The sequence below is a fragment of the Chelon labrosus genome, assembly GCF_963514085.1.
Source record: "Chelon labrosus genome assembly, chromosome: 4".
NCBI lineage: Eukaryota > Metazoa > Chordata > Actinopteri > Mugiliformes > Mugilidae > Chelon > Chelon labrosus.
The window spans coordinates 8279016-8421802 of record NC_140340.1 but is presented as its reverse complement, the minus strand read 5'-3'; the positions used below and the strand labels follow the sequence as shown (position 1 = coordinate 8421802).

The 142787-nt window shown below is 42.3% G+C and overlaps 9 protein-coding genes across 12 annotated transcripts; 2 read left to right on the top strand and 7 right to left on the bottom strand.

Moving 5' to 3' along the window:
* Window positions 1–50336: 50336 nt before the first annotated feature.
* eefsec (eukaryotic elongation factor, selenocysteine-tRNA-specific) lies at window positions 50337–61803 on the bottom strand. The gene is made up of 7 exons (XM_084542728.1): window positions 61158–61803; window positions 59162–59369; window positions 58828–58924; window positions 57911–58075; window positions 56192–56821; window positions 54480–54636; window positions 50337–51621 (listed from the first exon to the last, which is right to left on the bottom strand). The coding sequence occupies exons 1-7, from the start codon at window positions 61459–61461 to the stop codon at window positions 51440–51442; spliced, it is 1743 nt and encodes a 580-aa protein (XP_084398854.1). The 5' UTR covers window positions 61462–61803; the 3' UTR covers window positions 50337–51439.
* A 336-nt stretch (window positions 61804–62139) lies between these two features.
* ruvbl1 (RuvB-like AAA ATPase 1) lies at window positions 62140–67890 on the top strand. Its single transcript, XM_084542357.1, has 11 exons — window positions 62140–62388; window positions 63075–63161; window positions 63277–63409; window positions 64483–64634; window positions 64967–65056; window positions 65611–65760; window positions 65851–65914; window positions 66000–66198; window positions 66299–66401; window positions 66487–66578; window positions 67472–67890. Exons 1-11 carry the CDS (start codon window positions 62248–62250, stop codon window positions 67629–67631), a joined length of 1371 nt encoding a protein of 456 aa, XP_084398483.1. The 5' UTR covers window positions 62140–62247; the 3' UTR covers window positions 67632–67890.
* Window positions 67891–67995: 105 nt separating this feature from the next.
* mustn1a (musculoskeletal, embryonic nuclear protein 1a) lies at window positions 67996–71301 on the bottom strand. Its single transcript, XM_084543755.1, has 3 exons — window positions 69621–71301; window positions 69408–69534; window positions 67996–69097 (listed from the first exon to the last, which is right to left on the bottom strand). Exons 1-3 carry the CDS (start codon window positions 69627–69629, stop codon window positions 69000–69002), a joined length of 234 nt encoding a protein of 77 aa, XP_084399881.1. The 5' UTR covers window positions 69630–71301; the 3' UTR covers window positions 67996–68999.
* A 455-nt stretch (window positions 71302–71756) lies between these two features.
* Window positions 71757–74788, bottom strand: rft1 (RFT1 homolog). The gene is made up of 10 exons (XM_084543754.1): window positions 74468–74788; window positions 74302–74387; window positions 74068–74190; window positions 73700–73991; window positions 73484–73618; window positions 73135–73395; window positions 72895–73039; window positions 72702–72807; window positions 72365–72614; window positions 71757–72273 (listed from the first exon to the last, which is right to left on the bottom strand). Exons 1-10 carry the CDS (start codon window positions 74528–74530, stop codon window positions 72109–72111), a joined length of 1626 nt encoding a protein of 541 aa, XP_084399880.1. The 5' UTR covers window positions 74531–74788; the 3' UTR covers window positions 71757–72108.
* Window positions 74789–75476: 688 nt separating this feature from the next.
* Window positions 75477–88482, bottom strand: prkcda (protein kinase C, delta a). Of its 2 annotated transcripts, none has more exons than XM_084543388.1 (18): window positions 88315–88482; window positions 85283–85412; window positions 84992–85191; window positions 84838–84904; window positions 84392–84548; window positions 83802–83833; window positions 83385–83470; window positions 82665–82794; window positions 82487–82587; window positions 81607–81703; window positions 81321–81451; window positions 81044–81217; window positions 80873–80964; window positions 78667–78729; window positions 77955–78093; window positions 77678–77866; window positions 76681–76809; window positions 75477–76587 (listed from the first exon to the last, which is right to left on the bottom strand). In XM_084543388.1, the coding sequence occupies exons 2-18, from the start codon at window positions 85389–85391 to the stop codon at window positions 76429–76431; spliced, it is 2055 nt and encodes a 684-aa protein (XP_084399514.1). In that variant the 5' UTR covers window positions 85392–85412; window positions 88315–88482; the 3' UTR covers window positions 75477–76428. The 2 variants fall into 2 exon arrangements, with proteins under 2 accessions (XP_084399514.1, XP_084399515.1); XM_084543389.1 differs by having other exon boundaries at window positions 88320–88482.
* Window positions 88483–91824: 3342 nt separating this feature from the next.
* On the bottom strand, window positions 91825–113472 carry fgd5b (FYVE, RhoGEF and PH domain containing 5b). 2 transcript variants are annotated; one of them, XM_084542094.1, is made up of 21 exons: window positions 112594–113472; window positions 109056–111645; window positions 104895–105045; window positions 103442–103500; window positions 103306–103336; window positions 102719–102870; window positions 102379–102535; window positions 100577–100667; window positions 100396–100446; window positions 99945–100003; window positions 98713–98784; window positions 98420–98488; window positions 96569–96652; window positions 95894–95973; window positions 95588–95684; window positions 95262–95399; window positions 94730–94832; window positions 94046–94182; window positions 93829–93954; window positions 93562–93704; window positions 91825–92767 (listed from the first exon to the last, which is right to left on the bottom strand). In XM_084542094.1, exons 1-21 carry the CDS (start codon window positions 112601–112603, stop codon window positions 92731–92733), a joined length of 4437 nt encoding a protein of 1478 aa, XP_084398220.1. In that variant the 5' UTR covers window positions 112604–113472; the 3' UTR covers window positions 91825–92730. The 2 variants fall into 2 exon arrangements, with proteins under 2 accessions (XP_084398220.1, XP_084398221.1); XM_084542095.1 differs by having other exon boundaries at window positions 93856–93954.
* A 12256-nt stretch (window positions 113473–125728) lies between these two features.
* Window positions 125729–131016, bottom strand: ccdc174 (coiled-coil domain containing 174). Its single transcript, XM_084543077.1, has 11 exons — window positions 130806–131016; window positions 130500–130607; window positions 130304–130404; window positions 130164–130222; window positions 129929–130076; window positions 129613–129708; window positions 129361–129497; window positions 129156–129250; window positions 128738–128885; window positions 128448–128600; window positions 125729–126686 (listed from the first exon to the last, which is right to left on the bottom strand). The coding sequence occupies exons 1-11, from the start codon at window positions 130845–130847 to the stop codon at window positions 126109–126111; spliced, it is 1665 nt and encodes a 554-aa protein (XP_084399203.1). The 5' UTR covers window positions 130848–131016; the 3' UTR covers window positions 125729–126108.
* Window positions 131017–132675: 1659 nt separating this feature from the next.
* ghrl (ghrelin/obestatin prepropeptide) lies at window positions 132676–133682 on the top strand (the record flags this gene model as incomplete). Its single annotated transcript, XM_084542904.1, has 4 exons — window positions 132676–132789; window positions 133265–133342; window positions 133441–133600; window positions 133663–133682. The coding sequence occupies 4 exons, from the start codon at window positions 132676–132678 to the stop codon at window positions 133680–133682; spliced, it is 372 nt and encodes a 123-aa protein (XP_084399030.1).
* A 753-nt stretch (window positions 133683–134435) lies between these two features.
* On the bottom strand, window positions 134436–140108 carry tatdn2 (TatD DNase domain containing 2). 2 transcript variants are annotated; one of them, XM_084542112.1, is made up of 8 exons: window positions 139997–140108; window positions 139240–139316; window positions 138645–138933; window positions 138122–138535; window positions 137020–137958; window positions 136766–136893; window positions 136224–136407; window positions 134436–135845 (listed from the first exon to the last, which is right to left on the bottom strand). In XM_084542112.1, the coding sequence occupies exons 3-8, from the start codon at window positions 138921–138923 to the stop codon at window positions 135705–135707; spliced, it is 2085 nt and encodes a 694-aa protein (XP_084398238.1). In that variant the 5' UTR covers window positions 138924–138933; window positions 139240–139316; window positions 139997–140108; the 3' UTR covers window positions 134436–135704. The 2 variants fall into 2 exon arrangements, with proteins under 2 accessions (XP_084398238.1, XP_084398239.1); XM_084542113.1 differs by lacking the exon at window positions 139240–139316 and having other exon boundaries at window positions 139997–140075.
* Window positions 140109–142787: the final 2679 nt, after the last annotated feature.

Below are 142787 nucleotides of genomic sequence, written 5' to 3'. Positions count from 1 at the left end.
ATACAAGTGGCATCTCGGCATTTGGACCATAGTTGGTCAGATGCATGGGCAGCTTGTGATGACGTTTCACTCGTCCACAAGAACACATATTGAGAAACGCCCCAAAGATTAGAACCATCAGTCAAACCACAAAGTGACATAAGCAGTGCATAAAAAACTATGTAAATGGACTTCGTTTCATTTATTAATTTGATCATGCATACAAGTAAAGATACTGGTCCCTGTCTTGAAGAGGGCGTGTTTTGTAAATTGTCCGATGCAGCTCAGTCGAATCTGGAATTCGAAAAGTGTTTGGAGAGGAGTTTCACATTTGGCATTTATTTCAGAATATTCAGTTTTATGATTCAGAGGTAACTAACAAACGTGTATCACTGATAAAGATAAAGATGAAGATTGAAAAGAGAACTTGGACCAGTGCTGAAGTCTTTCTGGCATTAAGACTAATGAGCGCACCGTCTTTCAGATTCAGATTCGTATTTGTACCTGGGGGTGTAATGGAAGGCACATGCGTGGCACATGTGCAAGACATGTTTAAGGAACAAAATATAGAACAATACACAGTATATACAAAAAACTATGCCAACTTTCCAAGCTATCCATGGATGAGTAAAGTCTGGAAGACATTCAAGCAACAGAAAGGAACTTGTAGACACACACATTGACATCAAACACACTGTAGAAGTTGCTAGTCTCCTTCATTGTGTTTGTTTGAGCAAATTTAGGAGCGCACACACTACTACCTAAAGTTTTCTGCGCACCTCTCGTTAAAGGATTAAACGGTTTCATTTACTTGTTTTATCACATCATCTACCAGTCGAACACTCTCTCCTGTTCAAACCTTGTCACTATTACTCAATATTTACACACATTTAACTTTCGCTTTCACTCCAGTGTTACAAAAATGTCACGTGTCCAACTGGCAGCATCCACCTGATGCAGTTCTCCTTAACGTCAAACAACCGAGTTCCCTTTTGGTGTTTTGCACCTTGAACAAATAACTATGTCCTGTGAGGGCCTCGAGCAAAGGAGCGAGAGATGGTTAATCACTTCTAGGAGTTTATGCTGGAGGACAAGTGTTTCTGCTGCTAAATGTTGCCTCTTAGCTGACCTTCACGTGACCTGCACAGCATACAACAGTTTGGAGAAGAGGCCCCTTTGGCTGGGAACCACCGGAGAGAAACAAACGCATAATGGGAGACCAAGACGAAACTAGGAAAACGTACCACCGAGAGAGTTGTCGCGGCGCAAAACGACAATAAAGGAGACAGAAAGGGGAAGCCACGATGAAAGACAAGCAAGGGAAACTATGAGAAGGAGAACAGCAGAAAATGTTTGTTGATTTAAGTGATCAGGTTGTCCCGAGCGGAGCAGAGTGGAGCATTAGAGGCTCAGTATTAAATCCAGCCACAGCATACAGCTCATATGTTGCACCTCCAGCAAATTTCTACAGCACTCGCCTCCGTCAGGCAGATCTGATATCTCACAAATGACTGCGGTCAAAACTTACAACGAGCTAAATAGGCAAAACTGGAGATGCACGCAAAACACATGAAACTATGAGTTTTCAGAATTTGGCTGCCAAACGTGTCCTATAGCGAGACATGGACAATGATCTCTTTCTTGTTTCTCACATCCTCGTTTCTTCTCACTTCTCTCCCTCGCTTTATTTAATTTGAGTTGATTGCCTTTTTGACGAGTGCGCCTGTTATCATCCGCCACCATCAAGCTGCTTTTCATTTCCTCTCCTTTTTATTGCTTTTTTTTTCTTTTACAATTTGTGTTGTGTGCCTCTAACCCTTCTCCCACCATGCCGAGTGTCACATCTACTGAGCTTATTCTTTAGCCTGTATACAGTATTAAACATTTTTTTTAACATAGATTATTGTCAAAAATGCACACATGATCTCACATTGCTTCAAAAGAACACCAAGGTTGTCTGTGAAGAGGAGACGCACTCACTTTCACACACTTAGGTGGGGCGAAGGATGGAAATCGGGCCAAGAGAAACTGGAGACATGGACGTGAGCGCCGAGAAAAGAAAAAAAAGAAAAGAGGCAATGAAAAAGAGAGTGGGAGACATGGATCCGTCTCACCTGTAGCCTCTGCTGTTGCGGCTCTGGTGCTGTCTACTGCATAGACCCACGGCCCCCCACAACTCTGCATAACCATTTGCCACTCAGCTTCCACCGGCTTCTTCACATCTTTAATTTCACCACTATTGTTGCCGCGGCCACGACACCCTGTTGCATTGTCTTTTATACAACCCCGACATAATGAGGCTGTTTTGTCACCTGCATAGGAGCCATTTTGTATGGACAGAAATCACTGCAGGCATTTGCAGCTGCAACGACTCAATGAGCCGGTAGACAATGCGTGTTTCCTAAACAGTTTAACCCCATTAGCTAGTCACTTGCTCATATGCAGGCCTGCACACCCCCACCCACACAAACGCACTTACAAGCACTTACACGTTTGTGATCCAAGACTGAGACGCTGTGTGGATAAAGGAATGGATTAGGGTCTGGAAAAAGTCTCACACAACAAGCAAAAACTATGGAGTTATATTTTGTATGTGTGTTAACAGACCGTCAGCACAGTTAAATATTTTTTGCAGTTACTGTATATTTTGTATGGGTATCATTATCATATAAAAAAATATGGAATTTGATTGTCTTTTTAGTAAATAAATGAGGCTGGTATCAACAAATTACAAATCAGCAGTCACATACTGCCCGACCAGTAATGTGTTCCAACAAGACCATTTGGGCAATTGATGACATTTGCTTGGTTGCTGAGGTAAAAAATAAATGGTGGATGTAACTATGGTTAGGTTTTACGAACATATTTTGGCATGTTAAGTCTTAAGTTTACTTGGCTTTTAGTCTAATTCAAGAGGTTAGCCACCCTATAAAACAAGGCTGCCTCAAAGTTAATAGCAATGTTTCCTTGAAAACAACCAGCGACAATTCTGATCATGATCATGAGTCCAAATACAGTCCATTTGGATTCAATAATCGGCAGTGTTTTCAAAGATACAGAGACAAAAAGTACCTCAGCAAACAACTGGATAGTCCTACAACCAATCAGAGCCAATTTGTTGTAAACAAATTCAACTCACAGGACTCAGATGGTGAGGATGACAATGCCGCTGTTACTCTTCTGTTAATCACAGCATAACGACAACCCAAACGATTTGACTTGCCCAGCAGATCTTTGCTAGAAGTAAAGTAAAGTGCTTTATTTTGTCATTATACAACGTACAATGAAATTGCATGGTCGGATGGAGGGTTAATCACCACAGGGTTACGAGGGTTAGTGATAGAAAAATATTGGGTTTAGTTACTAGATTTAGTAAACAGGTTATATTCATGCATAATTATGTGCCTTGTTTTGGAGAAAACCTGTTAGTTCAAGGAGAGTGCAGGAGGCCTAAGGCCTTGGTGCCATCTCAAGGAAGATACTCCCTCTTTCCGAAGAATAGATAACATGTTTGTTGCTAGGCAGTATGATGGCCACGTGTACTGAAGATAATCTAGCATTGTGTATAAATACTGTTTCATTCTTCTGTTCTGGGAGCTCCTCTCCCAGAACCTTGTGTTGTGTGAGATTCAGTGCACTGCTTGAATAAAGAAACGCTGACTTCGAGATCCTCATTTCAAGATTGGTGATTCCTTTTTTCACCCCACAGTTAGTCATTCATTCATTCATTCATTCATTCATTCATTCATCTTCTATACCCGCTTATTCCTGTTAAGGGTCGCAGGGGTCTGCTGGAGCCTATCCCAGCTGTCATCAGGCGAGAGAGGAAGGGGTACACCCTGGACAGGTCGCCCCCACAGTTAGTCCTGAGCCGTTAGTCCTGAGCCGCTGCGACCGTGCGCGCCGCCACTGTGAGCCAACCTGACCCGGCGCCTAGCACCCATGTTTTGATGATGGGAGGAAACCGGAGTGCCCGGAGAAAACCCACGCAAACACGGGGAGAACATGCAAACTCCACACAGAAAGGCCCTGAGAATCGAACCTTCTTGCTGCGAGGCACCAGCGCTACCCACTGTGCCATCGTGCTGCTCGTAGAACATAATCAGTTCCCAACGGAGAGATTCCAGAACAACTTTCCAAATAAATATTTGGTGCAGGAAATTTTGAAATAACAAAGGTATCTCTTTGAAGACTTTTTGGGACGATGCATTCACTTTGGTGGGACGGGCAACCTAAGTAACCCTGGAGTTAAGTAAGTACGATTTTTTTGCAAAACAAATTTTGAGAGAAGATTAATAAAATTACATCCTAGATTGTGTTGTGACTGTATTTTTTTTTTAAATATGACCAGAAGTCAGTTGGTGAGTGGTGGGCCTAGAGACAGTGCAGGACTTTCAGTGGATCCGTGAAATTTTTCCCAAATACTGCGAGCACTTAGAATATCTGCAAAAACCAGTAGTTACACAAAAGGACAGGTATAAAGCAAAAGTGAAAGATTTTATACATATACTCAGTTTTAATATTTATTAAGTCTCTCCTTTGTGTGGCTTTACATAAAGTGTCTCAAAGTGTATTTCTATTTAGAACGTAGTGGGATAAACATCACTCAAAAGACAAAGAGGGGCCACATTTTGAGGATATCAGCAACTGAAACATATAAATATCAGGAAGTTTCCCATTTCTTCCTCAATCTATTGGGCTCTCGGTGCAACTAAAACCTCTTCACATTCCTCCCCATTCAAGTCCTTCTTCGGGTTTGTTCTTCTGACCTGCTGATGAGCGAGTCAGATAGCATCCCAGCGGCCTCCCTTCACGCTGTGCCACCACACCACAAGTAGAGAAGGGTGGGGGTTAGGAGACTGGTTTTAGTACAATGTGTTTACTGTGCCATTGTGAGGGTCCTGGAGTCAGTGTGGGCCCAAGGCTAGCCACTTACATCACTCTGAGCTTGGAGGATTTGACCTTTACAATTATAGCTCCTCACACACACACACAAAATCCAATGTCAAACACCAATGTGAAGAAGAAATATTTCCAGTGCTTTGTATTGTATAACGTAAAAAACTAACGAAAACAGAAGCTTATGTGAGTTCCAGCAACACATCTATCATGTGAACCCATATTCATTCAGAGATTTTCACACAGTCAACCTGCCCGTACTCAAGTGCACAGGGTGTAAGAGAATCCATCTGTCTCCTCTAAACCGAAGCCTTTGTGAAATAAACATGATCAAACCGCTCACTTACACCTTCTTATTGTGCTTTTTATTGTCATTTAAGAAAATACTTCCTTCATGAACCACTGCCCTAGGCCATGTATGGGAACAATGCTGCTCAGATTGCTGTGACAACGCGGTGCAAGGAGCTCCGGCACAATCGCCGTGGATTGAGTGACGCTGTGAGGTTATTAGTCCATGTTCTGAAACCTCACCCTACTCACCTTCTCCACTCCTCTCCACCTATAAATTACTTCTTGTACCTTGCTGTACTCCTGTTACACCTACATGAGAGATACTCAGGGCCTCAGATGCAGTGTAAACCAGTGTTACGGTACCTCTGGATGTCACAACAACACACTGCTTTACATTAATAGAAATGAAAGGATTAAAAGGGCTGCTTTGCATTTAGTGCAATACAACAGCTAGCAAATTTAAATTCAGTCATTCTAAAACCTACCAGCACAGTGCTTTCATCAGTTGTAGAACGTGAGCAATTATGATGTTATGCTAAAAAACAAAAACAAATGATCACTAGTCAGTATTTTAAAGTGAAAGTTCATGCTAAGTTCTTCACTATGTTCTCCAGCTTGTTGCTAAATTCGACTGCCGCTCTGTGCTGAAAGCTGAAGCTAACACGCTTCATAGAGCTGAAATAATTACAACCAATTAGGTCCACAAGTCTGAGACCACACTGAAAATCTGTTATATTTTCTCATAAACCTGGAACATTCGGGCGGATTTGATCGACTCCTCGGAGGTTTGTACAAGTAAATCAACTTACAGCCATTGTTCACCTCAAAAATATGGCTGTGCTTCAAGTTTTCAGTGGAGCCAGGATGTAGTGAAAGAGTCAGAAGTCAACTGAGGAAGAAAAAGAGGGGACTTTTCAGTATCAGATCATCAAATCAAGGTTTCTAAGGGTGCAGTGCCCTTTGATGCACTTTGCAGAAACTGGATTGGTTGTCTCCAAAGCATGATCAGCGACACCATCAGAAGACCAATACATCAAGTCTTGTTCACTGAAAGATAGAAAACTTCACCACAGGGAGATGAGGCAGACTCTAATCAGGAAAAGAAGTCTACTATTTATCTCTGAGGAGAGTAGTGTCTTTGAACCGCTCATCAGGGAGGCAAACATGGCCAAAGCCTTGGGGTGGGCAAAGACATAACAGCATTTCACAGCGGATAAATGGTGTGACATTTGAGGCTGTACTAGAAGGACGTACAGTATGTACGTTTGGGGCTGTTCTGCTACTCTAGAGTCGTAAACCTGCATGAAATCAGTTTCAGCTGTACCAAGAAGAAGTGGCACTTTCTTCACATTCTTCAGAGACATGCCATTTTCTCTGGGTTTGCATCACTGGGGAGAAGGTTTAGCCGGATAGTGAGTCCAAACACACCTCAAGAAGACCAAGGAATGCCGACTGTCATGGACAGACTCCAAAGTCAGATGACCTCAACCACACTGAATATTTACAGAGGCAATTGAATACTGAGAAGCCAAACATTCCCAACGTCACAAGGAGCTCCTTAGAACAATGTCAGTTCATGGTGGGACAACATGGGTCATCAGATCTGAACAAAATCACGGAGTCATGCAGCTCAGATGCTGCAGCAAATGGGAGACAGTACATGTATTAATGTATAAGATAATCTGAAATGTTTCACTCAAAGTTCATCATTCTATTTTGGACTCCACTTAATGTGAAGGTTCATCAATAGGACTGACCACTCTCATGTTTCACACTGTCATTTGATCCACTGTGGATATAATAATATTGATTAGTGTGGGTTAAAGTTAAGTGGAAGCACGATATACTTGCAGCCTTTCAATGACTTTTACATTCTCAGATACTGTTGAAGCCGTGTGGTGTGTGTGTATCAGGATATCTCTGAGAAACTTAAGCACCTTAAATGTGCGGATTGTGACATTACATCACTTGTTCACCTTTCATTCTCCATTTTGCCCGGGTCTTGTTCTTTCTTGCGTGCGGACTCTATTGTATAAGCAAGCAGCACACATAGAGAATATAACAGACACAAACACACACTCACCTATGGCTGCATGGCTTGCTGAGGGTGTGTGTGTGTGTGTAAGAAGGGGGGGACATGGTTCCGCAAATTTCTATAACAGGAAGCCGGGCTGGAGTCAACCCACACACCAAGGATGCTGGGACACTGGAGGCCCTGTGCCCCAACCGTGGGAAGTAAGAGGAGGTAAGAGGAAGTCAGCTTCAGCTTGGTAGCTAGCAGTATATTAACTGAAATCAACCAGTCGGAGACAGAAAACTCCTCAGAGGGCTTTGAATCAACTTGGGTGAAAATGGGGGAAATGATTGACAGGAGACAAGGTGTCACGTGAGACCATCTCTCATCCGACTAATCCCTTATTGACGAACAAATGATAGAGGGAGTCAGCAGGCGGCAGGAGAGACATACCTGAGCAGAGCTGTGAGGACTGTGGATGAAGTTTTTAACAAACTTGACATCCTTCCATCTTTGCAAAAGCAAGAGACGAATATAGACTCTGCATCAAGTACTGATTATTCTCCACATTGTTTTGTAAAGAGTTACCCCGTGGAGACAAAGAAAGTATTTATTTGTGTGTGTGTGTGTGTGTGTGTGACGCGAAGCATGTGTGACTGATTTTAACTGGTGTGTGTTGTTCAGATTAATACTCCATTGTGAACGGAGAGGGAGGGCATCAGAGGATCATGTGACAAGAGTCAGACTGAACCCGGCGCCTACACGCTTCTCAGGGGTCACGGTGGGGTCGTCATGTGGCTACTGTGCCCACTGCCGTATCTACACACACACACACTCGGTCATAAGGCACGAGCGTGCACAGAGACACAAAAGCACTTAGGCAATACAGCACAGTTAAAGAGCCGACATGGACACAAATCTGAAAAATCCTTTTATCATCCCAACTTCTATTACCGTTATTTGTCCCACAAGTCTTTATTCAGTAAAATCAGTTTGATTTAAATTTTCCACCTGTCCCACAATGAACATATCAATATACACTTCCTCTTTTCTCGTGTTCATTTCTTCTTCTACTGCTATTAAAATGCTGTTCTTTCCTTCTCTCCTCTTTTTCCCAGGTCAAGTAACCTGAGATTCCCACGGTCTGTCCTTTTTTGCGCGTTACACCAAGCCATTAGTGACATCAACTCAGTCCAGACGTAAGGAAAAGGAGATCGGGGGACTGAGACGTTGGGGAAATGAAAGAGAACAAGCAGGACAGAAGAAAAATATTTTATACAGGGAAAAGAGACACGTTATTAAGATCGAGAAGAGGCAGCAAGAGAGTGGTGGTGGATCAGGTTTCGGTGTGTGTATTCACGTTCTATCCCCATTACAGTAATGTGTTGGGACCACTTCACTAATGCATAAATGCACGGCGATACCCACAATAAACAGCATTACATGATGAATTAGAGCATGAGAAGCGGAGAGGGCCACTGAAAAATGTAGACTGTGCATACTTAACCCCCAGCCCTCTCCGTCTCTCCAAACACACACTGTAAGATGACTAACTTCATTACCCTCCCCATTCCTCTTAGTGAGCACAGCGAATTGAAACCTAATTACCACACCAGAGCCAAATTAAAAGCTTTTCCTCTCAATGGCTGCAATCCATCTCCTGACAAATGAACAGCGCCACTTCCACTGTGTTAATGCTCCCGCTCTCCCTCCCTGCATTCAGATATCTTCATTCATGCCAGCACGCTTCCTTTCAAATAACACTGAGGCAATAGCTTTGATACGGGCAGCACATTATCTCGCTTACACTAGTATCATTCACATTTGAAAGATGTAATATTGGGAATAGTAAAAACAAAATCTGCCAGATCGTATTTGTTATCCAACAGACTTTGTGTAATCATTTGTAAAACTCACGTCCAACACCACATCCATTTTTAGCTGTCACGGCTGCTAATTACAGTATCTCTTCCTCCTTTTCTATTTTGATAGTCGTCTCCTGTCTGTTTGTTCTCCGTCACTGCCCATTTCCAGCCTTAAATGCATCAACCACTCATGCAGCAAAGGTTTGTACGGATTGACAACCACAGTATAAAAGCTAATAAGCGTATGTAAACATGCTGTGTTTAATATTTAGGAGGCTCTTCATATTAGTTTTACTGTAAAAAATAAACACCAATCAGGCATAACATTATGACCACCTTCCTAGTATTGTGTAGGTCTACCTTGTGCCTCCAAAACAGTTGTGACTAATCAGAGAATGGACATGGGCCTTCTGAGGGTGTCCTGTGGTGTCTAGGAACAGGACGTTGTTAGTGGGGGTCTTTGGGTTCTATGGGTTGAGGGGAGGGGCCTCTGTGGATCATCCCACAGATACGTGATCAGTTTGGGATCTAGCGATTTGAAGGCCAGGTCAACACCTTGTCCTGTTCTTCATGTTTTTTTAGTTGTTCCTAAAGCGTTTTTGTGTGTGTGTCTGTGTCAGGCTGCCATCAATGAGTGTCATTGCTATGGGGTGGGGGTGCCTGGTCTGGTCTAGGTGGGTGCTACATGTCTAAGTAACATCCATATGAATGAATGCCAGGTCCAAAAGTTTCCCAGAAGAGCATTGTATTGTCATAAGATGGTCAATGTTACTTACTTCTCCGGTCAGTGGTCATAATGTTATGCCTGATTGGTGTATATGTCTCAATAATGTTGCAGCTAGTTGTGATGTCAGTTTAATATGTCTGGACACGGAACATTAGGCACAAGTGTACTCGGAAACAGTAAAAGGGAACCATGCCAATTGTCAGTATGCCTTTAATTTGGGTTTCTATTGTTGTTTGCGTCATCTAGTTATCCATTTAGTTTTATTTATTTGCTCTGCGGAATAAAAGATAATTTGTGCCATTTGTGTTCACATGTGAGTTTTGATTCCTCCTGGCTTCCACCTTTGCTGCATGAGTGGCTGATGCATCTTTGTATAATAGTTTTTCTACTTATGTTTAGTCAAGACATTGAAGAAAAAAAATACCCAATTGCACTTAGATCATCAGTAATCAAGCTTACAGATAAAACAGTATTAAAAGTGCTTGCACACAGCTCATCATTTAAAAATAATCATTAGAAAAGCTTAAGGGCATGTACAAAAGAAGCACAGACTACTGTAAAACTTTCTAGATGTGCCTGTGCTTAAGTTTAATTACTGTTTTACCACCGGCCCATCTGTAAATTCACTTAGACATTAACAATGACATGTATTTGTTAGCGATCAGATGTTTTAGGTTATAGAGGGGTATGCTTAATCCAATGATGCCTATTTGTAACAGATAGTGCAGGCTCCCAGACAGCAAGGTTATCAGACTGGCTCTCTGCTCACTGCCACTTAATGGAGATCCCGGGAGATTGCAGCTCACAAATTCACTATTACCGTTACATTCTGCTATCTCCCCTTGTCTGTGGTATTTCTACTTTTTGCAGGGAGATTTCTGGCTGACTTCTAGGAAACAGCTACCGCCACTGATTATTCTGGGAACAGAGATACGAGGCACACAGTCGCCGCTGAACACATTCCAGCCAGTCGTCCACTTCTTGTCGTGATGCCCATGACAAAGATGGTCAATGGAAAGCTGGTTTACTATGAGATTCCATCTGATGGATTTACAGTGACCCAAGCCATTAAAGACAACCAATGCTAATACATGTAAAATGTACTCTGTTAGATTGTGAATGCCCCATCTTAAAACGTATGGTTATCACATGGAGGGCAAAGTGCTCTTCGTTTAAAAGTCTTTATCACTAGTCAGTCATGGCTGAATGAGTTTGGATTGATGGCGGATCACTAGCGCTCGGCCTGCAGGTACTAATGCCATTATACTCCAGCTGGTTCCATCTCTATCTGTCCATCCTAATCAGGTTAGACACAATGAAACAGACCCAGAGGGGCACAGCATCCAAAACACATTATACCCTCTTGTGTGTCACCAAAGCCTTTTCTGTTTCTTTACATGTATGTACTAAGAGGGGATTGTGACATTCAAGAAGAAGACTGATGGCCTGTGGTTGACTAAAGAAATCATATCTTCCAGTAACCTTGTGCATCCCATTATTCCTCCTTCCTGCTGAATCCTGCAATTTCATCTGTACACTCCCTTGGGAGCTGCTTGTAACGGCACTTTGTAGCATCTGTCACACAGTAAATGAGTGGTGGCGGACGCATTAAATTACTCTGAGGCCTCTAACAAACACCAAAAATGGTGTATTCTTAATTAAGACAAATTACATTGTATGAGACATTAATAGACAGCAAAAATATTCAAATCAAACACTGCCAAGCATTTCTCTACATTTCTCCTATAACTTCAAACCTACAGTAACAGTAAAAATATAAAGTTTGACGTGCAGTACAGAGAAAAGATGTTGACACACATGCTATGAGGAGTCAAGGTGGTGAGGAAAGGGAAGCGTTGTAAACAAACAAAAATGAAAAAAAGAAACGCTGTATGCTGAGAACAATGAAACAGATAGCAGGTGCATTATATGGCTGTTTGCATATAGGGGTAGTGGTTGTTTTATGCTACTCCATAGCTAGTCGCTTGAGTGATCGCTCCGCCCCTTGCAAACCTGCCGAGGTATAGCAGTAATCTTAGACTGGGCTGCTTGATAGACTGAGTTGAGCAGTTGAGTAGAAACGAGGAAAATATACAAAGCATTTCAACACATTTTCAACCAAAGGGACATTATAAAAAAATACCTGATCCGACTTCTTCGTGTGCATGGTTCATTTGTATGTTGTGCACGCACAGAACCTAATAAAATAATGCAACAAACATCTTCTATTACTACTTGGATACGTGCCATTTTAAATTAGGGCAATTAGCAACATTTTCAACCAAAGAGACATAAAAACAAAAATGACAGTGATACTGTAGGACTGTGGGATGATGAAGTTGATAAGATGCACGCTGTCAAATGTTGTTGTTGTTCCCCAGTGGAGTTTCTTCTAAACAATCCTAACACGAGCTCCACATACCAGCTTTTTCTGGGGCTTTTAAAGCAAACAGTTTTCTTATCATCTGAATGAATGAAAGTAGCTGTTGGTTAACTTGTCGTGACTGACTTAAAATTTCCTGTGACGTAAACCTATAGTTACAAAGTTAGGGTGGATGGATGGGTTGTATGAATGGGTAAAACACAAATACACGTAAATACGGGTTAATTTACTGTTTCAAACCTTTTGTTCCAACTTTCTTATATAACATTAATAATGGGTGCACCAAACTATATCTAGGCTGGCTGCCGTAGGTTTCTGGAGTCACCACTGATTTCCTTACAAACATGTGGTATTGTCTTCTCGTCTAACTCTTAGCAAAAAGGTTCCTTTCATTCTGATGATGGATACATTTCCTGGCCCCCAACTGTTCAACTGATCAGAAGATTAGCGGAGAGCTCAGGAATTAATAATGGCCTACGTGCACACACTGCACAGTAGCTTCACCTCATTTGCAGCTTGTCTTTTTCAAAGCAGATATTTGACTTGTCAGAGATGGAATAGCCTGAACAACAGCTTCGGCATAAGCATTAACAATGGCTTTGTTATATTCAAGTGTCCTGATCTGTTCTTATTGTGACGTATCAAAATGTCTTCATTAAAAAAAAAAAATTTAAAAAAAGGCCTGCTGGCAAAAATGTGGAGCGTGTCACTCTCTTGTGCAAATAAAACATCAGAGGCAAACAATCTGACCCAGGTTTCTCTGATGTGATTTCTAAATGTAACCTTTTGCAAAAAGTTAAAGAGACAGCAGAGGAAAGAAGAAGGGATGGGAAAGTGGAAAGGCAGTTAAATTAATTTCATCGCCATGTAGCGTCAGCAGAACAGAAACCAGGAGAGGTCCAGGTCTTATATGGAGCTGCAGTCATCATCTCCACTGCATTGACCATCTAGCCCCAAACACCAAACCACTCTCCACTCCCACCTCTTCTCCCGTCACTGTAACCTTCCTTCGCTTTGAGATAAGCACTGTGAGTAATCTCCTGCTTTCCTTTCTCCTATTGCACCCTCTCATTTTCAGCTCTCCATCCCTCCATTTACTACTGTTATCTCATTCTTTTACTCCATCCATCCTGCTCCCCAACAGAGACCTGCGCAGCTCCAGCTCCGCCACCTTTTAACACTCCGGCTTTCTCTGCAGCAGATCCAAGCTGCCTGAGTCGGAGGCCAATCTTAACCCTGCCACCGACTGAAGTAAACAGCAAACACTCAAAAGGAGGAAAGAGTATATAGAGGGTGTGTGAATCCAGCCTTTGTCCCTGGCTAGGTGTAAAAGGAGGAGGGCTCTCCATGGCTTTGTCCCGGCAACACGATACGACCACAACCAGAAAAAAGCTTCACTTGTCAGAAATTTAAACTGTCTAGTATGTGTGTGCTGAGGCCGTGGCAGAGGATTTCATGACAGAATTCATTTAATTTGAAACGATCACTGATTGTTGTTTTGGGCTTCCACTCTGTTAAAGTGGAAGCTGAACCACAGCGCAAAGAGTGAAACTGTACACTCGGGTTTAGTGTTTATGAACAGAGCCCCTCTGATCAGCTGATGTTAAATGCCCAGACAGAGGTCTGAGGTTCACCTGACAGCCCAACAAAGCATGTTCCACTTGTAAATTAAAAAAAGAAAATAATAATTTAAACTATTAAAAACATCGGCTGAATGTTTTTAAGCCTGCTTATTTGTGAGAAACTCTTTTCAATTTTAGAATTTGTGCAGTTGTCATTTGTACAATATGTATTCAGATCCTGTTTAGCTTCTGTTTTCAGATATATATTTAGTCTGTGATTTGTATCACATGCTATTTTAAATAGAAACTGATCAAAATATTGAAAACTGATGATTTCTAATTATTTCAAAACTCGTTTTAAACGCAGCGCTGAAGAAAAGTTGGTTTTGTCAAGATATTTAATAAAATCATTAAATATTAAACTTCTACTGACAGCTGCTTCACCCCTGATTGTTAGGGCTGGGTGTACCTTGTGTGGGACATTCTTAACGATTCAAACTATTACTTCTGTTGGAGCCAATATATATTTTGTATTTCTCATTAATTTAAATCATTGTGTTCATGTGTTCATAGGTGGAGCACCAGTATGGATGGGGATATAGCTAAGTTACAGGTGGGGGAAATCAGGTGTGTGTTTGGCGTGGGAAGCAAAACAGTTTTTGACCGTGGCAACCGGGAGCTCGTCGGATGGCTGACGTTTTAAGTATGTGGATTTGGGACAGTGCTGTGGTGAGAGTTTAATTTTTGTGATTGAAAATAAATGGATTATAGGAATCCGAATATATGGAACTGGACGTTGTTCATTGTTTATCCCAGAGCACAGGTTCACCTCAGTGCCTTATTTAAGTTTGTTTGGTTTGCTTTAAGTCACTACAACTTCAGTTAAAGAAGATCTGTCATATTCAGTGTACGTTTTTACTATACTTGTGGCCAAACTGTTTTTGGTACAAGATCCTCAGCATATAACTAAACTTGTTAATTGTTTTGTCTAAAGAAACTGTGACACTTATATTTTATACGCACATATTTTGGAGAGCTTTAGTTCTTTTATGCCTCAGCGCAGGTGATTTATCAGGAAGGCGTCAAATTTTGAGGAAACTTTTACTTGAACTCAAAGATGAAGTGAGTGGATTTTGGTGGTCAAAGGTCGAGGCCTGTGTGACCCCGCAAACCACACAGCGGCCCCTAATGCAATTTGTGAACGTAAAATCTGAGGGATGAGATAAAATATTTGGACACACAAGTCGGACGATAGACCAGAAATCTATCAACTGTGCAACTGAAAAACTTTATTGTTTCTGCTTACTTTCTGAAAGTGTTCCCATCTAAACGTTTGTTGGCGATACAAACATTAATCATAGATTTATGGCCCGTTTGCCGGAGACTCGTTGGACTATATGTGCTTCTAAGTTCAGCTCCCTTTTAGCCGTGCACTTCAACTCGTCTCGGTTAACCGCACACGATCTGGAACAAATCCTCCCCACACACACAACACTTAACACTTGACCTCTAACCAGCGAGCAGTACCACACACTACGAGTCGAAGGCTGTTAGAGAGGAATATAAATAGTGAGAGAGGGAAAAGGAAGGGAAGAGAGCGGTGTATATGTCTCTCCACTTAATGCCTCTGACATTCAATCAGCTCTCTCCCCATTATCACAGTATGGTAATTATGACAGATTATCTGTGAAGATCGTACCTTGCTTTGTGTTCTCCATTTATATCTGCCAACTGTGTGCACATTACCTTTTACAGTCGTTCTGAATCTGATCATAACTTGGTATTAGTGAATTAGGGGGAGAGATGATAGCTTCTTCCACTCTTTCTCTCTCTCCCTCTCTTGTCCTCTCATACGTGCTCTGTCTTTGTCAAGCGTCATCCCAACTCTATTCAAAGAGCCGTGACCTTTTTGCTCTGTGCTGTGTGACAGAGGAGTAACAAGTTGTCAATACAAATGAACTGAGAGAGGGGGAGAAAAGCAATTACAATCTCCCTTTAATCCCTGGCAGTTCCAAAAGTCAAAGATTTAGCCTGTCTTTGCTCACCTCGCTTCCTCAGCGCGCGAGTGTGTGCGCAGGTCCTAATCAGGATATAGTGAACAGGGATCAAGTCTCTCTTTCACTGATCAGGATAACATGTCTAATTAATCCAATCTCTCGCACTTGAATCTCCATTCAAACTGAAGGTGAGGAAGATGAATCTTCGAAAAGCCTTGATTCTTTTTTTTTTTTTAAAAAAGGGGGACAAAACGCATAGAGAGCGGTTCTCCGTCAGTGGAGAAACGGAGGTGGTGTGACAGGATAGGAGAGGAGAAGCGGAGGTGGTGGAGGGCAGGTTTGGATTAGTTTCTACCTATTCGCCACCTTCAGCTAGAGGAATTAGACAGGGGCGGGCGGCGGGGAGGTGGGCTGATAGTTTTAACAGTCTGAAAGGAGCCCAGATAAGGAGCACAGAGAGGCTGGGCATGGAGGGGATCGAGATGGGAGGGAGAAGTTAATTACCTGAGCAGAGGGCATGGAGGGAGAGTTGATTGGAATGAGGGAGGAGAGATATCTCACATGGCTACCCTCCAAAGTCCCTGATGCATACTGAAACAGATTTAAGGGGAGGGGGCGGGGGGTGGTAGGAAGACAGGGTTGTTTAAGTGGCCTCGTGGTCCCTCCAAGACCACAGACAACACTGGAATATTAAAGAGGAATCAAAGGGAGGCACTCATGTTTAAGATATCTCCAACAGAGCCTCAGACCTGCAGCAATAAAAAGCATGAGAGAGTGTTTAAAATAAAGGTTGTTAGGGCTTGCTGTGAGGCGCTAATACCAAACAGATGCTTCATGTGATCCAATAGACTATTTATTTATTTATTTTATGTTTGCAAACAGAAAATATTTCTTGCAAATCTGTTATAGGTATATTAACTTTAAAAACAAGAGTGCGCCTTGAAGAGCAGGAGAGTTTTTACGAGACTCAAAGAGGAATGCAGGGAGGGGGAGAATTAAGGGATACAAGAGGAAAAAGGAAAAGGAAAGTCCCATTAATAGAGTGAACTTCAGAGCCAAATTACAGAGGCGCCGCAGAGATAGTGATCAGAGTGCGGCCGTGCACCCTGAGTCTGTTAACGCAGCACTCAGTGCATTTACATCACTATCATTACTGTCCTTATCATTATCATCAATCAAAACTACACATAAAGCCCGTATAAAAGCTGTAATGGACTACATTAGTTGACATTGTGAGAGGTAAGCTAATGGGTCAGGTCCAAAGTTGTACCGTCGAAAAAAAAAAATGTCAGCATTTCGGAATGACTATTCCTTTCAAAGGAGGAAGTGGTACAGCCGGGGCCCTCTGCGATTGGTCCCCGCAGACCAGCCCCGCGGCTCATTCGCTGGCTGAACGGTAATTTTGTTAAGGGCACGGGTTGCTTCCTGTGCTGGCTAAACATATCTGTGCAAATGAGGTTTGGGATGCCTAAGGGGAGCGGGCCGGGGAGGAGCGGTGGGGGGACCAAGTAATGGAGCCAGTTGAACAGAGCACCACAGGGAGACAGGGTTGGGGGCGGTTAAGGAGGGAGGACAGGGACACGGAATGAGGAAACAAGGCCGAAGTAATGGAGGTTAAATGAAGTGGAGATAGAGGGAGAAATACAGCCGCATCAAACGTGCATTAGCTTTGATTAACGGGCCTGGTTTGAGTCACTGCTCTAATATTTCCAGACGTCAAACAAAGTTGACCCCACGAGCTGAGAGCTGTGTTCCTCGCTGACCTCCTGGGTCACTACCAGCCTAATGTCTCTCACAAGGCAGAACAAAAACAAACACGCAGCAGTCCGCGCCGGCTGAAACTGCTCAGACTCAAAGGGGTGTTACATGTTTAGCTTTAAAAGTGCCCGATCAAATCAATCATCTTAAGCATTTTAGTTTAACAAAACACTTTCTGGTTCTAAAACGCAAATATGACAGTCATCGGCGTGGCTCAGGGAAACCTAAACTGTCCTCAAACAAGACAAAGGAGGACTAATTCTGTGTTCGACTGGGAATCAGAGCCACTGAGTTGTTTTATTTCCACTAATAAACCCTGATCACATCACATCCCCTTCTCAAGTCTGGATGGCAGGGGCAACTCTACCCCACGGTCCACTCCAAATCCAATTACAGCCAAACAGTGACAGTTAGCAGCCCAGGAGCCAGGTACCCTCCACTCCCCTGTCCCCTGAGGCTGACACACCCCTCTCTCCATCCCATCCGTCCCTTCCCTGGCTCCACTGAGCCCCTTGCAGGCCCATAATTGGATTGGTCAACAGTTAACTACATTACAGTGCAGCAGTTAGGCACTTGATATTTAAGTTGTTGGCAGTAATTTGCTCCTATTAGCAGCTTTTACTGAGAATAAGAGTCACTGTGCAAACAATCAAATGAGTTGGGTTTCAGTCTCGGGTTTATGTGTGTTTGTGGGCATGTTCATGTGCATAAAAGGGTTTCAGAGGGAGATCCAATTTGAGGAGTCAAATCTAATCAGAGGACAGAAAAGTCTTACAGGACAGCATGTGTTGAAGTGGGTGTCAAAGGGGTCCGGATGGCTCCGGTTCCAACTGAAGTGATCCGGTAATGGAGACCGGAGAGGCCGACTGTGGCTGCACTGCACGGCGGTGGGGCAGAGGAAGGAGACGACGAGGATGTAGACACGGGATATTTGAATACCGAGTGTATAACTGCGTAGGAAAATGAAAATCATAATGCAAATATCAGAGTCAGTGTTTCTGTCAGCACAATGTGAAATAATAGAAACGTGAAGTAGGAGGAGCTATTGCAGACATTCATATTTCCTGAAGCAAAAGTGCTATAAATATGTGTCCTCTCATTTGTGCAATAATACAGTAAGAAAATATATAAAGTCCAGAAAGAGACACAGACGTCTGCAGTCTTGAATCAAAGTTTAAGTTCATTTTGTTGTATCAGGTTGAGAATGGACATATAGGTGAGTTATTTACTGTAAAATAACTTAAAATTTTAACAGCAATTTAAAATTGCAAACAAAACGGGAAGAAATTGGTTTAAAATGACACAACTTAACAGAAAAACACAAAGTGAAAACAGAGAAATTCAAATTAGTTGATGCTAACTCAGTTATTCCATACATTTTCACTTTAACACGGCATACCTAAATCCTCATTCATGCAGGATAATACTGTTTTTGTAGCAGGCGTCTTGAAAAGCAAAGGTGGAATTATGGAGCGTTCAACTGGAGCTCACAAGCTCCATTTGAACACTCCATAAACAACAATAATTTCTGCTTCATCCCATTTAAATGAGTCAGTTCCAGTGTTTTGGTTTAGTGCTTCCTCACGGACATGCCTTAGCAAAACGCTAAATGAGATGGAGTCATCATCGATGTTATGTGCCTTCATCAAACAAAACCTAGACTGTGACCTAAAGTGTCGGAAAGTCCCAAAAACGTTTTATTTAGAAATGTAAAACTGAGAAGTGAGGCAGCTCCAGGTCCCTCCAGGAAGCAATAATCTAACTGACGATAACAATCTGAATGAAGGGAAGAAGGTGGTGGGAGGATGGGGGATGAGGAAGGCTGACAGCAAAGTTATTTTTCCTGGATAAATAACGGTCTAACTTCACATTAGACCGTTAGTTGGGTCAAACGCACTGGATCTGGGACAGACACTGTTTTTCCAGAAACATCCTGACAGTCCATCTGTAGGTGAATGGAAATATCTCTGTGTATGTGGTGACAATGGTGTTCAAACCCAATCAATCAGGTGGAGGAAGAAAATTGCCAAGAAAATGATAGGAGTCTGGCGCTGGTGTTGGATCTACCTTTTCTCTCTGGTTTGTCTACGGCTCATTCTGGTTACCACGCGCATGGAGCCAAGAGGAAAGCTGCTTCCTGACATTCATTCTTCAGACTCAGACTGAGGGGAAACTTGAAAGAGAGGGACCAGGCAGGGTGTAGAGAAAGCAGTCAGACTAGCAGAGGCAGAAAAAGGATGGAAACGGGAGGGGAAGGGGGGCGGGGGGAGGAGGTTTGGGGTTGTGTCTGGGTGTCTGTCTCTGAGGAGGACCTCGCCACCTGTCGGAGCCCACATTCCTGCACATTCCTGGGATCCCACAGACAAAGCGTGGTGAGAGGGCCAGGAACTGACCTCGGCTCTGCCTGTCAACAGCAGATCCCTGCGATAGAGACTGCAAGGGCCTATACTCACATATGCGTGCTACAAGAGGTCACGAGGAAAAAACACTCTTATGAACAGGTGCCTCTATGAACACACTGCACATAAAAATAAAAAAAAACAGCTTTTATTTCAGTTATTAGACTTTTGGTAACAAATAACAGATCTTTGTTCAAGTTTTTGTTCTTATTGAAAAAAAGTTAAACATTTTTATAATTTATTCCCTTTATTGCAAAAACAACTTTCACCACTAATATGTCCATAAGGCAGGAGTGTCAAACTCATTTTAGTTCAGGGGCCACCTGCAGCCCAATTTGATCTCACTGGGGCTGGACCAGTAACACTACAGCGTGTTACCCTATAAATAACGACAACTCCAAATGTTTCCCTTTGTTTTAGTGCAAAGAAGTACATTAGGAAAGTGTTTAAATTTAATGAACTGCACTATTACAAAACATGTAATGAACAACCGGACATTTCTTAAGAAAAAGAAGTGCAATTTCTGTGTAGTTCTACGTCTCAGTGTTGTGTTATGTCCACAACTTTTACTAAAACTGTGTGAAACTTAGGAATAGCAGTTACATCATGTCTTCAATGTAATTTTTGCACTTTGCAAATTCATCCCACGACCAGATTAGACCCTCTGGCGGGGAACTTTTGGCCTGCGGGCTGTATGTTTGACACCTGTGCTATAAGGTAAAAAGTTACCAGTTGCCTTATAAATATTGAATACAGTAGAAGCCTGACTGAAAGGATGCAACGTGTCATTTTTTTTGGTATTGCATGATTAAATAATCGGGATGCAGTGTGTTAACTGGTGAAATTTAGAGATGATGGCAGATATTTGTGAGGTTAGAGAAGCAAGGTTGAGATGGTTTGGACACGTTCAGAGGATGCTCAGGTTGGAGCTGCCAGGCAGGAAGTCAGGAAGAAGTGTGTGGATGTAGTGAAGGAGGACGTGAAGGTGGTTGGTGCGAGAGAAGAGGAAACAGAGGACAGATGGAAGATGGAGGCAGATGATTCGTTGTGGCGACCTCTGAAGGGAACAGCTGAAAGGAACACAGAGCCAGACTAAATGTTTCTGCCTGTTCCCATTCGTATTTTATTACATAGATGTATTATGATAATATTCTATTTTAAGAATTTTATCAAGTTCAAATATTTGGCTGCTACGCCTACTTTAAGTGAGGACCTGTCGCTCTTCCTATCGTAAATCTCAATAAGCTAAATATCTTTGGGCTGTAGGATGGGCTTGTGATCCACAATTTCACCAGAAAAACTAAATAAATAATTGACAACAAAACTAGTATGTCTGCGACAGTAACAGTAAAATCCCCTGGTGAATGTCAACAGAAACCAGTGTCAGAGATGATCATCTTTTTACACACAGTACAGTATATTCAAATCAGAAGAGCAGGAAGCTAAAGCCACAACAGACGCGGATGGAGAACATCCCGAGGCCATCTATCATATTGCTGTCTGTCCACCTCAGTTTCATGCCACTGTGAGCTCTGAGCAGTGTAACATTTCAGCTGTTAACAGAGCGGAGGGATAGCAGTGAGAGGCGGGGCAGGGAGCGTGGAGGGTGCAGCGGCTTATGAATGGAGCTCATTCTCCCCGAGGGGACTTCAAACGGGCCCGCATCAATCAGCCAGGTGGAGCACCGGTGGCCGAGCCGTGCCCGCCGGCCGTCAGCCCAGAGGTTTCAGATGCACCGAGCGTGCCCCCCACCCCCACCCCCACCCCCACCTCACACGACAGACTGACTGACACACTGACCGGGAGTGGGCCAACTGAACTGCAGTCGCACACAAACACGCTCTCTACCCAGAGCCTTTGAACCCTGGCTCTGGGCGCCGGCGGATTGGAAGTGCCAAGGATGGCTCAGTGTCATCTCTACTGCCAGACACACACACATTATGCTCACACTCATCTCTTGTCTCATCAAGCAGAGATGCTGATATATTAATAAACTTCCACATACCCCCACACCTTTGCTTTTTACCTTGGGCACACTAATGTGGATCTTGCATCTGTGCTGAACACTGGAAACTAATGTAAATTGTTGCTCTACGATATCCATCCATCTATCTGTCTGTCTATTGTGTATCCTACCTCACAAAAGGTGTCAGTGCTTTCTTGTATGGAAAACAATGCTACAACTTCCTCAGCCTCCAGGCCTTAACCAGACAACAACAGATAACAGATCAAACAAAGAGCCGCGCAGAAACCGTCAGAATGGACAGATACCGTATTGTTTACTGAGAGCCCAGGAAGAGCAGCGTGTTCACCAGCAGTTTGCTCAGCTCAGGCTGGCAGCTTCTTCTCTGAGCCTGAACTGGCACAGCGGCGGGGCCTCTCAGTGGGCTCGTCTTTGTGTTTGTGCTGCAATTATTCGCTCTCTCTCGTCCGCCGTGCTCGCCCCGTGACCTCCGGGTCAAGGTCAAAACGCAAGACGCCCCATCCAGCACACACAATGGACCGCCATTCACAGGCCAGGGGTGGATGGAGGGAAGGAGGAGAAGAAGAAAAGGAGCGTTCTCCCAGACATCAGCCTCCCTATCTCTTTATCTCTCTATCATTTCCCCTCATCTGTCTGAGCAGAGCAGGCACTGACTCTGCCCACATCCTCCTACGGCTACGAGACCCCGTGTCTGCCGCCCTTCTCTAAAACAAGCCCACTCAGCCCACATCCCCCTGTCCTACAAGACCAGGTTGTTCCCTGTGAGTGAACCCTCGTCACACCACACTAGGAACGGCCTGTTGTACAGCACACTGCAAACAAACTCTACCCTACACCCATGCGCCATAAAAAGACAATCCGTCTTTTCCTGAGTACCAACTGATTCCAAAGCATCCATGTGTCACCTGCTGCCTTGTGTGAATTCAGCCTGATGCCACCATCATCACAGTCAGGCTGGGAACTGGCAGAGGGGAGAGGGAGTAGAGCACAGACCCTCAGGGCCGGAGGAGTGAGAAAAGGGTAGTGGAGGAAGGCAGAAGAGGGTGGTGGTGGTGGGTGGTGGGTGCACAGGGCTGGTGTTGATGGGTGGGCGGGGAGGCAGCGAGGATTTAAATGGAGATTGACGCCCCAGGGGTAACCTGGCAACAGGCAGGAGCTGCTGTCAGATTAGGATCTGAAAGAGAGAGATAACCACTTTACTGCCCCCTGGACTGAGGAGAGCTGGAGGGCTGCAGTGTGTGTGTTTAACCCTCACTGTTAAACACACACACACAGGAGGCAGCTGCAGAGCTGTTTCTAAAGATCTGGTTAAAATGCCACACAGCAAAGAAAATCCATCCATAATTGACTGCATCACTTCAATCTCCAAGACATAAAGTAAGAAGAAGACGCAGAGACAGAGTATAAGTAGTGGAAATACCTAATGTACAACCAGCAACGAGACAAACTATAACCTGTATGCTCCTAATATTTAACAAGCTTGTATTAAACATGTTAAGAAGAACAACAAAATATATTAAACATATATAAAAGCTAGTCTAGAATTTTAACATCATGATCGACAATAGACCACCATCAGCTCACATTTACATGACAATAGTCTGCCAGCACGGTGTCTAACGCCCTAACAATAGCAAAGACAAACAGCAACCTCTGTACATAGTGTGACAGGGCAAAGGTCACGCATGAAAGAAATGGCCTTTGAAAGGAGACGAGTCTCTGAGCAAAATGATATTCAGTTGTAGTACTGATGAATAGAACTAGTTCTAGTCTTTAGTTTGCCAGACTGACATCCACCGGAGACAAGTGGTCTGAGCGTTTCAGTCCAAATTAAAATATGCCAGCAAATATTTGATGGGTTTTTCATTACATTCTACACTTTAGGATACGACCTAATGACTTTGGTGATCCCTAAGTTGATATATGGCACAAGAAACAGGTTTACATTTTTATATTTTTTACAGTTGTTTGATAAAATTGATGAGTTTTGAATTTTATACAGACATCTCCATGGACAGAAGATTAATTCTACTGATTCCATCACTGGATCATATCCATTTGTCCAATATTATTGGAGACAAACTAATAATATTCTAAGTTGAAAGCATCACTTGGCTAAAAGTACAACCTCACAGAGCCGTTAGCATGTCTGCAGCCTTGTTTTCTACTCGTGTTTGCGATAAATGCTACTAAGCAGACAGTAATCTTTGGTAAACTTTTTCAGCTAAAAAGATAAGATGGATTTATAGGCATGCCGATCCACTTGATAGACAAATACACTAATGTAAGGTGACAAACTGATCTGTCAGAGGATGGATGAACGCAACAAGCTGGCACAAAACAAACTTGTATTGATGTCCAATACACTGATAAGCTCCTCAAGTCGATCCATTGAGTGCGTGTCACTATTTTTCCTTTTAAAAGAAATAATCAATACACTCTCTTCTCGATCCGTAGGACAAACAGCAATGAAATAATTGTGAATAATCCGAAGACAGAGACAGAAACAATGTGCGGGCAGCGAGACAGACACGCACACACACAAATGCAGAGCCCATAAAATGCACAGATGCACACACTCCAAAAATGAGGACGGTTTCAAAGACGCACACAAGCCCACTTGGGGCCTGCTGGCTGACGGATTGAGAGGGATTTGTTGGACGGCACGCGACTGTGTCATGGCAGCGCCTCCACCTCCTGTCAGCTGTGTTTGTGCAGGGACCGGGTGGAGGGAGGGGAGGGAAGAGGAGGGGAGGAGGTGGGTCTACCGAGGACAGTCTCGACATAAAAGAGCTAGAAAAAAAAAAAAGGAGCATGTAAATCTTCTTGACAAGGAAGAGGGCCGGAGCGAGAGAAAAGAGGGGGCACGGATGAAAGTTGAAACAATCACTTTTTCTTTTGTGCAGGTGTTTCTCTGTGTGTGTGCACGTGTGACAAAAAGAAAGAGAGAAGAGACGGGCTGTGTGCAGGGCGAATGACACACACACACACACAGACTCAATGACATTAACCAAATAAGCTGGGTTCAGACCTGTGGTCTCCTTTGGTTTAACTTTTGGATGATTTGCATTTAGCCTATAGCAACTGAAAACACTGTATGTGTGTGATGGAGAGAAAAAGAATCAGATAAATCTTTTGTGGAACCTTATTTATTTCAGAGTAGAATTCAGATTTATGTTTTGTTAGCAAAAATGTTATCAGGTTTCATGTTATGCTTGATGATATCTACATGTGCAATGCCTGATCTACGTTTTTGTTCTGTAACAAATGTTTGATGAAGTAATTCCATCTTCATGAAAACACAGCACGGGCCCGGCCGGTGAAGGGAACAAAGACCTTTATCGCAACCAGAAAACCGAATAAAGTCAGCAGCGGATGGTTAGTCCAGAGATTGTTTTATTGTGGAGCAATAAAACCTTATTTACGTTTTGACTGTAAACCTAATCCAACCATCAGAGCCACGAGTGTGGTCCGAGACTCTTCAAAGCACATTCAGCAATAGTTACTGACAGCTTTATTTAAGTGTGTGTCTGTGTGCGCTGTTGCTATCAAGCACTCATTTGTAATGGTGTTTATGTGTTGACATCTAATTTATAAAACGGGTAATTCCATCCAGAAAGCAATAAAAACAAAAAAAGGTCAACAAGAATTCAAATCGTGCTGATATCCCTCAAAGAAAACATATTAAAAACATGGTATTATTGCTATTTTATTGGACTAAACTTGTAAATAATGAACTCTTTCTTTGAACCAATCACACACAATTCTACAACTTACTGTAAGCTCAGACAGATGTGCACATATTTACTGGCCTACAGTCGATTCCCTAAAACAGATGTACAGCTATGATGACCGGATTTGCATTGGTAAATGGACTGTAAACAGCGATTCTTCATATAGCCACCGTTTTTGTTTCAGTTTGACTCTTTGTGCAGAAGAACACCGGCACAAAACTCCCGATGCAAAACTCTCAAAAGGCGCAGTCGAAAACAGCTCGTCTTGAAATAGCACGCTGGCTAAAGTAACCTTGACGAAACTGCAAATTTGTTTTAAAGACCTTAAATTTAGAATGAACAGCTAAATACGAGCCATGGCGGTGCTTTTATGCAGTGAGTGTACAGTAGAGCATTGCAGTGATTGAACTTGAAAAATAAATCACATGAATTTACAATTCACAGACGAGCTGCTGCGCTAAAACTTCACTGAACATACACTGAAGGTCATGCTTTATGAAAGAAAGAAAGAAAGAAAGAAAGAAAGAAAGAAAGAAAGAAAGAAAGAAAGAAAGAAAGGTAGCACTCAGCGTTCAGTTATTTGATGATCAATAGTCAACACAAAGCCGAGATGGCTCGAGAGTGCAGGAAAGATGAGGGATAAAAGAAAAGGAGAGCCATCTCTGGTTCTCATTTCCAGTCTGTGGACATTACCGCTTCATTAGCAGGCAGCATGTGCTAAATATTATTCTGACTCTGATGGCTATCACACTCCTATGTAATGAGATACAGGCCCTCTGAACACTCATATCTTAGACGTTTTCTCTTCCCCTCCGACACCTCCTGACCCTCCTTTTACCTCTGAGCAAGTGTGTATGTTAATGCGTCTGCGCCAGTGCATGCATGTACACCGGTATATTTGCAGAGGCTTGTACGCCAGTGAAGCATAAGTGGAGTGAGGAAAAAAAAAAAGTGGTCGAAACAGAGGGGAGGGAGTGATACAGATCCTTAAACTCTAATCCATATCATAGTCTACTATGTCTCCCTCGCTGCGATACCCAGATCTCATTTCAGCTTCAGGAGTTTAGGGCCTCACTCTTCACTCTCGTATCTCCCTCTGGCCGATTTAGAGAATTATTCAAATGAAGGAGAAACTTTGTCCGATAAAGGCCCTCAGATGTTCTTTTAAGGACCTTTGAAGGTTGCAGATGGAAAAGGGATTCCTCCAGAGTCGTTCCCTCATTAAGAATGATAATTGAGATCTGGATGTGTTTGATACACTGTGCACCATTAAACTAAACGCCTGAGCTGGTTACTGAGGGACAGAATGGCTCAGTTCAGGGCGAAGGACATTTTCCACAGTTTAAAACCTCATGAGTATTTTAAATAGTTTTCACTTAAGTTCAGCTCTGCTCAACGTTTGCTGCTAGGCCCAGAGACCATATAGGTTTGCATAATACTGCTGTCAAGATGGAGAGCAATGCTACAGAACACATAAGCAAATATAAGCAAAAAGCCTGCGTACAGATTTATTACGCAGAACGGCCCTGGCCATTTATAGAGTTATAATATTAAAATGTGTGTTTATAAGCAAGCAGTAGTTGGCAAAGCTGGAGCTAATTCAGTTGTGGAGGGGTTAAATTGACAACAATGCATCCTATTTTATGAACGCTTTTTAAATCAGATCTCAAGCACCTTAAACTAGTGCTTAGTTACAGAGCATATAGTAAATGTACTGTCCATCATGGCCTATTTAAAAGATTTAAAGTGACTACATAAAGGTAAATGATCATTTGGTTTATTTGCTTTAACTCAATATTACAGAGTATATGTACTAGTATTTATTTGTCTTTAAATTAAATTCTGTATGAAAGGTAACTCAAGTAATAATGCAGTAAAAGCACAAGAAAGCAGAAGGTTTAAAAGACTTTTGAGAGATGGTGCACACAGCAAGAACTCTGGAGATAAAGTTTTGGATAGCAAATAAATATATTATTAATAGAATTACGTAACAAATAGACTTCTTTATTATTTAACCTAAGCTTTCTGAAAGGAAAATCACCAATACTTAAATAAGCTTCTGCACAATAGAGTGTCAGTGCTTTATCAGTGTCTATATTTTCTTTTCTCACATCCAGCTACTCGTTCTACTTTTCTTTCTTTTCACTGGATGAAAAGAAAAAAAAATAATAAAGACTTGTCACAAAAAAACGCACGTTCATCTGTGCCTCTGTGTCTTTTCCTGTAAAACACACACAAATCACTGGAGGAACCGATATTATTTATCACGGGGACATCCTGACGACAAACGTGAGGCGCTGCTGAAGTCGGCTTTTAGCACTGACAACTGTTTTGCAGGTCTGTCTCTCGGTGTTAGCCCTGCGATAGACTGGCGATAGACTGCTGGGATAGGCTCCAGGCCCCCCGCGACCCTCCAGAGGACAAGTGGTTACAGAAAATTAATGAATGAATGAACTATTTTGCAGAAACAGAAACATATCTAGTCTAAAAAAAAAATTAGTCTGACACAAACATGGTTAGAGCAGAAAATAAGGATTTCCGGTCTTAAATCTTTGGTCCGTTCGGCTATTATTTAATAAGTCAAAAACATAAAACTGACAAAATGGAAATTGAAGATGCTCTTATGAGAGAAAGCTAATTTAATTCATTACAACTGATATCAGATAAAAACACAACAGGACATATTGCAAAAAAAAATAAAAAATTACATAATTATTTAGCTTAATAAAATCCAAGTTTTTATTACGTAATGTCAAAAACTATTTTGCCTGTGGATGGAACAGGGTCGGGATATAATGTTCGGAATTATCAGAGTGTTGGGGTTGAACTCTGCTTATCAGTGTGTTATCAGGCCATTTATGCTCCGTTGCAGCGAGGCGTTATGACCTCCCAATCAGAGCCTGGCTGAGAGATAAAAGGCCAATCAGAGCTCAGAGGGCTGATAAAGGCCAATCAGAGCGGCAGAAAGTGATAAGAAAGCAGACCTGGCCCCGCAGGTGATGAGCTCAAGCCTCAGAGCAACGCAAACCACATGCAAAAAGACACGCACACACAATGAGCACTAAGCATAAGCACATTGCTGCTACCATGCATAGTACTGCAGGTGAAGTTTGAAAATAAAAAATGCAAGAAATACGTTTTTTTGTTTGTTTATTTGTTTTGCACTTGCCATGAAACACTGTACAATATTTTTTATATTAAAAAAAGCTAAGTTCTCTTAGCTTGGATCAATCTACACTAATTTCACTGTAGTTAATCCTGAACCAAACACACACTCACCACACAAATACAACCCCTTTGTTAAAAGAAATGACAACAGTTTACTCCTCATCCCAATCTGATTAAAGGCCACGTCCCACAAAGCAAAGTCTTGATGCCTGTATGTAACTTTAAACAGATGTGTATCGTGTCGGGGAGAATGACGACTATAAAACGGCAATAAATAAGAAATTTAAACACACATTTTCTTCTTTGTGTACACTGCTTTATCTTTAAAAGCTCGCAAACTATCTGCGTGCCTCGTGTCAGTACAAACTCAGAGCAAAGCATGTTGTCTTTGGAAAGCTGTGAGACTATAATATATTCAAAGTATCTCAAATATCCCGAATCCCGTAGATTTGAAAGGGAAGCGAATAAAGAAATGTCAGGCGGTTATTAAGCCACTCTGACGTCTGCTCGGTCACCTATTACGTGTGATGTTTACAGCAAATCACACACGCAGCTCAAACGTAGACCTGACAAGAGTTATTAGGCTTCACTGTCAAAATCGTGATTTTTTTTTTTTAAAAAGTCTGAAGTGAAAAGGTTGAAAGGCAACGAACGGGGCGGAGGAGAACATTTGAAAAGACCTTCAAAAGTCTCCTCTGAGGGAAATGAAAACTCGGCCAGGAAAAGATCACAGGCTGCAATTACAACAGCGTGCTCCAGTGATGGAGGCGATAACGCACACTCTGGGGCAAACAGAAAGCTGCCACTCTGAACCTCAGCTCACCCCGTATCCCTCCGCCTCCAGCCCAAAGCGGCTGAGCAGGAGTCCGTCACTTCTTACAAAGGGGCGTCCCTAAGGTCAGGCAAAGGTCATGTACAGGAAATAGTTGGGAAGCCGACAATGCAATCAGAACTTCTCATCAAGTGGTAAGACTGCTTCATTTTTATGTGTGTGTTTTTTTTTTTTGCCTGTTATTTTTTTTTTTTTGAGGCTGAGACTTTTTGGCAAAGGTTTTTCACACAGATGTGTACACCAGAGTAAGTCAACCTTTCTAAAGGAAAACTTAGACGGTATAAAGACTACTTCTGGGCTACTTTACAACACAGTCAAAACAAAAAAAAATTGAAAAATCACTTCTTTGGAAAATATGCTGTTATGCTTTAACTGATGAAACTATAAACTGGTGAGATGAATTTATAAGCAGAACATTCAAGTATCCTTGAGGCCTGATGAATCTGTTGAGCGTTCGATTCTGGTTCGCTTTAACACATTTTTCCTTTACCTCTCAGCAGCAGTACTGTCAGCTGATCCTTCGTCAGCCCTCTGATTGGTTTTCTGACCACCAGCCAACCCTTTGTCAAGTCCCGACTTCCTGTGTTACTGTTGCTAGGGTAGATAAACAATAACCATGTGGGGGCCTAGTCCCATAGAAAAACATAGAAAACCTATAGACTTAGTGAAATATGTGATTCTTTAAAAACTTTATTATCATTATATTATTTATTAACATTGCATTTTTATAATGTTAGCTTTCTCGTCTTCATGTTACCTCTAGACTCTATACCAGTCTGCCACAACATTAAAACCACTGACAGGTGAAATTGACCATCTTGAGACAGTGTTCTGCTGGGAAACTTTTGGACCTGGCATTCATTCATGTGGATGTTACTTAGACATGTAGCACCCACCTAGACCAGACCAGGCACCCCCACCCCATAGCAATGACACTCCTTGATGGCAGCAGCCATCCCCAGCAGGATGCAGCCTGACACAGGAACACACACAAAAACAGTTTAGGAACAACTCAAAAAAACAACATTCCCTGGATCCCAAACTGATCAAGTATCTGCGGGATGATCCACAGAGGCCCCTCCTCTCAACCCATAGGACCCAAAGGCCCCCACTAACAACATCCTGTTGCCAGACACCACAGGACACCCTCAGAAGACCCATGTCCATTCTCTGATGAGTTAAAACTGTTTTGGTGGTCTTAATCTTGTGCCGGATCAATGTATCATAACAGGTTTTCAACATTTTTCTGCAGGAATGAACCCCCACGTGGCTATTGTTTGTCTCAGCTAGCAACAGTAGCATAGGAAGTTGGGACTTCCCAAAGGGTAAGAGCCCCCTGCTTGGTGGCCAGCAGACCAAACACAAGAAAAAAGACGAAAAGAGACAAAAATGCTGACGTTCCCAATGGACTTATGCCTTTGAATCAAACAGTCTAACAGCTTGTTAGACTGTTAGCCCAGGTGGCTTTTAGTTGCCTAGCAGCTATGTGACCATGACTGAAGTGTGATCTTAACATTTTAACACAAAGTAATGTGTGTACACCACTTTCTATGTTGTTACCGTGATCAGTTGAATTTCAAAGCAGCATCCATGTGCCCATGTACATCACAACACATAGCATATGTCACTACACACACACTTCCATGTCCACGCAGTCACAATTCACCTCCCTCTCACCCCTCTTCCCTGGGTGGGAGTCCATTTCCGTCTCTTGATACATAAATAAATAAAGGGATATGTAGTGCCCCAGGACTGGGACGGAAGACACAGCGTTAAAGCAAGAGAGAGGACGAAAAGAACAGTGGTGGACAGACAGTGGAGAAATGAGGAGGAGGGGGGGAAAGGCTGTAATTGTTTCCCAGCTCGGGGAAGTTCAGTCCCGATGCGACCGGGGCCGTCTCTCCCCACGGAGCTCACCTCGCCTCTCTCCCAGACACGAGAGGGAGGCCTCAATCAAACACATGAGCCACAGAACATGACCTGGCAAGTTCAGCAGGAAAAGAGGGGAGGAGGAGAAAGTTAGTGTGAATTGATTGAATTACACTTGGCCAAAAACACCATGTGTGGGGCTGAAAGAGGAGAGACTGACAGGCTGTGGTTAATAATGACGGTATACACTGAATAAGAGGGCTGTTACGACTGATTAAACGCTGAAGCTGCACCATTACAGTACCGGTATCAAAGCCGTTCTACATATCTGTATGTGCATAACGGATGGAGTGTCTTAGAGAGAGAGATTTGCGGGGGACAAATAAGGTTAATTGAGTTTGTTTAGTTTGGTGCCAATCTAATGACGGGTGAGAAAAATAAAGTCATGCCTGTGGGCGACAGAAAGAGAGGGACGAAAGAAGTGAAGGAGATTTTGAGCGAACACATCTGCATTTGTTTTCTAGGGATCATATAACCCTTCCCTTTCGCTCATCTCATTCCTCACTTTCCCGTAGAGAAGAATAATAGCTCAAAGCACCAAAAATAATTAAGCTTCCAAATTTATTCATCTAATTTAAAATGGCCGCCTCCACAGGAGCCTTGTGCATGGCAGGAAGGGGGCTTTCCTTCGCTAATTCTAGCTGTAAGTGTTTACTGTCGTATCTCTCGCGGTCGTATCAGCGCGGGCAACAGAAACAAACTTCACTTGCCAATCATAAACAAGCCGTGAGCTACGTTAATTACACAATGATGATAGTGGGGGAAAAAAAGCATTTGTGTCAACACAAAGACTGCGCTACAGCAGATCTAAAACTAAAGTTTACGTCTTCCAAGAATTCTTTAAACACGAATATCCTTGGTTTTGAATTGTGGACACAGGTTTCTGCAGCAAAAGCACCAAACCACTTTTTTTTCCTCCAGCTGTCAATGCCGTTCAGTTGACAAAGTGTTGATAATGGCGTGGAGGTACAGAAACGACATCCAGAAAAACAAAAAGCATTAATTTGTGCTGAGGTCAGCAAGCAAGGCTAACAAGCTTTCCTAATTGGTTGGTTTCTGCTTTGCAAAATGTTGCGTCAGTTGTTGGTTCAAATGAGTTCGTTAACAGAGTTCCCGATAAGAGGCCATATACTGTAGAAGTTCATATTTTGGTGGATTTTTTGATACTTTTTTTTGTAATTTTATAATAAGGCTTAGATAATATATATATACATTCCAGTGACTTCATGGTTTCATTATGCTTTTGCTTGTTGCAGGTAGCTTGCTAAGCCGTGAGTCTAGGTGGATTAGATATGGGAAGTTGCCTAGCATGCATTGCATTTACGCAACTTCCCATGTGGTTACCCCAAGCTCACAAGTTCAATTTCAAAAGGGTAAGTGTTTAGAAGTTTCACATGGACTGTTACGTTTTCCATCAAAGCTCACAGGGTGTCTCCTAGACTCACACTGACACTGACAGAAGGTGCTGCCATGGAAAACTTCAGCATCTGATCTTGGTGTTGCCAAGATCGGATGCTGAAGTCAAAACATTTTCCCCTATTTTTTAAAAAAAAGAAAAAAAGTGCATGATATGCCAAATATTCCTTCAATTTAAATCTAAATCCATTTTCATTGTTTACTACGTGATACAGCAAAGCCATTGATGATACGTATGAACCAAGTTGAACCTCTGTCCCGTCATAGAGACACATTAGCCCCTGAGAACAAAGTCTATATTAAGAATGCGCCAACATTATAGTAAATGCTCTCTGAATTAAAAAACTGCAACAAACACCAAAAACTCGCGCGCCTACACTGAATAGTCCGAGCAACTAAGTTTGAGCTCATTACTCCCTCTAGTGTCATGGATGATTTCTGACTGAGCAATTCTTTTTGTAGATTTTTCTAAACCAACTTGTATGTGTTTTGGTATTAATTTTAGTTCTTTCACATCTTGATTCAGAGTTAGTTTTAATGTTTTCGCTGTCTCTCTCTTTTGCACTTTGTCCTTATGGGGCCCCCGTATAAAATGCTATGGTTCAAAAGAGTGTGTTGGACCAGTCCACCAGTCAGACCAGTTCTTACAGACAAGAGCCAACAGATAACACACTGACTTGCACACATGATGAATTTGCTTACATTTGCATGGGACCTGTTTTCATACTGGTAGATCCAGACCACATGAAGCCTCCATTGTTTGTAACCAATGCGTTGAGCACCTCAAGTCATCTGAAAACACATTTCCGTGCAAACGCGAAACTCCCCTAAAGCATTCTCCATGAGATAACATCAAAATGTAATGTTAGGGATTAATTATGAGTCAAATCCAAGATCCTGCAGGCTGGCTGACCGGTGAAAGGAATAACTTGGCCCACAGAGGCTGGATTCATCAGTACAGAGAAACACTAAGTGACAGAGTGCACAAGCTTTGTCTAAAACTGGGCCATACAAGCAATTTTTTGTCCTGTAAGATTCTGGAAAATCCACTGCAGCAGTCATCTACAAATCTCCAGCATCAGTGGGATATTGGGGTTTGAATGTAATTACTCTATGGTCACTTAGTTCAGGCTGTCACTGCTAAGGTCACATGAATAAGCCTCCATATTTGTCTCTAATCGAGCTGCTAATCTGAAAGATCTAAGAGCCCGAATCAATCCTCCATTCTGCCTCTATTGATCTCATCTCCTCCGTCTACCAGTTTCACTCCCGCTTTTTTCTTCTCCTCCACGGCATGCTCTTTGCAGTAATGGATACTGAAGATGTCAGGCAGATTTAACATTTATTGCTTATTTAAAACGGCCTCTGACCCACACACAATAGCCTCCTTCACATCTCTGTGGACATGCCTAAAAAAAAAGAGAGGAAGCAGTGTATCTCAGTGTGCGCAGTTAGCATTAAGGGGGCTGCCGTTCTTATTGTCGGGGTAGCCATGAAATGATCACTCTTGGCTAATGGCTGCCTTATCTCTCCAGCAGGCTTAATAATGGCTGGTCAGAGCTTGCTTCTCCAGGTGGGAGTTATGTCATTAATCCTCAATATTACACATTAGACTAACCAAAATAACCATATGGTCGGGGCTAAAAGCAAGATACTGAAAGGTTTTCAAAGCCTCGAGGCTTGGACGAAGGGATCAAAGTAGTAGAAAACCTGATTGTAAATGTCTGCATGTGTCCGTCCCTACTGTGGTAGCAATTACGTGCGCGCCTATTTATGTGTGTACAGTCAGCGTACACTCATGTCCCTTCATTACTTGCCCGCAGTGTTTTTGAGGGCAGCAGAAATGAGCAAAATTACTTTCGCTTTTTTTTCTCCAACGTGTTATAATTAATGAAATTGCACTTCATTCATATTTATGCAACAGAAACAGAAAAGTAAAAGCCCTAAGGGGGGAAACCATGCATGGTGCTCAGTAACAGGAGACAGCTGAAAGTCTGTGAACCGAGACTTCAGGAGTTTGTACACCAAGTGCATATTTAGTAACACTACACACAGTGTGTCAGTCATGTTTGCACGCCAATTCTGTAGCTTTTGTACACTACGAATATTTTCAGGAAAAGGTTTGTGTTCCTACCCTTTTTTTTTTTTTGCATTTATCAAAGCAGTTTTTTGACTTCTAAGCCTCCACACAGGACATGCAAACATTATTATTCAAAATGGCTTCAAAAAAACAGTGTAGACACTGTTCAGAATTGGTCTTTATGTGTGGTTGGCTGCAGCGTATGAAACTGGGGAAAAAAACAGACGCTCTCTTTATCAGCAGGTGAAACTCCACTTGCACTTGACATCTTGTCAGGACCGGATGGTATCAATATTTTCTTTTTCTACGTGTGAGACGCGAGCAATCACAAAATCGTCCACATTTGTCTTGTTTTGCAGTTTTCAGAACAAATTAACGTACATTTTTGTGGGATGACAGATTTAAAAAAAAAAAAAAAAAAGCAGATCCGACATGGTGTGCAAACATCTTTAGGCTACGGCTTCATGCAGTGTTTGATAATGACAATGTTTCTGAATGCAAGATGTAAATAGTGATTTTAGTTATCGTTAAAGTCGACTGAGGTTAGAGTATGTGGATGCTAAATTTGAAAGATAACTAAAATTTTTTGTACACTTTAGTAACATGAGATCCATTATCCCTGGAGGATGAAGGCTACTGACTTCTAAGATAACTCCCTGTCTTTTCTTTTAGCTCATTTATGTGGTTTCAAGGGGGAAGTCTGGACTACTGTTAGACTAAATCTGTACGTTGCACAAGGACAATAAAGTTGAATCTAATCTGATTAATATTGCACAGTAAGGTTTAAACCTTGTTAACAGATATAGCAACTTCCCCTATTGTTTATGTGTTATAACTTTGATACAGATCTTTCCAAAAATAAGACGAAAATTCAAATGTGGAACTTTTTCATATTCGTGTCAGTGCAAACAAACTGTTTTCCTGTTATACTGTTAAATATTGACTGTAAAGTTTAATAAATTATGGTTGAACACTAAAAATACGATGTTATCAGAACATCTGAGGAATGCAGGATAAGACGAGGAGGAAGGAAAATCTGCACTGAGAAAGAAAGAAAGAAAGAAAGAAAGAAAGGGACAGCGCAGTAATGTCCGTGTTTGAAAACAGTTTTCCTTCATTAAGATGATGAGGAAAGAAAAAAAAAAAAATTAGTAAAATGACACCAAGATGTGTCTTCCATAAGTCAAAACTACATCCAGATGAGTGAGCCAGTCAAGCTAACCCTTTCCATATGATATCGTTCTGCCTTTTGAGTTCACTGAAGTTTCAAATCAACCACGCATTTTGTTAAATAAACACTAAGGTTAGGAAGATTAATACAGAGAGAGAGAGAGAGAGAGAGAGAGAGAGAGAGAGAGAGAGAGAGAGAGGGAAGTTGATGCAGAGCGATCACACCAAACAGTCACAATCACTGTTACAGTGAGTCCGGTACTTATTTCTGCTGCAAAAACACACACACTGCAAAATAAAAGCACACAGCGAGTCAAGGCTAAGACTGAGTGTGTGAGTGTCTAATCTCTAAATAAGAGGATGAGGGACATGTTGCAATGTTTCACTGCAAGTGTTTACAGAAAATACAGTTAGTTTAAAAAAAACTGTCTACGTTGAGTCTTCGTTTGTATTCATCACATTAGCAACCTGAGACAGTAGCTTATCAGATCCTTTAAGTGACAGTTAAGTCTGCTTGAGGAAATCTACACGCTTACATGTTTTTACTGTGTGTTGTCCATGAAAAGCATGAATTCAAAAATATTAGTCATAGTGAGCTTATACCTCTGATTATTGTTGTTATAAAATAAGCTAGCGAATAAAATGTCAGAGCATTAGAATCTTTCTGAGCCCAGGTTGACTTCTAGTTTTTAATTTGTTTTAAAACTGGCTTGCTTTGCAGAAACGTCTTGAATTTGTCACTTGATGAATAAATTACGTGAATCCTTTGGTAGATTTACATGATACTAGTATTCGGTATAATAGCCCAGTTAAAACAAATGCACCTAAGATGACATTCTCAATCAGAACAGACTGGATCAAACTAGGCTGGAGTCTGGCCTTGCCACCATTTGGATTTCGTTATAGGACGTGTTTCAACTGATAAAGAGAGGGGGGGGGAAAAAAACTCCACACAATTGCATAGTCCAACAACCAATGAGAGCAATGAATTAAGCGGCGCACGCTTCGCGACAAATCCCTCACACGCTATTTGTCCAAGGTATTTCATTATCTATACAGTATCTGTTAGAATAACAACAGGAGTTAGAGGGAGCTTGCATCTCGCTTCTCTGAAAGCAGCCATTTACTTATAAACAATATCAACTCCAGGGCGCTTACATGCAAGACTCAAAACTTTTGCAGAAGGAGGAAGTTCCAAATTTTAAATCAGATGGAGAAAGGTGCTTTAACTTGGTGATGATCCATTAAACAGGAAAATAGCACCAGACAGTGGGTTGAATCATTTTGCACATGTCAAAAACATGAAAAAAAAAAAGATATTCTATGATATTCTAAATAATGGTTTGTGTTTTATGGCATGTAAACACAGATACCTTATTGGATCATTTTATTTAGCGTTCATGTAAACAGTTAAGTTGGAAACTCTAATCAAGGAGAAATATTATCCATCAAATGTAGCCAGAGAGCACACCATCTTTCAGCAACGTATGGGTTAAGAAGACAGCATGAAAAACTCATCATCATTTTTTAGAATTTTACCAGAGAGAGCAAAGAGAACAACAAACTATTTTACCACGTAAGAATCTGCAGAACTGGAGCAGAAAATATGCCCGCTTTCTGGACTTTCTGTAGCTGTGATTTTCAGCAGATTTGCTTGATGTGGGCTGAATTTGTTTTGGTGTTTCTGTGCTGCTCATCTGCGTCTACACAAAGCCTCCCCTCTTCATCAGGTGTGTATGTATGTGTGATAGCTCACATCCCCGCTGTCTGGATCGCAGCTCACATCAAAGATGCGCTCAGTGCACCAATCCCGGCCGCCCCGTGCAGGCTGATAAAACAACACATTATCCGTAACTTCAACCACATCCCTCACTTCTGTGGTATCGTCCTATCTGCTCGCACCAGCCTCAACATGCACGTCTGGGGCTTATTTTCAAGAACACAAAACAAAATGGCAGAAAAGAGTTTAAAAACTACGGTATAAACGAGAAGGCCACTCATAGGGTCAATAGTGTGCACACTTAACTTCGCTGCAGTGGCCGTCTGCGACAAGAGGAGATCCGGTTACACGCTTTAACTACTGTCTGGGCAAATCGGAAGCGTTTAAGACACCCAACCTCCTCCCAGATATTGCTGATGAAATAATAAAACCATGATAATCGAAGCAGCATTTCCATTTAGGAAATTTAACTCAAGGGCCCGGGCTGCTATCAGGGCCGTTTATCCCGTCCCTCAAATCATTCCCAAACAGCCTGTCTGACTTCTGCGCCCCATGCCAAATGCAGACAAGGAAAAGGGGAAGGAGAAAAATAAATAAATCCTCAATTTTAATGGCTCATTTCCATGGGAAACTACCCTTAAGCCTTGGGCCTGACATCAGTGAAGAGACCACTTCTCAACCCCCATCCTCCATTCCCCATCCACGCACAGTCTGGGCAGTTATACGAGTCAGGAGTATGTCTAATCTGATTTTTCAGTTTGGTTCTCTTCCACGAGAGCAGACAGACAGTCGGAGGCAGGTGAACGTACCGGCCCAAACACACTGAATTCATGATTAGTTATTTGTATGCTTGCTTGTGTTTGTTTGTGTATCTGCAAATCAGGTGTACGAGCATACAAACTGAATCTCTTGACGAATACAAAACTTCCAGAAAAATACTAACAGATATGGTACAATAGTACATTTCCAATCTGAGCACTGGTAAAACACCAGTCTCCACTTTTTGGCCACATGAATTATGTTGTATATTTTGCTGGTCAAATAATGTGAAACACGTTTAGCTTGTTTGCTTTTCAGCCGACCAAAATGGATGAAAAATTGCAAAGCAAAGATAACAGAGCAGCAAAGAACAGGCTTAAAGAAATAAATTAGTTCTTGCCATGTTTACATATTTACAAAACACGTCAGCTCATTACGCTCCACAGAGGAGAGTTTAACACTGCATTATCTCCGTCATCTCATGTATTTATATTTTTATTTAATAAGAAAAAAAAAAACACATGACACTGTTTTTCCCCCAAAATCTAACGATAACTGAGGAAACGGCTCCTGAATACAAAATAAACTAGCCTGATAATTTGATGAAATTTACTTTTCTAAAGAGTCTAGGAGCTATGTTCATCTGAAGGAGCTGTCACTATTACTGAGATACATATTGAATTTGATAAAATGATTTGTAGAGCGTGGTGTTTGAGAAATGAATAGCGCACACATTTATATTTTGTTGAATAATTGAAAAATGTCTGATTTTGAATTTTTGATGCCGATACCGAAACTTGAAAATTCATACAACACAAATCAACACTTATGACACAGACCTCTTAAATTTGCTTTTAGAAGAACTTCAACGCAGGCATGTACTAATATGAATATTATTTATCTCATTTCGTTGGTGAACAAACAGCAACCGATTCTTAGCCTCAACAACAGCTGTAGCATGTCTGTACTATAATTTTGACTGCCCCACTGTATGGGTAATGCAAATTAAATGATTTGTTGTACTCACCTATTCCTTTTGAAGAAATAAGGCCCATGCTGCTGCTGCTTAAGAGCTCCACGAAGAAACCATTGGAAGAAGCAATAAAACCATTCTGAATTACTTTATTACTTGTGTTATTGACCCACTTCTAGTAATTTGTATTTAATCTAATATATTAGCTTGTTGCACTTAATTTAGTAACTTGTTTGTTTGTTTGGCTTTTTTGTGCAATCCCACGTACATCCCATGGTTGGTTTCCCTGACCACTCACCCAATTATACAGTATATTCACTAATAAGCGTGTGTCGTAATACCACTCCAACTACAGCTGAACACCTCAAACACCACCAACCATCCAGCTACCCTGGCTTTTAAGAGAAGCAGTTGTTTAACATCACACAGTCAGTCATGGTGGGACCAACGCAGCGCAAACGCTTAACTATTAACTAAAAGTACAGTATATCTCCTGTTTTTAAATTAAATAATATATAGTTTCCATGTGAAATGATGCCTTAAAATGAAATGTGTCACAGCATCAGTTACCTCATTCAACATATTTCCTCTGCTGACACATCCTAAACTAATTCCTAGCCAAAAAAAACAGCAGCTTGTCACGGTTAGTCATGTTTTTCTGTTTGTTTGTTTTTTTTACAGCGTCATGCTGGGGTCTTTCGTTTAGACCTCAGCCTTTAAATGGAGCATAAGAATAAATACACGTCCACAGTGTTTGCAGCTGTTCATAGGAGAGTAAGAATCAGGTCCAAGTTACACATAGTGGCTGTTCAGAAGCTAAATAATATTTAAGAGTGAACTGATAGTCGACAGGAAAGCTGACTGGTATATATTCTAAAATGCATCATTTCCCACAGTGCTTCATGTCAACTCCTGCTCACTGTTGCGTCCCCACTGATCCTAACACATCCAAGAGAGTTGTAACATAATGAACAGGCCAATCGATGCTTCAAGACGCAGATGTGGAATCAGATGAAGGCAGAAAAGAACGGGATATTTCGCTCTGCATTATCAGTCACTGTATCTGCCGTTCCCTGTCACTCTTGAATGGTCCCTGCTCCTCTGTTGTCTCCTCGCTGCTGGGTGCCTCTGTCAAATGATGTTATGTACACACACCTGATGATTAATATGCAGCAATGAGGCAGTGAAAAGAGGGGTAGGGGATAAAAGAAAAACGGAGGGGAGAAAGGGCTGATGGGAATCTTTTCGGGACAGTAAACACTGCATGAATTAACCTATCAGAGCTCTGACACGAAGAGACGTGAGCGGAAAACAAAAGAAGAAAGGGTGAGGATAAATATACTATAGTTCAGATTCCTATCTGTCACACAGTACCATCAGGGAGGCATCCCAAAATTAATTCTGCAGGCTGACAGCAACCCCGATACATACAGCCAGTGTAATGAAGAACTATATTCAGCCACAAAAAAAGTCTTGGAACAGATGGTGTGATCTCAGCAACATCAGGGTGGGATTACACGAAGAGACAGGAGACACAAAGAGAACCGTGGCAAGTTCCCCAAGATGCTAAACAACCTGCCGCAAAGTACACCGAATGCTGGAGAGCTCACACTGATTTACAGCAGGTTATTCCCAATATTACAGATAAGTCAGAGGTGCATTATATTGTTTTAAAATGCTTATGTGTGCATGTGCATACAGTACAGATGCATATAGTGCATGCTCAACGCCAATCAAGCTGGTTTCTAATTAATAGTTGCGGTGCAAGGTTAGCGATAGTTGCCAGGGAGAGAAATTACTATCAGCCTCCCATTTTCATATGAATGAGCTCATTTAATTAAACTGAACAGCTAATGAGAGAGCTATATCAAAATAATAGAATGTTTTTACCAGCTATGTAAAAAGTGAACAAAAAAACCCACAAGGAATACATATAGGATGAAGAAAACGCTGAAAAGAGAGAGACAAACAGAGCGAAAGGCAGGGAGATTAACTGGTTCTGAGCAGGAAACAGATAGCTGTTGTCTTTGAACCTGTAATGTTATTTTAGCGCTGACAGAAGTTCAAAGAATCTGGAAGCGGAGATTGAGTTAGACTTTGGTGCACAAAAGGAGCGAGCAGGAGAAAGACAGAGAATAAATGTCGACTTGCATGTTGTCTCGTATATATGTGTGTGTGTGTGAGTGTGTGAGAGAAAGAAGCATGGACGGAGATCTCAGATGAAAAGCAAAAAGGAATAAAAAAAACCCCTCTTCCATTGTCGAGTCTGTGCGTGTATTCGTGTGTGCGCTCGTGTGGCTGTCACACACTTGTGTGCCTACTATAATTTCTCCATTTGAAGGTTAATTAACGCTTGGAGTGAAAGCTACAGGACTGCAAATCAAAGGCAGTAAACAGTCTTCCATCCGCCTCGGGGGATTATTAGAAAAATAAATGAAAGCTGCATAAAACAATTAAAATATTTGAAATGTGAACTTTGAGAAGCAGTTTTCCCTCCGCTTTCCTTTGATAACACAAATATGATCAAGGACAAGTGAAATAAACTTGGAGCACGAGCGCGTGAGCTTGCGAAACCGTACACACAACGTGAACGCTAAAGCTAAAATACATGCACAACGAATACAACAAGGGTTTTGAATAAACCGATTCTTGAACTTTAGTTCCAATATACAAATGATCCTAAATGTCAGTATAATAGATGTAAACTGAAAGGGCCTCCACTGCATCTGCCAATCGAAACAGAAAATAAGAGATAATTGCTACAGCCGACGGAAAACACCAAAAACTTGGGGCTCCATGAAATAAGCAGAAGTAGGAAAGTTTGTGCGTGTGATGCTAGCAGTTGGGAGGGCTATGCATATATATATATATATTTGATTTGGGGCTGTGCTGCGTGCGTGTCAACACCCTCAATCTGGCAAACCAGAGGGATAAGAGCTAATTAAGGAGGAAGACAACCAAAGGGGCATAACAGAGGGAAGAAATCAAATTAAAGGCAGGAGAGGATTAGTGAGAAGCAGAGTACTTTTTCTAGAGTTTAGCAAAAACATTTGGAAAGACAGAGGATGAGACAGAGGATGATGGAAGACTGAATGAAGACAGATGAGGAGAGCATTTGCTAAAGCTGATTTGGAGAGTTATTTCAGACCACATTTGCATCAAATGAACCCCCCCCCCCCCCGCCTTGTTTTTTATATGTTCCGTTTGCGTTTCTGTCCATGTTCCTTGGCGTTTTCTCTTTGTCTGTCTTTCTGTCTCCGTTCTGCTCTCTCAGAGGAGCTGTCCCTGTCCCAGCCCCGGAGCTCGTATCTGATGGGCAGAGAGCCACTGTTTTCATAAACACAGTTTTTGGAGGGCTAGCATACATACATAAACAGCAGCACCACAGGCTGCAGTGTCAGATCTCCTCTAAACCTCCGTCACTCACTCTGCTCTTCTAAAAGCCCCATCAGACAGTGTTTGGGCCAGTCTGACAGCGCTGGGCTTTCAGATGGGTCCCAGATAGAACTAGAGCCATGTTTGGGTCCCCCCTACAGATACAGGCCCATCAGAAGTCCACTGTCAGTCCAGGATTAACTCTGCATACACGCCGGCTGAATACAGTACACACAGATACCTCAGGTCACAATAAATACTCTTCTATCAGATAACCTTGCATTAGCTTTGTGGGATTAAAATAATAGTTTCAACTACTCTAAGTTCTCACCATAAATAGAGAGTCATTTATGGTTTCTTAAAGCAGAGGTCCTGAGGCTCTTAAGTGTGTTTTTGGTTTCCTGTTGCCACAAAACTCCACTGCTTGTGTATAGTCCTCAAATATAATTAAAGAAACTACAGAAATAGTTCCTCTATTAAACATTATTTTATGGACTTTTAAAAGCTGTAGCCGTATGCACCGATCAGGCATAACATAATGACCACCTTCCTAATATTGTTTAGGTCTCTCTTGTGCCTCCAAAACAGTTGTGACTCATCAGAGAATGGACATGGGTCTTCTGAGGGTGTCCTGTGGTGTCTGGCAACAGGATATTGTGAGTGGGGGCCATTGGGTCCTATGGGTTGAGGGGAGGGCCTTCTGTGGATCATCCCACAGACACTTGATCAGTTTGGGATCTAGTGAATTTGGAGGCCAGGTCAACACCTTGTGCTGTTCTTCATGTTTTTTTAGTTGTTCCTAAACCGTTTTCGTGTGTGTGTGCTTGTGCCAGGCTGCATCCTGCTGGGGATGGCTGCTGTTCAAGCAGTGTCATTGCTATGGGGTGGGGGTGCCTGGTCTGGTCTAGGTGGGTGCTACATGTCTAAGTAACATCCACATGAATGAATGCCAGGTCCAAAAGTTTCCCAGCAGAACATTGTGTTGTCACAAGATGCTCAGTGTTATTCACTTTTCCTGTCAGTGATTTTAATGTTGTGGCTGATCGGTGTATATCCTAATAACAAAATGGAATGATTGCATTTAGGTTGAAGAAGACACTCGCAGTGATAAATCCACAAATAACTGTTGCTTGCCCATTCACTTTCTTCAGCTAGTATTTAACGTCCTGCAGCACATTACTTTGTTTTTCATACAACTTAACTGTTTTGATTCGCACTCAGCATTGTTTCCACATGCGGCAAGCAGCTCCAAAACCAACACAGCCAGACACAGTTACCACAATAACATAGACAAACGAATGTCTAACACTGTTCATGTTTGACGGGCTTGCCTTGTCAATGTTGCATTCAGATTTCCATTTATCTTTTTATGTGTTGCTGTTGAGTCAATGACGAGGATGAGGTTGATTTAACTTACAACAAAAGCTTCCATCAAACATACAACTTTTACAATTCCACTTTCAAAACCTTTCTTTTTTTAAGTATGTTGTTCAAATTATGAAAATCTATTTAATTATCAGATTTGTTTACGTCAGATCCATTAACGTGAACATGATACGATTTGCATTGCTCTTATTTATAAATTAAATAATTAGTTCAACGTATTCTAGGCTCAGTGGACTCAGAAACCTAACGACATAAATTGACACATGAGGAGTGAGTTAGGACCGGTTCCTTCTGTTTAGGACTATCATGTTTAGTGACTAGCCGAAGCATATCATATACCTCTGGGTTCCAGGAGGCCAGATGGACTCCCTGAAGACATTTCATTAGATTGTAAAACAAGCATGAAGATCCAAGAATAGTTGACATCTCTTTGACATCTTTTACAAGGTTATCCAGAGTGTAAGTGACTTTTCACATGACCCTACACGTCACATGACCCCAGCAGCAGCAATTTAACTTCTGGACCCTCTGCTTTAAACCGTCCTCCCTGCACCCTGACGTCCCCTCAGCAGAAACAGAATGCTGGAAAGGGAACTGCTTCGGGCCCTTCCAGCAAATTCATTACTATGTTGGTTTAACAAAATTACTGGAAACATTTTTGCAGCTACACGGGATCCCAAACCAAAATCCTATCATTTAACAATAGCTGAGGCTGTATGCTGAGCTGAAGGCATCGGTGGGGAGCATTATAGTCGCGGATTTAGTAAAACAAAAACGTTAAAATAAAAGTTTAGTCTGCTTTGTATTAAAAAGCAGTGCGCCTTAGATCTTTTTCAGTTTTTCTAGATTCTTCATCTCAAACATTTGTCTTATCTTGTCATTCAACATACAGAATAGGGACTGACCGTTTTTTGATGCTGATCATGCAAATATCAGATGTCATAATTTTATATATATATGTATATACACTGAATGCGGAATGCTTAATAGGACTCGATGTTATAATCCCTCTGATGAACGGCACAATATTTATGGAGTTTGAGATGACCTCTTGGGTGAAGTTGGGTCGGGCCGAGAGGTGACCGCACAGCGCCGCCAGCACGACACATCATCAGTTGCGCACCTTGGTGTCATCAGGTGTTTCGGCCTTTTAACCACAAGACACACACATCGAGGCAGGCCCACCACAGGCTGATAAGGCCTGGGTGGGTGTCGCACTGGAGGCCCCACACGGCCACCCAGCAGCCCAAACCAATGACTGCCCTTTTCGGCTGGGCTGATTTGATCTATGGGGTATCAGAGCATGTTGGAAGCGTACAGCAGAAGCAGTACAGCACTTATTGTAACATTTGATATTCAAAGAACTGTGTCCCAGGTATTTACTAATGTGGATACATTCATTTTTTGCACGTGTGAACAACCTAAACAACATTTGCACGTTCTGAATGTCCTGCCACTGTAACAATTGCACCTTATACTCTTACTATCGCACTTATCTTATTTATTTTTCTATGCTTAGAGTAAGTTTATTTCCTTCATTCTAGTTTAGTTTTTTATTTTAGTTGTGTAAAAGGAACTCGCATAGTAAGAATTTCATTGCTCAGTGTGACCTTTGCTGTGTATATGACAATAAACGTCTTGAATCTTGATCATCACAGCTCTGTCACACTATTTCTTGGCCTCAACAACGGCTGCAGTATTTCTGCATTATAATTTCTTGTTACTTGACCAACGTGAATACAGTACATCTGCATTAAGCCAATATCGACCGGTGTGTTGATAACCTGGCGCGCCCCTTTAAATATCACTGAATATCAACAAACTAAATACTGGAGTCCGAACCATTCGTTGATTCATTCGTTAGTCATAAAGAAACATAATTAGCCGTCAATCATTTTTGCAACTGATATTAAAATAAAATACTATACATTAGCATAACGTTTTGACTGTTTGGTAGGAAAACAAGCTGTTTTATAAGATCTATCTGGGCATTTTCCATGATTTTAATGAGAGAAAATCATTGGTAGATCACATAAACTGCAGATAAAGCGTAGGGCTAAAGTGTATAGAGCGATGAAAGAAAAATCTTGACAAAGTAGCTGCTGTGTCCTCCATCTTGCAAAAGCAGTAGGCAAATTGTTTCCTTACTGCTTTTGCTCTTCACTTCAATCTCTGAGTCGCAACTGCTGGTGTTTATTTGTGTCCCCCACTCCTCCGCGTGTGACCGTGAGTGATAGACAACACGACATCGACAGGTGCAGAAAGAAAACTGCCTGACTTTTTGTCAAGGTGCTGCGCTGCCGGTGACCTCTGACCCGGACGGCCGGACTCTGCTGAGCTCAGCTGTAATGATCGACTGTTATTCTCCACCCATCAGCCTCTGCCTTTCACTGGCCGCCCCCTCATCCTGAGGTGATGAGGAAGGAGATTAAAAGGTTGACAGCGGCGCTAAAAACAGGCTGTTGTGTGTGTGTGTGTGTTGTGTCTGCCAGCGTGAGGAAACTGTACATCAATACTATGCTTTATCGAGGTGCCAGCCATGATTTGCATCTTTTTCAGTCTGTGTAAATGAGACAGGAGGAGAGATGCAAACAAATTTTTTAAAATGTCTTTTCTTTATGGTGCTGCTTATATGGTGCTGCTATAGTGGGAATTTTCACTGACGACCTTGTCAAACTGGTTCACACAATGCCGAGTGAGCTACTCATGACCTCTAGTTTCTCTCTGTGTGGCAGTATACCAGAGTGTTTTTTGATATTTCCGCTCTGGCACACCCTTTGCAATGTGTTTTATATCAGCCGCCAATGGTTATTTGTCAGAGAGCGGAGCAAACTTAGCAACGTGGACGTAGAAGCCTACGGCAACTACAGTAAAGCCTATGAAGGAGAAACCAAAGTTAATGAAGGATCACAGCCTAAAAAAGAAACACGACTGATGACGACAACAACTGCAGCGGTAGAGAGAAGGGCCTGAGGCACTGTAGAGTGTTGGCTTACATGACACATCAGCCACAACATTATGACCAAGCAACAGTTATTTGTGGATTTATCACTGCGAGTGTCTTCTTCAACCTAAATGCAATCATTCCATTTTGTTATTAGGATATACACCGATCAGCCACAACATTAAAATCACTGACAGGAGAAGTGAATAGCATTGACCATCTTGTGACAATCCAGTGTTCTGCTGGGAAACTTTTGGACCTGGCATTCATTCATGTGTATGTTACTTAGACATGTAGCACCCACCTAGACCAGACCAGGCACCCCCACCCCATAGTAGCAGGACGCAGCCTGACACAGGCACACACACAAAAACGCTTTAGGAACAACTCGAAAAAACATGAAGAACAGCACAAGGTGTTGATCTGGCCTCCAAATTCACTAGATCCAAAACTGATCAAGTATCTGTGGGATGAACAGGAACAAGCCTGATCCACAGAGTTTTATTTACCCTGTTCTTTCGCAATAATACATTATCAAAAATAATGCTATTAATGTAATACTCTTGTAATAAGCAGTCCTAGCCCTAAGTATATTCTGCTGTCCGTACTTTAAGGGTTTGTTTTAACGTCAAGACAGTTATTTGAAATAGCGCCTTTGCATTGTGTGTCAGCTGACTAGTGAGGATGATATTGTAAACTGTCTTAGGACGAGTTAAATCATTTTTAACTATATAACTTCATTCTAGTGTGATTTGCAGGCTCACATTCACGTCTGCTATTTACAAAGGAGGCATATGTCAGGCTACAACCTGGACAGCTGATGGGAGGAGTGGAGATAAGCAGCACCGGAAATGGAAAAGTCATCTGAAAGAGGCTTCAGAGGTATTCATTAAACAATGCCCATTTTAATCACAACTAATTATATTTGCACGCGAGGGTTTAGGGGAGCTGGGGGAGGAGAAGGGGGGGCTGAGGGTGATTCTATCTGTGTCTGTGCTCATTAGTATAGTTAAGCTGATGGCAAACTATAGCTTCTGTCGTCAAATAATCGTTTCTGTCAGAGGGGATACTGTTAAAAGTGTGATTGTAGACAGGTTTGTGTATCAGCACTTGAGCGGAGCTGCTCGTATAAAGGCAGAGAAATGTTGAAATTTATATCTGGAGCAGCTTATAAATTAGGGTAATATGCCGTCAAACAATAAGCGAAGGAATATATTAGTCAGGGGTGTATTTGAGAGAATGCTAGCTGCCTAACCACCTCCCCACTGGTGGAATTGTTAATTAATGTTGCATCCATTTATCAGTCAAATAGCTGCTAATTAGTCTTTTCAAGCTCCTCTGCCTTGAACCACTTTCCTCCTGCCCTCCTCCTCTGCCTTGTCAATAATCCAGCCACAATAGTCCTCTTCCCTTTTTTCGTTTCTCTCCCCCCCCCCCACCCACCGAGTTATCTGCACTCATCAGTGGCTGTTTCCCATCTATAAACATTCAGGAGCTCAGACGCTGACCCTCGACTCCCGGATGACCTGGAGGTCACCAGCAAAAAAAAAAAAAAAAAAAGGGACAGGGGTTATTGAAGAGAAAACCATCGTAGCTGCGTCTTGTCTGTTTGGAGGAAGAGGGCTGATATAGAAGGAGAGGTATATAGCAAGTCTTAAGAAGAAATTGTAGTTTCTACAGGATATGAGGCCAAAAGGTTGCTGTTGTCTTTGGAAGGAGACGTGATCATCTTCCCCATCTTGTACCGAGGTGAGAACACGTTCCCAGCTGCTGTCCCACAGCCTCCCTGACTGTCTGTCTCCTCCCATCACAATCGGCTCTAAAAGCAGATTATTCAAACCTCCTCACCTAAGCTCATAAGGACTGTGGTGTCTCTTTCACTCACACACACACACACACACACACTCAGCACACACTCAGCACAACAGGATTAGTATGCATGTTAAAATATTGGGGGGAAATGCAGTGCACCCACACTCCCGCGTCTGTATTAATGAAACTAGGAGGGATCTTTATCAAGCCGAGAAGGATGAAGGTAATCATCTTCTATTAAAGCAAATTCTTTTATCAATTATGATGTGATTCAAGATTCTTTTTGTTTTGTTTTTGTTAAAGGACATGGATGTAAAGATGAAGATTAGATATTATATCCCGATCTGGCAAACATGAACTCCAGCTATTAGTCTTTAAAATACTCTCACATTCACGTCCACCTAATCGCTCTGCAGCAACGCCACAAATACAGTACATGTGTCGTCGTCATTGGTCACGTCTGTTTAAGTATAGCGTTACAGGAAATGTTTAGGACCCTGAAACACAATTTTATTCGCCGCCTCGTGATGAGACCATCAACAGACAAGAGATGAATGTTTTCAATAAAAACCCAGAATGAGAATGAAAGAGTGGGTTGAGCAAGAAAGAGAAATTGGAGAGACGCAAGAGTAAAAAAAAAGCGACATTTTTATTTTTTTTCTTCTTTTCCCTGTCTGGTTTTCTATAAGAGGAACGAGAGGAGATAAGACTAAAAGGACTGTCACTCAGAGGAACAATCCTTCCAGTGTCCCCTCTTGCTCCTGCGACTCCTCCTTCCTCCCCTCCTTCTCTCTCTCTCTCTCTCTCCAATTTCCACAGATTCCTGCTGAGATAGAGTCGCCGTTCACAGGGACAGTTTGCTGACATCATCCTCTACATACTGAGCGTCCTGCACTCTCACTGCCCCCTCCCCACAACACTCCTGTGACGGGACTGACACACAAACACTCTGCACAGTCCTCAGTCAACTGGACAGTTAGTTGCAACGTCAGTCGACTAGAGTACGTGCAATTAGTAAAACACTTTTCCTACTATTTCCTATGTATGACTGTTTTTTTTTTTTTACTCATTTAAACGTGGACAATTTTAGATTTAAAAAAAAAAAGAAGGAATGTAAAATATATGCAGCATATTTTTTCCCCAAGCGATAATAATCCACACAGATTTCCAAATGCTCCTGTAGGATTTTAAGTCAATTTAATAGATTGCATTATTATAATTACAATACTGCATCTATAATTACAAATACAATGAAAATGACACAGTTTCTATGACTTATGACCTGTATTGAAAACATTCGAGCAGTACAGTTCAGCGTACAGTTTCCTGTTGTGCGCTGCAGAACTACATACACTCCTTATGGAAATTAGTTTAAGCAGGGATTTAATAGGAACTGAATAGAGGATACGTGACCACTATGTTGTGCAGTGAAGATAAGAGCTGAAAAAAAAAAAAACAACCACAGATGATTTAGATTATTATTATTGTTTAGTATGTGGTTGCATAGCTGTAGCTAACAATCTGTGAATACGATGTTCGGACACAAGTGTTGTTTCAATTGCCGACACATGTTTTTGAATAATTAATAAAGGGCACAACCAATGATCACACAAAAATTATCTGCTGGCGCACGAGTTTGATTTATTTGTCAGAACATCAGCATTCAAATCAGGCGTAAAAATAATCAACTGAAATGAAAGCAAATTATGAAAAGAAATACCGAAATAGAGACAAATAATTCTGAGATCACACAAATGAATCCAAACCTGCTACATAACAGATCCCTATCCCAGCTAGCGAGACACTGGCAGTGATGGATTTGTGCAAACATGTCGAGTTCAGTATTTCTATAAAGCTAATGTCTTTATGCCAATTAGGGCTGAGCGGAATTAGAAACACACTGAGAGAAAACTTGCAAGTCTGACTTTATCTGCAAAGACGAACAATTTATTTATTTTTTTATTTTTTTCAAAGACACATCAAATGCATTAAGAAGAGCAGATCAAGCTTTCACCCTTGTGATGGAGCAAACAGGATTAAGTCCAGCTCCTTAAAGGGAGATAAAACAATCATTGTTTCACATGCGTTCAGCATTCCACAATCACTGCATTTCAGCAGACTGTCTCCATCCCCGGGGAGAAAACAACAGGGCAATGAAAGTTGACATCCGCCCCGATACACAAGATGTTATTCACCTCACCTCTACAAGACCTCTGAAGCTGCCCTTTCTCTGTCGCCAGCGCTGCAACGTAGCGTCAGTCTGAAGCGCAAGTGCAGCAGAGGTCAAGACTGAACCATCTTTTTATGGGGATCAAAGACATACCGCTTGAAATGCAAGTGAATGCCAACAGGCTGAGAGTCTGCTTTGGGCTCCTCTTCGTTTGCTGGTTCACCTTTGCCTCCACTCTTTCCTTTCTTCTTAGAGGTGGAGGACAACAACTGCTTGGTTTCTGGATGAAGACCCTCTGAAGGAATAAACGGGGAGGTCAAGTACAAAAGTATCTGTTATATTAAAAAAAAAAATCAAGAATCATAGCGATAAATCATTGTATGTAATAAATCATAGTCCTACATTAAATACAGTACTTAGGTCAACTTAATCATGTCGGCATAGATATATCTGATGCATGATATGATCTCTTCCTCCCTGTTATGTGTGCAGTAGGTGCTGTATCAGTGCTGCAGCCTGTTCAGTGCTGACCTGAGATCAACCGATGCCTTCCTCCTCCTCATGTAACTGATGAAAATGCGCAGAAATCCAGGTCGCAGTAGCTCCTGGAGTCTCTGCCTTACGGTCACTGTTAATCCTGACATGCAGCCTACACTCTTCCTTCACTTGGGCCTCGTTCTTAGCAACCCTAAATTGTTTTATTATTATTATTTTTTGTTAACGCAGAGTCGTCGTTGTTGTTGTGCTGCTCATGCATGCACTACGAGTTCTCTTCCTCCATCATATCTGCCTTCTCGTCTTTGTGTGTTTCGAGGATAGAGACTGGCTGTTTGTTTGCCGCCTTGCACGCGGAAGGTAAGACATGTTCTGGGTTCACTGCTATACACGCTGGCTGTCTGACCTCACGTACACCGGCGCCAGCATTCTTCTTGTTATCGTTATGCCAGTGTGAGGGTTGTTATGGTTGCAGCGCAGCCAGAAATCTCTTCTCGTTATCTGTGATCAGCTGGAAACGTCCGTTTACAACCACAAAACACACTCACACACACCCAGTCAGAAACGATTTTAGCTCAAGTGACACATGAGGATTGTAATTTTACATGACTGTCCACAACTGCGTGTCTTTGTAGTTTTCTGTACACAACAAAGTAACTTTTGTACTATATAAATGTACTATAAAAACAGCGCACAGACCTAGTTTAACGGGGAAGTTGAATGATTGCTGCCTATATCTAAAAATCAACTTGTGTTAATGAGAAGGGTCAGGGATTTTACTCATGGCCTTCTAGTCCAAAAACTAACACTCGGCAAGCACTAAATATGGTTAAAAACTGGCTTTGGTGGACAAATTACTTTATTTTCTGTGTTTAAACCAGATAAGACTGTAAAGCAATGATCAACTTACTGTCCCTCAGGTCCACGAAAAAAACTGTAACATAGCAATGTGAGTGAATCATTTCAACAACAGTGATGCACTCATGAAGAATTTAATGACTGATGTGGTGCACAGCTCCTCGGGGCTTTCACGTCAGTCAAAAACTACACCGACTTGAGCTATGCGATAGCCTACGTGAAGAGGCCCGGGCTGTTGTATGCATTTTAGTCGCAATGACCGCTGGACCTTAGCAGCTCGTGCTGGAGCTGAACAACCGTAACTTTTCCTGAAATCACCGCAACGCGGAAAAGAGAGAAAACATCTGATTAGAAGGTTTGTAGGAAGGTTTGCAGAATGAGGATGAATGTTCTGCATGTGTCCAACCAGTGAGAGATAACAAAGCAATGTTATCGTAACATAACATAGCAATGTTAACGAGGAAATGCGATCGCAGTTGTTGCTGTCTTTGTAGTTACTGTACATGTGTGGCGTCATACAGACAGATTCTGTTTGTTTTATTAATATTAAGTAATACTTCAACGGTAGTAGGTCACTGCGAATGTATTTACACCTGTATTATTCTTGCTTTGACTTCATTCATTCATTCATCTTCTGTAACCGCTTGTCCTCACAGGGGGGCTGGAGCCTATCCCAGCTTAATCGGGCAAGACACCCTGATCAGGTCTCCAGTCTATCTCAGGGCCAACGCAGAGAAACAGACAACCATTCACACAGTCACACCTACGGCCGATTTAGAATCACCAATGAACCTAACCAGCATGTCTTTGGACGGTGGGAGGAAGCTGGAGCGCCCGGAGAGAACCCACGCAGACACAGGGAGAACATGCAAACTCCACACGGAAAGGCCCCAGTCGGCCTGGATAGTTACCTTTTACATTTCATGGACAAGATGTTTAATAAAACGCTCATCAGATTAATAGATCGTTGCAGCTGCAGAAATACTGCAGGTGTGAGCAACAGATAGAAATAACACAAAAGCATTTCTGTCTACGTTGAAATCAGACGCACACTTTCATGCATTCTCTCCATGGTATGCATGTGTCCTTAGGTGAAACGACACATGTGATATTCAAAGTAAACAAGGAACTATCCCATATGTGGGATAAATAAACAATGTCTTAAAACAGGTCCCAGAGTTCTGGGTGTAGGTTAGAGCAAAATGTTTTTGCCCGCTCCATGAATAAATAAAATTGGACTGAACTGAGGTCAATTATAACCCATGAAGTAAAACATCCGTACATGTATTTTGCGTTTTTCGCTGAATAACGTGATTTCTTAGAGTTACAACACGTACAGACTGCACACAGATACACTTTAACCTATCTTGACATTCTTCCTCAAACGCCTCTGAATGTCTACATTATGTTCATGTGTGTCTCATTATATCCGAGACGTTCGAGCACGCAGGACTGAGGCAGCGAGGAGGATGTAGGTAAAGGTTCTCTTTCTAAATGTTTTTGTTTTCGCTTCCCTCCCGGTGTGGAGTCGCGGGTTTTGAGCAACAGAAGGTAAAATAAACACTGATCAGACTTCCCCCGGAACACAGGCTATCCCTTCAGGAATTCTGGGAATGCGTCTCGGGATGTCAGGCCTACCACATCCTGAAACTGTCCACTAAACCCCCAAATATGAGGAAAGATAGAGAAAACGCTTTGTGTGCTGAGGAAGAGGGAGACTTACCTCGCAACTTACCTTTTACGTCGTCCATTCATCGGCATCATTAGTTTAAACGCGGACGGGACAGATGTGATCCTTACCTTGCACACGAATCTTGAACTTCCCACTCTGTCCAAACCCACCCTCGATAAGACCGGTCTCGCCTGTCGACAGGGTGACCTTCAACCCCACGAACAGCTGGAGGTTGGTCTCCTTCTTGAACAGGCTGCGTCCGATCACTGTGTAATCGTCAGTCGCCTGAGCACAAGAGAGGGGAAAGAGTCTTATGAGCTGCAACACCAGCGATAAAACGCAATGAACGCACAAAATGTGACAAACTTGATTAGAAGTACGTGCTTAAGGGTGCGCAAGCGTATGATCTAATTAGGACTGTGAAAATGTCAGTATGTTTTGTTTATTTTCCTGATCCTTTCCACTGATGTTTGGGTTACCACGATTATATTCTGCCATCATATGCCGGTCGAGGAGGAAGAGATGATCTTCTGTCCATTCACCATCTACCGCTTTCTTCGAAGTCTACCGCCTGACTGTCTTGCACTCTCTCTTTCTTCGTCCTGCATATTTTATGGTATATTTGTTTGTATTTCTTGCTTATCATCCATCACTAAGTCGGTCTAACCCGCTACTAATCTGATAACAGGAGGGCACCGCTCTGTCTCCGACTCACCCCCGCCACCAGCTCTTCCTCTCCCTTCTGCCTAACCCTCATTCATTCTTGAACATTTGACCCTGACGTCCCTCAAGCGTGACTGATGGGGCTGATAAAGAAAAATGAAAAAAAATTACAGTTTCTGTACATGTCTGACAGACCGTATGAATTGTGACTGGACGAGGCCGTCATATCTCAACAATGCCAGAAATGTGTTCCTTTTTCGACAGGGAATTCTTTAGTCTTGAAACATAGCTGCCTCATTCTGGGAGAGAGAGACGAACGTCAAATGTAGCGTCACATGACCAGCGTCTGACCTCACGCACACGCCGCTCTACCCCTGGGTAAGCGAGTGGAGCTGTCAGCAGCCTGAGGTGCTAACGCAGGAAACTAGTTCACACACTTGACCTGTGACTTGAATCTGACCCCCGCACAAGGGTCCTCACAGAGAGACTTGACTGTAACACACAGAGCGACGGGAGTCATCATCGTCAACACCTTCAGTCGCGCGCGGTGATGGAAATGCAACTGCGAGAAGCTGGAGGGTGTTGACTTTTTGAAAACTTGTCAAATCCAATATTAAGTTAAGTCAATTAGAAAACAACAGAATTAGATAAGATATGGATCGGCATAAACTGGAGCTGAGGAATTAGGACAGAATGTAACAGCAATTACACAAGAGCAAAAATCAAGAGACAGAGAGAGAGAGAGAGAGGAAGAGAGCAAAAGAGAAAGATGATCAGACAGAGAGACGGGAGAGAAGAGGTAGGATGACTCGCAGTCATGTGGGTATTCCTGTGGCACTCAGGTGTGTCCAAACAGCGCCAGCCTCTGACAGCTAGACAGGACACATGGCGTCAGACGGCCACCCACGCACGCCTCTGTCACAGCACATGCTAAGGCATGCGTACCCAGCCATGCCTCAAACACTGCTCACCGGGGCTGCATACGCATGCTTGTTTGTGTGTACGTGTCTGTTTATGAACATACAATAGGGGCTCTGTCTGACAGGCACGCTCCACTGCCACCAGCAATGAGAAACATCCAAGGAACCAGCTCCAGAAGAAGGCATGCAAGGTGACGGAGAGGGCAGAGAAAGTGGAAAGGTCGAGGAACAGATTTTTAAATAACAGACAAACTCACCCTCTCCACCTGACCCTCCTTGTGCTTGGTCTTGTAGATGCGCAAGCGAGGCAGGGAAGTCTCTGGGTAGTTTTTATCTTCAAATCCGTGCAGCAAGCGGCCTTGGAAGGCCAGCCGGCATGCATTGGCGTGGATGTCTGTGTCGAGCTTGGAGCCAATCACCAGACAGAGTGAGGGGCACGTGACTGGCCGCTCAAACTCCAGTAAGGCCCACTGCTCTGGGTCAGGACCCGAACCCCCGTCTCCCTGACCAACAGCATATTCATCCTGGAAGAAGTACTCCCTGTCAAAGGTGAAGGCCGTTTCCAGTGAGGACGGCTCTGATGGTGCTTTAGAGTCTGGCGCATCTGCAGGCGGCAGGCCAAAGAAAGTCACCTTCGCCATGACGGTCTCATGACCCACGGTGATGTGGAACTTGGCTCGGGTGGCAAGAGAGCCCTTGAAGTAGCCTATCTTCCTCACAGAAATGACGGCTGCAAAGAGGGTGCGTAGGGATCCTGGCGTGCATACCACACCGCGCTCTAACAGTTTAGGGTCGAACTGTGTCACGCACACACCCACACGATCCCCCTGCATGGCCCCAGACACCGGCTTCCGAAACATCTGCACCGACTTAATCTTCTTGGTCACCTGTTATCAGAGCACAAAAAATAAATAAAAAAACATAATTAAACACAAACAACAATAGTAGATTTACATCTATATAACAATATACTGATTAACAGAAGGCTTTACAATTCAGAAATAAGATAAGGCGCATTGTCTGCTGTGGTGTTATATTTTCACACACTACTAATTTCTATTCTACTCTGGAGATTACTTGTGGAATTTAGCAAGAGATTAAGTAAAAATAAAGATCAAGTATTGTCCCAGCAGTACATGTATATTTCATACACCTTATAAAGGATGGTTTTGTCAATAAAATATGCACATATGTAATTAAACACCCCATTAAATACGTACAACTTAGTGTTTAAACGGCTTCTTTCTTTAAAAGATAACAGAGCTATTTGTCAAAATATTGGTTTTGTGCAACACAAACATGCGTGTAAAGACTGTTAATGATCAAATTCACGGAGGCTCTAAACAGTAAAAGCGTGAACTGTTGCGTGCATATTATTTGTGGAGAAAATAGTCATAAGGGGGGCGAAAATCGCATTTGAATTTGTATTTAATTAGTATACAGCTGTAAACTTAAATGAAAACAGACGGCATGCTTTATTTTGTTTCATTACACTATGAATGTCTAAAAAAAAAAAAAAAAAAAACGCAGGTGGAATACGGACAATTAAAAGATGTCAATCTGTCTTAACCCCTTGTTACACAATGTTTTGGCTATTTTTGTTCATCGGTGTTCAGTCAGATCAAGGCTCCATAACAACGGACTATGAATTCAGCCACATGCTGCCACCAAGAGCTGCGCATGATAACTGCATAGAAAACCCGGTGAGCTTGGCTCAAAGTTTGCATCTGGTCTAAATTACCCAACTCCTGAGCTGCCAGTCCACCCCCAGACCCCTCATCCTTCCCTCACATTCAACTGACACATCCTCTGAACCCAGCCGGCCATCCGTCCCTCCGTCTGCCCACAGCCAACTCAACTTCTGAACTTCCGAATCTCTGTGGTTTCTGCGAATGCATTTCAGCCACTCTGGAACACTTCTTGCTTGTAAATATCAGAGATTCAGAATCCGTGCCCATTTCTTTTTTGGAACAAACCTTGAGCGCAGGGATTTCCACAGTGTCGTTAATGGCCAGCGACCCCTGCAGGATGGTCCCCGTCATAACTGTTCCCTGACCGCGGATGGAGAAGCAGTGGTCCACGGCCATTAGAAGGTCGCCACTAGGGTTTCTCTGAGGGAGGTATGTCTGTTTCTTCAAAAGCTGGAGGTAAAAATAGAGACATCTACTGTAAATTCACACCGAACAGGCAAGAGTAACTGCTGTCATTACATTGCAAGGTTGTGTAAGCGGCTCTTGAGGTATACAAACACACAAGAACAAACATGCACCCATGCATTGATTATATCCATATCTAGACAAACTCTCTTGTGTTGTTAGTGCTGATCTGACCCTGATGTATGAGTAATTCTGTCATCACAACCAAGTAAATATACACTTATGGTGTGAGAATTTGACAGGAGCAGATTCTGACTGATAAACCAAACGCTCCAGTATTAACTCATAGCAGTAATATGTGTGTTACATAGCTTGTTCATCACACAGACTGGATGTGTCACACTTAATTCCCCTAACTTTTGAAGGGTCATTAGGGGAAACTTATTAAGCTATTTGCCTCAAATGTGCAGCCACCTTCAAACAAGAAATAATATTTGAATTTCTTTAAACAAAATAAATAATACTGCTCCTTCTGGATTAATCGAGTCATTAAATAAGTAAATACATTTTAGCACACTAAATAAATAATAATGATTTCCGTTTTTTATTTATTTATATTGCATTAGTCAAAATTGTCTGTCAATGCTTTACAGAAACCAGAGCTTTAAACCCCCAGAGCAAGGAATAAGGTGATGGTATGTCAACACTATATGCCCAATATCAAACTATAAAATGAGAACTTAATCGGTGTTTGAGCTTCATTAGTTATAATAGTGGGGTCCAGACATTTTCTTTACCTCTATTAACTGTGATACTCCCTGTGGCTCCTCTGTGTCAGGAGCCTCTGGGCCCCCAGGCTTTGCTGCTACCGCAATCACCGGACAGTCCTTAAATCTGGAGACCAGGAAAAAAAAAATAACCATGCTGGAAATATTTAATGCCTTTATGTGAATGTATTGATTTAATAATAAATACAAGAGGGCCAGACAGATTAAGTAGAATACAGAATATGGAGAGTGACAAGATATTTTATTCTGGAAGGAAAAAAGATGATGCCCACAACCGATTATCCACAATTTACAGCTTCTGCTCTTTTCCCACTCAGTTATTCTACTTATAATAGATGCAGACCTGGTCGCCTCCAGTGTTTTGTGCAACCTCTTGGTCATTTTCTCAATGGCACTTTGTCTCTTGTTGGGTGGCAGCAGGTCGATCTTGTTCAGGACGACGACCATGCGAGGGCAGGTGAGCTCTCCAATCAGGAGACACTCTGCGGTCTGAGTCTGCACACCTTTCACCACATCCACCACCAGCATCATCAGGTCAATGATTTGGGCACCTAGAGAGGACAGACACTCCACAGTTAAGAGAAAGGCAGTGAGCTGAACAGCACTTTAAACACTTACCAGCTTTCCTGTTCTATAAAAAGATCGATATCTATGAAAACATGTAAAAATTTTGAGTAAAGACTATGAGGCCGACTATGAGCAACACAAACAGGAATGGACACAGACGTCCAAAAATAACAGTAGAACAAGAAGAGAAATTAGGGGAGGGGTGCACCAAGGCAAAGAGAGAGTAAAAGGCTAGAGGGTTGAAACTAGAGCTGCAGCTCACTTGGTTGTCTTTCCTCTCCTTCTTTTCTTTTCCCGACTTTGGCAGTCTCTCTTTCCTGTGCTCCCCTCTTCTCTCTCCTTCTATTTGGTTCCCTCTCTTTCCTGTGCTCGCCCCACTTGGGACTTAGAGGGGAAGTTTAATACATACCCCAATCCAGACACGTTTCTTCCTCCCTAATCTACAGCATGTGCCACCCCAGTGGCTCATAGATTTAATTTATTATGTCGGTTTACACTGGAAAGCTGCAGCATTTAGTGTTCGCAGGGCCTCAAGAACAACCCGATTACATCTTACAACAATCTGCTCGTATAAGATTTGTGTTAAATATAAGGTTTAGTGTTCATTTACACGACAAATAACAACATAGGTATTACAGACAGTGTCCCTCTGTATGAGCCTCTGGATCATTTCATCTGAACTGCAGAACCACCTCAGCTGTTTCCTCTAATGTTACCAACCATCCATGTCCAAGGAGTTACCTTCAACCAGGCTTAACGTGGAGAAAAGGCGCCCTCTGCTGGACTGAATTACAGTGAGGATGCTTTTCATGGAGGTTATAACAGCCAGCCAACTAAGTAAACAGCTGGGGTGAGAATCAACAGAGGCGCAAGGATCGGATATAATCACTAAACAATATAGTTGTAAATTTCAACATGTTGAGTATTGAAGTAAAATATTAGTTATATAATATATAAAAATATATTGATACAATGCTGTATTTGTTTTACCTCCGACTCAAATAAACGGGCGGGACAAAAACGTTAAACATATATTTCTACAGCATCCTTAAACAAAAGCCAAGAAAATGATCATGAGCAACAAAGTAAACAGAAAAAAAGCAGAAATTAATTGGTACAGTATGGCTCACTACTATCTGTAACCTGATACAACTGCTGTGGGGTTAATATGCCCTTGTTATTATCATTCTGTAATGCATGTACACCGACCAGGCATAATATTATGACCACCCGCCTGATAGTGTGTAGGTCTCCCTTCAGGCCTCCTAAACAGTTGTGACTCATCAGAGAATGGACATGGGCCTTCTGACGGGTGTCCTGTGGTGTCTGGTAACAGAATGTTGTTAGTGGGAGGCCTTTGGGTCCTATGGGTTGAGGGGAGGGGTCACTGTGGATCAGGCTTGTTCCAGTGCATCCCACAGATAATTGATCAATTTTGGATCTAGGGAGTTTGGAGGCCAGGTCAACACCTTGTGCTGTTCTTCATGTTTTTTTGTGTGTGTGTGTGTGTTCCTGTGTCAGGCTGCATCCTGCTGGGGATGGGTGCTGCCATCAAGGAGTGTCATTGCTATGGGGTGGGGGTGCCTGGTCTGGTCTAGGTGGGTGGTACAAGTCTAAGTAACGAATATCAGGTCCAAATGTTTCCCAGAAGAACATTGTATTGTCTCAAGATGGTCAGTGTTACTCAGTTCTCCTGTCAGTGGTCATAATGTTATGCCTGATTGGTGTACCGTTGTCATAGTTATATCTGGAGCACTCCCTAAACATCTCACCTCCGATGATGGTCCGAATCAGGGAGGCGTGACCGGGGCAGTCCACCAGGGTGAACTGAAGGCTGTCATACGGCTGCTTCCCTCCACTGTCCCGCAGGTGATCGGGGAGGTCCACCGTGAAGGAGGAGAAGCCGAGGTCCAGCGTGATGCCCCTCTCCCGTGACTGCGGGTTCTTGTCGAAAGCGGCCGTTGAGGCGGTGCTGCTCAGCGCCCTGGCGAGCGACGTCTTCCCGCTGTCGACATGTCCGAGCACCCCGACGTTGAAATTCAACGTTTTAGCGCGGCTGTCAGCAGACTCGGACATTTTTCTGTCGACTGTGTGGTGAAGAATTGACTCATGCGTGGGTAACTTCAAACTCCGACCTGGACCTCGAACTCAATTCAGAGTAACAAACAAGTGGCGTCGTTTGCCGTCTACACGCTTTCCCGTTCCTTGGCGTCCGTGAAACAAAACAGAAACACCTAAAGCTACAAACTACTTCATTTGTTTGTGGTTTTCCAAATGACAGCAAGCCATGAACAGGAGTTTACTTTTCATACAAAACAGTTGAGAAACGTCTCACTTGGTGTCAACGCATTCGGTCGTCAGGTCAACATGCTAAAACGGAACTATTTTAGTTGCTAATAAAAGCGAGAATAAATAAATAAATCCTTTATAGTGGCGCTTTAGTTAAAGTTTAATGGGACATTTTAGATGGAAACTCCTTTATCTTTAAGTCGTTATACGTCAATTCACACATAAACAAGTTTCTAGCAGTTTCTACTACGACAAAGCAACTGAAGCACAAGCGGAAATGAAAACCCTAAGGGGCGGGGCTATTTTGTGATCGACAGGTGCACAGCCAATGGGTGTTCAGATGATTTGACAAGCGCCAATAGTTTTCCAGAATACTCCAAAGGGGCGGTACTTAAGGGTATTACTTCCGCTTATGTTCCCTAGTAACCCGCATGGAAACCAGTTTCCCCTGTGTTTTGAGTTTCGGCGCCGATTGAGGCGGTGAGAAAAAGCAAACGAGCATAGGGAAGATTTTATTTGCCTTTACCGATTCTCGCAGTTTACACGCCACATATTTGTACAAATAGCGCAACTATGAAAATCGAGGAGGTGAAAAGCACGACAAAAACCCAGCGGATCGCTTCTCACAGTCACGTCAAAGGACTCGGGCTAGATGAGGCCGGGAATGCTAAGCAGTCAGCATGTGGACTGGTGGGCCAGGAGGCTGCAAGAGAGGTAATATTTATGTCCCAGTGCACCTACGATGTTCGTGTCCTCTTTGCAGGACCCAATGAGAGGGGTTGAGAATTATTTACGAGGACAATTTGGCACATTATTTGCGGTAATGTACACCAAAAAGCTATTTCCGTTAGCACTGCGGTGTCGCTGTTTCGTCCTCAGGTCAGGTGGTGAGGTAAAGAGAAAATCCACCTTAAACAGAAGTCACATTCATTCATTTAATTAATCTACATAATTAATTTTATTCATGTGCTCCTTTTAATCGTTTTTAATGAGGTTACAAGTAGTTGGTACGTTTAAATCGAAAAGTAATAGTCATGTTATTGAACTACAGGAATGTTTTCTCAATGAAAGACCTACATTTTTAAACAGAATTAACCAGGATATAATATCATGGCACCTGTCAGTGGGTGGGATATCTGTGGCTGTGGCAAGTGGAAGAATTTAAGTGACTTAAAGGCAAAACTGTGGTGGCTAGACGACTGGGTCAGAGCATCTCCAAAACTGCAGCTCTTGCAGTGGTTAGTACTAATAATAAGTAGCCCAAGGAACACCCCCTTGCTGTTGACATGGGTGCGCTCTCTCCCAGAAGAACCTTAGATCCTAGCGAGATCATCGGTGTCATTTATTGTATAGTGTTTTTGACATTAAATGTTGTATAAAGTGGTTTTCTCTTTCTCCAGGCTTGTGGCATCATTGTTGAGCTGATCCGCTCAAAAAAGATGGCAGGAAGGGCAGTTTTACTGGCGGGGCCGCCTGGAACAGGAAAGGTACGTGTGCAGCGTTCATCAATCACAAAGACAGTAGTAAGTTTCAACTCTCTTGTTTCTGTTGCTGCTGCAGATAATCACCCTTCTTCTTATTTCTGCCTCCCTACCATATTAGACTGCCCTCGCCTTGGCTGTAGCACAGGAGCTGGGAAACAAAGTACCCTTCTGCCCCATGGTCGGCAGTGAGGTCTACTCGTCCGAGATTAAAAAAACCGAAGTGCTGATGGAGAACTTCAGGAGAGCAATCGGTGAGTGTCACACAGATAACTCAAAATCAGTGTCTGTCAGTGAGTCTTGATGCCACTGGGGCTAACTTAGAGAATACACCTGGCATTCATTGGTGTGGATGTTACTTAGACATGTACCACCCACCTACACCAGACCAGGCACCCCCACCCCATAGCAATGATACTCGTTGATGGCAGCAGCCATCCCCAGCAGGATGCAGCCTGACACAGGCACACACACAAAAACACTTTAGGAACAACTAAAAAAAAACATGAAGAACAGCACAAGGTGTTGACCTGGCCTCCAAATTCACTAGATCCAAACTGATCAAGTATCTGTGGGATGACACAGAGGCCCCTCCCCTCAACCCATAGGACCCAAAGACCCCCACTAACAACATTCTGTTGCCAGACACCACAGGACACTCTCAGAAGGCCCATGTCCATTCTCTGATGAGTCACAACTGCTTTGGAGGCACTAGGGAGACCTACAAAAGGACATTTTATTATGTATGTCACATGTTTCTCTATAAAGAGCCCTTGGCCAAAGACAGCAAGGTATCATGCTCACAGCGTTGTAATGACCTGAAAGGCAACACTTGAAAGTGGATTTTATGGAGGGTTGTTGAGAAGGAAAGAAAAGATGGCGAAGGAAAGGGGTTTGCTGACGGTAGCTGTCGAACAGGAAGGAAATGGAGCTTAGCTAGAGGGAGAGGTGGACATCGGCACATTTGCTGCTGGGAGTGGGTTTCATATGAAGGTTGTCATCACTTTGTCAATAACGGCATTGTGACAGACAGTCCCCGCCTTAAGCACTGCTCTCTGACCCTCAGCACTGTGCAACAGGCTACCTGTGTGCAGCTCCTACTCGGGGCCACAGGCTGCGTGAAAGAGGAACAAGAACGCGATCACGTTACACTGAATGATGTCCTGGCATTTCATGGGCATGCGCGCACACACGTGTTCTTTTTCGTAACAAGGTGCATTGTTCAGTACGGTGTGGTGGATTAGCGGATACAGGAGTATAAAGGCCCAATTGAGTCCTGAGGCTGTACACAGCATGTGTGCTTGACTGTGATGCTGCCCACATTCAGGACTCCGCATCAAAGAAACAAAGGAGGTGTATGAAGGCGAGGTGACAGAGCTGACCCCCTGTGAGACTGAGAATCCCATGGGTGGCTACGGAAAAACCATCAGCCACGTCATCATCGGACTGAAGACGGGCAAAGGCACAAAGCAGCTCAAGGTCAGACTGGGAGTTTGAATTTTTTGTTTCTAGCCTTTTTAATGTGAATCTATATATAGATATTAAACATACACAGTTTTATTTAACTCAAAAACCAAAAACAATTCCCTATTTTTCCTTTTCTTTATCTTGACAATTTTGGCAAATTGGAACAGATCTGATTTGATTTCTGTCTGTATTTGTTTTTTAATTTCATGGCCATGATGATGGTTTTAGTAGTCAGGTTAATGCTTCTTGGGCTCAGAGTTTAAGAATAATCCGACGCAATAATGCCGATGAACAAGATAGGAGTCGATCTTTTACTAAAGAGCACTGTTGTGGTTTTTTAATAGTTGGATCCCAGCATTTACGAGAGTCTCCAGAAAGAGCGCGTGGAAGTTGGAGACGTGATCTACATCGAAGCCAACAGTGGAGCCGTCAAGGTAAACTGTGTTACTACAACCGCGTGTGTCTAATTAACCAGACGAGAGGTGATGCATTCTGTCTTGCCTGCCCTCTTCGGGTCCTTCGTGGTGTCGTGCTTTCATCTCTCTCTCAGCGCTGCTGCATTTCTGCTGTACTCTGGAATGAGCCTCTCTCATTCCTGCGGCTCTTCGCGCTCCCTCTATCTTCTCCATCGCCCACAACGACTCTTTTTTCCAGCAGCGGGGATTGTGGACTGCGCTGACAGGCCCGCGTTGACGGTTCCTTTAATCGGTGCAGGTGGGCCGGGGGCGCCGGTCAGCTCTAGTCAGAGGGCAAAGGAGGAGGGCCGGGTGACACATTTGTTACTGTTGACAGCAGTCTCATGACTTGCCTTTTTTCAAACCCTTTCATCCTTCCTCTCTGCATTGGCCTGGCACTGAGTTCAATAGTACACCTGCTCTCCCTCCTCCTACGCTCTGTCTTTTGTTTCATGGTTGACCTGAGCAACGTGAGGCAGCTTCTTTTTTTTTTTTTTTAATCGTCATTATTGTTATTAATTTATTTTTTACAGAGACAAGGTCGTTGCGACACCTTTGCAACAGAGTTTGACCTCGAGGCAGAGGAGTATGTTCCGCTGCCCAAAGGCGATGTCCACAAAAAGAAGGAGATCGTCCAAGATGTCACTCTGCACGACCTGGATGTTGCAAACGCCCGACCACAGGTACGCAGCTGCAACAAAGAGAAATGAATGCATCTGTTCACACCCTGCAGTATACAGTCTCTTTAATAATGGCTTGTTGTTTTCTCTCAGGGAGGCCAGGACATTCTCTCCATGATGGGACAACTCATGAAGCCCAAAAAGACAGAAATCACAGGTAGAGAAAAGCCGACAGCAGCCCCGATCCAAACACCGCAGGCTTTGTTTGTGACTCACCGTCGGCTGTCGTTATGTCGCTCCAGATAAGCTCCGTGCTGAGATCAACAAGGTGGTGAACCGCTACATAGACCAAGGCGTGGCTGAGCTCGTCCCCGGCGTGCTGTTTGTGGACGAGGTGCACATGCTGGACATCGAATGCTTCACGTACCTCCACCGGGCGCTGGAGAGCACCATCGCCCCCATCGTCGTGTTCGCTTCAAACAGGGGAAACTGTCTAATCAGGTGAGAGGGATTGATTGTGTTTTGTGGGGGGAAAAAAAGACGAAACAGTAGATTTGTTTTGTAAAATTCGGGAACTTTAACAGCTCATTTGTGTTTCCAGGGGAACAGAAGACATCAGCTCTCCACACGGGATACCTCTGGACTTGCTGGACAGAGTCATGATAATCCGCACCATGTTGTACACGCCGCAGGAGATGAAGCAGGTGAGTCTGAATAACAAAACATCTGAATTTGTTACATGCGATTCTCTCGCATGCGTGTTTGTCACTAACGAGCCTGTGATTGTAGATCATCAAGATCCGTGCCCAGACTGAGGGGATCAGCATCAGCGAGGAGGCTCTCGCACACCTAGCAGAGATTGGCACCAAGACCACACTCAGGTACAGACATATGGACTTAGAAAACACGTAGTCTCGTATTTACCCCTATTCCTCCAAGACCATCTTGGAGGCTGTGCATAAATCTAGTTCTTCACATGCATCTCTCTGCCAGGAAAACTGGTTAGAGAGCTGTATTAAAACTAGAATAAAAAAATGCAGATGAAGTGGGAATATGTGACCAACGAGACCACCTAAAACCTTTTAGTGTCCAGTTTGCCAAATCCATTCAGAAGAAAAAACAGAGCTTCAGTGTGGAAGTGAAATTGGAGACAAATGGTCTCCTTGCCGTGTGGTCGTTGACAGAAGTTCAGAATAACTGAAGACAGGGAAACTCTGTGTTGGTTCCAGTAGTTCACGGAAAATAAAAGCGTTTTTTAGTTTCACGAGTCGAACTTCAGTTGAACAAACTGGACCAACTCCGAGCCGGCAAAAACACGCGGTTTGCATTGATGGAAAGGGGGTGCAGGGTGAAGTATGTTAGCAGGCTTGGAGCAATTATCAACTAAAGAAAACTAACGGACACCATAGTCGAGTAAATGGTAATTGTAAAAAAACTGCATTGTGATGAGAAACATCAAATGAGTGATCTTAAAATTTAACGCCTTTTAATCGGATTTGATTGATTCAGCAGCTGTTGTGTTAGGTTTACTTCCTGATTTCAGTGCTCCACTCACAGCAACAACTGAGGAGCCTCATGGCTACGATGTTATTTAGTCCTATCTGGTGCCAAGTGGAAAGAATTTTTAGGAAGGATTTAACACAACCCTAAGATAAATACTTAACAACTAAGAGCTTTCATCTCCATCACACACTAGTACATACAGTACTAAAGATGCGCATAGTGTTTGTGTTTGTGAGTGCACTTAGCGGCTAACATATCTGTTTCCTCCTAGGTACGCTGTCCAGCTGCTGACGCCGGCCAGCCTGCTGGGCCGCGTTCAGGGGAAAGAGACCGTGGAGAGGGAGCAGATAGAGGAGATCAACGAGTTGTTCTACGACGCCAAGTCTTCGGCTAAAATCCTCCAAGACCAGCATCACAAGTTTATGAAATAAAACTGGAGTCCCCCCGCCCCCACCACCACCTCTCGTTTTTTTTTCTGTAACAGCTCACAGGGCTGGTGTTCTCAGCTGGTTGGTTCACTGGTTGGTTCACTTCATTTCTCCATGCATTGTTTTTTTTTTTTTTTTTGCATTTGTCCACCTTTGGTTCGTTCTAGTGTCCCAGCCTCTGTTACGTAGTTTTGTACTAATAAAGTTTTAGTCATTCCATTTGTTCATAAACATGTTTGAATAAAAATGAAAATACACGCTGCCTCAGTTTTCTTTGATGTTTTGGGATTGTTCTGTTACATTTCACTACGAAAACAAAGACGGGACAGACGGAAGAGATGGGATTTGTACGTTTATTGATCTTAAAGAGTTTTTAACATTTGAAAAAACATCGGTTTAGGCACAACAGTGGAGGCAGTGTTTGGGGTTTATTGATTTAAAAAAAAAAAAAAAAAGTTTCAGTCACAATACACTGATCTGCCATAACATTATGCTCAATGACAGGTGAAGTCAATGACACTTATTATCATGACACCTGTTGCTCAGCGGGACATATTTTTTGCATTTTTGAACATCGGGAAAATTAAAGGATTTGAATTACTCTGACAAAAAGACAAGCCAACTGAGACCGCGTGATTCTTTGTGCAACATTCTGCTTGGAGACCTTGTGTCCTGCCATTCACGTGGATGCTACTTTGACACGTATCACCTACTTGAGCACCGTTGCAGACTATGCAGACGCCGATGACGTTCCCTGATGGCAGTGGCCTCATTGAACAGCATAATGCACCCTGAAGCAAATCAGAAATGGTTCAGGAAAGATTTGAGTAGCACAACAACAACATGGCCGCTGACTTGGCTTCCAAATTCCCGAGAGCTCAGCCCAGACGAGTATTTCTGGGACTTTCGGGACAAACAAGTTCAATCTAAGGACGCCCCACCTCCATCCTTAGCAGGATTTAAAGGATCTGCTGCTAATGTCTCGGTGCCAGATACCACCGCACACCTTCAGAGGTCTAAAGGAGTCCGTGTCTCTCCAGGTCTGGGCAGAGGTGATCATAATGTCATGGCTGATCTACGTATTGTCCTCACAAAAACTGGGTTACTGCAGGCATGGCAAACTGATAACAGATACATTAACAAATCTAAATTTTACACATTTAAAGCCGATTAATGCGAGCACAAAAGCATGCTATGACCAAATAGTAACAGCAAAAAACACAAACGTGACTTTGACAGCATGAAGCCTCTGAAACAACGGGCCTTAAGCAAGATCCTTTTTCATGAACTGAAGACGTCAGGAAAACAACCGAACCAAGCCCCTTAACGCGGGACAGCTGCCGTCCAGGCCCCCGGTCTGGAAGCGTCCCTCTACTTCCTGGCTGGTTGAGAGGAGCGTGCGTTGAAAGCAGTCTCTGTTCCTGACCTCACTCCACTGAACACAGAAGGAGCCGCTTTACCTATTTTCTCTGTGAAGGACAAGGATCAGCTATGAGAATACATCACCGTAAATGAGTCCTTGAGGAGATTTACAGGCAGGCAAGGGTGTTGATAATCACCGCATGAATGCAAATCCCACCGGGGGAGAGAGAGAGAGAGGACTCTACCATCATTACAACACATCTCTGTATATGGAGTGGAAACTTGGGCATCGTGAGAAAAGCCCCTCAGAGCCCTCACTGCACTAAAGTGAGCTAAACTTAACCAGATCCAGCATATTTACCACATCATGTTACTGTGTGTTTTTGTGTGTTTGCGTTTGCGTGCCCATGTCCTCACCACACTCCTCCATGACTTCAAACGTCTTGCTCTTCGCGGGCCCGCCTGTACCCAGTTTGCTCTTGGCCTCGGTCAGGTCCTCTTCTCTCACTTCGGGGCGCTGCGTTTGTTCATCCTCCTGGTCGGGCTGAAGGGCGGTAAAGGAAGATCAGAGAGTTCCCTGCAACAGTTCCTCCTCGCAACTGTGTGAAGTAAATATGAACCGAGTCTTACCTGAGACATGATGTAGCTGGAGACAGGCTTCAAGAAATCCTCCTCTTTGTGTCAGCTGTCTCTGTTGTTTCTCCTGTGAGCACAGAGAGCTCAGCACACACTGGCTTATATATATACACAACCTAAGAGGGATTCTCAAGTGAAAAAAAATAAATCTCTCCCTTAGACTAATAAATGACGTAATGAGTGAACGGACTCCTCCTCTTTTCTGTGTCTGGTTTTCCTCACGGTCTGCTCTCCTCAGCTGTATCATTATAAGATGATGAGATCACAGCTGTGACTTGGGCCATTACATTTCACCAAATAAATCCCAGGGGTGCGGGGAGGATGACAAAATCTGTTCATCGAGATCCTTCCTCGCCCCGCTTCCCTTTACAGCGCCCGAGCAGTAACGAGCAGAGGCCGAGCAAACGTGGGCTCAAAGTTCAGATTCTAAAGATAAGGCCTTATCTGACTCAAGACGTCAGCCTCCACACTGATCCTGGCTCACGCAGAGTTACATGTTACAGAGGAGACGAGAGGAGAATAAACAAGCATTGACCCCTCTTTAAAAGAATGCCATTCCCACCCCCTTCCTGCTCATTTCCTATAATTACATCATTTTTTCAGCCTTTAGGGATCCTGAAGTCAGTTCAGAGGAAAGAACTAGAGAGCGTTCCCCTGCAACAATGTCTGACCTCTGCTCAGAATAACATTGTTAAAACTTGCTTTTACAGCCACTGGAGTGGAACAAAGAGATCTCTCTGTAAACTAACAGATCCCCCAGAAAGTAGAGAGGATTTTGGTTTCATCTGAACACGTCTTTGCAAGTGGATTTTTTTCTCTGTTGGCGTCGGGTGGTGATTTACCGCCCTATAAAACGAACCATTACTCTGAAAACTGCATTTATCAAATTGTTAGCAAACACTGATCAGCCATAATATTATGACCACCTGCCTAACATTGTGTAGGTCCCCCTTTAGGCGCCAAAACAGACCCGACAGAGAGGGTGAGCCGCGGTGTCTGACTCCGAGACACTACAGATCCTTATACGTCCTGCCATTTGCGAAGCGGGGGCCACCCCGAATCACACACGTTTGCCCTGAACGTCCCAACATGCTCGACAGGATTAAGATCTGAGCCTTGAACTCGTTCTTGAGTTCCTTAAACCGCTCCTGAAACATTTTTTTGGTTTCTTCTTGGTGCATTATCCTGCTCAAAGAGGCTACTTTCATTAGGGAATACTGTTTAACAAGAACAACACAAATCATAAAACAAATCAACCCAGAGGATAACTAATAATAATAAAAACAGTAAACAGAAGGTTAGGCTGAAACCTATGTCTGCCACGAATTATACAATAAGAGGATGCCAGAACTTAAAAATCCCTCCTTGTGTTTACAGGGAGAATTCAGTCTTTTCTAATTTCTGATATTTCAACTCTTCACTCTTTAGGTGCGAGTGCTTCGGTTCAGGTGTCTGTTTTCAGTTACGCAAGATCATTCTTTGTGCCGGCACAGCAGGCTGAAGAATGAGTCTGCAACGCCCAGAACTGCAAACAAATTCAGATTTTAATCAGTGGGTCCATGCAAAGTTTGCTTTCGAAGCTGATCACTACTGTTCGTCTAGACTACAGGTTTGCTTCCACTAGATTAGTTTTTTTCTGGGACTGTGTTTTATCTCTTCTTTTTCTTCTGTCTCTCTACCAGGCCGGCCTCAAGCAGATGGGCTGTGTTAAAAAGTTCAGTTCAGGCTCTGGGTTGTAAATAGCACTGAATTATTCATTCATTCACTCATTCATCTTCTGTAACCGCTTATTCCCGTTAAGGGTCGCGGGGGTCTGCTGGAGCCTATCCCAGCTGTCATTGGGCGAGAGGCGGGGTACACCCTGGACAGGTCGCCAGTCTATCGCAGGGAGCACTGAATTATTTTGTGCGCAACTAGTTGCTCCCAACAAATTGCTCATAGTGGAATTGATAAAGTTGAATAAAGTATTATATTACAGGAAGTAAATTTAAAAAAAAAAAAAAAGGACAGAAACCATATAACATGGTGCAAACATACCCTCAAGAAAGTGAGCAGAATATTCAAAATATTCTGTTTTAAGCTGAACAATAATTTATACTAATTAAGTTTTATTTTACTATATTTATATAGTATAATCAGATGTTACTGAAATAAGCTTAAGGAACCACTGGAACCTGGGTTTGAGTCATCTGGCATTTAAGCATTTCCCCACTTTAATTAACTACGCCAACACCAACGGTAATAAAGAGGCCTTGTTTAATCTATGAAAAAACAAACTAGACCTGTAACAAATTCAACCATTTTCTTATAATACATTCACCTTTGTTTCACCCACAATTAGATCCTCAAACTGATTCACGCACGACACAGGAATGTTTCAGTGCACTTTCAACACGCGTCAGGTTGATATAAAAATAAAAGTTTGGCAGTAAACTGTGAGTCAGTGTTTGTTTCCTTCCAGACACGTGCAGCAGATTTCTGCCTACGTTCGTTTCTTCCTGTATCGGGGCAAGAGCTGAGTCCTCACAAACTCAACGAGCCGAGTCTCTGTGAGAAGAACGGCTACGAGCACACCAAGCAGACACAATGCTCCCACAGCGATGTGGACCAGCCTCAGCAACCAGCCGTCGTCACAACAGAAAACAGCCTGAAAGCCAGAGAACACAAAGGTTGGGAGCGCTGATTTGTTAATAGTTACCATTTAGCAATAAAACCGTAGTACTATAGTCCTGTAGTACCTCAGAAGCTGCTGTGACCACTGCACTGACACCAAGAGCCAGTAATAGGAACGGGGAGGGCAACAGGCCTCGCAGAGGTTTCCACTCACTGAACTGGAAGTAGCGGTGTATGTAAAGCAGGCTGTGAAAGATGCGGAGGCCCATGTTGAGGCAGTTTGCCAGTATGAAGCCAACACCACCGGCCCACCATGTCAGCATGTAGGACAGGACGAGGAAGGACACAGACAGAGCCAGCATGACCAGGTTATACCTGAGGACAGAGGACAAACATGGTTTTAGCCGACTGCGTATATTCTGTGCAACAACGGTATCTGTGTGTAGGTCTGCATATGCTTACTTGTCAACCTCTTCCTGGCTCATGGCAGCAAACACAAAGCACTCTGTTACACCGTTTACAGCAAGCAGGAGGACATAGCAGCTGTAGCATCGCAGCAAACTGGGCCCTTTAAAAAAATAAATAAATAAATAAATTCATGTATTGTTGTGTTCATATGTTGGTGTCTCCTGTGACTGGGTTGAAGCTCACATACCTGCCCCGCTACTCAACAGAGAGCCGCCATAAACATCCAGAGCCAACTGAGAGTAGGCGTAACCAAACACTGTGATGATCAGACCAATCACCAGCACCAGTTTCAGCAGACACTCCAGGACCTCCGCTGCAATGGCAGCATCCTCCTGCGCAAACAACCCACAGCATCAGTTAAAACGGTTAACGAATCCTGCCGAGCCGTTCGCAAATGCACGTTTGTGTCTGCTTCCGCAGTTCAGACCTGTCTCTGGCTTTTGACGCCACGCCCTCTCTCCAGCACTTTGGCGAAGAAGATGTAGAAGCTTTCCTCGATGGGCAAGAAGACGAAGCGCGCCACCATGGAGCCCAGATTGTTGACAATATCATAAACGCCCTGGTCCCCGAAGCTGAGGACGTTCAAGAAGGTCATGACGTAGCGCTCCCCCTCCGTCAGGATCTGCTTCAGGAAGGACTGCTTGAAGAAGCTCCACGTGAGCCGGGCTAGAGTCCAATCAACCAGCGGCTTTAAACATAAAAAAAAAAGATCAGGAATGGGCGTTAAATGGTACATCTTCTACCTCACAGTGTGATTTTGTGGACAGGCCTATTACCTCTCCATCCACTCTGCGGGGAAGCAGATCTCCAACACTGTGCAGAGGGAAGCTCTTCCTTGATGAGCTCTTAGACCTCAAGAAACGAATGAAGTAAACAGTGTAGCACAGCACCAGGAATCCTGTGTACACCAACTAAGAGAAGAACACAGATTAAAACTATTTAAAGTATAAAGAAAAAACGATGTAAAACAAATAATTCAGCTGATTGCTTACATGAGCAGCAGAGAAGATGTAAAGGCCCCATTGAGGGGCAAACACCACCAGCACCACAGTCATACTGCACTTAGCGATCATCGCTAAGCTCTCAGCGACCACTTTCAGTCGGACAAACATGTGAGCTTGAGCCAAGACCCAGAGGGGCTCAGCCAGGAGCTCCTGCACTCCCGCGAAGGCAAACAGCACCACAGCGGGGCCGTAGTAAGGGATGGACTGAGCGTCCGGGACCTCCAGGAGCCACAGCCACACACAGGCAAGCAGGGTTCCCCATAACACACCAAGCGGGACTCTGAAAATTTAAGAAACACTTAAGCATGAAAAAAGCTGAAAATCAAAACACAGATTCTGTCTTTCGGTCAACTCACGTCAGCCATAGTAGGTTGATAACTTGTCTCCAGCTGCGGTTTGTGCCAGATTCCCCACTCAGGCAGGCTCTCCGGAAAGCCTCTCTGGATAAAAACACTAATGTGGAATATAAAAGTGTAAGCCTGCACAATAAGGACACAGAAAAAAAGGACACGTTACAGCAGCTGGAGCTGTGTGGAAGGTGACAGCATTGTGTTTTGTTTTTTGTTTTTTTTATCGTCTGCCATCTTTACCTGACGTTTACAACGCCTATAAGCTCCTTGGAGACAAACCGCAGTGTGAACGCGTTCAGCAAGAAGGTGAGAACACGGAACATCACCTGATATTGAAACAAAACAACACAATTTTAACACTCAAGACACTTGTGATACCGCACACCTCAGTTATGTGTTTACTTACCTGTAGCATGACATTATACGATGCTAAAGTGGACGCATTCTTCAGTATATCCTGGGAGCTCATCTTCCTCTGACTCCTTACAAAGTTTTGTTAAGCTGACGAGGTATCCGCTGCTGTCCACGAGGCAAACTCATTATACTGTCATATTTTGAAAAAATAAATAAATAAATAAATACTTCGCGGCTACCTCAAAACAAAAAGACAGCGGCTTTTATTCTCCATGAGCAAGTGTGAGGTGTCAGTTGTAGAAGGCTAGAAGCCGCGAAGCACTTCCGTACACACTGCACGCAGGCACGTTACGCGATGACGTCAAAGAAGGCGTTATTCCGACCGTGACGCCGCTAGAGGGCGTAGCCTTCATTCCGCCCACAGTAGGAGCGTCTCCACCTCCACCACGTACAGAGATCAAATGTTTGCTACAGACATATTGACTCCAGTAGGTGAATAATACATTTATAAATCAACACAAACAAAAAGATTATATATTCCAACAAACGTTTATATAAACGCGTCATAACAAAGAGCACACACGTGCTCAAAAGTCTAAACCAGGAATTAACGTTTCTTGCAGCTACATTTGTGAAAAACAACCTTTAATGTTATTTAAATAGGGAGATCCAAGGTATACCGATACAGATTTGTGATCTGGGCTATTGAAATATAAATAAATTCAATCACTTCAAATGAAATTTGCTTCCAACACTTTCCCAAGGTATTAAACTCAACATCTGGTCACAACAATTAAGCTTAAACTTCAAATTAACCAAAATATGTAAAATTTAAAGCCAAAAAGAGCAACCTTTACTCATTGGTCACTTAAAAAAACTTTGAAATACAAAAGAGATTTTGAAAAATTAACATTGTCACATTAATATTTTGTAAATTTATAATCGTGAGGGAGACTGATGTTGTTAAACCTTTTCTATAAAGCCCTAAAAGAAACTGTACCACATTTAATGCAAATTAAATTTGTCACAACAGCTGCTGCTGTTCGTCCATTTTAGTCTTACCACATGGTTGCGTCTAGTGAATGTGCTCCAGACCCCTAAAAGTCCCCGTTTTCTTTTGGGACTTTTATCTTTTTTCTACTGACCGAGTTTAAAACAACAACATACATGGGAGCTGATGGTTTTTTTTTAATCAGATGTAAAATATGGAGACAGTAAAAAAAGTACATCCTCAGTGAACCAATATACATGTTACAACAATATACATATATTATCTATATACACAACATTTGTGACTTCCCATTCACTGTTTTTGCAGCCAAGACTGCACCCAGTCCGCCCCCGTCCGCAGAGAAGACTTTCGGTACAGCTGAGAACATCTGTAGCTTTAAGTTTGATCTTTACATGGCACTGTTCAGTCAACCGCACAACCACAAGTTCTCTTTATTCCTATCACCCTTCTGATTCATCAAGTCAAAAAGCAAGAAAATCAGACAGTTCTAAAACAGACAACATTCATAATTAAGCTAAATTTTAAGGATAGATAGTTCGTCACGGTCTGAGATTTTTTATACATGCAGTCACCTCATTCACACAAACAATCTACATCTGAAGTACACAGTACAGTTTAATTATACAGCTTCCCCAGCCCCCCTCTTCATCTTGATTTCCCCCATTTGGGTTGAATTTGAATGTAAAAGGGACACAGAATGGCTGCAGATGGTAGTAATGATGTCAAGTGGAATGTGAGGATTTTCAACCTCTCATCTTTATATTATTACTCATACAGGCCTTCACAGCTAATAATAAGCATGCACCCGAACACAACAACATCAATATATACAGTAAAGGGCCCGTTTTCTCATTTTATACGTACCCACGGACATTAATTTGTGCTTAAAATAAGGTTTCATCAGTACTGATTATGGAACAGCTCACTCATCTGGATTAAGTTAAGTGAACTGTCCAGTGAACAGTAGGGAGGCAACCAGAGTCAGACTGACAGTACAACAATCACTTTTCTAAAATGTGCTCCATCTTGGGGTTTATGAACGAAAAACCAGCGAATGCCGACTGGTCCATGGAGTCTATGAAGTTCTTATCGCTGTGGGAGAGACGAGGCTTCTCACTGAGGAACTCCCGATCAAAGTTGCTGCAGTCGTTGGGTGCTTTCTGTAATGGACCACAAACAAAAATGATGAAGCAGAGGTGATCATCCCGGATTACAGCCATAAGTAAACATAGAGTGACATGTGTGGGGCATACCACTTTAGGTTTGAAGGGGGGTTCGACCTCTCTCATCTCCAAGGCTGGCCAGTTAAAGGTCTTGAAGAAGGGGTGCGACCGGATGTTACCCACAATCCCTAGCCTGCGACTGGGGTCCCTTTCAAACAACTGCAGGCAAACAAAATATGGAAGTTTAGGGAAGGAATATGAGCCATGGTGTATTTTTTATTTTTTTTTGTCTCCTCTGTTAAACAAAGAAATACCCTTCACAGGAGAATCAAATTTACATAATCAAATAAGTCAAGATGAAGACAAATGTTTTGACCTCCTTAAACTATACTTACAGACAAACATGTATTAGGATCAAGAGGAGCGTCACAGTAACAATGTTTTAGTATTTAGTTTACCATCTATTAGCCTACAGATCTGTGTGGGCCTGGACTCAACTCAGTTTTTCTAACATCTATGATGAATGTAGTCGCCATAATTCCATCAATAAATAAAGGTTCAGCAACATTACTGCAAATCAGCCCTAGGTCCTTCCTACATGATTCATTGTTCCCTCAGTGCAGCCTTATTGAAGTTTTTTTCTTCAACCAGTCCACACAAACTTTGCACAATCAGATTCGTGTAGGTTGAATTTTGACTCATCTGTAAATATCACAGTGATATCATCTAAAAAACTGTTCATTGGCTAATATAAGCCCAGCTGTCTTCTTTCTTTCAGCTTATATATGGCCGCATCTGTAGAGGACGTCGTGGCAATATAAACTTGACTTTTAGTCTTATCTAACAACTTCCAACAAGTTTAACCACAGTCACGGTCCACTAAGTCTGATAGTTTGCTTAGTCGGGTATTTTCCTGCCTCAAGCAAGAACCTGATATTTGTTTGTGCTAATTTTTTTTTTTTCTATGGCTCAAATATTAGTTTACACAATTATTTTAGGATGTAACTTTACAAAGCTCATGGTCATTATCTGTGTAACTTCTGTTAGTATAACAGTCTAAACATACCACTGATATAAATATACACACCCTCTCAAGCAAGTCTTTGGCCTCCTTGTTGATCCAGCGAGGATAATGGGGAGTGTCCATGCGGATGGACTCAAATAACTCGTCCTCATCATCTCCGTGAAAGGGTGACTGACCGATCAGCATCTCATACAGCAACACCCCAAATGACCACCAGTCCACAGAGAAGGAGTACTTCTGCCCCAGCAGGATCTGACATGAAACGCAGCTTCAGTTTAAGACATGCACTAAAACCAGCTGCAGATTTGAATATTTCACAAAAAGAGAGCGTTTCTAATACCTCTGGAGCGATGTAGTCAGGAGTGCCACAGAAAGTTGTGGCGCGATTCTCTCCAAACACATTCTCCTTACACATGCCAAAGTCAGCAATCTTGATGTGTCCCTCATGATCCAGCATCACATTATCCAACTTCAGATCTCTGGATGAAAAAACAGTCAAAGCAGATGTTTATTAGAGTGAAGTTAAATAATGTGTATGCTTTAATGGACTATTGGGGGATGAAACATGTGATTAAAAAAGTCTTGTCAGATTCTGACACAGCTTGAGATAAGTAATAACAGTTTTTTGTCCAATGTTCCACTGAAATTATTTGTAAAAGTTACATCATTCTTGCATGATAATGAAACTGCAAAGCAGTTCCACTATTTCTACTTCAGAGTCAGATCTGTAAGAGCTGAACAAACTCACACTTTCCACTTCACAAAATCTGTTTAGTTGTTTTTCTTCTCAGTTTTTTGGACTGCCTCCACACTGACACTAAACATTCCTTGCTCACAGCTGCTTCACCACACAATAATAATCAAACTTTCAAATGAAAAAGTGTCAAAATGCGTGGGACTACCTAACCAAGCGTGTTTAGTCTCCACAAGTTCACTTTCACAGTGCACTCACTGAGTTAAGACACCGATACAAAATGTTCAGCTGTAAAGAAAATAGTAATTTCAAGTGTATCTACTCTACATTCACGTGTAATGCATATATTTGCTCTGACCTGTAGATGATCCCTTTGGAATGTAAGAACTGAAGTCCGCAAATGATCTCAGCTGAGTAGAACCTGGGAAGACAAAGACGGCAGAGGCAGACAGATATCAGCAACTCATCTCTGATGGAAAGCTACAGGTCTGCACAGCAGCTATCTCGCTACGAGTTGGCAGCCGAACACTGGTGTCACTGAAGACTCATTTCAGTTTAGGCCTGAATTATTGAGTAGGACATTTGTATGGAGTAGGAGACAGGTGAATAACACTCTCATAATGTGAAACCCAAGAGCTGCTGAGAGCTGAAAGATTAGCCCAGCGCCGGTCTGCTTCCCTTGTCATGTGTGTCAGGTGAAACGATTGAGTCTAGAGAGTAGCTGTCACTTTAACCTAGTTCCTGGTTGTTCACTGTAAATGACCGACTGACGAGCTCTGAACGGGGTATCGGGTTTTGCTGAGTCAATAAAAAAGACAAAAGGCAACTTTTTTGTTTAACTAATAATAATATAGCTGTCATGGAACAAGTTAAATGGACTGACATGTACACCAAAAGTGCAACAAACAACTAGCACACACACAAACCAGAATGTAAAATTAAGATGTTAGATGGAGGTAAACTGGGCTTTGTTCTAGGAGTAATGCTGAAATGACGGACAACACTCTGTTCGACGGGTCAGCAGGTTAGCAGAGGCTACTGGGAGAACAGGCCTGTGTGCTTGTAAAGAGGTCACTTGAAACTCTGCAGTTCAGTCACTGCCTAAAGGAAAAATGTTGCATAACCAAATCCAGGAGATACAATCCATTCATCTGTGACAGCTTGTGCAGCAACACACCAGATTATTATAGGGATGTCACGAGAACTGATATTTTAGAATCAAGTCTGTGCAGAAAACGTGACAGTACTTGAATACAACAGTCCCGGTGAAAAGTCTAGAAAGAAAAACGCAAACCAAGAGTCATGCATAGATATATTTAGTGTCTGAGTTGGGATCAGTGCCAAGTTATAGACAATAATGTCACAGAGCAGGAAGGGAACATTTCAAACTTACATAATCAGTTCAAAGAAAGCCATACTGATCTGTACCCAGAATCCACTGGGAGCGACTTTTACAGTTGCACCTGCTTTAGCCTAAACACTGCCTTCCACAGTGCACTGAATTGAATTGAATGAATCACAGAATTTCAGTGTCGACTACTTAATTTCTGGTATCGTGAAATCTCTAATTTAAGCATACTTCTAAGCCAGCATGCAAACGCATAAATGAAATCATTGTGCGATGATGAAACAGCCCTCTCTCTCTCTCTCTCCATCGTGGTCGCTGAGGATAAGTTATCCAGCATGAATACAGTCACTGAGTGAGGAGGATCTGAGTGGATGCCAACAGAAGATCAGGTGTCTGTGTTTGCAAAGTAGAGAATTGCTCCTGTCATCTCTTGGGTCCCAGAAACAGACACTTGTTTAACTACAGGACATGTATCTGCACTGCAAGATCAGTGACTCAGCAGACCAGCAGTACTGGTTTATGAGGTGGATCATCAGCATTTATTTTTTTCTGACTTTCACAACCTTACATGGCATTTGAAGCTACAGTAAAAGCACAGTCAAACCAAATTGACTTCTATGGTAAATTCTGCTCTGAATTTCTGAAGCATTTTGTCTGTTTTTTCTAAACGCCACACAACATAATCTTTACTCTTTTATTTTTCTCCTTGAAGCTTAATTTGTAAGTCTAACAGAATTTGCAATAAGTGTTAGCAGGTTTGCAAATGTGCAAGCTTTATTAACTTTAGCTGGCGGTGGGGGTGCCACCAAGTTTTGGACTTTGTAACACTTTCTTCGGCCAGCTTGCTATTGTGTTTTTCTGGAGGGATTCCCATAGTGTGATGAGAGGTGGGTGGTAGTAACTGATACCTCCCATACACAAAAACAACAGTACGGAGCCATGAGAGCTGTAACCTCCTTACAAGGCCCGTCTGATGGTGAACAGGAGCTAATGGATGGTCGCCCTTCGGGACATTATGTAAAATAAAAAAAACATACTGGGAGAGAGACAAAGAGAATGACAAAGATAGAGTAAACATTTTGTCTTCGTTATGAGTATCTGCTTTCCATCAGCACACATTGATGCTGTATGAGTGTTTGAGCAGCTACACGAGTGTGCGTTCATTCAGTGACGAAGGCAGGTAAGTGTGTTTTGTTTCTAAAAAGTGTTGACTCACGTGGCTCTGTAGAGTTCAAAGCGCCCCTTCTCCTGAATATGAAACATCAGGTCCCCTCCATTCAGATACTCCATCACAAAGAACAGATGCTCCTGCAGACAAGTTTCACTTTAAGTATCGAGGACATGACTCCCGACCAGTGGTGTCGATAACTGTGACCAAAGGCACTACCTTGGTCTGGAAGGTGGAGTAAAGGTGTGTCAGGAAGGGGTTCTCCCAGGCCAAAGCCAAGACCCTCTTCTCTACCATAGTGCACTCCACATCGTCATCCATCAGCACTACATCTTTCTTCAGAGCCTTTACTGCAAAATACTCTCCGCGGCCCTTCAGCTCTGCCAGGAGAACCTACATATAGAAGAGTTAGAGAAGTTGGTAAATTTATACAACCAGAGTTAGAATATAAGACAACAGTCTGACAGTTTCATTCACACTGACTGTTGCTTTGTACCTTGCCAAAGCTGCCTTTTCCTAAGACCTTGTGGAAGACGAAGTTGTCCACATTGATCCGGGTTAGATGGGTAAGACGAGACTGCGGCCGCGTGCTGGACCCATCCCACAGCCTGCCATAGGGGGATCCATCTATTGGGCAAAGAAAGCCGTTTGTCCATTTACTATACACATGAATCACTTGTGATTATCTCAGACTTGCGCATGTTATTGTGCAGGTATTGTTATCAGCACAGAGATGATACTGCCTTTTCAGTAAACGTACAGACAGAAGAAAGGTCACTGACCAGTGATGTCAAGCCCAGCGAGCTTGTTAACTTCATCATAGATTCCAATATCAGACAGAGCAGGCAGGTTTGGATCAGAACGGCGAGTGGATGATTTCTGATGGAGAAGAGAAAAGATAAACCAACAATAAACGTGAAACAACCAGACAAATTATTTCCCAGCATTGGTCACCCATTTAACTGTAGCATACTTAGGGCAAACATATTGTATCCGGTTCTTCTCAGTACTCTGACTGCGCCCAAAACTACAAAGATTTTGTTTTGAACTAGAAGCCCATTAAGAGACAAAAAGAGAACTGGGAGTTCCAGAATGAGACAGTCTTTAACCACACCAGGACAGGAAGCTCAGGTTAAGCATGAAGGCCTGGCGTCTCACACTCCGCACAATCTGTCAACACAATTGGGAGTTTCGCCTTCACGTGACACTTTTGGACAGTCCGTTGTTAATTATCAACATCTTATCAATGGACTGTAATGTGTCATGTGCCCTGTGTTACTCTAGCTGGGTAAGGAGTGGTCATAAACAGAACATGATCAAACTGCAAAATGTTGAAATCTTTCGATATGAGGACATTTCAGGTTTATGTATTACAGGGTAAACAAGGAAGTTATTTCAATAAATGTGTTCTTGGTTGAGGAGGGCAAAAGTTACCTGGAGCAGGACATTAAACACATGTCTACAGTTATCAGGTAGCATTTTTAAAGCCTATCTCAGTACTATATACTAACATCTAGTCGTGAACGTTATCAGATATGAGCAGTGTCTGCAGTGCTACGTTGTGATTTAATTAGCTGGCATGATACTAGAGTCAGTCTTTTCAGTCCTTCTAATGTCTTATACTTTACACTGAATGAATAATGAGGATCGCCGTGAACTCACCTGACTAACTTGTGTAAGTGCTTCAGCTAGTAGTTTCTGATTGATACCACACAGGTTGGCAACTTTATCCTGACATTTGTGGTGGACATTCATGGCACAATCTACAAACAGAACAAAACAAGTATGTTACACACTTATCAACCCCGTAACCATTCAGTCAATCACATCTGCACTGTACCTTCACATTTGAGGCCTTGTTTGACCAGACCCCACAGCAGGCTTCCACAGTGGTCGCAGAAGGTTGGACTCATGTAGTTGTTGCTCTTGAAACGGTGCGGCATGTCAATTTTAAAGCGCTCCTTCTGGAACTGTTCGGACAAAGAGGATTCATCGTCATACTGATGGATGACTGGTAGCAAGGGAATCACAACCAGGGGTCTATAACACCTGACATTCCTGCGCACCAGCTTCATTTTTTTGGCTTCTGATTTCCTCCCCAAGTTTAACTTGTGAGATAGTTTAACCTTGCAGAATAAAAAAAAAAATCCTTGTTTCTTCCCAGGTCTGTCCGTAGTTTGATTCAAATGTCTTTCTGAGCCCACACCTAAGCTGCTATTCAGCCACTATGTGGGTGTGTGCATGGTCCTCCCCATGTCTCTATTATCTAGGTCACTTAGGCTTTGATCATCTTTATCTACCATCATTGATGGTCTTTGAAAAGAGTTGTTCTTGAAGTGGATGCTAACTGATAATCAGCCTGTGTATTGAACTCTGACCCAACAACATGGGTTAATTTAAAGAAATGAAATGCCATCACTGCTGATATTGTTATGGCAGGATTCAGCAAAACAGATTAACTTACGGCAGGAAAAGCCCACTCTTAAATGACCACTGGAGGCGTAATGAGAACACTCACAGCACATGGTGTACTACAGAATTATGTGTTTGTGATACGTACCACAGTGTCCCGACTGTTGGCAGCAGTACCAGTACATCTGCCGATGATTTTGTCTATGCATTTCTTGTGGATGGCTGCATTACATTCTGAGAAAAAGCAATAGTAACATATAGTTTTTATTTTTTATTTTTATTGTATTTCTCTATCGGTGTACATTACACTTATATTGCTTACCTTGTGTGCAAACTACTGTTTACTGTAGTACTTATATTTTTTACTACTGGCTGCAGGTACAACAATACATTTCACTGTGTATTGTACTATGTATAACTGTGCATGTGACAAATAAAACCTATCTATCTATCTATCTATCTATCTATCTAGTTGGATTCAGTATCTGAGCACATATTATACATCCAATGGTAACAGCTACAGAGGCAGTGAATGAATGGTTTTTTAAAATGACTGTACACTTACGTCTGCATTTATAACCTTGCTTGTTGAGTCCCCTGTGGGAGACAGAGACAGAAATGGGTCCATTGCATCAATATTTGATCATGTGAATATTTGCTGATGAATCATTTGTTGGTGATAAGGCACAGCTGAAGTGCAGCATGCTGATTTATTTATCACGGCGTCTTGACAATGACACCAAAGGGGCATCAGAGCAGATAATTGGTGATGTTTAGCCATCAAGGATGGCAAACATGACCTTATTGGTGTTATCAATAACACCAAGGAAAGATTGGTTTACTTTCCCTAAACAAATTACTAAGATGTTCCTACCCAACCATGTCGGAAAAGCCAGATGGTAAATTTTCCCAGTTAATTACAATAGGGATAATGGCATGCGTTTTCAGACAGTCTGGAAGAAGATATTTATAATGTTGCACTTGGTTGTTCACATTAAAAAGACACTCTAACAAGAATCTTTCTACTCAAAAACTCGTACACGGTGACAAATATTGTAAAGTTCCTTGACACTACATGTTCCTCATTTGGTGTTGTAGTTTATCTGTTTATTGGATTTTAAATTAAAAGAATTCAAGGGTACACGCCATACTGACCACACGAAGTCTCTGCACACAGAGCAGAAAGTGGGCTGTCTGAAGAACGTGGCGATGAACTCGTGGTTCTTTATGAAGTGGATCTTGGCCTGCTTGATGGCCCCTCGCCTGCGGTTCAGAGTCGGCGCCTCTTCTTCCTTGCTAGCATGCTTGCTCTCTTCAAGACACAGAGATAAACATAAATTAGTCATTGCACAACACTGCAACGGAAAACAAAAGTAAATTTGTGTCTATACAAACTGATAACATTAATGATAATCTACAGATTTCCACAGGAATCTGTGATATGAATGTTTGTGAATTATCAAATTAGAGTAGCAATGAAAAACTACAAAAACTGGCTGCAAAGAGGGTTGATGGGATTTGAAAGGAATGTGTGAGCCGAGAAATCAGCTGTAACAAGAACAGAAAGCAGAAGAAAATGTTTCTATTTCATTTCTTTTCACCTGTATCCACACCCTCCAGAAAATACTGCACTGCCATCATCACTTTACCAGAAGGATGGAGATCCACCTGAATGCAAATTGCACACAGTTAAACAAGAGCCTGAGATTTTACATTACGGGACAGAGGACAATCTGACAACCTTTAATGTCCTACCCAGAATTCAGCACGCCCGTTGGCTTTCTTGCAGCGCTCAGCAAGGACAGATACACCAACAGTGACCTCAGCCAAGGGCTCCTCTGCTGTCTTCATCAGCAGTACCTCAAGCACACGCCCCTCATAGATGTGCGCATCAAAGCTGGACTTCCAGGCCGGGTACATGGTGGGTTTCCGCTGAACCAAGGTCTTTCCTCGTTCTAAGAAAAAGATGATAGATTTTCAAGCACAGGAAATAAGAAGATGCAACAGTTCTACGTAAGGAAATGACGTTATCAAAAAGGGTCTCACCAGTCGTCAAGGCTTCCTTCATCTTGATTGCACAGAAAGGAGGGTCAGCCAGAGGAGGCAGAACACCTAAGTCGTACGCGTTAAAGGCAATCCTCAAGAAAGGAGCCATGATGACGAGTACCTGGGTCACCTGTGTTCAAAGATGGGCAGACAAGCCGTTACTCTGCTGGCTTTCATCAATTACAACATGCTAGTTACAGGCACAGTTACAGTTCATCATAACACCCACTTATATGCTGCATATATTTGCACAGTTTCCTCTTTTCTTGCAGCAATATTGCTAGCTCACATTTGAGCATGTGTACATTGCAAGACTAAAGCATATGAGAGATTCCTGTTCCTGTCACCCTGTTTGACACCAAGACACCAAAACAGCAGACTGCCGTGTCAGCATGGAGCAGATTCTTTTGAACCACAGAGAAACTCACACAAACAGCACTGTGACTTTGCATTTACTCGTGTACTTTTTCATCTCACTTATAGACACTAGTTACGACCACACGGAGGAGAGACGCAAAATAGTTTAACCATTTTGTCCGCAACACCTGTGTTTTCGTGTGGAGGACTGAGGCCCCTGTATGACTCAAAAAGGCGTTAAACTAAAAACAAAATAAATATGTGACCTTAATTTGTATTACACATAAAAATGTGCAGAATCTCTTGTGCATTATACATGAAGTACAGCACGTGCTGAAAGAGACATACTGGTAAACAATCAATATCATTTGTTGCGCAGAACACTAGTCACTGCATGCATGATTTACTTCTTGCATAAGCGGACATGCGCTATAGACAATAGGCAACTTTTTCTAGAACAGTCTGCGCACATTTGTTTTTTTTGTATGTGCAATGCAAACGGCGATGACCATTTATTCTCATGTGTGCAGACACTTGAGTCACACCCATGTGCTGTTACATGTCCATTCTGTGGATTCCACACCTATTTTTTTTTATTTTTTTGAAAAATGCAACCACAATGTCAGATATGCTTGCATCACAGTTGTGGCTCTACTACATGTTTACGTGCATTTTCTTTTTTTTTTTTTTTTGGTTTGTAGTCTATGAGAGGTTGCAGCTGCAAAAAAAACTGCAAGTGTTTGCTTCTTCTACTACAAAGACGAAGCAAGCCTCGACATGTCGCGAATCCAAATACAAGCACGCTGTGTGTGTGCTCCACAGTGGGCCTAGCTGGTATTCACAATCCTAAAACCATAACCGCCCACACTAAGACGAAAAAAGTAAGACAGAAAAAAAAATAGGCGAGAAAAAAGTCTGAGGGGAGGGTGGTGAACGGCAACGTTTCCCTGCTGCTGTGAGCAGTGATGTCAGGGTCTGGGAAGTTAATCAACAGCAAGCAAGCACACTATGTGATGGAGGGCAGCAGTGATTGATTAACTAGCAAACTGTTTGTGTGCAGTTTCGATTTGTCCCAACTGTTAAATTCACTAATTAGTCCCAGTATATACCAATGTACAGTAACTGGCAAACTTTCACTAGACCACAGAGTATACTTCCTGAGAACTGAATTGAAGAACAACACAAAACCGTGCCTGTTAGTGGAAGCACTGCTCCTATTAATAAGTACATTAACGCATTATCACACCCAGAATCTGGACGTTGAGGCTGTAAAAAAAATCTATTTATGCATGCTTTTATCGGAGACATAGGACGAGTTATTGCTGTTGTAAGTTGTACAACAAAAGCACGCAGAATTAAACTAGAACGTGGGCGTACATTAGAACATATATCCTACATTGTAACACCAGCAGCTATAATACAGGTACTTGGCGTGTGGTGCGGTTGTATAAGTCACATCAGTAGCTTTTATAAAAACATAATAATCCCGCTATTAAAATAACAAAGAAAGAAGAAAGCTAATTGTGTTCAACTCAGACGGAAAGAAAAAAAGCAGAACAGAATAAAAGTGAGAGATAAGGCTTGCACAGAGATCTGTTGCATAGGTGTAATTATTACCACTTCAAACTACCTTGGTGTACCTCAGAGTCTGAGAAAAGCTACACCCATATGGCTGCTAGTAATAACAAGTCCGGACAGTCACCTCTCTGTAACACACGTGCTGAGATTGCGACCAGTTATAGGGATGCTATTCTGCACATGATGCAAAACTAAAAACTACTATGACTGTTACTAAGTTTACAGCAGCTACTACTATAGAGAAAGCCACTTATAGAGAGAGTCAGTGCATCTGATTTTGTTTTCTTGACAGCTCTGTCTCTGAAGGATGTGGTTGATTGGCAGTTGGCTGATAGCAGATGTCACCGGGCGGCTTACTCACAAGTCAGTTTACAGCCTGAGTGTCTCCATAAACAAATAAAATGCTTTAGTTTTAGTTTTAGTTTTTTTTTTTAAGTCGCCCGTCCGTCCTTGTTGTTCAGATCTGCTCGCATTCCTCCTCGCAGGCAGGAGTTAACAACGTATTCAGCGTTTGAACGGGAATGCCATATTGCCGCCATACTACATACACTTTAACCATAACCGACCAGAATAGTGACCCAACTGTATTTAAACACACAGGCGTTTACACAGAAATTAAGTCCTGACATGTCACCTGGCAAAATATGCCCTTTGTTGTTGTTGTTTTTTTACCCAAATTTTACCTAAATCGTCAAGTCTGACAGGTCACAGATTCCGTCGCGGCGTTTCACTTTTATTTTTTTTTTTTTTAAAAAGAGGTCAACTACACGAGGAAAAAAGTTGTAACGTTTATTACTTAATTACAGTTAAGATAAACGGAAAAATACTGCCTTAGACCAGAAAATGTGTGGTCAACTGCGGTACGGGTTCACTGTAAAGAAGTAGCTAACTGTAGCGCCAACGGTTACGGTTAAAAAGGCGTTTGTTTAGAAGTAGTAGAAGAAGAAGAAGAATGAAAAAGAAGAAGAAGAAGAAGAAGAAGAAGAAGACGTTTTCTGTTTTTGGTCAACTTTCTGCAAACTCCGGGCGTGAAAGACCCTAAAGGATAATGCTCGACAGAACAAAAAAAAAAAACGAGATAATAACGGCAGCCTCACCTCACCTCGTCCTGCAAACTCTCCGTTGAATCTTTTTTTTTTTTTTTTTTTTTTTTTCCACCGCAGTACGATGAAAGTTGCTCTTTCTCTTCCTGTCGGTTTTTTCGCTCTGTGATTCCGTCGATTGAGGAAGTGTGGTGCGCGCTCGCGAAGGCTTTCTCGGCAAGCTGTGACGTTTACCTGGCACGCACACGCACACGCACACACAAACACACGCACACTTAACTACACGCACTCATCCAGGGCGGTCTATGCCCTAGCGGTTGCACTCAGTTGCCCTAATTGAAATAAAGATGGTGTCTTGTTATTATAACACATGTTTCCACATGGGCTGGGCTGGACTGTTCGCTTCCCTCCGCCCACAAATCCCACAACCACCAGTTCCAGCCACATGTGTCATTTTCCATTTCAATCAGCTCAGTGTGGGGTTCATCCCCGCAGACCTGTTGATCGCCTCAGTTGGAAAACTCCAACTGTACACTGCAGATCTGCATTGCTGTGAGTGTGTCCTAGTTTACAGCCTTGTGCGTGTGTATGTGTGTGTTTTCACTTGAAGCATTTGTGTGGAGGGGGGTGGGGTCACGTGGCTGGTGCTGTAGGCTGCGGGGGTAGTTTTTTAGGTTCTGCTTGTGAGGAGGTGGCAGATTTGACTTCAGCAGCAGCAGCAGCAGCAGCCACTGATCTTGTCTAAACTAACAGAGGCACTCCACATTATCCTCATTTGTTTCCTGCCTGCATTCACGCCCTCACACACATCTAAATATATGTGTAAAAATGAGCATGGGAAAAAAAAAGCCGATCAATGCCAAGGGAGCTATTCTCATCTCGTTATACTAAAGAAATATTGGCAGAATCTTCCTCCAGGATGAGTCATAATAAATCTTTAGTTCACAAGCATGAAACTGTATGCGGCTGCTATTAAGTGAGTAAAACAAAAAAAACAAAAACATGAAACCAGGCAGGAACAGGCTGACAGGTCACAGGTGTGTCAGTGCTGCCATCCGTCCTGCAAGTACTTGCTAAACATGCAGATTCTGACTCACTGCAGACACAGGAAGTCTATAGCGATTAGGTGTGCGCTAAGGACTACACTGCCGTCTGACTCTGACAGACCCGCCGTTAAAGCTCAAGAAGCTCTGTCCTTCTCTGCTTCATCTAGCCCACACAGACAATCCGTACAGGCTGCAGAGCAGGCGGATGTTAAATCTAGCATGCAGAAAATGAGCACAGCCTGATGAGCCGCACGCAACGCATGGAGATGAACTGGGGCGCATCGTCAGGACAGGAAAACCAAGCAATTGTTTGGGGCCCCTGAAAAAAAAAAAAAAAAAAAAAAAGCCAGGTGGCTACATTTTGGCGTATTTTGTAATGACAAGGGTCCCCTTCTCTCCACCCTGTGACAGATTCGGATGCCTATGTGTCTTTGCAAGCTTATGCTCTGGAGGAAGCTGCATCATTTTTTTGTTTTTTGTCATGGGGCATCTATTAAATGGACACATTTAGTAAAATGTCCACATTATTTCAGTGTAATGAAGAAAAAAAAACAGCCTAGGATGTCTTGGCTCAAAGAATAGAGACAGATTTTTACATCTCTCAGTGCCGACTGCCGGCTCTTGCTGACAGGTGTTTATGCGTCTCTCTCTCCTGAATGATGGATTGGTCACTGGGAAGCAGGGAGCATAATGCAGACTCTGTATTTAGGCAACTGGGATAATAAATGTTCAGTCGGAGGAGCAAGGCGTGTTGAAGGCTGTGAGTTTTTCTCTGTTTGTCCCATTGAGAGAGAGGAAGCTATTTAAAGCTTTAGGGGAGGTGGAATAGGTGTAACATTGACTTGGCAGAGTGGGCCGCAAAGAGTTTGCAAAGTGGGACATACAGTACGTGAGTGTCCCTTTATTCTTCCAGCTTTCTTCCTCTCTCTCTCTCTTCCCTTCCCTTCCCTGGAGGATGCTGAGAAACATGAGACAAGGTGCAAACCCAGAAATGTCAAGCCAGTGTCAAGTGGACAGAACTATCCCATAAGTCTTTTATTTTATATTAAGCATCCAGCTATTGTGTAATGAACTATTTCCCTTTCCCCAGAGGACATGCCTCCCACACAGCACCATGAAAGATGAGAAGCCACGCTGCTGTAGCTCACGACATCAACACAAACACTGCGCAGCCTTTTCTCAGAGTGGCACCTGCAGCATCAGTTTGTCATTTAGTAAAGACCTGTTCACACAGCTGTCATCAGGGCGTTGTGGGTGGAATAAGCCCAAAGTTGAAGAACTTCAGCTAAGAGCATATTTCACTTTTTTAGCGTCAGTTGTTGATGATTTGCAGAGGCTGAGCACATATAACAGAGCCGAATGCATCTGGCTTCATTGAGTAGGCTGTGTGTATGATTGATTATTTGCTTCTCTCCGCGATGCTCCTGCCCGCGGCGGTGTGCAAGCAAGAATGGATCATGACACTGTTACAGCGCAACTGTAAGAGAGCGCTCCAGCGCCGAGCCCACAGCAAGCTCTCATCATTTGCGTTTTTAATTAATTACCTCACAGAGAATCGTTAAAAGTGCAGCTGGGCATTGCAGTTTTGGTTCAATACACTTGTCTACGAGCAAAAGTCAACGGTTTCCTTTTTCCAGAAAATATTGTGAGCAAACACGGTTAAAAAAACAAACATGAAAGATGCATTTTGCATATGGAAACTGTAACAGACAACTCTCACATTCAAATAAACTGAAACCTGCTTCCTCTTGGTGTTTTGCAGCTGCTCGGATTTTAAGTTTAAAAGACGGAATCAAGTTGATTTTTGACTCCCACAAGAACCACAGATCTTTAAGAGAAGAAATGATAAAACGCCATTTAAGCAACAGCAACACAGGCACAGAAAACCCAACTAAGATGTTTCATATAAGCAACAGAAGGAGGGAGGAAACAGTTCTGGGGCTAGAGAGGGTGATGTATGATCTGTCCTCTATATAGGACGAGGTGTCTGCAACTTTTCAGGAGCCCCAGAAAGCAAACTTTCTGCCTGATATTATTCTGGGTCAGGAAGCCTCGGGGGGAGACGAGAAGCAGAGCGGGCCTGGCCTTTCTTTGGCCGCACAGCACAGGGGTCTGCGTATCACTCCGTCTCCAGTGTCTTTCAGAGCGACTGAGCGACGTGTGATCTGAAATATATTCGCCAGCTCGGTCTTCCAACAGAACGGGCCACACATGGGCGGTGTGTCGGCACAGACGCAGTACGCTCATGCTACAAATGGAGTGCGAATACTTCAGCACCGTAGTGATTTTCCATTATTAATGTCTGAACTCCATCAGCAAGGACACAGTGACAGGAAGTCAATGACAGCCTGTTGTGCTTTTAAGTTTAGTCCACCTGCCATCTAGAGGACACGGGGGGAATCAAAAGAAGACGCGGATGCAGAGTGTTTCGCATCATCATAGCCTCTTTTACTATTTTAAAATTATAGTTTTGTAAATAAATTTAATAAAGAACAGTACAAATACACTGATTATGTAGATCAGTGACTAGTTTCAGTCCAAGTCAAGATATGTCAGCAGGAGTCCTTTATACAAATACGAATTTACAATATGCATATTTTAGGAATTTAAAATAATAAAGACATCCACATTTACCCAATACTAAGTAAATTAGTACAGTAGCTGTAGCTTTTGGTCTCCATGACAAAGGTACACTCCTATGTATGTTTCAGGTTTCATAATTTTTTGTATCAGTGCAAAAAGCATAGAAGCTACTCTTTCAGTGGGAGGACCATCTCTATCAGTAAAGTACATGGCAAAGCAGTAGAAATACATATGATTTTTTTTTTTTGTACGGGCTGTGCTTCAAAGTGTTAATTATGGAGATGCTTTACAGCCAGTGCAAGGACACATGTTGAGATGAAGGCATAACTAATTCAGGCTATTCCAGATTTGGACTTTTCTGAGTGACGCTGAAACGTGTCCGGTCTCTTTTTTCTTTTTTTTTTGAGGCTCCATGTAAACGGCTGGAAGATGACAATGCTTTGCTGTTTTATCTGCTGTATATATCTTAAATAATGCATTCTTTCTTTTTCCAAAATGTGAAAATAATCCGCAGTGTTTCGCCCGTGATTTGGAGGAAGTGATGCTGATCTGCTGCTGGGATAAATACGGGTCACATCAGCGTAATTGTTCCACACTGGCAGGTATCTGGGCCAACACCTCTCATGGCTCTCAGCATCCCACCTGCTGTAACAGCGGGAAGGAGGCGCTGGAGGTTGGCTAAGTAGGCGATCGTGTCCCTTCTCAGAGAACACACTGTCTTCTTTTCTTCTCCATCCAATCTAGGCAAGTTACAGCTTGCAACTGTTTATTCCCAGTCTCTTCTTTTAGGTTTCACAGTCAGTCATCTTTGTAGGGAGAGACGTCACCAGAGTGGCAGACTCTATAAAACTGTGGCTTCCTCCATGGCGTTTGCCCATCTGTGCAAGGAGAAGAGTTTCGATGAGGAAAGAAACTACACAAACTGCCGCTCAGCTAAAAGAGTAAATTCCATCTGCTTCACCTAAAAACTACAAATGACAAACGAGGACAACAGAGTGCTGAGCTAGTTCTACCACTTGCTCCTGAAGTCTAGAAATTTTCTATTTCTGTTAAAGTGGTCTCCAGAGAAAGTGTTGTGTCCACATCAGATGTAGGATTATGTGCGGGTCAAGGAAAATCCCATGACTGATATAAATACAACAAACGTCTCTTTTACCCAGAAACCAAACAACGTTCATTTATACTGGCAAATGTGTGGTGAGTCTCTTAAAGGGGAATTACCGATTTTTACAACCTGGATCATATTTCTGGTATAAAATACGATCATTTACTCACCCATATAACTTTGGTGGTGGAGTCGTTTGGATGATATTTAGATCCGTGTATATCCATATAGTGGGAGTGACTGGGGCACCAAAATGCAGCCTCCAAATAACACATTATCTGCCGCGAAACTTGTTCATTTCATAGCACTAGCGTATCATAACAAAATATTGGTGAAATGAGCGAGTTTCGCGGCAGATAATGTGTTATTTAGAGGCTGCATTTCGGTGCCCCATTCACTCCCACTATATGGATATACGCAGGTCTAAATATCTTCCAAACGACTCCAAATGACACAAAAGTTATATGGGTGAGTAAACAATCGTATTTATGCCAGAAATAAGGTCCAGGTTGTAAAAAACGATAATTCCCCTTTAACATTTTATAATCAGCTGGAAACGCTTCTCACCTCCGCGCTGTGTAGTCATCCTCGGCTTTAAAACTGTAATACAGAGTGTTTTTGTGGTAAAGCTGGAAGACGTCTCTCTCATGCCTGTCAGGAAGCTTCACTGTGAAACCCAAGAGTGGCAAACTCTCCGACGCTACCTTCTCCTGCGGACAGAAAAGTCACGTTATAACACACGTCGCTTAAAAAAACGAAAGCCTCCTTGTTGTGTAAGCTTCATGTTTTCTTGTGTGCTGTTCAGGTTAAAGGGGAGTACATGTTTCCCCTCACCTCTTCTGCTCGGTAGGTGTAAAGCACCTTGTCTTTGAGAAGGAACCACAGTTTCTTCCAGTTCCTTTTGCTCTTCTTGCTGCGCTGCAGACTGCCGCTAATGGAGCCTTCCTCTGACACTGTCACCTGCACAACAACAGTGTTGCTTACATATATGGCATGGCTGTCATTTGCACAATCAACATAAATCTATAGCAACTATGTAAAGTGACCGTACCTGGTTGAAGGACAAGGTGCCTTTCCGATGTCGCCAGATATTTGGAGGATGAATGTTTTGGAACACGGATGAGAGTGGTCGACTGGAGCGGTTCGTCCGTGGGCTGCTCTGGCCTGACAGCACAGACACGTCTCCTCCTGCAAAGAAACACAACTTTTCCTTTTACTCGAAGAGGACAAGTGTATAAAACTATACCTGACAAACTATGAAACCTACTGGGTTAACTGTGCAACCTTGCAGCAAAGGCATGTTTGTTATTATTGTGAGGATATGCTTGAGTAACAATGGGAGCTACACAGAAAGAAATACTCTGAATCCAATAACTATTCTATAGTTACACTCATCACAGCGTAACACACAGAGGTCAGATATGCATGTCCTTGGCATCATTCTTCTCCTGCACCATGTGCAATTCAACCTAGATCCGATAGTGTGGGGGCAATACACAATTATACAGCTGATGTGCACATAAAACTTTATTCTTTTCTTTCAACTTTTCCAAATGTACTACTTCCGGCCGTTCGCTGTGTGAATATATGTTAAATAAACTTTTTTTTATTGTTTTATTTGCCAGTGCGGTCTGATTTCTGTCCAGTGAAAATGGAATTTAATTCAAATAGCACCAACAAAATTATTATCTATCTATCTATGCAAATGTACTGTATTCAAGCAGAGTTTTCTCACCTCTCTTCTTGAGCTCACTGTAACAGTGATCACAGACTTTGGCCATGCGGTCTTTCATGTATTTCAGAGGGTACCTGTTCCTGGAGCAGCTCCGACAAACAATCTGCGTCAAACCACAAACAGGAGCCACAGATAAGCCGCACGCCGAACAATCTCTGAACAGCTTAAGTGCGTTCGTTATCAAAAAGCAAATGCATTTCCATTAATGCACTGCAACACTTTTTTGGTATGCAGCGTTTGAGCAGTCACCACGAATCAATGACAAAGCCTTCCCGACAATGTGAGGGGCTGCAGCTCTATCAGTACTTTCAAAACAACCACAAAATGTCTGTTAAAAGCTTTGCTGTGCACTCACTAATTAAGATCTCCATTTGAGAAGCATATATTTGTTGTGTTATTGTGTCTAGATTTGTATTATGTGTCTCGTGTGTCCTTTTTTGTTTAACTTTGCAGTGCTTTCTTTGACCTGACCTAGCTTAAAGCTTTCATCTGATAGAACACATTTAAATAGAGACACTGCTGTGGGACTCACTCTTCCGCATCCGTGGCAGTGGTGCCTGCGAAGGGTGAGGCTGAAATCCGAGGTGCAGTTCATGCACATCATCACTTGTGAAACAGGAACAAGCGTCGGAGCTTTCTCCCCCAGAGACAACCGAAGACGCTCTCTGGCCTGTTCACACACACACACACACACACAGACACACATGCAGTACTTTATCACGCTGAGGCACGAGGATGGCCATAAGGTGTGACATCAGTCTCATTCTGGTTTGTGCTGATAAACAAGAAAAATGTGACTAATAAGCAATGACAAATGATCAAAAATGAATCATCTGTTACGCGGCAGGCCTTGCCCACCTCGCCGGAGCAGCTGTTGAATGCGACCGAGCCTCTGGTGTGTTCTGCCACACCGCGGTTCAGGGTGTAAAACCAGTCTTCTCTTTCAATGAAAGAACTGCAAAACACACAAACTCATTACACCTTTACTTTGATGATTCACAACAAGGCTGCAAACCCCACATAGACATCATGTCATAGGACATCTGACACACATAATATCAGCTGCAGCAGTAAACACGTCTAACCATCTGTGACGGTGACATCATCTTTCACCGCTGCCATTTTTAGATAATATCCATCATTTTAACAGAGTGTGTGACCCACCTAGCAGTCAAAGTGATGGAGATGTCTGCTCCCTCTATCTTCAGTGCATTTTGGACGTTTTCTATAATCGGTTTACTGACCTGATCACAAATCAAATATCATAGAGAGAGAAGAAAAGAGCAAATAAGAAGATCTAGACTGACACTTGGGAACGGTTAATTGTTTAATCACAATGTATGTTTTAAATGTACACCGATCCGGCAGAACATTAAAACCACTGACAGGAGAAGTAAATAACATCGACCATCTTGTGACACTACAATGTTCTGCTGGGAAACTTTTGGACCTGGCATTCATTCGCCTGGATGTTACTTAGTCATGTACCACCCAAATAGACCGGACCAGGCACCCCCACCCCATAGTAATGACACTCCTTGATGGCAGCAGCACGAGGTTTTCCAAATTAACTAGATCCCAAACTGATCAAGTATCTGTGGGATGATCCACAGAGGCCCCTCCCCTCAATCCATAGCACCCAAAGGCACCCCACTAACAACATCCTGTTGCCAGACACCACAGGACACCCTCAGAAGGACCATATCCATTCTCTGATAAGTCACAACTGTTTTGGAGGCACAAGGGAGACCTGCACAATATTGGGAATGTGGTCATAATGTAATGCCTGATCGGTGCATATCACTTTAGAGAATTTTGACATAGAGGTGTGAGACTGACCTTCAACCCAGCGAGAGGCAGGGTGTTCTTCAGCCTGTATTTACCATCCTGCTGAGGGTAGGTGTAGAGCAGCACATCATTCATCTGTCAACAGACAAGACGTAAGTATTCAGATGTATTTGCATTGCAAATGTAGCAATGCAAAAAATCCTTCATTGCAAGTAGTCGTCCTGCGTGCAAAAGTTTACCTGGTTGAAATACCGTGTTGTATTTTAAAACCTGCTGTGTAAAATCTTCCACTTAAAAGCAACTAAAGACGACAAATAAATGTATTTGAGTAGGAAAAAAGAATACTTCGCTCTAGAAGGTAATGGAGTCAAAATACAAAGTATGGAAGTACTTCAAAATTACACTTAACTACAGAACTTGTACAAATGTGTTTAGTTTTCATAACGTTTATAGTAAATCTCCACAGGCACAGTGAATGAGCCAGACCTCATGTAATTGCAGCAATTGTCCGCTAGGAGCCGCTCTAAGCTCACTCAAACCTCTATGAGTTTGTTGAGTAGTTGCTTCACAGACAAAAACTACACTGTACATTTCCCTCTGATTTCCAGCACAGCAGTCAACAGTTTGAGGTAATCACATTTTGCTGGATGCCTCTGCCGGCTCACTAACGAGCAAATGGGAAACAAAAATGTATATTAGAAGTGTCCCCGCATTCAAAACCTCACTTCTCCTGGACTGTTTGCGCTCCACTGAGCAGAACAATGCATGTGCACGGACTTATGTGCTTAAGGGAGGATAAAGTTAGCATAAGTGCACCCAGAACGGAGACATCTTGCGTCCTGCAGCTAGACTTTTGAAATGGCAAATATTTGCACGTCTTCAGATTCTGATTTTCTCAGCATGTACAAGTAAAACACATCTGTAGGAACACATTTTAAACCTCGATTGTGAATTTTCACGATGATAGTAAGTGTAAATCTTCAATAAAGAGATACCAAAAGACAGTAGATGTCAAACTGCATCGTTAAACTGTGCATTATCTTAGAGTACATCGTTTTAGTCAGTGTATTAGCACCTTCTTTTATGAAACACCAGCTCCTGCTGACTTAATTTTAGTGTGTTTTCTCCAACATTAATAATAGCTGGTAACATGTGATCATCGTCTGAGTGGATAAAGAGGCAAAATAGAAGCTACACAGCGGCGGTTATCAACATTTACGAGCTTTTTTAGTGTCGAGCGCAGACCACAAATTTCAAAAACACCACAGGAGGGGAAAATAACGTGCCTTGATGATGCTCTCTGGGTAATTTGCGAAGGCAGTTAATTTTCTAATGTCTCTTGATTACAGTATTTTAGATTTATCTCAATGTAATGATTTTATGAACTGAGTGTTTAGTGCGGCCTCTCTTTTTCCTACAGTTTCTATCTGAGAAATAAAGTATGCGGTGAAGTATAACCAGAAACGTTGCTTAGCTTGTTTGCAACTTCAATCAAATAAATCCTTCTTTCCTGCCTCCTCATCTGTCGGTTTACTTTCACATCATCTTAATGAGTGTACATTAAGCTGAAGTTACATTAAGGCTAATATATTTATAATTACTACTGTGAAAGTTTTACACTGATCTTCCAGATCGTAGCTGATGTTGACCTTCCCTCTGCTGTCAGTAAAGAACTGGCTCAGGAAGTCAGCATTCAGAAACATCCTGCCAGGAAGCCCTGCTCTTAATAGCTCAGTCTGGACATAGAAATAAACCTGACGGAAAATACCCGACTGTACATTTTACAGTGATTTATTAAACAGAATAAATGATTATTGTATAAATATTATTAAAATCATTATGGTAAGATATTGGCATGTGTGTCTCTGTGTCGATAAACTGTGAACAGGAAGCAGCATTTACCAAAAACAGATGGCGGGGCTGTCGACTCTTTCTGCTGACCTTCATCAGGGTACCCTCCTTCACAAAAATCTGATAGAAAAAAAAAAAGAGAAAAAAAAATCAAACTGAGCACTTAATAACTCATCTGCTCCTGAGGCATTGTGGGCATCTGCAATAATTATTGTTATTTTAAATCAGGCAGGCTGGGGATTCCCAGCCGACTGATTGTATAAAGGGCAACAAGGGGTGGTGCAGGGCAGACAGGGAGGGCTGGCAGGCTTCTTGCAGAAACAATGCCGTTATCAGAGTCGTACCCTGCCAGGCTGAAGCAGGTCCCGTTGGCCACGAACGCTGTACTCTATGTTGACCAGACGCAACAAGTTCTCCTGAGACATAAAGAGACAAAAGAGCAGAAAGAGAGGGAGCGAGACGAGAAGTCAAAATAAGAAGGGATGAAAGAGAAACCAGCATTAACCCGTTAACATCAAACTGTTCTTGATTTTGCTCCATTCCTTTTTAGTGTTAGTCATACCGTGGTTATCACCTGAATCAGGTAGATATACCAGATATTGTTCCCTTTACAAAAAAAAAAAAGCAGGATGATTCAGAAATGTGAGGGCCTGACATGCGACTCTAACTGGAAATGTACTGACAAGCACCTTAAGACGTCTACAGTGAATGCTAGAAGCTCTGTAGAAGTCTGTACATTAGCACAGCGGTGCTATGAGTTAAATGCTAACAAGCTCATAATGACAATTTGAACATGCTATGGTTCAGAAGACATGTTCAATATGTTAGTAATCTACTAAAAAGCACAAAGTACAGCTAATGGAAAAATGATTACTTATACTTTATTTGGGGGGGGGGGTCATAAACAATTTAATTTAAAAAACAATTTAAAAAAAAAAACTACAACTGTCGACCTTATGGAGATGCTAGGGAATCACCATGGTCAGAGGTTACATCTTCTGAGACAAGTCTACTGAACCAGATTTTAATAAATCCTTTCAATAACTGTTGAGAAATTTCTGCCTGGACGTTTTACAGATCAACGTTACGCTTCTTAGAAATTCAAGCAACCAAGTCAGTGCCAGTAGTAGTTCCCAACGAGCAGATAAGACCCTCACGAAGAGTCATAAGATTTGCCAGATGATTAACATAAGAGGAAAACTGAAACACAAAACTGGAATAATCTTAATTTTTCGCACACAGCGAGGTAAAACTGGAGAAGAGAAGATGTGTTTTCTGGAACGTGGTCTCCTAAATGTAGATTCAACTTTAAGTAAAGGTGAGTATGCTTTATTTTTATACTCTAACAAGTGAAATAGAAAAAAAATGACTATAATACAACTTTGAGAGTCTGTTTCCGGATGAAAATGTGCTCATACCTTGAGTCAGACCTGTCCCACGAAAAGTGACGCATTGATGAGGAAGCAGTTAACCGTGCATCTCCAACATCAGTCCACTAACTAAGCTGCATGAATCATGCAGCTACAACAACTAATTCTGGCTAATGTTGGGTTCAGGAGCTCCACGTGACACTCACCCCATGTTTTAAGCTGTCGTTCACTTGATCTGCAATGTCAGATACGATCGCTACGGCAGCTGAATAAGACAAAACACAGACACGTCAGTACATTAGAAAGCGACCACAGTCACAACAATGTAATGATATGAGATGTTTCTTCATTCCTCCCGTCGGTGTACAAAGTCTGGAAGCGTCTACATGCCCGGATTGGGGTGGCTCCCTTATCAGAGATACGGAGCGAGATAGTGTTGCTGCAGCTTGCCTTCTTCATGAATTACACATTACAGTCTTCACATAGAAGAGAGATGAAACGACTGCCTGGTGGGTTACCACCACAAGCAAAGAGACCTAAATTGGCTCTCTCATGACCACCTCTTCATGTCAAACGAGCACAAATAAATTCCCAGTAAACACACAGAGGCCGGTACGGCTCTCTGGTGAGTAAGGGTCTGTAACATGTTTACTGTACCTTGGGTGTCTTCATATTCCTTTGAATCCGGGGAGAGGTTGTTCAGGTAATCTGTGAGAGCAGTGAAAGAAATGAGCGCCTCCAGGGAGAGAATACTGCAACCCCGCTGAGTGAAATATATTATTTTGTTCGAGGGGGATACTGTGCTCTAATTTAATTAAATCTTTTACAGTCGACTCACCGGTTAGGAGCATGCGATACTGAGCCACGCGCACAATGACCTGCAGGAGCTGATGCTTAAAAGAAACCGTCTCCCTGACTGGACTCCGCTCCTGAGACAAATAAAAAAAAACATAGAAATGCAATGATTTTGATTGTCGTCGTACTGCATGCATGGACAATAAAGGCATTCTCATAGAGTCGGATTAATTAAAACTGTTGAGACATCTATCTCAAAAAAGGGTCAAACTTTATAAAAGCAAGGACTAGTGCCAATAATCAAGATTGCCTTGAAGCTCAGAAGTGTGTGGTGTGTGTTTTTCCTGTATTAAGTTTAAGCAATATAAGTCAGTTTCTGTAGTCACTGTCTTTCTTGGACAAAAAAAGCAAATAATTGTAACAAGACCTTTAAGATTATGGTCAGAATCCGTCTCCAGGAAGCGTCCTTTGACGTCATAGAAACTTGCAAAGCGTAGTAAACTTTAAAGTAGTTTTTTTTTTTTTGAGTCTTTAACAAACAGGACAAACAGCTCTAAAAACTCCTCCGTCAGCAGTCTCACATTTAAAGCTTACCGCACCGGCGTTAATATACATAGAGCTAAGGAGAATCTGAGGACTTTTAAACACTGCGCCTCTTAAATCAGACAGAGAAAACTGCCCGGCTCTGCAAAGACTTCCTGCCATCCCCTCTCTCCTCTGTGGTCTATAAAATGGAGGAAAATATTGAAAACTCCTCTTGTCCATAAATAAAACATGTGTACACAGTGGCACTGGGTATTCAACTGCAGTCCAGCTATTTTTATTATTATTATTAGAAAAGGCTGTAATAATCTGTCTGTGCCACCAAACCTCAGAGGACATAAACACCATCAGTCTCATTACTGATCCCTGCTAGACTCTGAACTTTAACTGCTGACTTGATAAGATTTGATTGTAAATGAAGCTCAGGACGAGATACTACATTATTTCTGTTGAGAATATCACAATGTCCTTTTTTAATAAATGTCTTGCCCTTAAAACGTATAAACTTAATAGCGTCTCTTGCTGACTCTGAATTGACGCTAATTATTAATACTCTGGGATCTCTCTCTCACTCATACACATGAGCAAAATTTCCTTAAACAGCTAATGACATACACCGATCAGACATAACATTATGACCACCTTCCTAATATTGTGTAGGTCTCCCTTGTGCCTCCAAAACAGTTGTGACTCATCAGAGAATGGACATGGGCCTTCAAGGAGTGTCATTGCTATGGGGTGGGGGTGCCTGGTCTGGTCTAGGTGGGTGGTACACGTCTAAGTAAAATCTACACGAATGAATACCAGGTCCAAAAGTTTCCCAGCAGAACACATCCATTGTAATTTACTTCTCCTAACAGTGGTCTTAATTTTGTGGCTGATTGGTGTAAGCTCATGTCTGTGTTTTATGCAAGCTGGAATTCCAAATTATACTGTACAGAGTTTTATAAACTAATTATAAACTGTAAAAAGAACTGAAGGAGGAGGGGATGTGGGGGAAAAGGAGGAATAATGCAGAACTGGACTTCATCATATTCGATGTGAGACACATTTTATATTTTTATGAAATAAAAAAGAACGGACATTGACAATTAGGAAGGTGTTTGCTATGTGGTAAACAAATACATTCGCTGTGTGTGTCTGGTTTTTAGAGATTCATTCATATCAGAGTTTGTGTTTTGTTTTAATGCACTGTTCAGTACAGAATCGGCGTTATTTTGAACATGGAGTTACCTTTCATAATGGACAGTTTTGTGTTTTTTGCCCGTTTTTAATCAGCAAGTAAAACAGTGAAGGTCTGACCTCAAACTGTTGAACGATGGCTGCAAAGGCAGGCGAAGTCCGGCAGCTGTCCTCCAGTAAACTCATGCTTCGATCGTAGTGTCCGATGTAAGTGGTGAAGACCAAGAACTCTGCTCTCCTGGAGAGGAATATGTCTGCGATCCTCTGGCTCTCCTCCCTACACGGGGAAACAGAGGCAGGAGCATGAAGGAGAGGCCGCGTCAACGGTCCTCGGATTGCTTTCTGGGCAACATTATGGATGAGGTAATAAGAGCGTGGAGGGGATATCTTCTCAGTTGTAGCATGGTGTGTTTGCCTGGGTGCGTGACTGTATTTCCTATTCTACAGTACCGCGTCTCACCAGTGCCGAATTCGATTCTCCAGCTCAGTGAGGATTGTACGGTGCAGGGCGTAAACATCAGGCAGCTCGTTGAGAATCTCTCTGAGTCTTCCATCATCCAACACAGGTTCCCCGTCATCCCCGACCGTCGACCCCACGGTTTCCCGAAAGTCCTGACGCATAGAAGAGCAAAGTTAATATCTTATTCACAAAACTCAGTCCAGCAGTTCCTCCGATGTTTTCCTTTCATTCCTCCACCACAAGGTAACTGATAACATCTGACAGCAGGGTAGCACATGAGCTATTATATCAAGGAATCTAACAATCCCCTCCAGCACTGCAGCTTTAGTGGTATAGGGTCACTTATTTAATCCCCACACTGGACTCCAAGATGAGAAATAAAAGAGCAGGGTTTGTTCTTCCTTCATTACCACCGCATAGGTGCTAAAAACAGCTTCACCTGCACCCAAAAAAAATGATCTGCCTTCCTTCTATCTGAAAAGATCTGTAGCACAAGCTGGAAGCTAATGTAATTGCCACCCACACTAAATGTATGCCTACACGAGTCGCACAGTAGATTAGTTAAGCTGATAAAAGGGAATACTCACTTCCTGGAGCAGCTTTAGGGCTTTTACATGTCTGTGGACATACAGATAAATGTACAGTTCAGCAGCATAGAGAGACGTAGGAGCCTGATTACTTTTAAAAGACGTATTTGAAAAGAAATACACATTTACGACTTACAGTCTCTCCGTATCCGCCAGCTCTTTCACAACGTAAAAGGCTCTGGATCGACCGTCGGGCTGTAAACAATCATATGATTTACTTACTAGGAACACAAGCATCTTGGCACAGGTTCAACAAACATAGCTATCCCCTCTGTCTCCACATCATCTCCAAGTAGTAATCAATTTCTAAATAATGAGGACAGCCTTGTAGGAGCCCATTAACCTCCATTAACCTGCATTAAAATCCCGTCTTGTGAGGGCCATTTTGCAATAGCCCAAGGTGAAAAACAGTTCACTTTATTTTGTTTCTCTAATATGTCTTCGTTTTCTGCAAAATAATGACCTTATAAAGGACAGCAGATTTAGTAAATAAGAGTAAATGACAACGATAATTATAATCTATATATATTTCAGTGGTGGGCCGTCAGGGCCAGCAAAGCCTTCTCTGCGGGGCTAAACTTTATCAAAATCACTGACTTATATTTTAATATTTTCCCATTAATCTTATTAAATTATTCCCAATAGCTTATGCTTTTAATTTTACGGCTTGTCTACGCTGCGGTGATTCCTGCAGTATAACTTTGCATTACAGCTTTTATCCAATCACATCTCAGCCGGCTGTGTTGCCGGAGTCAAAGTAATCTGCCTAGGCCTTCACAGTTAAAACTGCAGGCGGCTGAAGCTTAAAACAAATTGCACACTGTTCCTTTAACCAATCACATTTCAAGTTTATATTCTTAGGCCTTCTCTGTGGCCTACGGTAGCGTCTGCGTTTTCACGTCCTCTGACTGGAGGGTCAGTGCGCTGCTCCGTTTCAGCCAAGCTAGCGGTTCTGTTGCGATGGTGGAAGGAGGAGAGGCTATCGATTTGGTTGCAGATCTTCTTAGAAAGCCATTTTTCACGGCGGACTTTGAAAGAAAAGCTGGATATTGTGAGGGAAAAGCCGCCCAATAATGGAGCTAGCTAGCCTGACCCAGCCCGGGGAAAGAACATGTCCACCACCTTCAAGTCAGCAACTATGAGCCCTACACTTAGCTGACAGGCTCCAAGGAGAAACCTAAATTGTTTCTGAAGTTCTGGTGAGTAAAATTAATTATATTTACATCTTTTATGTATATTTCAACCATTTTATTGGGTCGACATTGATGCTTCTGCTGGATTTGATGCATGTTGTGCTGGTGTGCAGAGGATTGAGTTTATTGCTTTAGCTATGGCATTCATCTCACTATATTAGATCTCCGTCTACGAAGCAGCAACCTGTTTTATTGCATATCCTCATGATGTTCGTATTAAGAGTTGTTTTAAATAAGGTCGGAGGTCATTGAAATGCACGGCTCGCCACTGATATATTTATATATTGTACAGGATATTCAACATTTTAAAGTAGCAACCCCTCAATCCAACTCAGCTTTTCAACTTATAAATGCTCCACCTTTATGCAAACTCAACACATGTTGGCGCGAACTAACCTGTCTGTCATAGTTGTCTAATCCTCCCTCTTCCTCCTCAGAAGTACGTCCTTGGTCTTCCTCGCCTGCAGTGTCTCCCCCTCCATCAGCCCCTGAACCGCTCTGTGGACCAGGAGCCAGCAGACAAACGTTGTAGGCTTCTGTATAGGCGCTGCAGAGAGACATAAGGGTGGCCCGCATCACAGAATGTAACATACGGCTCAGATTGTGTACACAGGCATGCATGCGTTAAAAAAAACGACACACATAATCTCCTGAATATGTCAAACTTCAAATACCTCAACATTTTGCTTCATGTTCAGCTTGAATCAAAGTTGTGTCTAATAGTGACCCCCAATCACAGGGTACAGGCTAATAGTGAGGACACGGTGAGCATGAATTGTTGTCTTTGTTTCATTTTAAATGAACAGTTTACATTTTGGAAATGGCACATGATCAATTTCATGCAAACATCTAAATGAAAAAGACCAATTTCACTGTCTACAGCCAGCAGCGGTGTCAAACTTCCCCAATTTGATCTCAAGCAGGCCCGGACCAGTAACCTAATAGCATAATAACCTATAAATAAGGACAACTCCTAATGTTTCCCATTGTTTTGGTGCGAAAAAAAGAACGTCCTTATCCTTTTGAAAAACATTTTATGCAGAACCTAAAATTTCTTAAGAAAAAAAATAAAAATTTGGTTCATTACTGGTATCTACAGTTTAGTTCTGGATCTTAGTCTTTTGTTATGTTTGCAACTTTTACTAAAACACTGAACAAGTTAGGAACCGCATTCACTTTTATTGAAAGATTGTAGTTAATGTCTTCCATCTAGTTTTCACACTTTACAAATTCATCCCACGGGCCAGAGATTGGACCCTCTAGTGGACCGGTTTTGGCCCGCGGCCCGTATGTTTGACACCCCCTAGTCTACAGCCAGCAGCTGTTCAGATCACCTTAGCATGCAGATTGCGTTAAAGGGGGAAACATTAGCCTGGCTCTGTGCAGAGGAAACAAAATCTGTCCAAGCACCTCTACCGCTCACTTATTAACATATAATTTCAATTAATTACATCTTGTTCAATCCCGCAAATAAGTCTGGGGTGAAAATAAAAGCAACTCTTTCTTTTCAAGCCAACTTGGCCACGACCAGTAACTTTCTGGAGAGTCCACCGGTTGCCTGGCAACGGGTCGTGGCTAGAATTTGTTGTTTACACGCTTCGGTATAAGTTAATGATGTCAAATTTTGAGAAAGCGAAACAAATGCTCCTATCGCTTTAATCTCGTTATCCCACTTTTTTTTTTTTTTTTTTTTGCTGCAGTGTTTTCACAATTTGAGCCGAGATCTGTCTTCAAATCCTCATTCATGTAAGATTAAATCAGATAAATTTCATGTGGCCATCCAAATCGTCTTTACGGTGCTCCACATTGAAATATCACTATAATAAACATATTCTGTGTTAGGAGCAAATGTGAAGAGATAAAACGTCGCAGGGCCGCAGAAACCAATAAACTGATCCTGAAAGGCCTGGGGTGACAACTGTACCCGACCAGGGACGCATGACGGTATTTTATGCCATGAGATTTTTCTTCTGCAGGGAGCCCGAATGAATATGTTAATGGGTGCAGCTCGGTGGGAAATGTAAGCTATGCAAATAAAAGCGCATCCTTAAGTTACAGTGGTGATACAGTAGCCGTCTCCACGTACCCAACGCAGTTCACAAGTGGATTTAACCCCACTGAGATGCAAATTAGCTACGTATGAAGAACATATGTGAGTAGTTCAGATCGCACACATTAGAGCTGCATGGCCCATTACTGCTTACGGGGCCAAACTTTGAATGAGATAGCGGGGGTGCCTGATTGAACCACAAAACTAGAACGCACATTTTCTATATTGGGCTTTTATATCACTGCCTCTGTGACTTGTCCCTCGCCTGCCACGCTGGCTAGAGGCAAAATCTATGGAGATAAATTAAATAAGAGATAAAAAAGTATAATTTCTGTGTTTTCCTCAGGCTGAGTTAAAGGGACAAAGACGCCAGTGATCTCCCAAACTATCGGCTAATATTGTTCCTTTAGGCTGTTGCAAAAATTAACAGCCTCAACCACTGACTCTGCTGTCTATTCATATATTACGTATACAGCAATGACTGCTGTGATTACAGTCGCTGGATTCATTGGAATCACAAAAGAATATGTGCAAATTAATTCATATCACTATTTTTTGTTTTTGTCTATTTTTTCAAGAAATAATGTCCAACATTTTTGAATATTTTAGTCAAATTTGAGATTATTAATCTTAAATATTGAAACTGCGCCAAATTGAGGATATTAGATGAAGTCGCCTCAAATGTATTGTGGTTAAAATTATCGATTTATTTGCTGTCTCTGTTTCTAGTATTCCTTGAAGGGTAGACAGGCAGCTTGTTCCACGGGGGTAACTTGGAAGTGAGTCCACATGAAAATCTTACATTTTCAAACACAAAATTAGAAAAACTACTGCTCAGAAGCACTGGCATAGTGTGATATGGTGGGTAGACTCTATGTCCGTTAGTACTTTAAAGATACACCGATCAGGCATAACATTATGACCACCTTCCTGATATTGTGTAGGTCTCCCTTGTGCCTATAAAACAGTTGTGACTCATCAGAGGATGGACATGGGCCTTCTGAGGGTGTCCTGTGGTGTCTGGAAACAGAATGTTGTTAGTGGGGGCCTTTGAGGAGAGGGGCCTCTGTGGATCATCCCACAGATACTTGATCAGTTTGGGATCTAGTGAATTTGGAGGCCAGGTCAACACCTTGTGCTGTTCTTCATGTTTTTTTTAGTTGTTCCTAAACCATTTTTGTGTGTGTTCCTGTGTCAGGCTGCATCCTGCTGGGGATGGCTGCTGCCATCAAGGAGTGTCATTGCTATGGGGTGGAGGTGTCTGGTCAGGTCTAGGTGGGTGGTACATGTCTAAGTAACATCCACACCAATGAATGCCAGGTCCAGAAGTTTCCCAGCAGAACACTGAATTGTCACAAGATGGTCAATGTTATTCACTACTCCTGTCAGTGGTTTTAATGTTGTGGCTGATCGGTGTATATAAATACAATATAAAACCAGACTTTGTCGTCCTTTTCACCAGAACTGGCATTTTAAAGCCTTTGCTGTACGGTTTTCTCTTCACACACAATCAAGCCAAAGCAGTGAACACAAGGAGGAGGATGCTCTGTGAACAACTGCTGACTGCAGAACACAGAGATTGTATCTCAGCCTGTTGTTCCTGACTGTCTGGAGAAGAGCAATGACTCCAAAATGCTCTGACTATTAATCATGTTGAGCAGCCTGTATGATATGGGCACAGCCAGCAGGAATGCAGCGGGGGGGATGGGTTAATGTCAGAGCAGCGTGTTGATCATACCAACAAATAACACCACAGCAGAGACACAAGAGGCTCTACCAGCAACATCAGCCCGAGAGGAGCTTGTTTCTGCACCCGAACGGATGATTTATGAATGAAACCTGCCTGTTTTTCACTTAGATCTGAAGAGACCACCTCTACACCGGCTTCTCCTCCTCTCCCACCCAACATGCCCCAACAGCACACAGACACACACACACACACACATCGCAGCTGGAGTTTATTAATTTCCCACTGCAAGGCAAGAGGGAAGCTTCCTCTCTGCCACTGATCACCACATCCATGTCCGCTGCGATCACGGCATCTGGGGAGTCTACATAATAAATGGCGATAAATCCTCCTCCCACAGGGACATTGTTAAATGCGCACGGTGGCCAAGATGTAATAAAAAAGGCTTGTGCTCATTGTAAAAGGTGGCAGAAGTCATTACTATTACCAGAGAAATCAATCTACATCTTGCACACAGACTTGAATATTAGCCATGCTTGTGTCTTTGATCTCTCAGTGGGTCGGCTTAATGCTTTGGTCATTAAGAAAATATTACAACAACTATTAGATTGATTGAGACAGTATTTGACCCAGAGATTTGTGGCGCCGGATGATAAATCTCTCGGACATTGTGATGTAGAAGTAGATTTTATGCAAATCTTTAGCGTACTAATCTAATATGGTGACTATGGTGAACATCAGTGTAGCAGCGTGAGCATATTTTAGCTTGCTGACACCATCTATCACACTATAGAGTGGCAGTACACACACATCTACAAACCTTTCCGTCTCCTGCTCAATTGACTGAAGTTTCTTCTCGAAACCAGGGAGGCTGCTCATGTCCACATAGCCGTCCGTCTCGTTGGCAGAGGACAGCACCCGAGTGGGACGGTCAAAGTAGTCTGCAAACGGCGGCTGCCGAACGGGCCTCCGCTGTGGGACCTGAACGTTCTCGTAGTCTGAGCTGATGGCGGGGACATTCTCATAGTCGGAGGTATCTGTGTTGGGGAAGGAGATGGAGCGAGGCTTGGTCAGGGGAAGGGGTGTGAAAGGCACACGAGAGCGGTCCTCGAAGGACTCCACCCGGACAACGCTGCGACTGAGGAAGGCCACAGAGTTCCCTTTCCTCTTGGTCTCCTTGTAGAACAAGAAGGGCGAGGCTGGCTCTGGCGAAGCTTGAGGTTTGCTGACTGAGCGTGAGTTGAGCCGTGGAGAGCTGCTTGTGCTGTGCTGGTCTAAATCCAGCAGTCTGCTGGACGTGCGACGCCTGGACTCTGCTGGGGACTTAAAGGACGATGAATTGACATCTGCCACTGGCTTGCTTTCTGACTTCCACCTAAACTTAAGCATCAGGAAGCGCTTGATAGAGGATTTCTTTTTCCTGTTTTTCTCTGACGAGTCTCCCTCTGTGAGAAGTGAGGGGGAACTCTTTGTAATGGGCTTCTTGGTGATGTAGGCCAGTTCAAATGGAGGAGGGATATCCACCACTGAGGTAGGTGTGGACAGGGCACTGGATGACAGAGGTGAGCACCTGGAGAAGCTTTCGGATGAACAAAAGGCTCCCCTCTGTCTCGGAGAGCCTTCCCTGTAGACGCCCAAAGGCATGTCCTGTCCCTCCATTGAGATTGAGCGAGGGTAAAGGGACAGATAGTGTGGTTTGGAGTAGCTCTTGTGTCGCACTGAGCTTAACATGGGGCTGCTGCTAAGCGCAGGTTGACCAAATCCACTCATGTAGGGCTTCCGAATATACTGCACTCCCCTGTCCTCCACATGATTGTTGGACTGGTGTGACAGAGACTGAGATCGAATCCCAGTGGTCCTCCTGTCAAAGGGAAAAACATTATCCAAGCTGTGCCTTGGCTCCTCATAGACATGCTCGTCACTGATGTCCTGCTCTGTGTCAGTGGTATCGTCCAGAAAAGGCACAATGTGGCCCTCTAAGTCGTCTTCGTCTCCGAAGACATCGGAGTCATTCGGGGACAGCAGCTGACTTCCGGAGAGAGACGAAGTCAAGGAGGTGTCCGTGTCTGTTGGCACTGACATGCAGACCTGCCTGATTCTGGGCTGACAGTCAAAATGATTGAGCGCGTCCTCCACCGCACGGGCGTTGTGTCCTTCGGTTTTAAAAGATGTCCTTTCCTGACACGTCCTTACCTTGTTGTCATGACCACCGTTGCTGCCGTGCCCATAAATGTGAGCAGCGTCCACGTAATTCTCAGAACCCACATACCCTATTTGTCCATTTTCTGCTGTTTCCTCGTGTTTCCCAGCTGACACTCCGCTGCTGTTTATAGAGGAAACACCCCTTTGTTTGAGTGTACTCTCTGGTAGTCGGTGAGCTTTGTCGTTCCTTGGCATCAGCCCTCTGTTAATAATGTCCTCTGAAGAGATGTAAAAAGGCTCATTAGGTGGATCACAGACCTGTTCCTGATCTTCAGGGCTGAGGTCATAAAAACAAATGTTCTGTAGGTTTTCCTTCGTTTTATGGCCGCACCCTAACTTCAGGATGTTACAAGTAAAGCCACAATCAGAGACCGATTCTTCTTCCTTTTCTTCTCCCTCTGGTGGAAAGACACGTTGAGCATCTGTGTCCTTCATGCTATCCTGGTCGAGTAGACCCGGTTCATCTGCAAGAGACTCAGTTAAATCATCTGCTGTACTTCTATCCTCCTCGATCTGAAGCTTCTGCTGCTTCTTCTTCTTCTTCTTCACGTCTCTGACTTCAGCATCTCTGACTGAATTGCAGGCTGCCTCCTCATCGGTGCTATTGACAGAAAAATCTCCCACTGAGAGGCCATCTGTGTCAGCCAGCGCCTCGCCGGCATCACAACCTTCAGCATCCATGTCCTCAGTCACGTCCGTGTCAATCATCTCCACCGCCTCCTCAGAGTCAGCTGTGAGTCTAGCATCACTGAGCCAATCTGTTTCCAGGGACTCAGCTTCCTCTGCGAGGCCACTGTCGGTTAATCTCCAGTCCTCGTCCATATTCTGAATCACATCTTCTTCTTCCTCCTCTTCCTTTTCCTCCTCTGTCACCTCTCCGTGCTTCCACCCCTCTGACACAGTCTGTAAGTCTGTTTTAGGTGATTTGAGGATGTTGGCGTTAAATAGGTTTTCCACTGGCAACGCGTCTATAATCACTTTGTTTAGACCATTCTCCGTCTCGTGCTCCTCGTCAGCTTCTCCGTCTGAAGCTTGCAAGTTGCCGTTACTGCATCCGTCTTGGTTGCCATTAAACTCCGGCCTGACTTTAGGTTTCGGCGCTACAGAAGGCTTGGGACCCCTGGTTGAGGACATGAGAGGAGGAGGTAGCTTCAGGCTGGCGTGACAAACAAATCTTGGCTTTGGAGCGACCGACGGCTTGGTGCAGTCTGAAAGAACAACAGGAAGAGGAAACTGTAAGATTATGAGCTTTAAAATAGCTTACAGGTCATGTGCATTGTGTCCCTGTGACCTAAAACTGCTCTAAGATTCCCAAATAATAAAACTTGGTGAGAGACATTTTAGATATCTATCTGCAAGGTTGCATCAGTTCGACCAATTTCTTAAATCCCACATAAATCCTGTTGTGCAATCTGCTGCAGAGACCGGTGTGAGTCAGCTGGAGGTTTTTCCTTAACTTTTATACACTGCACTTACAAAAATGCAGCAGCTGCTCAAGCTGCGTAGATAAGGTCATAGAATGAATAATGCACACTTTAATGTCATTTGAGAAAGAGTACAAAAAAAGTCGCAGGGATTTCCCTGGCTCACTTCCTGTGATTCAAGTGGGAGAGACTCCAGTCAAGCTGCCTTTACAGCTTTCAGAAAAATGATTTACATGGAGCGAGGGACAATGATAATATATGTATAATTCATGTAATACAATAAACTCTTGTACAACATATTAGCTGTTTTAGAGAAAGAACTGAACGGATATCACTGACAACTATCAACGGCTATTGAATTATTAATATAGTACCACAAAACTAGAAAACACATCTTGATAGTTTAAAAAGGGTGGGGTTTTCACATCCAAATTAGCTCAGTTACTGCTTAATAAATGTTGACTTCCTTCTATCAGCAAGATATGAAGTGTATAGTTTAAAAAAACACTACACTTGTCCTTTGAAATAACAAACACCGCGTTAAAAATACATTGGTTTGCTTCACATCCTGTTGCTCCTGCTGGATTCATTGTGAGCAAATTGTGAACAGAATAACCAGGAGGAACTCAAAGATAAGAAGACACGATGGAAAACTTTGTCACCCCTCTTATTCTATCCTAAAGACTAAATACAGAATGAGACAATTAACCACTTTCACGTAAATCAACTCACCTGTGTTCATTTTGGCGAAGCGAGCATCTCCAACATCTCCACAAACGCAGCTACGACGCAGGACACTCTGAAAAACATGTAAAAAACCGAAGCCCGGAGCAAACTCCTGATCAATTGTCCGAACAGAGAGTGAGTGTAGAGACTGTAACACAGCTCAGCCTGACGTCCTCTGAGAGAGGGAGACGCTGCTCAGCTGATAAGCCGTGCGTCCTACAGCGCGCAGCGCGGGACGCGACTGGAAACCAAAACTGTGTGGCTCGATTCGCTCCCAATAAACCACACTCCGGGATCCTTCCACGGCAGCAGGTCCAGTCAAGTGTTGAAAATGTTAACATCCGCCTACAAATGAAATTCAGTGACGAGTATTTAGCAGGCTACTGCATTGTTGCAGCAATGGCGAAACTATTTTGTCTGCAGAGGATGAGGTTAAATCTGTGTGATACACCGGCTTATTACAACACCTGTCAGAACTTTTTACGAGACAACAACTTCAGCAAATAATTATAACATTTCTCACAGGGCATTTCTTGAAGGGGACTTCCAAATTGAAACTAATGCCTCTATTAATGTTGAGGAAATTAGTCTATTTACTTAGGCGTTACAAATGAATTGGAATACATTAACAGGAACAGTTTTGGGGTTTCCACGTTGCGACTGTGCCTGCCTACCAACATATATAACTTCAGACGTGATGGACTAAAATCCTTTTTTAATGGCTTAGCAACATTTTCACAGAATGGCTCATTAGAAAGTGAGAAGCCAGTGAAACACTGATAAATGATTACCAACATTTATCTTCACTTAATATTTTTTGGCACAGAGGATGCAGCCAGAGGCAGTGACACAATGTGGACACCGAGAAGGAATTAATGGCTTAATCTATTAGTCATTAATAAATCCATGGGCAACTGCTTAAAAGCATTAGTGACAACAGCACAGTATTCTCAGATCCCATTTGGGTCTGGATGATATTAATATAAAGAAGTACTATTTAGTAAAGTAAAATGTATTTGCAACCCTAAATCTGCTCCCCTGCACTGACAAACCAGCCTTGTTTCCCTGCACGCCCATGTGTCCCTCTGATTACTGTACAACAGCCTCTCTCTTTTTTTTTTTTTTTTTTCTTTTTTTTTACAAAACAGGAAACTGCTCTCCCTGTTTCCTGCACAACCCAACTTCACATCCTTAGCAGCTTATGGACACCATTTAACCCCTCAGTGCATTAACTGTGACTCACCGTCGGTGAAGCAAGGGAAGCTATTTTTACTCCTGAATTGTGGTCAGCTGGTGAAGATGTATTACACTAAATAACATGCGTGCTGCGTATCACGGCAACAAACAGCAGCATTAAAGAAGAGGAGTGGCTCTGTGAGGGACCAGTACACCAGCAGGAAGAATAAAACAGGGAGTGCACCGGCTGTTTTCATTCCAAAACTCGAGGCACAGCGATGCACAAGGCAGCTTTCTGTCTGGTGCTGCTTGCTTTGACTGACCCTACGTGTAAAATGTCTCTTTTACAGATCATCATCAAAATATGAGCATGATTAGATGTTTTCCTGCTGGTACAAACATTACAAGTTGCCTTAAAAGACTAAACAACACACTAAAATCTGAATACAAAATCACTTTGTTGCTCTCTCGTTCACTGCTCCCTATAATAAGGATTATAGTCACACTTGTAAATCATAATCATTTTGCATTATCGCTGTCATCTCTGTAGTCATGCAACAGTAATTCCCTTATTTAGAAAACAATGGGTTTGATAGCATTTAGCGTGCCGACCTCAATTCCAGTATATAGTGGATAAATGTACACACTGACAATTAAATGATTAAGAGTTTAACCAGCCTTAAATCAGCCTTTCCCAAGCACCAAGCAGAAGCTTTCTGTTTTGTTGTGCCGGTTCAACACAATGATGAATAGCCTCGCCGTTTATATTCTTCCACATCACACTTTAATGTCAAAAATCAATCCCCAGCTTCATGGGGTAATCTTCAGACACACCGGTGCACAGCCACTGGCATGTACCTGCAAACGTATCATCTGTGATGAGCTCACTGATTCATTAATAAAAGGTTCAACACGTCAAAACGCAAAAAACAAAAAACAAAACCTAAGGCGCTTTAAAAAAAAAAAAAGGAAACACTAAGTGCTGGTTTTAAAAGGCAATTTAAATCAAAAGCACCCCAAATGCGCCGCTCTCACCGAGACTATAAACTGTGTTGTCACAGAGAGAGCGTTCTGCTCATTGAAAAACATTATGTGGCGGCACCTTTGACCCCTTTTTTGTTGGTGCAATAATTGTGTTTTCATATCGAGTCAATAAAAGGGGAGGAAGGCGGCCTGTGCGGTCTGCAGCACCGAACAGTAATGACAGGTCAGACCCGAGGAACATGGCCAACGTGAAAACGTGTTTTTGGGGACGAGTGGGTGTCCTCACGTGGACGATGAAAATCCCCATAAGGTGAGGTTGGTGATGTGTTATCGTCAAGTAAAGACAGGAACAAACAGTGACTTTGTTTGTGCCTCAGTGTATTTGCAGCATATATCTCAGCCTGTCTGTGACACTGAAGTCATTTCCTAATATCACTCATATAGGCGTAAACTGTGTGAATTTACAGACTGTTTAAGGACATTTTTTTGGGAGGGGGGCTCCATTTTCATGCTACCCCACCTCATTTAACATTAGTGGGGAAGCAAAAACAAGAACATTGTTGTCATTCAAGTATACAATAAGTGTACGCAGAACAAAATTTCATTGCATGGGCTCAGCACAGCATTAAAATATAGAACGGTAGACTAGCTACGTATAAAAATGGGTATGGTGATTGATTACAACTAATTATTTCAGCATAACGTACAGAGTATTGCATAACACCAGTGAACAAGCTCAGCAATGCAACAGTGATATTGACAGTAAATGTAAATAAAGTACTCTGTAGTACAGAAGGAGTGTAATAATCTGTACATTGTGAGCGGGACGCCAACTTGAACATAAAGATAAGATGAAGATTCAAGTTTTTTTCCTTGTTGTTTTTAATTTCCTGACATAAATCCCACTCATGCAACTTCCCCCGTCCCCCTAGGGGTAAGGTCCTCAGTTGGAGAACCTCTCTAGAGTATTTACAACAGGATGGTGTGTGAAGGATTGATTAAAAAACCCCAGCAACTTTTAAATGTTGTTGGAGGAGAAACAAGCAAATCTGTTAGGATCAATTTATTATTGTTGTTTTTTATATATATATTCTCTTAATGTAACTCTTGCAAATGTGGTGTGTGCTGATTCTTTCTGCACTATAAACAGTGTTTTACAATTGATCAGCCACAACATTATGACCACTGACAGGAGAAGTGAATAACGTTGACCATCTTGTGACAATTCAGTGTTCTGCTGGGAAACTTTTGGACCTGGCATTCATTTGTGTGGATGTTACTTAGACATGTACCACCCACCTAGACCAGACCAGGCACCCCCACCCCATAACAATGACACTCCTTGATGGCAGCAGTCATCCCCAGCAGGATACAGCCTGACACAGTCACACACATAAAAACGGTTTAGGAACAACTCAATAAAACATAAAAAATAGCACAAGGTGTTGACCTGGCCTCCAAATTCACTAGATCCCAAACTGATCAAGTATCCCCTCCCCTCAACCCATAGGACCCAAAGGCCCCCCACTAACATGTGTTTCCAGACACCACAGGACACCCTCAGAAGGCCCATGTCCATTCTCTGATGAGTCACAACTGTTTTGAAGGCACAAGGGAGACCTACACAATATCAGGAAGGTGGTCATAATGTTGTGCCTGATTGGTGTATATGCCCTACAATACATTAGAAAAAACACACCGTGCAGGCTGAACCCCGAGGTCCATCTCTGTCTGAGTGTCTCCTGTTTGCGTCAGGCGAGGAAAGAGCGCGTCGGCTCCTCTCTCCTGCTCTGAGGTGAAACAATAAGACTGGGGCTTAAAAAAGGAACTCCATCTTGATATACTCCTTCCTGTGACTGTTTTCAAGTCTTTCAGCAAAACTGGAGCGCAGAGGGTGTAGTCCCAAAACGTAAAAGGATAATTCCAGTTATTTTGAGCCTGGGCCTCATTGTCCTGCTTTTTGACATCATTGAGGGTTTATAAGCTTTTGGGGGGGAAATAGTCAGTTTGGGTTTTAGTTGAGGGGGAAGTGCAGGAATTTACTGACTCATTCTTTCAATCGGTGATAAGTATTTCTTTTTTATGTGATCGGTTTTCACCGTAATCTATGATTTGAGACAAAAATGTGGGTGTTTATTTGCACTGAAAACAGCCTGACTTCCTTCAGACATGTCTTTTTGTTGTAATCACGACAAAAAAAAAATAAAGTAGCCAAGTGGTTATTAGTGTAAATCCACACTGATTCCTGCTTTGAACCCATAAACACACACTCACAAACATCATGTTTCCTTGGAAGGTATTGTTGACTGCTCTGTGTTTGGCAGCTGAATCCTGTAAAATGTCAAGTTATGGAACGAATAGGATGCAGGAAAAAAACTCTTGTGTCATGGCGGTCTAATTTTAGTGTCCCCTCGCATCGTGACGAGGAAGAAACACAGCTGGAGTGTTGTTTTTGTTCTTCTGTGAGAACTTTTGCACAATAGTGCTTCAGGAGTGTTCAATAGAAATGTTTTTTACAAAGGAAAGCTGTGAGAATAAGATTGATGTGAAGAAAAAGTAGAAAAAAATGTCTATATACCGATCAGTCATAACATTATGACCGCTGGCAGGAGAAGTGAATAACATTGACTATCTTGTGACAATTCAGTGTTCTGCTGGGAAACGTTTGGACATTCATTCATTTGTGTGGATGTTGCTTAGACATGTAGCACCCACCTAGACCAGACCAGACCCCCCCTCCACCCCATTGCAATGACACTCCTTGATGGCAGCAGCCATCCCCAGCAGGATGCAGCCTGACACAGACACACACACAAAAACAGTTTAGGAACAACTCAAAAAAAAAAAAAAACGAAGAACAGCACAAGGTCCAAATTCACTAGATCCCAAACTGATCAAGTATCTGTGGGATGATCCACCGAGGCCCCTCCCTTCAAAGACCCCACTAACAACATTGTGTTACAAACACAGGACACCCTCAGAAGACCCATGTCCATTCTCTGATGAGTCACAACTGTTTTGGAGGCACAAGAGAGACCTACACAATATTAGGAAGGTGGTCATGGTGGTATTATGAGATAAGGCCATTCTCTTCATCTGTGCACGCTCTGTAGTTTATGTGAAGATGGAAAACAAACCATTTCATCATGCTTGAATTAAATCTTAATGTTTTTCAGAGCCGTTATGATTTTGCCTGTGTTAAAATTGGATCCTATTATCTTAAAAGTTACCCCCCTACTTCTCCACTGCATGCAAAAACACACACACACTCATGGCAGAGGGTCAGTTCAGGTTAATCCGGTGTGGTTTTACTGGGGTCATTAGATTTATTGCTTCCCATGACAAGAACCTGATCTGTTTTGTTCAGTTTGAATTAATATCTGTCACTGAATAGACGGAGGGGTCTCTGTGGATCATCCCACAGATACTTGATCAGTCTGGGATCTAGTGAATTTGGAGGCCAGGTCAACACCTTGTGCTGTTCTTCGTGTTTTTTTTTTTAGTTGTTCCTAAAGTGTTTTTGTGTGTGTGTCTGTGTCAGGCTGCATCCTGCTGGGGATGGCTGCTGCCATCAAGGAGTGTCATTGCTATGGGGTGGGGGTGCCTGGTCTGGTCTAGGTGGGTGCTACATGTCTAAGTAACATCCACATCTACATGAATGTCAGGTCCAAAAGTTTCCCAGCAGAACATTGAATTGTCACAAGATGGTCAATGTTATTCACTTCTCCTGTCAGTGGTCATAATGTTAGTGAGCTATAATTAGTGAGCTTTAGAAAATAGCCAAGTTAGCTGTTTCTGGCTGTTTCAAGTCTTTGTGCTAAGCTAATCTAACTAGGTGAGTTAGTGTTGGTGTTTGTGGTTGAAGTGCTTTGTGTTTTAAAGCTGAAGTTTACTTTGGTTTGGCAGACAGCCATTTACGTTTCATTAATAATGAAGGGAAATGCAGGGAGGATAGACTCTGTTTTTTTTTTTTTTTTTAAAGGCAACATTAATCTTCTAGTGAAGGACACATTGAGATGCAAGAAGCCCCTTAACAGCCCCTGGATCTAACAATCAATACCGGCCATGGGATACTGCAGCCAGCAAGAGTGACATCTTTGCTGCCAAGACACATTGCCTCCTCTTTTTACAGCATCTAATTTAGACAAAGTCACTGATTGTCACATATCAACTTCAAGCTCACCTCGATTATCGGACCTCACAATACGGAGCGCTATTTGAAGTCTTGATTAGTATTCAGCTGCCACCTGCAGCTCACAGTTGGGTCACAAGACTTTCAATATGAAACCAGAAGACTGTAACAGAAATTAAACACATGATAAATAAAATAATGTAAAGTTAGAACAGTTTCACACTAAAGGAAATTAAGGCCAATAATTACACACATCAACACCACATGATTTAGGTCAATGTACAAAAAATATCCAGCGTTTTAGTTCTTTAAAGTGCCATGGTATATCTCTTTTTAACAAGTTAACGTAAGTCTCACATGTCCTCAGGTTGCGTCTGTCAAGTTTCAGCTCCTAATACCGCACAAAGATGATTTATTCTCCCATGACTGTACACCCCCGGTTTTATTCCTGTTCTGAACGGGCTGTTTTAGTGTCTGTAGCTTTAAATATAAATGAGCTGCTACTAATTGTGCCCCTTTCCAGAGGAAGGCAGTGCCTTTCTTGTTGGTACCATGCATACTCTTGCAAAAACAAGGCGCAGGAGAGCCAATATAACCGGTAAGGAAATCACAAATGTATGCATTTGAACCTGCTAATCCCCTTATGGTGTCCTAAGAAGCTCCAAATCTGGATGGTTCAGTCAGATACTCTCCTTTTGATATTTGGAGAAAGGAAAGAAACCTGTCACCTAGTGATGACTTCTACCAAATATTATTTACACTGTATAACTGCACTACCACTCAATGACAAATAGCTCATAGCCTCACCTATAAAGGTACCACAGGGGCTTTATATGTCTTAGTAGACGGCATGTCAACGCCACAAGTCATTCATGCATTCATTCATTCATTTTCTCTAACTGCTTGTCCTCTGGAGGGTCGTGGGGGTCTGCTGGAGCCTATCCCAGCTGTTGCCGGGCGAGAGGCGGGGTACACCCTGGACAGGTCGCCAGTCTGTCACAGGGCTCAACGCCACAATGAAAGGTTTAACTTCCACCTTCATAAAGTCAAAGAGAGTGAATTGGGAAAACATTTAGAATAAAAACCCCAGAGCTTTAGGGGGTTACGTTACCTAATAAACTATATGACTATTCTACAAAGCAGGACCAGGGATCTGAAGTGTGATGCAAACACGACTATGAACTAGTACTTGCAGGACTGTTTGCTGCATCTGTTAACTGCAGGTAGTGGTGAGTGGTGTAGAGGCAGGCAGAGAATGAGCGGACTGCCAATGAGTCCACAGTTCCTTTCCTTCCCTTTCACCTCTTTTTTCTCCCCCTTCACACGAGCAAAATTTATGAGGCCATTACGAGTGAGCATGCAGTGTCAACAGTGCCCAGCTAATATCTTCATCCAGCATCGCGAGGGGCGACACGTACGACACATGGCACTGCTCGGGAGACAAACTGCCCTCCGAGCTCACCGCTCAGCTCAACACAAACATACACACTTAAGACGTTTAACACGCCTCAGCATCGCCCGACACGTTCGCTTGCCTCTTTAGGACAGCAACTTAAGTAATGAATTCATCACAAGCTTTCACTTACTATAAAGAAAGCCTGGAGAATTAAAATCAATGCAAAGCACCTTTAAAAAAAAAAAATACAGTGAGGCATCTTGTTCACTTGTTTTTGCCACTTATGAACAAAACGTATGCAGCTCTCTTGCATAGCTTCTATTGTATAGTGAAAGAAGACCGTGTTCGTGCACGTGCAGCGCTGCAGTTTTTACCAAACATTACTCAAACAAATGGGAGTTAATGGTGCGCGCGTTCACGACTGTTTTCAAGATGCAGATTTATCCACGTTTTCTGCCCGAGTGACGATTCTCAGCAGCGAGGATCGACTTGAAACGGGCCCTGAACCACGTTAAGAAACAGAAACAGATCATCTAGAAATGGTCACAAGCGCATCTATACTCTGCTCTTTTAATTTATGCAACATACCGTATTTATGCTCCATTCTGCTTCACTACGTTTCTGCCAAAGAGACCCCCCCAAACTTACTGTGATGGTTTATTTAAAAGCTGTAGCGAGGCAGAAAGAAATAAAACTCACACAGTTTCTCAAAAAAATACCACATTCATAAACTGGTGACCTCTAAGATTTAACTCGTGAGATTTAGGAACGTGACTGACCTCGATAACGTCTACGAATGAGATAAAACTATCTCCATCTTCAATAGTTAGAGCTCTCAAATGCTGCTTTTGCACTGATGCATCAATCAAATACTGTTTTCTGTTTCATTGCTTGAACGCATTTTAATGACAATTCTTAAGTACTTTTACTTTAGTAGGACATTTTTATTGCAGGACTTTTACTTGTTGAGTACAACCACGTAGCTCACTTAAATTGTATTGGCAGGGAAACAGAAACATTTAAAATGATGTTATTTACACCATAAATTCACATGGCCCAAGTTGTGAGCTGAACTGCAGCCAGACGCCGCCATTACAAACTCCACAGGCCATTGTCCCTCTCTCTCTCTGATCCATCTGCTACAGGAGAGGCGCTGCAGCAGGACTGCCATGAAGCTCCCTGGCACCAGCCTGCTTTACATGTGGCTGTTTGACACAACGCAGCGGGAGCGGCGTTATGGCCTGGTGGCGAGAGAGGCTCAATGGCCGTGGCAGCATTAGCTCTCATCACGCTCACCTCATCTCATTACAGCTCACCGTGGGGTGATGCTGACGGAGGGACACGGGCCGTCGTGTGAAGCACATCCCCATCACAGTGTGGAGGTGGCGATGCGCACCACAGCGATACTCGCTGATGAGCCATTAAAGAGGCCTGCAGCAGCAAAACAGAGCTCTTGTTGAGCAGTGTGGGATGTCGAGGCAATTTTGTGTTTTAATTGTCGGCCTCTGTTTCAAAAACGTGGTCAAGAGATGGACCATCTATTAGATGGAGATAATATGTGACTTTACTGTTCATTTTTTATCAAGGTGTTGTGCAGTTTTACCTGCAAGTGCTCTTACGACAGCTTTAGTGACTGTATGTGTAGCAGAATCAGTGCGCGGCGCCATTTCCTCTTTACATCTCAGGTTTTCAGTTCCCACTCTAACTTTTCAATTAGTTCATATCATGTGGTATTCATTTCTAGAAGGACAAATAACAAGGTAAACTCCTGCGGTGCTCCACAGCTGAGATAAGCACACAGAAGAACACCTTGGATCCCACAGCAGGCAATCATGAAAGGAAACGAGATAAACAAGCTGTCCTTCTCAGGCGGTACAGTACAGAAGGTGAAATTAATTTAGATGCATAAACATGCTTACGTATCAGAAATGAAATGTAATAAGCTCTAATGAAAGTTGGATTTTCCACTCGCCTCTCAGAAAGCCCCCCTATTGTTTAATGACTTCGCTGAAAGTTACTTTTCTACTTATATGAGCGGTTTTCTTTAAGCGATACAGGGATGCGTCTTTCTTTAAACTAAATCCTGTATATTTTTAGAGCTTCACTGTAAAAATTTGCAGTTACAAAAGCCCAATTTAAGTCAAAACGAATCTTAAATCCCGAACAGATTCTTCTCATTAAACCTCTCATTAATCCTGCAGTAGTTTTGTAAATTTGTTTGCTCTGCCTCCGTATGTTTGATTTTACTGAGCAAGACTCGATGGCCTATTATACGTAATGAAACCACTTGTATTTCTTTTATTCCCTCCACTTGTTTTATGTTAATGTTGGTATTTATTTATTTTCTTGCCTTTACTGGATAGTTGTCAGCAGAGAAACAGGAAGTATATGGGATGGCATGCACCAGTTAAACCTGCACCACTGTGGTGAGGGGCATTTAGATCTCTTAAGAGAGTCGACACGAAACCTCTGCGCCGCCCCGGTGAATCTTAACCCTGGAGCACCTCAGAGAATTGATTTATTTGATCTCACCAAGTCAGAAGTTTAATTTTGCTTGTAGAAGGGATAAACATCGTAGCTTGTCGGCCTGGCCGGTCCTCGTTTGCCTTTTATCTCGATATAACTGCATTAACAAGAGGCCAGACCTGCTCCTCCCTCCTCTCTGGATCAGGGCCCTGCAGAGCCAGAAGGACAACACTGATCGCCTCCTCGGGTCTAGAGGACGTCAGACAGTATCACGGGGCTAAAAATCGTGTACGAGTTTTAACTTTCAGCACAAAGTAGGTTTTTTTTAGACCCACGGAAACAAACCATTTCAAACATCAACTCACAGTAAGTTGTTTATGTGTTTTAAATAGTGCATATGCAGCTGCTCGTTAAATTGATAATTGCAATACTTTGCAAAAAAGCATCTTCCTCGTGCTGGAAGGTAATTTGCTTATCCACAGCAGAATTCACCTGCCACACTGAAACGCAGAAATCATTCCTCAGCGTGGCTCTGTCAGTGGGACACACCTTCCTGCCCTTAAAAAGTGATTAGACTGAGTCAGCAAGTCAAATTAAAGCTGAGAAGACGCACATTTTTCTCCAGTTGGAGGTAAATCTCCACAGAACAGGCACCAGGTCGCTTCATTTATATCAGTCAGCGTAGTGACTTAAAATAAAAGAAGCTTCTCGGCTCTCAGCTGCTGTTTCATCCAAGAAAATAGAAAATAAAAAATTGCAGCCGTGCAAAGCTGCAGTGCTTCGAGCTAAATGTGAACATGTTGATTAGCACTTAGCGAGGCACATTTAGATACTAGCTGTTTTCAGATCTGCAGCTGGTTGTGTTAGCGGGTTGTTGCTGACAGGACAGCATGCATTAGATTTAGCAGTAGCTACACACAGGCCATGCTAGCAGGTGTCTGTCAATGCTAAACGCTATCATTAGCATGCTAACACGCTCACAGTGACAATGCCTCATGTCTACTATGATATTTGATTGTTTTATCTGAGCGGCAAACCTCCAGCGTTCAAACAGGCGAGCACACAAGTACCTGCTGATGTCCACTTGAGATTTGTGAGTGAGTCCACACGGACCCCCATGTTAAAATGGAGATTCATTCATGACAACAACAAGGGGCTGAATCTTTACATAGCTTACCTTATGTAAATCATATTAACGCTTAAAGTTATGCATGTGGCAGCTGTGAGTAACAGGTGGGTTGCTAGTTGTCTGTCTAGGCCACACACACCTACCTCAGCTAAACTCAAGCTCCACCTCTTTTTCTCATTTTTTGATTAGCTAGTAGGAGTCAGGCACTGCCAAGATGGCGGCGTCCAGTGCCACTCACCCTGAGCTTCAAAACCTCTCCTCAGAAACCCTGCAGGTGACGTCACAGTGTATTTGTATTTATAGGCTACGGCTAGTTGTTTTAGCATGCTAACATTTGCTAAAGACAAAGTACAGCAGAAGCTGAATAAATGTGATAAGCTTGGATAGATTTAAACTTTGACCTGATGATGGTTCAAGATGAAACATCCAATTGCCAGGAAGCCAGGCCTTTTTGTGTTTTTTGTGCCGGAAAGTCATACTCTGGTTAGAGTTGAGTCTTGCTACGCTAGTCTAGTTATCCAGATGTCTGTATTATTGTTGCTCTAAAGGAAATAGGACTCTGTGAATCATGAACATCTAAACTCCATGGCAACCAGTTCAATAGATGTTGAGATGTTTCAGTCTGGACTGAGTAAGCAGTACTACCACCCACAGAGCCCACATGTGTTTTTCTTTATTGTCAGGAAGAACTGCAGTCCGTACTGTTTATATTAATATGAAAAAGCATATTTAATTCTCTGAATGGTTTCCGCTCCGTGAGCTCCTGACACAGTATACGTAAATGTCATCTGAAGTCCAAGCCAGCAGGTTTACTCAGGCAGCAAATTACTGGCACCAACAATACAGTCAAACACATCTAACTTCACATGCTGTATGTGGAAGTGCAAATACCTACCGGGGAGACAATGCTGAAACTGTCTGAGTGTGTGTTTCCCACACATACTGGACTGGTCTAACTTGAGGTCACAGGAACAAAGAAGGGAAAAAACATAATGTCTAAGGTCACAGACGGGTCGACAATCCACCGTACGGGGAAGATAAACCACTTGTTCATTCAAGAGATCCACTAAACACACACACAGCTAACTACCTATTCTCCTGTTGAGAGACGAGAAACCAGGCCAAATGTCTTACTAGGAGGCTAAAAGGGTGATGTCTTGTTTATCCTGTGGTCAAGTTGTAGCTTATTAATCAAACTGCTGGCAAATATCCCCTGAAGAAGAGTTTCCGTCTTGTTTCCTGACATGTTTCAGGTCTCATATGGTTTCTGTGGACTGGCACAGGACCAGAGGTAACAGGTGTCAAGAAACTAATATAATCCAGTGGTGGAAACATTGTTCTATCTAGATTATAGCTATGAATTTGATTTATTGTGTACATGTATTTGGCCAGCGTGGACTAAAATCAGTTTTATTTAATCTGAATTACTTTGCATAGATAAGGTGGTTCTGAGGTCAGTCTCGTGGAAGTGCTTTGTGGTTATGTGGCTGCCAGGGACAAGAGTTATTATAAAAGTTATTAAATCATTTTCTACTATTAGAAATTCACTATAGATTATACAGCTCTTTATATATTGCCTCTAGCAGCATTATATAGGAAGCTGGAGGATAGAGGGGACGACTAAAAACCTTCAGACGCAAACTTTAAAAGCACTTACACTGTAAATGAAAGCCTCATAGTTAAGTGCAGAAATAGCAAATATTTCCTTCCCTTGTCTTTGTAATAAAGTGGTTTTTAGACTACTGATGGGACAAATCAAGACATATGAAGATGTCCTTGTGTAAATGTACACTTTTTTTAACCAATTTATGACAAATAGAGTCAGAAACTAATAATTAAAAGTAATGATTTAATAGATAGATTTGCCAGTTACTGATCATTACAATACTGGCAGCTGTTAAATGAAGATAAATCACTGCAGTGAACATGATGTCTAGTAACTTGCTGACATCTTAACATAAAGGTATATAGCACCATCTGGTGGATATTTTAATATCGTACCTAAATGTTCAGCCTTTACCAATCTTCCACTTTCTTAACAGACACACAAACACTGAAACACATTTTTGGGCTAAGATTAACACATAAGAGTCAGAACAACATCCAGTTGAATTCCTAATATTTATTATAGGTCGACACTCTTAAGAGTTTAGATATTGCTTCCTGTTGTTTCCTTAAAAATTAGGATTTACACTTAAGATAGAAACACGTTAAACAGCAAACACATTATTTCAAAGCTCAGGTAGTGTTCCTGTAGAAGGACAGCATGTCGTCCAGACTCTGAGGAGGGCCCTGAGGGGGCTGCTGTGTCTGGCTGTGGTCTGCAGGCTGAGACTGGCTCTGTGGCTGAGGTGGATATTGGGGCGGATACTGGTTCGGGTACTGGTTCGGGTACTGAGGGGGAAATGGAGCAAAGACATGAGGAGGGCCTGCAAACTGAGGAGGAGGAGGTGGAGGAGGAAACGGAGGATAAAACACTGGAGGGTGATACTGGGGAATAAAAGGGGGAGCTGCAAGTGGCGGGCCATCTGAGGGGAGTGGCGGCTGTGAAGAGGCTGCTGGAGGATTTTCTTGAGGTTGAGGTTGAGGTTGAGGGGGTAAGGATTCAGTTTGAGGCTGAGGTTTTGGTTTTTCCTCGTTCTCAGACGTTCCTCCTGGGCCTTTTGTCCACTTGAAGGACATGCTGGATTTATTCTCCTGGTTTTTAGTCTTCCATAGTTTTGGTCTCTTCTCATCACTGTAGTATGCGGAGGGAGGAGCAAATTCGGACTCTCGCTCATCCCGACGCCGACTTTTCCACTCAGCAAACATGAACTCTGGAAAAAAAAAAAAAAAGAAAAAAAGTGGTGTTACAAGGACTTTCCACTTCAGGCCCAGCAGAAGCATGTAATCTATTATAGCATGGTATGGATGGATGGATGATATTGGACAGAAAAGAAAAAGGTTTCCATCAAATCTTCTAAATATTTAACCACATTTCTAAAGAAAACACATCCCCTGCACAGATTTTGACCCAAATATCCACAGTTCCCTCAAAAATACACACAGCACACACGTGGCAGTGGGAAAGTAGACCAGTTTTAATGCTACCGTGACAATGATGCCAGAGAATCTAAAAGGAAATTAGCTATAACTATTTTTATAGGCTACTTTAGTCACGTAGAATTTTAAAACCTTTTTAAACTGTTTCAACATACAAAATACGCGGAATAATATTAGAAACGTAAAGGAACTGAGAAGGAGAGTCACTTATACAGGCCTGTATGCCGTGTGGACAAGTATTTAAAACAAACCTTGAGTTTCTACATGATGTTAATACAAAAGGCTTGTGGAAGAACACCCGGAGCTGAGTGAATGAGAATCTTCAAGGACACCAAATGAGTGAGGAGGAACAGCATAACGCTTGCCGACAGTGGCGAGCACTTAAATATGTGTTGTTTTTTTTCTTAGTAGTGATTAGGGCATTGTTTTGTCTGCATACTGAATTGGACATATACTTACTGCATTGTTCATTGCTTGTTCTTGTCTCACAATCCGAGTAATTATGTTTTTTTGTCTCTGGAGTCTTATTCAACCTCTTCAGTAAGGTAAGTAACCATAGAAACATCACCGCTGCGGCAACCGTCACTGCACTAGAATGTGTGTCTTAAAAAACTGGATGTTTCAGCTCCTGGTCGTAGTTTTAAATGCAAATGGTCTAAATATCCATGACAATGCTGGATATAGGTGGGTCCCATGTAGGAATTATACTTATCGGGAGGCAGACACTCTCTCTATTTTTAAGGTCAGGCTTAAGACTTTCCTTTTTGATCAAGCTTATAGTTAGGGCTGGACTAAACCATCCCTTAGTTATGCTGCTATAGGCCTAGGCTGCTGGGGGGACGATGCACCAAACACATGTCCTCCTTTCTTCTCTCTCCTCTCTCGCATCCTCCACTTTCTTTTCTCTGGCACAGAGCTCTTGCCCTCTAATATCCTATCTACTACTAGTCATGCAATTCCGTGCTATTACTATGTAGAATGTTTACTGCTGTGTGTGTGTGTGTGTGTCCCCCCCCCCTTCTTCTTGTGAGTATCTCTGGCCTGGAGTTGTGCATTTCCTGTGGAGCTCTATACTACATCTGTTGTCGTGGTCTCATCAGCCTGCCCAGTCTTCATGGAATCCTGCAGTTATCCACTCCTACCTGAATGAACAATTCTCCAACCTGCCTATGATTCCTCTTACATTTTCAAACTGTCATGTAACATCATAAGTTTGTATCTAAGATTCCACATGTACGCTTTAGTTAGATATGTGTATCTATGACAGATGTATGTTTATCGTGCTGTTCTCTTCTCTCTTTCTTCTGTCTGTACCCGGCTGGCCTTAGGCAGATGGGTCCCTCCATATGAGCTGGGTTCTGCTCGAGGTTTCTTCCTGCTAAAAGGGAGTTTTTCCTCGCCACCGTCGCCTTCAGGCTTGCTCTGGGGGTTTCAGGCCGGGTTTTTGTAAAGCGTCTTGAGACGATTTGTATTGTTATTGACGCTATATAAATAAAATTGAATTGAATTGAATTAACATTTTTACATCAATTTACCTTTGCCCCTGTCCCATTCCCTGACATGAGGAACTCCTGGTTTGGTGTCCTTCCTCTCCTGGATCTCCACCTCCACCTTCTTCAGTGTGCTGACCTCTGGGCACTCCTCCGGTTGTGGGAAGGGCCCTATAGTTTCAGCTTCCTCCTGCTCTCCTGTGATGAATAATTCAAAACAGCACCTCAGCAGCGTGTATGTGATCACTCAACAGCAGCATGCAAACCGAGTCTTTACTCAAGACAACTCCTGTTTTATAGTCGAAATAACAGTTCTAGTGGGTGTAAATTCTAACCTTCATTCTCTTCCTCTCCTTCCTCTTCCTCAGTGCCGTCCAGCTTGGCTTTCTTCACCTTCCTCTGCCTCACCTTGGCCAATCGAGCCTGCAGGATGGCCTGTCTCTTCTCCTTCAGTCGTTCTCTCTTGGTGCGCTGATCTGTTGTCTGTAGGACAGGACGGATGTAACACAGAAACAAAGGTTTGAGCGTTCAGATTCAAAGTTTAGAAAGCTTTCATGTTTTGTTCTCCAGTCACTTTGAATAGTTTGCAGTGAAATAAAAGTAAAGAACTTGGGATCCCAGACTGAATTAATTTATTCGGTAAATAATTGCTTTACTGATTGTCAGTTTTTCATGCAGCTTTCTTTATACTGCATTTCATTTTAAAGTTTCTCTTTTTGTTCCCCACCAACAGCAATTTATTCAGCGGCTCACCTGATCTCTGAGCATGTCCAGGGTTTCTCTCTGCTTTCTGCGCTGCTCTTGATCCTGAGAGAAAGCATAGTAGCCCACACCAAGCTCTCGAGCCTCTGAGATAGGAAAGTTAAATGTTTTTTTGTGAAGGTAGGAAACATTTGGAAACCAGATCCTCTTGGCGTTGTTCCTGGTGTGTGCACAAATGTTCTGTTCTGATGCTCACCTTGTCCTCTGATATCCTCATAGTGGAGTGGTCCAACGGGCCTCTTCATCGCCTCCTCTTCCTCTCTCTCCCACTCCTGCCTCTGCAGCTCTCGACGCATGTCCTCTGAGAGTAAAGTCTTGTCAGTAGAGGCTGACCTACGGGGGACAGTCATAATCAAAAGAGTTGCAGTTACAAATAAGACACATCTCCTCTCCATTTAAAACAATAAATAAATCGCATGGGCCTTTAAAGGGTTATAGAAATAATTACCCTTTGCCTTTAAAGTCTAGGTCCATCTTCTTAAAACTTGGCAAATCTTTCTTCATGCATCTTCGAGATCGTCCCAAAGCGTCCACAAAGTCCACCCTACACGGAAACAACAAGTTTTAAATGATTTATTACTTAAACTAACATAAACTATACAATGTCAACACTTGTTGTTATGACAAGCAGTACGAGTACCAGCACTAACTTAAGATAAGTTTCTATTTCACATAGTTAACACATATGCAGCATGTTTCAAACATCCTAACTACACTAAATATCTCACAGACCAAACTCCAGGAACAAATCAATCAAACATTACCATTCCTCGTCTGGGTGCTGAGGAGGAGGGACAGGTGACAAGCTGTCTTTTTCCTCATCCTCTTTCTCCTTCTGTGCAAATGCTTCTCTCTTTTTGTCAATAATCTTCTGTGTGAAGTCAACCAGGAACAGTCCCTCCGTCTCTTCATCTGATGCATAATAAGACAAGAGTAAAAACATTTTTACCATACAGGTAAATCTTACGCAGGGATCATTCACGACCACCTCAGACCAACCTGGAAACTCTCCCTTCGTCATCTGTTCATAAAGCCTGGCCTTCTCCTCCAACTTGCGCCTGTTGTGAGAGGAGAAATGAGGACTCGGAGGTCTTGGTCATCTGTTATAAAAACCAAATCTCTTTTATTACTGAACTCACTTTGATGTGTCAAGGGTGTTCTGCTCCTCTGCCAGCTGCTCTGCATCTTTCTCAGCTCTTGCAGAGACACCTGCATTTTGTTTACTCCATACATTAGGTTTCTGCTCAAGAACACGAAGTTGAAAGAGGTTAGAAACTACAGACTGGCTTTAAACAAGCAGATGAACTCAAGGACCACAATCATTCATTACTGTACCTTGACTTTAGGTTTTGCTTTGAATCCAGCGCCGGTACTTTCTTGCCCCAGTTTCTCCTGTTTGAACTGTTCCTGTTTCCTGTACAGTTCAGCTTTAAGGTCCACTAGCTGTAAGAAACAAACCATTGTCAAAATATAAGGTTTAATTGTTTATTATTAAGCTTCTATCAACTGTAACTGTGAGTGTGTTAGCAACTTAGCCTGACATAAAGTTAGCTAGCTGCTGTTAGCTTTTTATCTTTTACATAAACGCCACACAGCCACATCAGTTAAATATTCATAAAGCGGATTATATATGCAACTCACCGATGAAGCAGTCACGTCGAAGGGTTTCTTCTTTTTATCCATGTTTACGGTTTATTTCCTACGCCATAATCTCCAGGGTGCTGCTCTTAGCTAAATCTGACTTCTTCGTTGGTTTTCTTTCTCGCAGGCAAAATGTCGCATTTGAGAGAGAGACGCCAACTAGTGGCCAACTAGAGGCGTCGCTCTTAAAATGATCCCGACTTCCTGTTCAGTAGTCCTGTTAAAATCTTTATTTTGTCTCACTGAAGCTTTGTTTTAATTATTTTTTTTTAATTTAATTAATTATTTTCATGTGATCTGTAAATGCTTTGACTTTGCCTCCTGATATTCTCATTGTGGTTTTGTCTATCCACAGTTTATTATTTCCAACCTTCTCCTACAACAATTCAAGTATATATTTAGAATTCAACATTTTAGAATAAACTTTTATGTCACACTACAGACTGATAATCTGCAGCCCGTCAATGTCATTATTCTTCTCAGAGCGTACCATCGCTCTTAAACAGTTACACGAGTCTTATTATTTTATTTGTGTTTTCATCTTCCTCATAAACCAAACAAAATTCACGTAATATTTACGCGGTACAACAAATTGCACCATGCGAGGCATCACAGTTTCAGTGGTATTAATAAATGAGCCGCAGGAAGCAAACACCTCCAATGAAATTCCATTTTCCTAACACTGTGTAAATAGTTGTCATAGACATATTAAGGCTGCATGGATATTGAGATGACATTGAGATGATTACAGAAGATGAATGAATGAATGAATGAATGAATGAATGATGTGGCATACATCCGCATCTCGGAAAGAGAGTTGTTCTCTGAGATATTAAGAGTAAACCTTGGAAAATAAACCCAATTATAGCTGAATGGCATATTGAGCAGGGCTCTTACGGTATTCTGAAATTTTCACAAGGTCATTCTTACCACATTCAATTATGCAGATTTGATTCGCACAGAAACCACCTGCTAAACATGGTTAAAGCGTGCTCAAAAATCTCACTGCCGCCGTATGTAATCAGCGGACTTCGAAATCAGCTCGCAGGATTGTACAGGACCCCCCCTGTTTTCTGTTTCCTGAGTTTGAGTGGCTCCCCTCAGGACGGAGACTTTGCAGTCCAGGCTGAAGGACAGAGAAGGAAGATGACCTTCATCGCCTGAGCGGTCCAGCTCTTAAATGCACACTGAACACTGACCCACTTACAGACACGGATGCAGCTGTACAAACTCATACATTTAAAGTGTTTTAAAAGAAAATTGCACAAAACACTTGATGCTGTGCTGTTTCTTGTCTATTGATTGTGACTGTGTCTATTTTTCAGATACATTTTAAACACATTCTGAACACCATAACATTCATGATGCTGAGAGCGGATGATTCAATTGTGATTTAATTTCTTAAGCCGTGGTTTGTTCTATTGAACTATATTCTGACGTTTTCTCCAAATAAACACAATCAACAGTAGTTTCTATGGTCACTGGTTCTTGTCCCAAGATTATTTGTATTGTCGTGGAGCATGCGAACAATGATAAGCTGAATTATTAGATTTATCTCTATCACTGCATTACCTCCACACCCCACTGACTAGATAACATGCTCACCCTGTTATCGAGTCACAACAGAGAAATGTCGACTCTGTTATCAGTTTAAACGTTTGAACAATCTTGTGCTGCCAAGATATGACAGAACAAGTATGTGCTACTCTTCCGTTTAGTGTGTTTTTAAACAAACATGGAAGTTATATAAAGCCATGTGACTCCCAAACGAAGTAGATCATTTCAAGAGGTTGGGGTCGGTGTTAGTATCAGATTAGATTTTCAATCGTTGAACACTGGTAGGTTGATTCTTTTGTTTTTTTACTTCAACATGTTTTTTAAAAGAAGCACCTGTCTGCTGGTTTTTCTGCTGTGTTCTCTGACCTTATGGTGCAAGTCAACCAGCGCAGGGTCCAGCTACCTTAGCCCTTCACAAAAACCTCAGGTAAGGTACTCTCCATTTCAACCAAAGAAACACATCTGGATGCAGCCTCTTCTGTGAGTTAATTTAGTTGTGTGGCTGATTTATTTAACTTTATCAAATGCTTCACTTCACTAAGGTGTAGTTTAAAGCCATCACAATGAGTTCAGTTCATAATTTCTGTCACATTTCTAAATTTACGTATAACATAATTGTGTTACATGTGCCAACAACTAAAATTTGCAAATTTCTATGCGTTTATCCACCTTTGTCATATGTAATAAAGTAATAAAGGTACCTTTTATAGCATCTGAATGGATTTTTGAATTGTTTTTGTCCAACCGCAGTATTTATTTTACTTCCTTCCATCATGCATATTTCTAAATATACCACATGGAATAACATTTTTAACAAAATGGATATGCGGATGATTAAATTTGTTGATTTTTCAAATAACATGAACAATTCTTAACATTTTTCTCATTTTTCTCAATCACAGAACAGGGGCAAGTCGCCCAGAATCGGTCGCCAAGTCATGGAGGAGCCCATTCAACCAAATGACGACAATCGCATCACAGTGAGTGAAAAACTAATTCATGACTAAAGTCCACACACACACACACACACACAAAAAGATCTTCCCCTGTAAGGTAATAGTTTCCCTCCACTAAATAGATAAGCGCTCCAGTTGAAATTGGCATCACCCTGAGAGAAGAGGACTTTGAGAGGTACGGTGAAGTTCTGCAGGAGATCATTCACAACTTGCTGGGAAACATGGAGAATGCAGGTTTGCTCAGTTCTTCTGTTTTAAAGATTGAACACTGGCTCCATTTGGGTTATACATATAATAAAAATAATTATTCATATTTAATATTTCATTCTTTTTTTTTGTTACAGAGAGGCTGTCACCAGTTTGAAGATCTTGGACACAAACGTCTCAACGACTTTCCAGTTTCACCTTCATTAGATACTGATCATTAAAACACTGATGGAGAAAAAAATGTGACTGTGATTAAATGTTTATGTGCAAACGACTGATGTCCAAGTACCTGAAAACACCAACACACCAAGTTGAAACCATGAGGGAAATTTAACAGAAGGAGCAAGACCAACGAAATGACCATCTTTCCGAGCTTTGGTTGAGTTGGTGGATGGGGGTTAAGTGAGAAAAATATAAAATTAAAATAATGATAAAAGTTAATTAGGATTATATACACAGTAGGACTTGAATTTATAATGATTTTAAATGTTCTGAATTAATTTCCACACACAAGAGTGTACAGTAAATATCAAACATTCATCACATTTACATTTTTAATCAGTTATTTGTAAAATCTCACATCGGCCGACCAGTGTTATTACAGCCAAAAACTAAAACAAGACATCATTTTGGTTATCTGAAATAAAAATAAAGACCAGATTTTCATTTGCTAATGTCTTTCCGAAGCATTTGTTCACCGAGATTGGGGCGTTTATATGACGTAGTGTTTCTATTTTTAATAGCTACTCTGAACAGCTTAAATCTAGGTCCTGACACGTCCCATACAACATAAAAAAAACAATAAAAACCAGCCTGAGCAAAGATAAATAGCTGAAACTAAACTGAATAGAAACAAATTGACACAAATTACAATAACTGCAGTTGATAAGTGACTCATATTCAAACCTTAACGATAATCTAATTTGATCTCATTAAAACTACTCAGTACATACACCAGTACAGAACATACTGTACAGCCTTCGAGCCCTCAGAGACCTGTGAACTGAATGAAAAGGGAAAGCATCAATAAACCTTCCGTGTCCCCGTCTCATCTTTAGCAAAAGGAACTGACTTGCTGAGTGAATATGCTTTAGCCCCTTTAATTTGGTCGTATGTATGTAATCATCTTCTTTATTCTCATGTGCTGTACATCGTCATTTAATAAAAAAAATAAAAATAAAAAAATGGGCCAGTTATTCATCATGAAAGAAGCGGATCTGTGCACAAATCACCCGAACACTGGTTTAATTGAGGTCCCCGTCTTTATAACTACTGGTACTCATGTGTTCATTCCGCAAATACAGAACCATTTCCTTACAGAGCAAGGTCGCAATACATCCTGTCCAGCTCTCAGTGAGTAGGTCAATATATAATACGTAACCATGAACAAAATGTGCTGTGACCTACATTCTGGAAAGGCTTTCAAGGGACGTTTTCATTCGGAAACTGTCAAAATGTATATGTACCCATTTTACTTGTCAGACCTAATAACACAGGAGACACATCGACCCATCTACCACTAACCGAATCGTCACACGGAATACTTCCAACTACCTGAAAATGTCACGAGGCTAATCATCTTACAAAATAAAAAGCACTCAAGCTAAATGTGTGCGGCAAACAAGGTGGTATCAAAGCAAGCTAATGGACCGGTCTCTCAGGATCGTCCTCTCTTCAATAATCAGCATTGCTCACAGGCAAAGAAAAAAAAAAAAAAAAACGTCTGTTTTGTTTCATCTACTTTACAGCTCGAGTTTTCTTCCATCAGCACTTAGGACTGCGTTAATGAATACTTCAACAAAACATATCTTAAGTATTAAGACTTTTAATATGTATCCAGTGCATCAAACCAAACAACAGCTGCAAGAAACAAACATCCAGATAAACCAGAACAGACAAGCAACGTTCTGTGAAAACACAGCAGAAACAAAATTAACAGAAAACTACTTAAGAATTATTTAGCATGAACACAGACAAACTGTCACACAAAGCAGCTCCATCAGACAGATTCATGTCAGCTTTTTTGGATTTTTATTCCTTGCTGGATCGGTTTGTGAGCCTTTCAGGTCGTTTAAAATAAATCATCTTCTCCGTTCTCCTGCATCTGCACAGGAACTAAATGGTTTTGGAAAAATGTTTTTTTTTTTGTCTCACCAACCAGCGTTTCTATCTCTGAAGGTTATACGCCGTACAGGAGAGTGGTGTTGTTGCGGACGGTGTCGAGGACCGTGGCCACGTCCTCCCCCTTCAGCAGACTCAGCTCCTGCAGCGTGTGGATGCCCATTCCAGGATGTGAAAACCGGCAGACATCTCTACCGACCTGAGATAAGGAGTCATAGAAATATCTGACTAAGAATACATAGATAATGGTTATAGACCTAACTCCTCTGGCTTATTTCTTCCTCTAGTCTTAGAATTGTGGAATTTCTTTTTCAGACTCTAAAAGGTACACTAAAAGTATGAAATATTTACCACAAGATTTTTCTTTGGATCAATATAAAACCTCACATCCAGGTCAGACTAAACAGCTCAAGCTAATTAACATGAGACAAACAACATCTAATCTTTCCTCAGAATCAATAAATCATCCTTTGAGAGGGGATTTCAATATTTCTTTACCTCTAGAGAATGTTTGTCGACCTTTAATTATCTTAATTTTTCGCTGCATGATTAAACTGCAGGCTCAGGTCAGACATACCTTTCTTGGCAGGAAATACGGCGCATCTGTCTCCAGCACAATGCGGTTGAGAGGGATCTGGCGGACAGCGTTTCTGGCATCGGTGGCACTGGAGTAGGTGATCAGCGCTGTGAAGCCCACATACAGGTTGGGGAACTCCGTTAGGAAGGGCTCGATCACTGGGTAACTGTTTGTGAAACAGTGCCTGGAAGCCACACAAGTAATTAAACGCACAACAATGCACATTTTGAAGAAGTCTTGTCGTGTGGAACTTGATGAGAAAAAAAAAATGAGACAATTTTTTAGATGCACAACCTTAACTGTGAGTTATTTAACAAAAAGCAGATAGCGAAGGTGCAATCTCATGACATTTCATCACCATCAATGAAAAGAAATATGGAGGAATGACCAATAAATTAGATGATCACTGCAGAACCATTAATAATTTCTGAATTGCAGTCTCAAAAAACAATCATACAAGGCAGTATGATTTTATTAAATGCTGACAAAATGTAACACAAAAACACAAAGTGAAATAATTAATAGCTTTCCTCCACACAGACCTGTGAATTTTGTAATCTCTGGGGACACACTTTTTCATGATTTCCAGCAGGTCATCATCTGCATCCCTACAGTGGATCACCAGAGGTTTCCGCATGGCGACAGCCAAATGCAGCTGACGCTCAAACACCTTGACAGAGAAGAAGAGAAAACGAGAACAATGACATTGTTTTGAATACAATTTATTCCCTCAATGGATATTTTTGGCCACATCAAGTTTATGTTTCTGGATTTTATTCAGTTCATGCAAACTAACCTCTTTCTGCCTGGAGGAGTCAGTTGAGTTTTTGTGCGAGTAGTCCAACCCCATCTCACCAAATGCCACAGCTTTTGGATGCCTCATTGCCATTAGTATGTTCTGTTCCTGAATATTTGAGTAGTCTTTTGCAAAGTGGGGGTGGCATCCGAAAGCCCCCCACACCATCTCTTCAGCCAGCAAACCCTCCCACAGGGCCTCCCTGACCATGATGTCTGGGTTGCAGAAGTCAGTAATACAGCCTCGAAACTCTGGAGCGAAGCTGTTAAAGTAAAAATTTCGAAAGCTTCTGAACGTCCCCCGGAAGCCGAGTTTTCCATAGAGCATGTCAAGATGGCAGTGTGTGTCTATGAAACCGACCTCGCTGTCCCTGCAGGGGTAACTTGTCCACAAAGGTTCGGCACCCAAGGACAATCTTCTCTTGGGAGTGTCACCACGGGTAAAGCGGGAGTGGCGCATCGAAGAGCCACCATCTGACTGTCTGCGTGAGGTTGTGGAGTTCAAGTAACGTTTTGATGCGCCTCTATTTGAGAGTAGCGGCAGCGCATAGGGATCCGATAAACGGGATGAAGTTTTAGAGGAGTGAAAATTCCCTGTCTTAACTCTGGATGACTCTGGAGGGCCCATGTTTGGGGGGTCGGGGGTCTTGAATAAGACTGTCCTCTGTGATGGCAATAAAGGCAACTCTGTGTCAGCCTGGATTGTCTCAGTGATTTCACGAGGGTACGCAAAGGTGAAGGAGGAAGTTGCAGTATTCACTAAAGGAGTTTGTTGTTTCTGGCTGCTCTGATCAATATACTCCAACGCAGGGACAGGGGAGTCACAGTCTTCTGCTTCGAGCTCATTTTCTGGAGCAGACAATTTTCCTTGGGGCGTGGTCTCTTCAGACCCCTGAACAATCAGCGTCTTGTGTAAATCATCTCTTTTAAGAACGACACTCTGAAAAACATTTGCATATAAAATAAAATCACAAAAATCTCCGTTCAGCTTGTATTCCTCACAGCTCTGATAATAATTGCACAGGCGTTATATTTCCTGAACCATGACAACGTGTCTTCCGTAACAACATGCGGCTAAATTAAGACATGGATTTCTGCCTCACCCTTTCATCTCTCTTTCCCTCAGAGATGTCGTCTGTGCCTTCCAACACCTGAAGAGGGGAGCACCGATCATTCTGGGCAGGGCCGTCCTCCTCAGATTCATTGTCAGGTGTTCTTGAGAAGCATTTTATATCGCTGACTGTTCTGTCAAGGGGCGCGTGACTGAGCCCCTCAGTCTGTAGAGGTGAAGATGCAAGTGGCAAAGACTGGCTGTTAGTGTCAGTTCTGGGGACATTAGTAGTGCTGTGCCTCGTTCTTGTGCTGCCAATGGCTGCAATCAACGCCAGCCTGCAGATGGCCTTTGATCCCTCCTCAGGCGTCCTCTCCTTCTTCTTTGAGACAAAAGAGTGAGACGGAGGTGATAATACTTGCTCACTCTCTTCCACAGGTTTGGGAAAGTTGCTCATAGGTTTATCCTATGCAAAAAATAAAGTTTAATCAGTAATTTCTTCATCAGAAACACACAATTATTTATGGATTTTAGTTTGATTCAACTGCCGGTAAGAGATCACCGTAAAGATTTACCTCTAAAACTTTGAATGACTCTGATTTTTTCCCGGAGACCTTCCTCTGCTTGACTAAAGAGGGCACACTTCCACAAAGCACCTCGAGTTTTCTCTTGGGGGTGTTCGGACTTGGGCCCGCAGATCCTAGAGAGTCACTGATGGGCAAAGTGTCTGAATCTTCATTTTGAGATCTATTCTGGGAAAGGGGTGTACCCGAGCCGGCATGCCCCTGAAGATGTGTGGCTGTGGCGACAGTTTGTTTCCACTTAATTTTCAGCTTCTTTCTGCTGCTGTCCATCTCTGAGATCCTATTCAAATACACAAACAGATGTGTGTGACCATCCAGAGTCGTCTTTCCTACAATAGCAGGTCAAGTCTTTTGCTCAATATACCAAATATCGTACAATAAGTAAGTACTTCAACATCATTTATTAACATTTATCCTTTAACTGACTTCTATAGCTTAAATGATTATGACTGTACAGGTAGTTTTATTACTCTCTCATGTAATTTATCAAAGCAGTTTGTAACAATTGTAAGAAAATGCTAAAGTGAAAAAAGGGTTTCCATAGTCCCACAACGCACACTAACTAACATTTTAAAAGCCTTGTTACCTGATCTTGAGATGTCACCTTAAAGATGCACAACATTCAACAGTAGTATTTAAGCGTATAGATCAGCTTTCACCTTCCTTAAAAATGAATAAAGATTTATAATGCAGACAAATTAACAACAATAATGTTCACAAAGAAGTTAGTCTGATCTTCAAAGCTACAAAAAAACATTACTTTCAACTTGCCAGATTCACTATTTAGATATGGACTAATTCTTTCGGTTCATAGCTTAATGTTTTGTACACATCACAGTATTATACATGAGTCTATTATACCCGTAAATTACAATGGAACCATAAAAAAGTAATAATATGATGCACTTAAACACATCACAATGCACCAGATATTTAAGTGGCATCGCTAGTTGCACCAGGAGACACCAATTTTAAACAAAATTACAATAAAACTTTATTAATTTACACATATATAAAACAAGAGCGTTAAATTAAATGTCTGACTTTCCTTCTGGAAGACAAAAAAGCGCCGAAAGTGGACAGACTCACCGCGGTGACATACTGTTAAATATGTGCGTTAGCTAGCGACAGTGACTTTAGCCAATTAACTGTTAGCTAACATGACCGGTTTTCGCTCGTTGATTCAAACTGCGTTTCAATTTCCCCAGCTACAAAACACTTAATGGTCACAATTAATATCATCACTTCATTATCGCCAATAAAGTTAGCTAGCTAGCTAGCTAGCTGGCTGCGTTGTTAAATTTATTTAGCTAGCATTGCCTTATGTTGAAGAGTGCGGTTACCTTCTCGGGCATTGCGCAGTAAAAATGGCAGAAGTTGCGTGGGATCCACGTGGGTATCTTTAACTGGCAGCTTATAAACAATTCGTGCGTTTCCCAGCCAAAAACAAAATAAACGTTTAACTGCCGGATTTATAATGTGTGGATTTTCAAGTTTATTTGAAATTATCCCTAGATGGCGGCAACCAGGCGACCGGATAATACGTCTCGCGATATTTTGGGTCAACAAACGAGATTTTTTTTTAAGCATTTCAAAATGGCGCTGGAATTTTGCGAATGAACAGAGAGTAAACCAAACAGGGGAACATTTTAAGAGTTTTTAATATATTCGCAAACATTTAATAATGAATATAAACAAAGATGGAGGAAAAAGCTTGAGTAACACTCTTTGTTAGACTTTTGGTAATCCCAGAGAGGTCTTATATGCACCAAAACTGTGTCCTTTACCTACAGGGAAGACATAAAAATGATTTATTCTCTTGGCCACTCAGTAAGCGAAACATTATTTATCACTGTCCTTCTCAATAACACTGCATTAGGCACACATTTCTACACATGTAAGCTAAATAAACTGGATCTGCATGCATTAACATTCATTTTATGAACCACAAAAGTGATGATTAGTGCAGACTATTCTGGTTGTGCACAGGTGCAACAAAGATTGATTGTGTCATTAATTTAATTCACTTTATAATATACCCCCCAAAATCCTTAACTCATAGAAGGGGGATTTGTTTAAAATCTCTTTGGTTGTATCTGAATATGTGCTTCAACATTTTAAAGGTAGAGTTGGCAGAGTATGCAGCTGCATTGTCAATAAAAAAGGTTTTAGGTTTAGGATCTCACTCATGCCAGCCACGTGTGCGTGCAAATGTCACACCAAGCTCACACTTACAGGTGACATTTTGCTGCAGACAGAGATTAGATCAATACGTACATGTTGGGCCCTTTCTCTCCACGAGCCAGTAGCAGAAACCCCTCCTGGCACGGTCATTGAACATGTTCCTGTACTGGGGCATGTTTTGAGGTGAGTATGTGGTTCTTGGTGAGCCTAAAGAAAAAGATGAAATAGCGATGTTGTAGCAAGAAAGCCAATAACGCAATAAAGGCATTGTGGTACTTACTATATGCTCGCAGCATTGAAGGAACAAGCGCTGCACTTTCAGTCAGAGGAGGTAAGGGACCGCCGGTAGTGCAGTTTTGAGTGGGCTTTCCTTTATGTGGTTCGTACACTGAAGCATATAATAAAGCCAAATTAGAGATACTTTCCCTTTTGAACCAAGTATACAGAGCTTTTTCCTCCCTGTATCACAAAGAGCTTTGTGATGGTTACTGTATTATTTCTTTTTTAAAAAAACACAAACCCGCTTCCTTCAACAAAGCAGCTGGAAGGGATGAAAGATAAACGGGTACCTAGATGGGAACAAACGTACAACATGAATTGTAGAACAAGAATATTTATTACTTTATGTTGTCTCTTGTCATCTTTAACTCCTACCATTGTCTTCATTTTGCTCCAGTGATCTGTATGGAGGTGTGGAAACATGACTGGGTGATTCCTTGGCCAAAATGTCTTAATGCTAAAAAAAGAAAAAGAAAAAAAAAAACAACAGTACAAATATCAGCACTGGATCCAAGCTGCAGAACAAATACCGTGCATGTTTGCAAGACAGTGACTGAGCACTTGCAGCTCTCACCTGTAACAACTTGAGTCCCATGTTTTTTTCTTCTCCCCTGCCTGCATGTTCCTGATATTACTGCACTCGACTTAACTCCGTCTCTCTCACACAAAGATGTGTTGTGTTACTTTGTTGCTTAGCAACGCATTTGGCCACAGTGCCCCTGCTGCGTAAACCGGGGCTGGTTATAATTTCAGGTGTTGACATTTTGCTAGGAATGGACATGGTTGTGTAGACTGTCTACGAGCTTGTACAGCAAATTTAAACAAATAATAATTATATGTGAGGTTATTCAGCTTGTGCAGAGGTTGGTCTTTTAAAAATATTATGACCATTTTTCCTCAAATGTAGAATAACAAATAGTTTTTCCTTCCTAAAATCTTACGAGAGTTAAAATAAAGGTCAATGATAGTTATTCCATTTTCTTCATTCTTTCTTCATTATAAATCTGAAGACCAGCTGAGTAAATAATACACACGTATTTCATAGCACAGTGTGTGTAATCAGCACAAATGTTCTTCGACGTATACTCTTTATTCTCAATTGGTCTCTGGTTTGATCATTGCCCTTTCAATGTCAACCTACACTACCTGGCCAAAAAAAAAGGTCAAACACTCTAATATTTCATTGGACCTCCTTTAGCTTTGATTACATTTACACATCCGCTGTGGCATTGTTTCCATAAGCTTCTCCAGTGTCAGAAAGATTTATTTCCATCCAGTGTTGCATTCATTTTTCACCAAGATCTTGTATTGATGAGAGAGTCGACTGCACAAAGCCTTCTCCAGCACATCTCAAAGATTCTCAATGGGGTTAAGGTGTGGACTCTGTGGTGGCCAATCCATGTGTGAAAATGATGTCTCATGCTCCCTGAACCACTCTTTCACAATTTGAGCCCCATCAATTCAATTCAATTTTATTTATATAGCGTCAATAACAATACAAATCGTCTCAAGACGCTTTACAAAAACCCGGCCTGAAACCCCCAGAGCAAGCCTGAAGGCGATGGTGGCAAGGAAAAACTCCCTTTTAACAGGAAGAAACCTTGAGCAGAACCCAGCTCATATGGAGGGACCCATCTGCCTAAGGCCAGCCAGGTATCCTGGCATGTCATC

Bases quoted from the DNA above. Each gene is read 5' to 3' on its own strand.
- eefsec (XM_084542728.1), bottom strand. From the start codon at position 61,461: ATGTCCGAGTCTGCTGACAGCCGCGCTAAAACGTTGAATTTCAACGTC. The intron at 58,925-59,161 runs GTCTGCATCTAT...CCTGGTCTCCAG, and splicing joins AAAACACTGGAGGCGACCAG to ATTTAAGGACTGTCCGGTGA. The intron at 54,637-56,191 runs GTGAGTTTGTCT...TCTTGTGCTCAG, and splicing joins AGGAGGGTCAGGTGGAGAGG to GCGACTGACGATTACACAGT.
- ruvbl1 (XM_084542357.1), top strand. From the start codon at position 62,248: ATGAAAATCGAGGAGGTGAAAAGCACGACAAAAACCCAGCGGATCGCT. The intron at 63,410-64,482 runs GTGAGTGTCACA...GCCCACATTCAG, and splicing joins GAACTTCAGGAGAGCAATCG to GACTCCGCATCAAAGAAACA. The intron at 65,761-65,850 runs GTACGCAGCTGC...GTTTTCTCTCAG, and splicing joins TTGCAAACGCCCGACCACAG to GGAGGCCAGGACATTCTCTC.
- mustn1a (XM_084543755.1), bottom strand. The intron at 69,098-69,407 runs GTGAGGACATGG...TGTCCTTCACAG, and splicing joins TGAAGTCATGGAGGAGTGTG to AGAAAATAGGTAAAGCGGCT.
- rft1 (XM_084543754.1), bottom strand. From the start codon at position 74,530: ATGAGCTCCCAGGATATACTGAAGAATGCGTCCACTTTAGCATCGTAT. The intron at 73,992-74,067 runs GTGAGTTGACCG...TTAAATTTTCAG, and splicing joins ATCAACCTACTATGGCTGAC to AGTCCCGCTTGGTGTGTTAT. The intron at 73,040-73,134 runs GTCTGAACTGCG...TTGTTTGCGCAG, and splicing joins GCGTCAAAAGCCAGAGACAG to GAGGATGCTGCCATTGCAGC.
- prkcda (XM_084543388.1), bottom strand. From the start codon at position 85,391: ATGGCTCCTTTCTTGAGGATTGCCTTTAACGCGTACGACTTAGGTGTT. The intron at 81,218-81,320 runs GTACAAAGCAAC...TTCTATATGTAG, and splicing joins GAAAAGGCAGCTTTGGCAAG to GTTCTCCTGGCAGAGCTGAA. The intron at 76,810-77,677 runs GTGTGTATATTT...GTTTGCCTGCAG, and splicing joins CCAAAGACTTGCTTGAGAGG to TTGTTTGAAAGGGACCCCAG.
- fgd5b (XM_084542094.1), bottom strand. The intron at 103,501-104,894 runs GTTAGTTCGCGC...GATTGTTTACAG, and splicing joins TAGACAACTATGACAGACAG to CCCGACGGTCGATCCAGAGC. The intron at 95,400-95,587 runs GTGGGCAAGGCC...GTGTGTGAACAG, and splicing joins TCAACAGCTGCTCCGGCGAG to GCCAGAGAGCGTCTTCGGTT.
- ccdc174 (XM_084543077.1), bottom strand. From the start codon at position 130,847: ATGGATAAAAAGAAGAAACCCTTCGACGTGACTGCTTCATCG. The intron at 130,608-130,805 runs GTGAGTTGCATA...TGTTTCTTACAG, and splicing joins TCGACGTGACTGCTTCATCG to CTAGTGGACCTTAAAGCTGA. The intron at 130,223-130,303 runs GTGAGTTCAGTA...CTCTCACAACAG, and splicing joins AACACCCTTGACACATCAAA to GCGCAAGTTGGAGGAGAAGG.
- tatdn2 (XM_084542112.1), bottom strand. From the start codon at position 138,923: ATGGACAGCAGCAGAAAGAAGCTGAAAATTAAGTGGAAACAAACTGTC. The intron at 137,959-138,121 runs GTGAGGCAGAAA...AATGTTTTTCAG, and splicing joins AGGGAAAGAGAGATGAAAGG to AGTGTCGTTCTTAAAAGAGA. The intron at 136,894-137,019 runs GTTAGTTTGCAT...TTCTCTGTCAAG, and splicing joins ACTCCTCCAGGCAGAAAGAG to GTGTTTGAGCGTCAGCTGCA.